Source organism: Phascolarctos cinereus, unplaced genomic scaffold (assembly GCF_003287225.1).
Source record: "Phascolarctos cinereus isolate Bilbo 61053 unplaced genomic scaffold, phaCin_HiC Scaffold_9;HRSCAF=440, whole genome shotgun sequence".
Taxonomy (NCBI): Eukaryota; Metazoa; Chordata; class Mammalia; order Diprotodontia; family Phascolarctidae; genus Phascolarctos; species Phascolarctos cinereus.
This window is the reverse complement of record NW_027556402.1, coordinates 203,699,623-203,803,487: the sequence shown is the minus strand read 5'-3', so window position 1 is coordinate 203,803,487 and position 103,865 is coordinate 203,699,623. Positions and strand designations below refer to the sequence as shown.

General features: G+C 46.0%; 4 protein-coding genes and 1 long non-coding RNA gene across 12 annotated transcripts; all 5 read left to right on the top strand.

The window, feature by feature from the left end:
• The first annotated feature begins 844 nt into the window (after positions 1 to 844).
• On the top strand, positions 845 to 25,006 carry DDRGK1 (DDRGK domain containing 1). Its single transcript, XM_021005441.2, has 9 exons — positions 845 to 984; positions 8,821 to 9,003; positions 12,042 to 12,154; positions 12,419 to 12,520; positions 18,983 to 19,105; positions 20,166 to 20,204; positions 23,704 to 23,760; positions 24,277 to 24,325; positions 24,759 to 25,006. Exons 1-9 carry the CDS (start codon positions 894 to 896, stop codon positions 24,923 to 24,925), a joined length of 924 nt encoding a protein of 307 aa, XP_020861100.1. The 5' UTR covers positions 845 to 893; the 3' UTR covers positions 24,926 to 25,006.
• LOC110221064 (uncharacterized) lies at positions 9,010 to 11,527 on the top strand. The gene is made up of 2 exons (XR_013484162.1): positions 9,010 to 9,884; positions 10,182 to 11,527. It is a non-coding gene; the product is annotated as an uncharacterized LOC110221064 (long non-coding RNA).
• A 5,898-nt stretch (positions 25,007 to 30,904) lies between the features above and the next one.
• Positions 30,905 to 45,964, top strand: LZTS3 (leucine zipper tumor suppressor family member 3). Of its 5 annotated transcripts, none has more exons than XM_021005418.2 (5): positions 30,926 to 31,013; positions 38,536 to 38,817; positions 41,568 to 42,056; positions 42,460 to 43,368; positions 43,633 to 45,964. In XM_021005418.2, exons 3-5 carry the CDS (start codon positions 41,586 to 41,588, stop codon positions 44,428 to 44,430), a joined length of 2,178 nt encoding a protein of 725 aa, XP_020861077.1. In that variant the 5' UTR covers positions 30,926 to 31,013; positions 38,536 to 38,817; positions 41,568 to 41,585; the 3' UTR covers positions 44,431 to 45,964. The 5 variants fall into 5 exon arrangements, with proteins under 5 accessions (XP_020861079.1, XP_020861077.1, XP_020861075.1 ...); XM_021005416.2 differs by having other exon boundaries at positions 30,928 to 31,013; positions 38,717 to 38,817; XM_021005419.2 differs by lacking the exon at positions 30,926 to 31,013 and adding an exon at positions 31,198 to 37,805 and having other exon boundaries at positions 38,717 to 38,817.
• A 6,921-nt stretch (positions 45,965 to 52,885) lies between these two features.
• UBOX5 (U-box domain containing 5) lies at positions 52,886 to 94,373 on the top strand. Of its 3 annotated transcripts, none has more exons than XM_021005375.2 (5): positions 52,886 to 52,976; positions 83,893 to 83,987; positions 84,805 to 86,008; positions 89,693 to 89,860; positions 93,421 to 94,373. In XM_021005375.2, the coding sequence occupies exons 2-5, from the start codon at positions 83,934 to 83,936 to the stop codon at positions 93,627 to 93,629; spliced, it is 1,635 nt and encodes a 544-aa protein (XP_020861034.1). In that variant the 5' UTR covers positions 52,886 to 52,976; positions 83,893 to 83,933; the 3' UTR covers positions 93,630 to 94,373. The 3 variants fall into 3 exon arrangements, with proteins under 3 accessions (XP_020861034.1, XP_020861032.1, XP_020861033.1); XM_021005373.2 differs by having other exon boundaries at positions 89,690 to 89,860; XM_021005374.2 differs by lacking the exon at positions 52,886 to 52,976 and adding an exon at positions 53,320 to 53,408 and having other exon boundaries at positions 89,690 to 89,860.
• Positions 52,887 to 63,672, top strand: FASTKD5 (FAST kinase domains 5). 2 transcript variants are annotated; one of them, XM_021005370.2, is made up of 2 exons: positions 52,887 to 52,976; positions 60,962 to 63,672. In XM_021005370.2, the coding sequence occupies exon 2, from the start codon at positions 60,999 to 61,001 to the stop codon at positions 63,402 to 63,404; it is 2,406 nt and encodes an 801-aa protein (XP_020861029.1). In that variant the 5' UTR covers positions 52,887 to 52,976; positions 60,962 to 60,998; the 3' UTR covers positions 63,405 to 63,672. The 2 variants fall into 2 exon arrangements, with proteins under 2 accessions (XP_020861029.1, XP_020861030.1); XM_021005371.2 differs by lacking the exon at positions 52,887 to 52,976 and adding an exon at positions 53,328 to 53,408.
• Positions 94,374 to 103,865: the final 9,492 nt, after the last annotated feature.

The window sequence follows — 103,865 nt, the reverse complement described above, 5'->3', positions numbered from 1 at the left end:
AGATAGATTTGAACTCAGTTGTGATAGAAGAACTTCCTAATTGCTATTTTTTTTTGCTTTTAACTTTCTTTTAAAATTTCTTTTAAATTTTATTTTCCTAATAGCTATTCTAAAGTGGGAAGGACTTCAAGCAAGGACTGAATGACCCTTTGCTGAGGGTCAGCTACAGGTTAGACGAGACCTCTTATGTCTCCTCCAGGTGTGAGATTCTGTAACACCGTACTCCTCTTGGGATTTCAGGGCCAAACCCTCAGGTTTCCCCTGCTAGTAACCCAATCTTTCCCCTTCAACACCCACATAGAGGAAGATTTCACAAAGGCCTCCGCGAGGAGGTCCCAGAAGAAGGAATCTTTGCCTTGGAGAGAGACCTGACCCCAGCATAAGGGGTCACAAGCCCTGCAGCAGAAGGGACTGACGTTAGAAATCAGGAAGGGCGTGACAGCACGGGGGGCGGGGGGAGGGATTGGGGATCTATGCGCGGAGACCCTGGAGCTGGCCTGGCTAAAACCAGGAGCAGGGACCCCTCTTCCTCCAAGGGCATGGAGGGATGATAAGAAAGAAGGCTAGAGTACAGGTCTTGGAAGGGAAGAGATTCTGCAAAGGGCTGAGGACAGATGGAATGTTAATCAGCGTGGGGGCGGAGCCTCTATCCCACGATGGACAGGAATTGTCGGGGGATAGAACCTATCAGGCATCAGTAGGCGGGCTTATCAGGAGACCTAGTGGGCGGGACCTGCTTGAAAGGGCCTCTTCCCCCAGTTTGGTAAAGTGAGCGACGTTTGGTAACCTATAAGGGACTGTCTAAAGAGGGCCTATCAGGGAGCGGGGGCGGAGCCCTGGTCCCAGTTAGTGGGCCACGCCCCCATCGCGGGCGCCGCCGGGAAGGAGGCGGGATGATGGACCCGGTGCTCTACGTAGTGGCAGCGGTGCTGCTGGTTGCTCTTATCATTTTTGTGACCCGCGTCCGGGAACAGGCGGCAGCAGGTAGGAGACACCGCCAGCGCCCTGGAGCTGTGGGACTTGCCCCTCAGCTCGTCTCCTTCTTGGGCTCGCTGGCCCTCTCAGGCCGCTGAGGTTTCCTAGCTCGTAGCTGTGACGTGTTTCCGGCCCTGGCGAAACAGAAACTACAACTCCCGACATGTAGTGGGGCCAAGAGCACTCCCCGCCCATTGGCCTTTTCCGCGTGCTGATTGGCTGAGAGCCGCTCTGGTCTCTCCAGGTGCTCTGCACATGGGACCTCGGTTGATCTTGGCCGAGTTCAGAACTAGCACCTGTCTATCTCGGGGTAGGGGTGCCGCAGGGGGCCATGTGGGTAGTCGAGAAATCAGGGTTAAGTACGTACAAGCTGTATCCCAACTCTCTTGCCTTACCTCATACACCCACACTGCTTCACGAGGCTGCCACGCACCTCTTCCCCATTTTATCGATCAGGAAACTGAGGACCCGGTAAGGGGTCGTAGGTCTCCAGTCCTTCCTCTGCCCCTCTACCGACATCTTTTAGTAATCCCAGACTGCTTTTTTAGCACATCACCTGGCAACCCCACTGGCCTCCCAAACTCTGTCCATCAACTTCATCTTCCTTTCAAACCTGCTCTTGCTTTTGACCCCACTGCTTTTCTCTGTGGCATCTCTATTCAGCCTGTCTCCCGTTCTCATTAACTTATCTTTAAATATACCTTCTCCCATTGACCGAGGCTGTTCCATCTGTGCGAAATCTCTTAGCTCTCCTCTCTACCCTCGCTGCCACTACTTGAGCTCAGCCTCTTTCCAGGTCTGCCTGTCAACAATCCAGCTTTCATACTCCTTGGTTCCTGTGAAGGCTCTAGGAAAAATCCAAGCTCTTCTGGCTGTAGCATTCAGGGCCCATTACAACCTGGTGTTAATCTTTCTTTCCAGCCTTGCTCAGTTACTCCCTTTTCTCAAAACCAAACTGCTCAGCTGTGCTTCAGTAAAGTCATTTCACTCTTAGGCTTGTTCCACGTGCCTGGAACCCTGTCCTTCCCATCTTTTCCTGTTGTGCTGTACCTCCTTTAAAGCTCAGCTCAACACCTTCCTGATTCTCTAATCAGCAACAGCTTCCCCCCTCCTTCCCACAGGACATATGTCACTAATGCATTTATCATGTAGCACTGTGTATTTTAGTTACCTGTGTTTGTGTTTTATCCCCTTAAAAGATTGTAAGTGTCATGAGGGCAAGAACCATACAAAAATCGGCATTCTGTGTCTCCTCCCTGTGTTTTTAATGCCTGTTTCTTGATGGGTTAAATGTGGTAATGTGTATAAAGCACTTTTGGAAATCCTCAATCCTTGTGAACATAGATGATTGTTATCATCCATGTGTTTTTCTCACAGACTCTGTCATTGGGGTGAAACCTCTCAGCAGGAGTTTCCCTTCCCTCTTCCCCACAGAGAACCACAGCCTGAAGACATTCACATCATTGCCCCATGTCCACAGTATAGGAGTGTTCTGGCTAATTTGGACCAGAACAGACCTGCCTTTCTAACACATATATTCGAATTCCTTTCTTTACATTTGGTTTCCCTTCCACATACATACATATATACATGCATGCATATGCACATATACATATATATAATACACACAAATTTCCATTCCTTAATTTATACATGACATACATATGAGAATCCATTGAACCATTATTCCTTCTCTCATACGTACATGTATGTGTCTTTTCCTTCCCACGCACCCCTGCACACTCATTTTATCTTTCTCATTTCCTGCCTCCCTTACACAGACACAGATTCCTTCCAGATACCCATAAAGGAGTTCCCACTCCCAGCCCCCTTTTACATACATACGACCTCCCTGGAACTTCCATGTCCCCATCCTGAGCTCTCACATTCTCATGCAGATGTGACATTCTCGTGCAGATGTGTGCTCCTGACTTATTGGGGCTCCCTTAGATAGCTGTCATTGTCCAGCGTTCCAAGGATCATTCCTTTTTCACTCCCTCCTTAGGACTCCTCATCCTTTGTGATTCAGACCTACCCCTTTCCCCTGCCTCCTCCACCACCAGGTGGCTGTTGGGAGAGGGATCAGTGTATTTTGCTGCTTTCATTTTGGGCCTTGGGGGTAGCTAGTTACTGAAGGAGGTGGAGAGGTGGGTAAAGGCAGAGTCGTAGGAGGTGGGCGGCAGTCATTCTGCAAGGCTTCATTCCAGTCTCACATTTACATAACAGTTCCTCCTGGCACTGCCTGAGTGGGGGCAGCCAGGCCACCTCTTTAGTCTTTTCCTTTTCTCCACCAAGGCCTGTTTTAGGAGTGGGCTTCTCAGACATCCAAGTCTGGCCCTCTTTCCTAAGTCTGGCCTCACCACAGCCTTCTGTGCCTATAGCAGCACCAGCCCAACACTTCTGCCCACTCCATAGCATGTGCCCCCCAACCCCTTTTCCTTCCAACCCAGGAGACAGGCCCAGACACATGGGAGACCTCCCTGAGTACATGCCATTCTGCCAGGGCATGTGACAGAGTAGGAATGGCCTCTTGCTCCCTGCCTAAAGATAGAAGACTCCGCCCTGCTTTGTGTTAGCCACTGGTTATCTGTTATCTAGTTGGGCTTGCCAGGATGATTTGACTATCCTCTTCTGAGATGGGGACCAGATCTCTGTAAATTCCTTGTAAAGCCTGAGGTTCCAAGCAGCCTATGTGTGAGGTAGAGGAAGTGGTCAGTAACACCATCTGCAGGCCTTGGGATGGGATTGGGGGGGTGGGGTCAGGGTTGTCAAAAGAAGAGCAGATGTAGGACCTAGCTTCAGGAAGTTCACAGTCTGGGGGAGACAAGAAGAGTAGGCCTGGGCCCTGACTTCAGGGACTGAATGGCCTAGAGCAGTGATCCCCAAACTGTTTTGATCAGGCACTCTTGTCACTATAAAATTTTGAGCATGTGCTGCCAGCATCTGAATATTTATAAATTATATAGCTCTGCTATTATTCTAATGCATTTTTATATGTTGTAAAAATTACATGAAAGTAGAAATTTAAAATGGATGAGATAAAGATAAAATCAACAGTTTTTATTTACTTTATTAACAATACAAAAAAATCTTTTTACTCTTGAGAGCAATGTGAATACATGTCTTCATTTTTGAAACACTCCTGTGAATACCTTGGAGATTGGGCAGAGCCGGCCTATGACAATTGTTTGTTAGCAATTTATTGTTCCCCAAACTTGATCAATATTGCTAGCAAGTGAATTGCTTTTTTTTTAAATAATATTTTCTTATTGAAAGATATACAAGGGGGCGGAGCCAAGATGGCAGAGTGAAAGGACTTCCTTGAGCTCTCCTCCAAACCCCCACCAGATACTCATAAAAAATGGCTCTAAACAAATTCTGAAGCATCAGAACCCACAAAAAGACAGAGTGAAACAAATTTCCAGCCCAAGACAACCTGGATGATTGATCAGAAAGGTGTATCGCGCTGGGCTGGGAGCACAGCGTGGGCGCGTAGGCTGCAGCGAACCTGGAGCAGGCCTCAGAGGACTGAATCGTGGGCAGCTGTGGAGGTTTCCAGGCTCCTCAATCCACAATGCCAAAGACAGCTTAGAAGGTCAGTGGGAAAAGTCTGTTTCTGTTGGTACTGAGACAGGAAGGTGGGGTTTCAGCTCCATTCCCCAAGAGCGTGGCCCTGGGGGGAGAGCAGCTGCTTCCCGAGCTTCTGGCCCACAGACTGAGGGGGAATGCAGTGGCTGATCAGAGAGGGACTGCAGGGATCTCTTTGCCAGTGCTGAGGCAGGAATCTCTTGCTTTGCCCCTGTTTGGATCTGGGTCACAGTTCTGGGCGGCAGTGCTGGGGTGAGGAGGAACGCTGGCGTGGTAGAGCTTGGAGTGGCGTGGAGAGGAACCCTTCCTCACAGTTACAGGACAGAAAGGAATACTTGTGCTCACAGGCCAGGAAAGGAGTAAACCCCTCGCCCCTTATCATACCACCTTGGTAGAACTGAAAATTTACAGGTCCCTACAAGTATCTCTGAAAACAGCTGTACAAACCCCTGAAGCTTGGGACAGTACACTCTCCACATTGGAAGCAGACTCTTACCTTAACAAAGAGTTTAAAACTCAGGTAATTGGCTGGGATCATGAGCAAGCAGCGCAAAAAGAGTCAGACTATAGTATCTTACTTTGGTGAAAAAGAAGATCAAAATATACAACCAGAAGAAGACAACAAAGTCAAAGCTCCTACATCCAAAGCCTCCAAGAAAAATATGAATCAGTCCCAGGCCTTGGAAGAGCTCAAAAGGGATTTTGAGAAGCAAGTAAGGGAAGTAGAGGAAAAACTGAGAGTGATGCAAGAAAATCACGAAAAACAAGTCAACAGCTTGCTAAAGGAGACCCAAAAAATACTGAAGAAAATAACACCTTAAAAAATAGCCTAACCCAAATGGCAAAAGAGGTCCAAAAAGCCAATGAGGAGAAGAAAATGCCCTAAAAAGTGAAATTGGCCAAATGGAAAAGGAAGTCCAAAAGCTTACTGAAGAAAATACTTCCTTAAAAATTAGAATAGAGCAATTGGAAGATAGTGACTTTATGAGAAATCATGACACAGTAGAACAAATCCAAAAGAATGAAAAATTAGAAAACAATGTGAAATATCTCATTGGAAAAACAACTGACCTGGAAAATAGATCCAGGAGAGAGAATTTAAAAATTATTGGGCTATCTGAAAGCCATGATCAAAAAAAGAGCCTAGACATCATCTTTCAAGAAATTATCAAGGAAAACTGCCCTGATATTTAGAACCAGAGGGCAAAATAGAAATTGAAAGAATCCACAGATCTCCTCCTGAAAGAGATCCCCAAAGGAAAACTCCTAGGAATATATAGCCAAATTCCAGAGTTCCCAGGTCAAGGAGAAAATATTACAAGCTGCCAGAAGGAAACAATTCAAGTACTGTGGAAACACAATCAGGATAACACAAGATTTAGCAGCTTCTACATTAAAGGACCAGGGCATGGAATATAATATTCCAGAGGGCAAAGGAGATAGGATTACAACCAAGAATCACCTACCCAGCAAAACTGAGTATAATCCTTCAGGGGAAAAAATGGTCATTCAGTGAAATAGAGGACTTTCAAGCATTCTTGATGAAAAGACCAGAGCTGAATAGAAAATTTGACTTTCAAATACAGGACTCAAGTGGAACATGAAGAGGTAAACAGGAAAGAGAAATCATAAGAGACTTATTAAGATTGAACTGTTTACATTCCTGCATGGAAAGATGATATTTATAACTCATGAGACTTTGTCAGTATTAGGGTAGTTGGAGGAAAAAAATTATATGTATGTATATGTAGATAGATAGATAGAGGGCACAGGGTGAGTTGAAGATTAAGGGGTCATATCTGGAGAATAAAATTAAGGGATGAGAGAGGATTATACTTGGAGAAGAAGAAAGGGAGAGGTAGAATGGGGTAAATTATCTCACAAAAAAAAAACAAAGAAAAGTCTCTTACAGTAGAGGGGAAATGGAGGAAGGTGAGAGGGAATGAGTGAATCTTATTCTCATAGGATTTGGCTTAAGGAGGGAATAACAAACATTCAATTGGGTATGGAAATCTGTCTTAGTCTACAGGAAAATAGGGGGAGAAGGGGACAAGAGAGCAGGGGGATGATAGAGAGGAGGGCAGATTGGGAAAGGGAGTAATCAGAAGTAAATACTTCTGAGGAGGGACAGGGTCAAAAGAAAGAATAGAATAAATGGGAGGGCAGGATAGGATTAAGGGAAATAGAGTTAGTTTTTCACAACATGTCTACTATGGAAGTGTTTTCCATAACTGCACACGTACAACCTATATTGAGTTGCTTGCCTTTTCAATGAGGATGTGTGGGGAGGGAGGAAGAGAGAAAATTTGAAACCTAAGTTTTAAAAACATATGTTTTAAAAAATGTTTTCACATGCTACTGGGAAATAAGAAATACAGGAAATGGGGTGCAGAAGTCTATCCTGCCCTACAGGAAAATAGAAGGGGAAGGGGATGAGAGAAGGGGAGAGAGATAGAAGAGAGGACAGACTAGGGGAAGGGATATTCAGAATGCATGCCATCTTGGGGTGGGGGAGGGGGAGATGGGGTATAAATTTGGAATTCAAAAACTTGTGGGAGTGAATGTTGAAAGCTAAAAATAAATAAATTTATATTAAAAAAAATTTAAAAAATTATACAAGACTATGACAGATTTGGGTGTGGAGATAACTTTGTTCAACCATCTGCTTGCATACTGACGCCTCATGAAGTCATCACAGACCTACATGCCCACCTGAGGAACTTGCCAATGTCTGTGGAATATGTCTTGCAGAATCCAAATAAAAAATAAGATTCCAAAAAAAAAAGAAAGATATACAATATGGTAGTCAAACAATAGGGTATAACTTTTGAGCAGGACTCAAGTTTCTCAGGGCATAGAATTACCATGCTTAGTAAAGACAAAAATGAATTGTCTCTGATTTCAACTCAGCAGAAAGTTGTCAGGATAAATCCTTCCATTCCTCTTTCTTTATGTGGCTCAGGGTAATCGATAGTACTGTGTCTTAATTTCCCATTAATGTTTGGATATTTGAGTTGGATTTGTGTGATCGTGAGGAGTAGCAAGAAAGGGCGTAATGTAAAGGGGGGACAGGCGGGTGGAAAGGAGCCGCTTGTGAAAGACTTGAAATGCCAACCCAGGAGTTGCTGTTTGTTCCCAGAGGTACTAGAGAACCCTGGAGTTTGAGTCAGGGAGTGACGTGGGCAGACCTGAGCAGTTGTGGGAAAGGTGGATTGGAAAGGAGAGGAGGCTGTTTCCATGGTTCAGTGGTCTCCCATGGAGACAGTGAGAGCCTGCCCTAGGGGGCAGCCCATACCTTGTGGAGCTCACACAGCCCCAGATTGGGATGGAGTGGTACAGTATGGGGCTGTAGTGAGGAAGGGGTGAGGGTGGCTGTCTTGGAGATCAACCCTAAATGTGGGCTGTCTCTGGGAGGATGGGACGCAGGCCCATCTGTGTTTCTGCTTTCCATTTGGTTGATCTCACATCTCCTCCAGGTGATGCCAGGGGCCAGTGGAGACTTATTGCTCGAGCGGGATGATTCTCATGCATCTAAAATGCCAAGAAGGGGCAGCTAGGTGGTGCAGTGGATAGAGCACCGGCCCTGGAGTCAGGAGGACTTGAGTTCAAATCTGGCCTCAGAGACTTGACTGTGTGACCCTGGGCAATCACTTAACCCCATTGCCTAGCAAAAACAAAAACAAAAATAAAACAAAAAAAATGCCAAGAAAACAACCAGAGGCCATATTCCTTGACTTGGTAGCTCAGAACAGAGGTACCCTAGGAGCTCACAGCAGGGAGAAACCCATGTGGAGCTGGATCGGTAGGGTGAGAATATTGGAGGAGAGAGGGCATCACGTCGACCTTTGTGAAAAATCGTTGGCAAGAAAGGAGTGCCATTCCTGGTGTGAGGGGATCAGTGTGGGGAAATGTATGCTGGGGTAACAGGAGGAGATGGTCCTGGCAGAGGGGAGCCGGGAGCTGAGGCCCCAAAGGAAGAGTGGCTCCAGATCAAGATTGGCCCTGAATGGCAGAATCAGGAGTCCGGAGTCGATCCTGCAGCTGCTGAGGAGCTGTTGGGCCTTTAGGGGCTGGAGGTGTTGAGATGTTGTGAGAGTAGAGATCCCAGATGTGTGTGGGCGGGTGGGGAGGGGGCCCTTCCGTGGGCTGGACTTCCCCTTGAGCTGAAGGCAGGGAAGCTGCTGTAGCGGTGCTGGGATCAGCGAGGGTGTACTGAGATCCCTAACCACTAGGCCTCCTCTCCTCTCCTTTCCACAGCAGGTCAGGAGCATCAGCGCAATGTGGAGGCGGCGGCTGTCGGAGGGCCAAGGCCCCAGCTTCTCAGACCTGAAAACGAGAGGGCCGAAGGGAGGGCCCGGCGCCGGCGAGACATGGGGAGCAGGCTGCAGGCCCAGCGCCGGGCCCGGCGGGCCGAGGAAGAGGACGAGGAAGTGATGGAAGGTGATGGGCGTACCAGTGCTCCGCCTCTTGTCTCTTTCTTTTCATCCCGCGCTAAGCACGGTGCCTGGCGTACAGGAGATTCTCAGTGAATGTTTGTTGACTGACTCACTGTGGAGCCCATCTCTGAGGCCAGAAGGGACCCACCCCTGGATGAGGTCTGTCACACGAAGGCTTCCTGGAGGAGAGAGGCTCAGAGGGAGATTGGCTGATTGGGGGTCACCTGGAGAGGGGAGCAGAATGACCCACCTGGAATAGAAACTGCTAGCTAAGGGAGTAGGGGAGTAATATATAGGGAGCAGTGGGAGGCCAGGATGGGAAGGGGTGGCTCGGGACCCAGAGCTGTCGGTGTGATCAAGGTTCTGAGCAGGGGAACAGTGTCACGAGAGGGATGCCGGATTGCGGCGGGGCCGGTTGCCAGACTCCCCACCTTTGGTGCAGCTCTGAGCCGAGAAAAGAAACTGTTCACCAATGGTACCGCCTCCTTAGCCACATCCCTCCAGAACCCTCTGCTCTGTAGACCCTCAGTGCCCCCTTCCCCCCTAGGGCTCCGGAAAAGGGCTCTGGGTGTTAGGTTGGGACCTTGCAGCCTTTTCATGGAAGGCTGGTCAGATTGGAGCAAAACAGCTTCTTTAGGCTGTTCGGGTGTTTCAGGTGACGGCTAACCGGGGTCAAGAGATGGGGCCTAGAACTCAGGAGGTAGACCTCTGTCAGGGGCAGGAGGAGAAGGAGCTGGGAAGCAGAGAGAGAGTGAGTTAACCCAGAAGAGGTTTGGGAATCTTTCAATCATCTATTGACTTTTATATCCCTTCCTCCCCAGAGGTGGCTGATGGGGGCTGGGTGGCCAGGCCAAGACCCAGAATCATGGAGCAGCTGTTAGCGAGGTAGGACAGGCCAGGACAAGAACTGGAGGAATAGCAGTCCAGGAAAAGGAGTAGTGGGAGATAAGCCTGGGTGCTAGATTGGCACCACTTGGGAGACAATGGGGAGCCACTGAAGATTTTTGTTGGTTTTTTGGGTTTTTTTGGCAAAAGCACTAGAGTGGGTTGCCATTTCCTTCTCCAGTGTGTCCCCATTTTACAGATGAGGAACCAAGACAAATAGGGGTTGTGACTTGTCCAGGGTTACACAGCTAGTAAGCATTTGAAACCAGATCTCACCTTAGATCTTCCCTACTCCAGACCTGGTGCCCTATCCGCTGTGCCACCTTGCTGCCCCTTAGAAGGATTACTTGGGCATACATGTGAAGCCTGTATTGCTGAAGGTAAGAGTAGAGACAGAAAGATGCTTTGGAATGATATTAATGATAGTTCAGGTGAGGGGATGTGGTGACCAGTTCAATCTTTGATCCCCTTAAGGCTTCCTCAGAGATCTCTAGTTCTGCTTCCTGTGGCTCTCGTTTTGATGCAGGCATTCATTGCCTCTTGCCTGAGTAACAGAGGGCACCACCATATCCTCTAGTCTCCCATTCAGCCATCTACCCTCTACGTGTTGCCGGATCCATCTTCCTAAAACACCCTTACATCACGATGGTCAGTGCCTAACACCTCAAGGCCAGCTCCTCAGCCTGGCATTCAGAGCCCTTCCTAAGCTGGCCCCACCTTATCTTTTGCCCTTCTCCCTTCTTCCTCAAGTTGACAGCCCTCCGTGGACAGGCTTGACTCATGGTTCTCCCACCACCCATACCTGGCTTTTGTGCATGCTGGTCCCCAGCCTGCCGCGGATATAGAATGTCAAAGCTGGGAGAGGCCTTGACAATTCTTGAATTGGAATCTTTCATTTTACAGCTGGGGAAACTGAGAGTCATAGAAAGAAAGGAATATCCTAGCCAATACTGCTCTCTCCTCCTTGTGAATTCCTATATCCCACAAAACTCATTTGGCATTTAGCACTCTGCTTTTCATCCTAAGTGATCTTTTACTAACTAGGAAGTAATCAATCAAAAGCATTTATTAAGCACCTGCTGTGTTCTAGTCACTGTGCTAGCCCTGGGGATACAAATACAAAAGAAATAATAAAAGACAACATGTCCATATATAAGTTATACTGAATTACAAGGCAGTTAGAGAGAGCACTGCCAGCTGTGGGACTCAGGAAAGGCTTAGTTCAAAAAGTGGTGCTTAAGCTGGGTCTTGAAAGAAGAGAGGGATTCTGTGAAGTGGAGGCAAGGAGGGAGGGCATTCCAGGCATTGAAGATGCAAAGGCAAGGAGGTAGGAGATTGGTGTTATATGTGGAGGACAGAAACAGACAATGTCTGTTCTTTTCCTAGTATCCCCACCATGGTTCTAGGCACTGGGTCAGACCTGGAGGATCATGGGATTTAGAGCAGGAGGGAATCTGAGAGATTATCTAATCAAACTGCTTCACTTTATAGACAGGCACAGAGAGGTAAAGGATTTACCCAAGGTCACACAGGTAGAAAGTAGCAGAGCTGGGACTTGAATCCCTGCAAATCAGGCGTTCTTTCCACTCAATCATCTGCCTTATCTAGATTTTCAGTAAAAACTTGTTGATTGGTCAAAAACACACCTGACATTTGACTAAGTCCTTTATTCCACATGATCTCCGGGATCCTTATACTAGACCTTATACTAGAGATGGGTAGGACTTTTTATCCTTAATTTGCATATGAGGAAACTGAGGCCCAGTGGGTAAAATGAATAAGCCCTCAAAATGCGTAAGCAGCCACAGGTTACATTGATGGGGGCTTGGACCCAGAATGAGAAAGTGTCCTTTCCCGAGAAAGTGTCCTTTCCCAAGAAAGTGACAGAAGACTGGGCTGAAACTTAAGAGCCTGTTTAGTTCCTGCCCAGCCCACGTGTGGGGCTTCTTCCTTTTGGCCCCTGTGCATACCACAGGAAGCTTGTCCATCATTCCTTATCATTCTAGCCACCTTCTGAGTTGATGTCTCCACCTTGGACATTCGTATGTCTGTGTCTGCCTGTATGATAGACTCTGTTGCTGAGTGGGCTCCTTGAAAGCAGGGCCCAGGGTCTGTGATTTGCTGTGTTCTCCAATGTCTTCCTCTGACCACATCTAGCCCAGGAAGAAGAAAGTGGTGATGAACCTGCAGAAATTCAACCATTGGGAAAAATTGGAGCCAAGAAACAGAGGAAGCTGGAGGAGAAGCAGGCCAGGAAAGCCCAGCGAGAGGTGAACAGGCTGGGGCTGTGGGAGGAAGGCAGGCCACACCCAGGGAGAGCTGGACAGATTTGTGTCTCACTGTTGGCATTCTCTTCCTGACCCTGACTCTTCCCTCCTTTCCCTCTCCCTGTGGTTGCATATAAAATACACAGGGTTGTGTGTCAGCTGGAGGATGGGCCCTGCGTCCCGCCCTGTGCTGGTGGGGATGATGAGGGGCTAGTTGTGGTAGGCTGAGCATTCGAAACTGGAGCTCACAGTATTTTCTCTCTTTAGGCAGAAGAAGCTGAGCGAGAGGAGCGGCGTCGACTGGAATCCAAGCGGGAGGAGGAGCGGAAGAAAGAGGATGAGCGACTTCGTCTAGAAGAGGAAAGGAAGGTGAGGTGCAGGGTACTTCCTTTCCTGCCTGCCACAAGATACATAAACACTCATACACACCTGACCTTCACCTCTGACCCTCTCAAGTAGAGGAGGCTGGAGAATTTCACTCAGCTGCCTGACACTGGTCTTTACTCTGACTTCATTCCTCCAGTCCTAGGGACCTTTCCATAGTGCAGCCTTGAAGCACTGCTGAGCTGTGCAAACGGGTGGAAACAAGGTTTTCACCTGGGATGGACATTCTTGTCTCAGTACAACTTCCTTTTTTGCCCCTGAGGATCTCTGAACTGGTAGTAACTGACTTCCGTGGGCAGGGTGTCTCCCCTCCCTCACTTCCCCTCCATCATCCTGCCATTCCTTCGGCAAACATGGTAAGGGGTCTATTTCTGCTCCTCCTCCCAACTGTCCCAGTGCCTGACATCTGTCCAATGCTTTGTGACTTACAAAGCCCCTTAATTCACATTATCTCACTGGATTCTTACAACAGCCCTTTGAGATAGGTAGGGATTCTTATCTTTAATTTGTAGATGCGGAAACTGAGGCCCAGATGGGGTAGAGGGACTTAGCCCTCAAAAGAGCTGCAGCAGTCACAAGTGGCACTAGTAGAGATGTGGGCTCCAGGGAAAGGAAGTGATAGTTGTATTCTGTACTGGTATTTGAAGGACTGTTGTATAGAAGCACGATTAGACATTTTTTGTTTTACTGACGAGAGCAGAACTCAGAGCATTGTGGGAAGGTATTGTAGATATAGATTATGGTTAAGCTTAACGGAAAAAAACAAACACACAACTTCTTACCATTTGGAGCTGTCCAGAAGTGGGATGGGCCGCCTCAGGAGAGAGTGAGGTCCCTTGAACTGGAGATCTTCAAGTGCTAAATGACCACTTGGGGATTCGTTGACCTTTGAATTTTTTTCTAATCCTGTGATTCTGCAACTCCCTGATTTAGTCAAAATCATATGACTAGTAAGTAGTAAAACTTTAACTAGAACTCCATTCTCTCCATTGCTAAGTGGACACTGTGGTGGAAACAAAGATGAATAAGACATGGTCTCTTACCCACCCTGCCACCCAAAGACCTCACAGTCTGGTAGCTTGGGATATAACACAAAACATCTGTACCTATGAAACCAGGCAGAACAGTGCCCTGAGATGTACAGAGTCCTCTGAGAGTTCAGAGAAAGGAGACCTTACTTCTAGCTAGAGAAACTGGACAAGATTTTTTTTTTTTGCTTTTTTGCTAGGCAGTTGGGTTAAGTGACTTGCCCAGGATCACACAGCTAGTATGTGTTGTGTGTTGTGTGTCTGAGACCGGATTTGAACTCAGGTCCTCCTGACTTCAAGGCCAGAGCTCTATCCACTGTGCCACCTAGCTGCCCCTGGACAAGACTTTATGGAGGAGGTGGCATTTAACTGGGTCTTGAGGCATTGGAGGAGGATTTATTTACCCTGTTAATCTATAAAATTATTTTATAATCTGTCCTCCCATTTCCCCCTCTCCATTGAACAGAAAGAAAGAGAAAGGAAGAAAAGAAGGAAAGAGAAAAGCCTTGTCCTAACCATACGTGGTCCAGTAAATCCCCACATTGGCCATGCCTGAAGATCTCTGTCTCTTGGCATTTTAAGTTCATTAACCTCTCTGGCAGGAGGCGAGAGTTTCATTTTCAGTCTTCTGGACTCGTGATTTATCATTACGTTGTTCAGATTTCTATCGTCATTCAAAGTTTGGGGCTTTTTTTAAATAACATTTTTGTCATTGCATAAATTGCACTCCTAATTCTGCTCACTTTGCTCTGCAGCAGTTCATAGAGGTCTTTCCAGTTTCTTCTGAAATTGTCCATTTTGTCATTTCTTACAGCCCAGTACTCTCTCATTCCATCCATACACCATCATTTGTTTAGCCATTGCACAATAGGAGGACAACTCTTTAGTTCAAGATTCTTGGCTACCACAAAACAAACTGCTTTAAATCTTTTTGTGCCTGTGGGACCTTTTTCTCCTTGCTTGATCTCTTTACAGCATAGGCCCCATAGTTGGTATCACTGAGTCGAAGGATATCTGCAGTTTAGTAGGCTTGGGAGCATCATTCCAAATTGCTTTCCTGAACGGCCAGAGCACTTGTTGGCTCCTCCAACAGTGAATTGTTCCTGTTTTCCTAAACCTGATCCAGCATTTGTTATTTTCCTCTTGTTATCTTTGCCAGTTGGATGAGTGCGAGGTGGAATTTCAGAGGTGTTTTAATTTGCATTTTATAGTTATTAGTGATTTGTAACACTTCTTTTCCTTATGGTTGTTGATAACTTGGATTTCTTTCTTTGAAAATTCCTTATTCATGTCCTTTGGCCATTAGGTAATGGCACTTTGTCTTATAAATTTGAATTAGTTCCATATACGCCTTGACCATGAGGCTTTCATCAGAGAAACTTGCTGCCAAGAATTTTCCCATTTACCTGTTTCCCTTCTAATTTTAATTACACTTGATTTGTTTGTGCAAAAACTTTTAAATTTTATATAGCCAAAGTTCATTTTATGTGATCCTCTCTAATGCTTGTTTGGCCGTGAACTCTCCTCCTGTTCATTGATTCAAAAGGTAATTTCTTCCTTGCTCCTCTGATTTCTTTATGACGTAACCAGATCCTTTATTCGTTTGGATTTTAACTTGGTGTATGGCATAAGGTTTTGGTCTAAACCTAATATTTAAAAATTAATTTACTTATTTTTAGTTTTCAACTTTCACTTTTTTTTTAAAAGGCAATTGGGGTTAAGTGACTTGCTCGGGGTCACACAGCTAGTAAGTGTCAAGTGTTTGGTCTGAGGCTGGATTTGAACTCGGGTCCTCCTGACTTCAGGGCCAGTGCTCTATCCACTGCACCACCTAGCTGCCCCCTTCAACTTTCACTTTCATAAGATTTTGAGTTTTAAATTTTCTCCTACTCCATCTTCTTCCCCCTCCCCAAGACAGCGTGTAATCTGATACAGGCTCTACTTATACATTCATATTAAGCATATTTTCACATTAGTCATGATGTATAGAAGAATCACAATTGATGGAAGGAAAGAAGAAATAAAACAACAAAAGAAAAGGAGAGCAAATAGTATGCTTCCATCTGCATTCAGACTCCAAGGTTCTTTTTCTGGATGTGGATAGCATTTACCATTGTGAGTCTTTTGTCTTAGAACTTTGCATTACTGAGAAGAGCTAAGTCTGTCAAAGTTAGTTATCACACAATGATGCTGTTACTGTGTACAATGTTCTCCTGGTTCTGCTCAATTCACTCAGCATCAGTTCATATAAATCTTTCCAGGTCTAAGCCTCATTTTTGCCAGACTGCCATCCAGCTTTCCTAGAAGTTTTTGTGTAATAATGAGTCCTTTTCCCAGTAACAGAGATCTTTGGATTTATCAAACACTATGGTGCTGTGTTGGTTTTATGTAGTGTACCATGTCTCTTCCAATAATTGCCTTTTCTATTTTTCATCCAGTCGCAAATTGAATGATTACTGCTTTGTTGTACAGTTTATGATCTGGTCCTGATAGATAGAATGGGTAGGATTTCAGCTGGTAGGGATGAGGAGTGAGTGGTATCCTGTGGTATCCTAAGGGACAACAGATAGTCTGGTTTGATTGGAACATAGTGTGTGAAAGAGACTGAAGTGACTAAGCCTGGGAAGGAAGAGGGCAGCGTGCTGATGGAGGGCCTGGAATGCTAAAGAGTTTGAAGTTTTTCTTGGAGTTAGTTCAGAGCCATGGTACGCTTGGGAGCCAGAAGAGAGATGTGGTCAGAACTGTGCATTAGAAAGATGATTCGGGCAGTTGTTCATGAGAAAGAGGTGGAAGTAGAAGGCCAGGAATGCTTGGAGTAGTCCCAGGAAGAGACAGATTGTAGACGTAGGGTCTGAAGGAAGCCTGCTTTTTTGTTTGTTGAGTTCTCTAACTCTGGCCTGCAGCAGAGTGCCTCATTCGGATTGAAGCACTTCATAAATCACTGCTCCTCCCAGCCTACATTCTGATGGCCTGGCTTACCTGAGGTTTGCTGTCTGCAGCTCTCCAGCTCAGCCTCCCTTTTAGGCTGAGCTCTGGGGCCCACATCCGTGTTAGTGTGTTAGTGTCCCCACTCCAGTCCACCTTATAGGCTTGATTTGGCTATGTACGTGCTCTTTCTCTCTAGTAGAGTATAAGCTTCTTGAGGGCAGGAACTGTCGCTTTTGTCTCTGTGTCCCCTTGTGCCCAGCACGGGTCCGGTAATGTGACAGCCTCTCAGTAAATGCTTGTTGAATTGAATAAAGTCGTTAAGTTAGAGTAGAGGCTAGAGGAGGGGACTAAATCTGAGAGCTGTCCAAGAAGATGGGCTGGATTTGATGTTTGACCATATTGAGAGGGAGGGAGAGGTCCAGGCTGACTGAGGGCTTGAGCCTTGGTGACCAGGAGGGTGGGGCTGCCATTGGCAGAAACTGGGAAGTCTGCAGGAGAAGCAGTTTTGAGGGGAAGGTGAGTTAGATTTTCAGTATATTGCATGTGCGGGGCTGGTTCTTGGAGTCACTCCACTCATCACTTTGGTCTGGAGCCTTCCCACCCTGCCCTGCATCCCAAAGAGTTGTTTGGGGAAGGGAAGGAGGCAGGAGGGAATGTGTCTGTGTCCCAAACACACAGTGGCAGCCCACGTGTGCCCACCTACCACACCAGGGAGGGCTCCTCGCTAAAGGTTAGAGAATGAGTGATTAGTCATGAGGGGAGGAAGACAGACTCAAAGGCTCTTCAGAGCTTGGGAGACGTGGGCTGAGAAGTGTCTGTAGCTGCCTGGCTTGGTAAAGGGAGGATGATTTCTTCCCTTTGATGTCTGTGACAAAGCTGGTGACAAAGCTGGTGACAAGCGCCCCAGGAACATCCAGAGTCCCTGCCCCTTGGGCAAGTTTCTAATCATCCCCAGCCCAGTGAGGGAGAGACGGAGACATAGCCACCTGGCCTCAGGGAGCCCCAGTGTAAGGGAGGAGTGGGCAGTGTAACCTGTGTTGGAATCAGCACACAAATAATCTGGAGATGGTCGAACCTAGAAGCAGGAAGGATAGTTAGAAGGCAAGTACAGCAGTCAAGGAGGGGAGAGGGAGAGGCTGAATTATGGTGCCTGGCAGTGGGGCTGGAGAAGGAAGGAGATGTGGAAGAGACATTCTGAAGGAAAAGGGGGTTAGTGCATGGACCTAAGGGTCTGGGCTGATCACACAAGAGTCGAGAAGGAGGCAGAGAGAATTTCCCAGGTTTCCCTGGAGTACCTGGTATAGTTTTGGACAAGCAGATGTCTTGAGGGAAGCTAGTCAGTGCAGCTTCATTGGATGAAGGGCTGTGGGTGTCCTCCTGAGCAGCAGGAAAGAGCTGTCTGCATTGAGATTCTTTTGGGGGGAGGAAGGCAGGTAGAGGAAAGTCTGAGGAGCCGGAGATTGCCGTATATGTGGAGGTGGTACTTCTGTCTGACCTCTTCTTCGTCTGTAGGCTGTGTGTCTTGACTTGTCCCTACTATGGCGATGGGGCACACTGAGTCATTGAGGCAAAGCTTGCCCTCCCAGACCATACCAGGAGCAGGAAGAGGCAAAGGGAACACATTTCCTGTGCTCCCAGGAAATGCCTAGGGCTAGGCAAACAGGGCCTTTGTCTCCAGAGGGAATGGTAATTGAGAAGAAGGTTGATCGAGGTATGAATCTGAGGGCCTTGATTAAGCTTCAGGACATGTCATTCACCCAGGAGCTATGGGTTTGGAGCCAGAAAACCTGACTTTGAAATCCGAATTCACTCTATACTAGCTGTGTGATGGGCAAGCCTCTCTGGGCCTCCATTTCCTCATCTGTAAAATGAAAGGGATTGAACCTGGGGTGGGGAACCTGGGTGTGGCCTCGAGGCCCCACGTGCCTCACACCCTTGTGTGATCAGCCCAGCCCCTTAGGTCCATGCACTAATGATTTCCTAAGGCTCTTATCAACTCTTAATACTGTAATATTCCCAATACTCATGTATATATAAGGCTATATGAATGCTGACCTAGTGGACTAGGGCTTAATGTTGTTGGAAAACCTACATCCTGGGTCATGAGGGATGTGGGGACCCTCTCCCTTGAAGGAATGGCACTCATGTATGAGTATTGGGGAGGGTTGGGGTAAAATCCTGAAGGATGGGGTAGGTTGGGGGGGCCACGTCCTAGGAGACAGTGCTGGTCTCTGTGTCAGAGAGGGTTTGGCTCCTCCGTTCAGGGTACTAGTGGCCCTTTGAAAAGAAGGATCCCTGAGATGAGCTGGAGGGAGGGTGAGGACCTGCCCAGGGAACAGCCCAGCACTGCTTCCTGGAGAGGGGAACTCTGACCGTGACCTTTGGTGTATTTCACAAGGACGTTTTGGGTTAGGAGGGGCCAGCCCAGGCAGGCTGCTTGGAGAAAGCTGCGTACTGCAGGGGAAGCTGAGCCTTGGCTTTGTGTCTCCAGGAAGCGGAGGAAAGGAAGGCCCGGGAAGAGCAGGAGCAACGTGAGCATGAGGAGTACCTGAAACTGAAGGAGGCCTTTGTAGTGGAGGAGGAGGGCGAAGCAGAGACCATGACAGAGGAGCAGGTATTGGGGATCCTCCCCAGGCTTCCCTGGGGGCCCTGGAGGCCTGCCCCCTGGCCGTGGCTGCACTGGGCCTGGAATGGGGACCAAGTGACAGCCAGCTGGGGATGGGATTACCAGGAATCCAGGGGAATTGGGTCCATGAGGGCCAGCGTCTCAGCCCCTGCCTGGCCAGAAGTGCAGCTTCAGGGGTCAGGACACAGATTACCTGTTTGAAGTAGTGTAAAAGAAGCCCTGTCCTCAAATTATAGGGTCTTGTTGTCAGAGGACAGAACTGCTGACATTCTCTCCCCTCTGTCCCCTGTCACCTCCTCCCCACCTCCTGTCCTTCCTGCTTTCAGAGCAGGGCTCTGGATTTGCATCAGCCCATATAAGCAAGCCGACAGATGGGAGAGAGGGGGGCAGGGGAAGTCTTTGTCCAGGCTCCTGGTTTAAGAGGGAGCAGGACCTCCCAGAGACTGCTCTCCTGCTGTGCCTCTGGCACTGCTTAACCTGCCAGGAGTTCCCCTAGGGACTGCCTTCCCCAGTCTCTCTGCTGGGTGCTCCAGGTGGGCAGGTAGGTGTGAACCTGGTCAGTGACCATTGACTGTTCTCCCAGCTGTAAGAACAAAGCCCGTGGCCCCAGCGCTGACCCTGCCTAAGTTCAGAGTTGTCTCTGCCTGGCGTGGGTTGTCTTCTGAGAGAGTGAGCTCCTGGCATTTGAGGCCAGATCCCCACTTGTCCTGGCTGCCTGACAGGGGATTCCTGTTGGAGGACAGATCGAGTACAAACAGGATGATGTCCAAAGGCTCTTCCAGCTCCAGGCTGATGAGATCCTTTAGCGGTCTAGGAGCCAGTATTTGTTATGACTTTCCCCAAATCCTAAATGCCAAATTGTGGCGTTCAGTTGTCTGAACTTGGGTGTCTTCGGGCTTAGCCCCTTCCAGCAGGCAGCCCTGACACATCGCCCCTTCAGAGCTGTTTGCACAGCTCCAAGTAAGCAGGATGGGGCCTCCTCTGGCAGACCCCTGACATTTGCCCCATGCCCAGCCTGCACTAACCCTTACGTCTTTATTGTCCACAGTCTCGGAGCTTCCTGACTGAGTTCATCAGTTACATTAAGGTAAAAAGCATTAGGGGTTGGTTATCTTGGCTGGGACTTTCATTCTGATTTTGTGAGTGTATGTTTACGTCCCCCACTGCCCCAGGATGCTGCCAGGGCATGAGGTGTGGGGAGAAGCCACGTGAGACTTTCTGTTCAGGCTTTCTCCTAATGGGATCAGACTGTCCCACCATGCAAACCTGGGAAGGCCTACTTTACTCACCCACGCTTCCCCACCACGTCAGTACATACAAATGCTTACAGAGCAGCGGAGGCCTTAGGACATACAGAGACATCTATGGGCACGTGGGCACAGTCATGCACATGTACGTGTAGCATTGTCTCTGTCTCTCAGAAGCTCCTCCGCTTTCCAGGTCCTTCGCCTGAGGCTGACATTCTATTCTTTTCCATGAGTATGTAGGTTGAAGTCATATGATGTGTGTTCTCTGTCCCCTTCATCAGACCCAGAGCACCCCTTACCCCAGGTACTTCCAGGTGAAGATAGGAAAGGAGAGAGGAGACATGGCCTCTGCCTTTGGATAGCCCCTGGGCTGATAGGGCCAAAGGCTTGTTCTCCGGGAGTCTCTGGTCTGAGGAGGGGGCGGAGGAGGGGAGAACAGATGGCATTGCTGCTGGTTAGGATTCGGATTGAGCTAGAGAGCTGTCCACCTGTCCCCTGAGCCTCCTGGGTTCTTTCCTCTGGGGCACCAGCTTGTGGCGCCTGGAACGTTCATGTAGATTGTACAGGGATGGCCTCCCTTTTGCTGCTGAACCCCTTCCTTTCTCCCATTCTCCCTTCCTCACCTCACCCCACCCCCAGAAGGGAGAGGGGAAGTTTTCAGGTGCAGCTTCAAAGTGGGGGAAGCTGAAGCATCAGCAAGAACTGTGGGAGTGATGCAGAGGGAGCAGGGGGTGGTACTGAACCAGGCATTGCATAATCTACCAGCTTGCAGCCCCTGGTAGTCTCAGCCCACGCCCCAGGCAGTCAAGGAATCCCATCAAGCCTTGAGTGAGTGGTGAGCAAGCCTGGCTCCCACAGGACTGATAGGTGGTTTGATTCAGGGAGGGGTCTGAAGGACGGCCCAAGAGTGACATCAGCCCAGGGGGAGTGCCTCCCACAAGGCAGTGGGCTGCTGTGGAAAAACCACAGGCTGGTGGCAGGAGACCTGGGTTCCAATCCTGGCTCTGCTGCTGTCCTGCCTGGGAACAGTTTCCCTTCTCTGGGCCTCAGTTTGTCCATCCATAAAATCATGGAGTTATACTGTATGATCTCTGAGGCCCCTTCTGTTTTAAGTCCTGTAATCCTCTGGCTTACGGGTTCTCACCTTCACCTTGTCTCTTTAAATATTTTGATAACAGTATTGCAATATAGTTTGCTTCTTTGGTATTCAGTCCTTTTATTTTATGAATTTAAAAACATGATTTTGAGAAGGGGTCTGTGACCCCCAAAAGGTAGTGCGAACAGTAGGGGGAAGGGCAGAGATTAGTTTACCACTGATGGGGGGTGTCTTTGAGCACCCAGTCAGGTGAGAGTACCCCTCCTTTCTGGAATGACTTCAGTGGGAGCTGCTTTGATGGGCTGAATCCTTGGCTCACCAGAAGTTAGACCATTCTGAGAGTTCCTCCTTTCCTCCTGTCCCCAACAAGTGTCCATCAAGATTCAGTCCCCTTGGTAAGTCTTCCCTACACTTTTCTAAAAGCCTGATGCCCCCTGCCCCTTCTTAGATTGCTCAGAGGAGAGCTCACGGTCTCCCTGTGTATCCCCCACCTTCCTTCAGTTTGGGCCTCCAACGGCTTCCCACCATGAGGTGTCCGCAGAAAAGCTTTAGCATCAGTCCTGGGCAAAGGCCCCCTCTTCCATGTATCCCAGCTCCAGGGTGGGACCCATCCCGACTCTGATGGCCCCCAGTCATATGAAACCCCCAACCCTCACCCCACACGTACATCAAGGCCCAAGACCTCCCTGGGCTTCCGGTAGAGTCCTGCTCTCCTGGGGTTTCTCCCAGGCCTCATGCATGTAGCCTGTTCACAATTTCAGTCATTCCTCAAAGCCTCTTGGAGATTTGGAGGACTTCCCTGGGACTTTGTGGATCTCCTGATCTGGGGGCCCCACCCCTCATTTTATGGATGAGGGAACTCAGCCTAGGGAAGGGAAGGGACATGTCCGGGGTTACACAGCTACAAGGAGCAGCCCTGGAATTCAAACCCACATCCTCTGACTCCAGAGCTAGGGGTTCTTCAGTTTTACCATTTACTGGGACTAGGATGGCTGTAGTTTGTACCCATGTAGGTAGGGGGAGCAGTACTTGCTGTCTGGTGTCTAGTCTTCATCCTAATGGGGCAGCATTGAAGCATTATCCTCAGGGAACACTCATTCCCCCTTGTGGGGCTGTCCCTGAGAGCTCAGGGTACCCTAGGACAAGGCTCTGACCAGCTCCTCTCCTTGCATGCAACCAATCCCTCTGGCTGCTCTGCCCTTTTAGCACCGTTTCAGCAAGCCAGGAATTGGCACTTTCTCTGTGGCAAGGGCTTAAGGGGAAATAAGCAATTCATTCAGGCTGCGATCATGTCCTAGGAGCTCACAGCTTCAGGGAGACCTGAATGAGACCTAGGCCTTGCCCTCAGGATGCTGAGTGTGGGCTTAGAGAACCAAAGGCACAGGGGCCCTGCTGGGCCATTTCCACCCAGCCTACTTTTTGTTTCCTGACTCAAGGGCAATATTTCCCTGTCTACCTCCAGTTTCCAGAGAATATAACATAGCCTTTGGTAACATTCTCCCTCCCCTCGTTTAAAAATAATCCCCCCACCTTTTCCTCTTTGAATTTTGGTCGTATGTTTATGTTCTAGTTTTTCTCCAGTTCAGCTTCTTCCAAGAAGCCTTCCTTGACCTCCTGTCTTAATAACAGCATCCCCCCTCAGACTTTACATAACATTAGAATACTTTTTTAATCCGAACTTAACAAAAACCAAAAAAATGAATAGTTCTAAGGTTCTACATGAAATCTTTCTTACCTTACATAATACTTGGTTTGTACCTTCCTTATATACTTATCTCTGTTATGGATATGTGTTTATCCCATACACATACACACATACTCTAAACACTATGAGGGCAGCAGCTGTGTGTCTTATCTAAAATTTGTATTTCCTCTGACATTTAAGAAGTATTAGTTGAATGAATAAATGCATGAGTGCTGTCAATGTGAATGTGTTTAGATTTTTCAGAATGGAGTTCTCTGAGGGTAGGACCTTTGCCTATATTAGTCTCCCTCTGAGAGAGAGAGAGAGAAAGAGAAAACAGCAGCAGATAAAAGCAAGAGTTCCCAGTATCCATATGTATTTGTGTATCTCTGACTAACCTTCCCCCACTTGCCACTCCTTCCCGAGGGCAGGGTCTAGGCCATAAGTGATTGTGTACTGACATATAGATGTCTGTGTATAAAATATATCCAGGAATAACCTCATGCTGTGTGCCTTGAGCTGGGGATGTTCATGGCTTTGTTCTCTCCTGTGTCTACAGCAAGCTAAAGTTGTGCTGTTGGAGGACCTAGCATCTCACGTGGGCCTGCGAACCCAGGTAGAGTACAGAGCTGGTGGTGGTGGGGTTCCTGTGGCCAGGGCCAGGTGTGGGTTTGGACTGGTCCAAGGTCCAGAATTGGTCCTCCCCAAACCAGGGGCCTGGTCTGGATCATCTCCTAAGACCCCCATAACCCAAGCAAGGGAGGAGGGAGGAGAAAGAAACAGCCAAACAGCCCCCAGTGAAAGCTGCCCATCCAGTTACCCTGACAACACTCCTCCCTGTGGTACCAGTCCCTTGCCAGAGCCTCCCACTGTTCCAGTCCCTGGGAAGCAGCACTGCCACCACCACTCCCACCCCCCACTTCCATCTTCCCTAGGATAAAATGGGGAGGTCCAGACACACCAGAGTAGGGGCAGTTGAAAAGAAAGAATTCTTCCCAGAGGGGTTCCCAAGAGGGAGGGTTAGAAGCGTGAAATGATTCTTCTACCACTTGCAAGCAGTATCTCCAGGGAATTGAGGGGATAAAGGTTACCTAATTGGGAGGGTTGACTTTTCCTGACTCCTCCCCCACAGGACGCTATTAACCGAGTGCAGGACCTGCTGGCCGAAGGCACGCTGACAGGTGCGGAGGGGGAGGGGACCATGTGGCCATGTTGCAGATCCCACCCCCTGCTCTGTCTGCACAGTCAGGATTCAGCTCCTCTTTGTCAAGTTTGTGGCCTCCCTATTCTGTCCAGGACACTGCTTACTAGGCTTTTGGAAGAGAGAAGGTTCATGGACAGAGGGCCCTGTCCTGGGGATGCCCCCAGCCGAGCAAGAAAGGCGAGAAGTGTGGAGAGGCGTACCTGTGTGCACACATGCAAACATGTGCATGCATGCACACACACACACACACACACACATAGTGTGACAGGGAGAGGAAGAGTAACAAGCACCAGTGACTTGAGGAGACGGCGGGCAGGCCCCATCAGTGAAGGCCACTGGAATGTTGGTGGGTGGGAGTGGGAATGAGGAGGGGGGTGGTGGAATGACTTGTGACACCTTTGTCTCTTTAGGTGTGATTGATGACCGTGGCAAGTTCATCTATATCACACCCGAGGAGATGGCAGCCGTGGCCCAGTTCATCCGCCAGCGAGGACGTGTGTCCATCTCTGAGCTTGCACAGGCCAGCAATTCCCTCATCACTCTTACCCCAGAGACTCCTGCCCAAATTCCAGCTTAGCCCTGGAGGCCTGCCTGCTTGGCCCCCTTGGCTTTCTGATGATGGTCAATCACCTCACAGATTAAAGAGAGTGGAGCAGTGTCTAGGCCCCTGTGTCTGGGATGAAGGCAGAGGGTGATGTAGGTGGGCAGGTGTAGCCCCCACTCAGTGATGGGAGTCTTCCAGGGAGGTGGGACAGTCTGCAGAGAAGCTGCTGGGAAGCTTCCTGTCTGCTCCAAGAGCAACACCAGAGGCCGCTGATCCTTGGAAAGTGAGCGAGCTGCTGCTTAGCTTATGGGGAGGGGCTGGCCCAAGGTCAAGGCTGGGGCCAGAGAGCCCTTTCCCTGCACCATACTGCCTTGTGTGGAAACTAAGAAGCTGTGGCTGCCCCCACGATTGTCATCCTCCCCGTCGTCTGATGGAATCCAAGGTGGCCAGCACACGGGTACCCAGTACTCCCCTGACCTTCATTACGGCCACACTCTTGTGGGCCCTTAGGGGTGGTGACAGTGAGGAGAAGCCATTCTGCACATTCCCCCTCCTACCCTCTCACAAGCCTGGGGTTCTTGTGCCAGGCTCCTTTTTGTATTCCTTAGAGAGCAAGAACATGGCTGGAGGAAGGCTGAGCCAGGCAGTTGTGTTGACAAAGAGCATTGGTTTGTGGGGAGCAAACAGACTGAAAGCATAATGCTCTTCACTTTGGAAGAATGGAGGGGGAGAGGACCGTAGGATTAGGACATGAAGGGGATAGAGAGGGAACAGCTCCTTCCGTCCTCCCATCCCCACCCCTCTTCCTTCTTCCCTTTGTTCACACCTTCATCTGGGGGGACTTGATATCCCAATTTCTGCAGCATTCCAAGTGGCCTGGGGCAAGTTTTTTCATCTCCCAGAGCCTCAGTTTCCTCTTCTGTAAAGTAGGGATAATAATCCTGGCACTAGCTGTCTCATATGGTTATTTTGAAGGTCTTTGTATACCTCAAAGCAGAGTACCAAAGGTCAGGCTTGCAGGCAACACTTCCAAGTGTGCCCTGAACCCGATTAAAATGGAATTGGGAAATATTTAGCGAAAAAAAAGAAAAAAACAAATTCCCCTAGATAATGTTACATTTTAAAACGTAAGTCAGAGATTCTTATGTAGAGATGAGTGCCCACATAAACAGTTTGACACCATGGCCTTAAAGTGCTCTGAAAATGAGAGCTGTTCTTACAGCACACTTTCCTCGTGACCCTGGTAGGTCAGTGTCTCCAGTTTCTGAGTAAAGGCGATACCACGGATCCCTTGGGGAACGTGTAAAGAAGCTGAGCCTCCCGTTAGCTAACTTGGCCCTGGTCACTTGGTTTTTAAGGGTCAGAGCCAGAAGCTGAACCCAGAAGTTCTGTATCCAATTCCACAGCTCTCCAGGCTTCTCCAGCCCATCCCAAGGGAAACAGCCAAGAGGAGGACCAATGGAAACGAAGAAAAGACAGGGAGCGGCTTGTTTCCTGCCCTGAGGGCACTTACAGTGGAATTGGGCTAGGGAGTAAGGCAGGGAGGAGAGAATACAGGTGTATGTGAGGAATTATGCTATAAAGTTGACTTTGAAAACATAAATGCAAGAGATGCACCCAGACAAATGCACAAGAAAACTGGAGGAGGGGAGAGGTCCCTTTCACTTGGTGTGATCAGAACGTCCTTCATGGAGGAGATGGTGAGGGAAGGCATTGCATGCACTGGGGAGGGCCTGCTCAAATGAGGTGTGGAGGGAGGGCAGTACAGGCCAAGACTGGAAAACAGATAATGCCTCAGTGTGGCAGAAGTACCTGGTACTGTAAGGGCTGTATTGTGAAATAAACCTAGGAAGTGGTTGGAGCCCCATTGTGGAGGCTTTGAGTACTGGAGTAAGGAGGTTTTATTTTATACTTTAAGCAGGAGGGAGCTATGGAAGTCTTTTGAGCAGAAAGTGACATGGCTAGACCTGTATATTGAGAAGATAATTTTAGTAGCTGTCTGAAGGTTGGAATGGCCTAGCCAGGTGGGGCAGTGGATAGAGCACCAGGCCTGGAGTGAGAAAGACTCATCTTTCCTGAATTCAGATCTGGCCTCAGCCACTAGCTGTGTGACCTGGGCAAGTCACTTAACCCTGTTTGCCTCAGTTTCCTTATCTGTAAAATGAGCTGGAAAAGGAAATGACAAATCACTCTGGTATCTCTGCCAAGAAAACCCCAAATGGGGTCATGAAGAGTCAGACACAACTGAAAATGACTGAACAACCAACCAAGAAGGATGGAATGGAGAATGAAGATGGGTGCATCAGCTGCTGGGTTGTTACAATAGTTCAGGCTAAAGGTGACAGTCTAAGCTAGAGGAGTGTCAGCAGTATCAGTGAAGAGAAAGAGACATTTTGGAGAGATTACGGAAATTGGATTGGCTGCAGATTGACTGTGAGGCAGGAGGAGCCTTCAGAAATGACTTGAAGGATTCAAGCCTGGGTGACTGGGGCCATTTTGATACCTTCAAGAGAAGTAGGGAAATCAAGGGGAGGAGTTGTTCATGGGTTTTGGGGGGAAGAGTGAGTTGAATTTTGGGTTTGGCCCACCATTAGAATTTCCAGATCGAGAATGCCAATGGTCAGATGGAGATGTGAGACCAGAGCTTAGAAGGCTGATGCTGTCTTCAAATACCTGAATTACTCTCCTGTGAAAGAGGGCTTAAATTTTCCCAGGCATCAGAACTAAGAGCAGTGGGGGAAATTGTGGGAAAGCAGGTTTTGACTTCAAACAGGAGTTTCCCAACAGCCCAAGCTATCTAAATTAGGAAAGTGAGGTCTCCATCACTGAATGTCTTCAAGCTGAAGCTGGATGATCCATCACCTGTCTTGAGATTTTCTTTCTTTTTTGGAGGGGTGATGGTGGTGGTATTTTTTTTCAAGACAGTTGGGGTTAAGTGACTTGCCCAGGGTCACACAGCTAGTAAGTGTCAAGTGTTTGGTCTGAGGTCAGATTTGAACTCGGGTCCTTCTGATTTCAGGGCCAGTGCTCTATCCACTGCGCCACCTAGCTGCTCCCTGTCTGAGAGTTTCTAAACAGAATTCATGTAGCAGGCAGAAGTTTGCACTAGGTGACATCATTTAAAGTCTCTTCTGAATTGAAGATTTTAAGACCAGGGACCTTCTGAGAGCTGTGAAGAGGGAATGTGGGCCCAATTTAACTCAGGAGCTGTGCCCAGTTCTTTGTGAGCCGCTGTGGTAGATGTAGTCCCTATATTTGAGTTTAGCTTCTCACCCGAGAGCCAACCCAAGACGAGAGACGATGACATCATAAGGCCCAGCAGTAGGTGAGGCCATTGTGTAGAAACTGGCAGGATTAAGTGGTTCAGAGGCAGAGCTGAGGGCTCTAGGCGGGGTGCATGGAGGGGAGCAACCCAGGTGGCTTCTGGGAGGTGGCAGAGCATTCTGGGCCCTTGATAAGAGTTGGAGGAGATGAGATATTTCTGGACTGGCTAAAACCCAAGCAGGGCAGGAAGGCAGCAGCGATGTACAGGAACAGTGAGGAAAGGACCTGGCTGAAATTGGAAAGGGAGGGTAGGCTTACATCATGGAAGGATTTAAATACCAGGTAGGAGGTTTTGGGCTGACCTTGAGGGAGGAGAGGTGACCAGCAGCTGACATCTGTTAGATTTGCAAAAATCTAGGTGTGAAGTGATGGGGAAGAGGGTGGGGGAGTGACAGAGCTAAGATGAGCGTCAGGGGCATAGAAGACTGTGATAGAAGAGACCAGGACAAAAGAGTGGATGAGCAGGAGAGAGGAGCTCAGGAAGACGAGGGAAGGACAGGCTAGTCCTCATGGTCTACTTTAGCATGTGTTGACTTTGAGGAGTCATGGGGTGTTCTGGGCAGAGAGCATCAGGGTGTAGGAATAATTGCACTGAACTCAGTCAGGAGAGACTTAGGTTCAAATATTGCTTAGGACCCTTCCTAGCTATACGATCATGCCAAGTGGACACTGTCAATGGAGAAAACAATATGGAAGTCCTGGGCAAAGAGCTGACAAGCAAGTGAGAAGACTGTTCTGAAAGTCTTTGCGCTGTTTTAAGCTATTAGAGCATGAAGCTGCACTAAGACTTTTCGGACTTCCAGTGTAGTTGACATTTATATGGCGTTTTACATGCATTTTCTTAGTTGATCCATATAAGAACCTAGTGAGATAAGCCATCAATAGATAGGGATGGGGTGGGGTGGGCTAAGGGGCCTGGAGCAGAGATTTCAGTGGCTTGGGTGACTGCCAATGTGGAACGCCCCTGCACATATGCAGATATACATCTTGCTGATAATTTATGGTCATAGAGGGGTATGGTGAGGGTGAAGAGGAAGAGAGAAAAGAGACTAAGGGAATGAATGACTTGCCCATAGAAACAGCCAGTATATGTCAGAGGCAAGACTTGAACTCAAGCCAGGTCTTAGAGACTTCACACCTGTATGTGTCTCAGTGCAAGTAATAATACCTCTATTTTATCCCCAGGAAACCAGCTCAGGAAAGGCAAATGACTGTTATTTAAGATTACACAGTTTGTAAGTAATAGCACCAAGAGTAGAAACCAGATTTTTGACTAGGAAAGGATTTAAAGAGGTAGGGGAGAACCAGGAGAGAATTGTGAGGAAGGGAAGATCAGAAAGAGGGGTCAGCAGAGTGAGAAGCAGAGAATTCCTGGAAGATGAGCAGCATTGGATTTGGTGGTTTTGATAAGGAGGTCTGACCTTGGAGAGAACAGTTTCTTAAGGGTGGTGAGGATTGAAAACAGATTGCAAAGGCTTGTGGAGGACGTGGGGGCAGTGAATGTAGATGTATTAGAGGAATTTGTTTGTGTAGGGGAGGAGAGTTGATGAAGGGCAAGGGTGCTTGGAGGCTGGGAATAGAAACAGGGTCAGGTGCGGTTTGGAGAAAGTGTGGAGGGTGAGGCCCTCCTTCCTTTGTGAAGATAGCGCTAAAAAGATAGCACTAATTCAACTTACGCTCCCACCCTTACCGCTCCAGGCTGGCCAGAGCTGGGTTAGTGTGTGTGGGAGGGGTGGGGGGGATGGGGAAGGAGTCACTGATTTGGTAGGAATCAGGGAAATGCTTTCTGGGTCTGTCTCAGCCCCACTCGCAGTGGTCACCCCGACTCCCACCTCCGGTTCAGTCTCGCATCTCCATGGAGGCAGAGAACTGAAGTAGAGGCTTTGGGCCGGGTGGACCCTGGAGTAATATGGGAGGAGAAAGACTGGCCTGGAGAGGTGGGGGAGGTTACGGGCTTAGACGTTTCTTTCTTCTCAGCCTTGGGACTTGGGCTTCCGTAGCCCAGGACCAGATGGAGGAGTATTTGGAGGCAGGTGGCCACTGCTTCAGGTTCACCCTGCAGAGATGGGGTCTCTGTCCTCTGACCTTGAATGTCCCCTAACTCTGCTTTGCTCCCGGCCGCTTTTCCTGGGTCCAACTCTAGTCGGTTGGGAAGTTCCTCTTGTGATCTTTTTTTCTCTGGTCCTCGCGGAAAAGAGACCCTGCTCGCGAGGACTCCCGGTGGCCTCTGTTGCTCTCGGGCTCGGGGCAGGAGGAGGTGCCAGTGGGAGCCCTGATCTCGTTCGAGAAGGAACAGCTCAGCCCCGGGCGGATCAGAGGATTTGAAGCGGGAAGGGAACATCTGGAGAAACTGAGGCTGGGAGAGGGGGGCTAAGCCCAAGTCAGCGGGGGCTGAGAGACACCCCCTTCCAGGTCTAGGTCGGGTAGGAGTAGGGAGGATTAGCTAGGTGGACAGACGGACAGCTGCGGCTCGGTTGCGGAGGGGTGGGGGGAGACCAGGACGCGGGCCCAACGGGGGGCGGGGTCTGCACTGGCCCCGCCCCGGGCCGTGCGATTGGCGGGCCTGGAGAGGTGTGGCCTGGGCGGGAGGGGGCGTGGTTTCGGGGGGGCTGGCGTTTGCCGCAGGAGCGGAGCCGGAGCCGAGCGGGGAGCGGAGGGGCGGGGGCGCCGGAGCCCGCGGGCCGCTCCCCGCGCCCAGCGCCCGCCCGCCCGCCCGCCCTCCAGCTCTCGGGCTTCGGCTGCAGCAGCACCAGCGGGAGGCGGAGGCGCAGAGACCCCGGCCCTGCGGACAGAGACAGTGAGTGAGCGCGGCGAGGGAGGTGGGGGCCCGCGGGTGGCTTCGGCCCTCTGGCCCTACGTGCAGGAGTGCCCACTCCGGGCAGGGGGCAGGGGCACTGCCCCCACGCGTGCCCTGGCATGGGGACGGGGTTTCGGAGGGGAGCGGGGCATGCGATGACGTCATGCGCGGAGGGGCGCGGCCGGGATGACGTCACTGCCCCCAGGTTGGGGTATGGGGTCCAGGGGTTCCGTGGTTACCCACTGTGCTCAGGGATGGCGTCGGGGGAACCCCTGAGGCGGGATCCCCCGCCTTCCTCCCTTCCCCTTTCTACCTCGGACACCTGGGTTCCTGTGTCTTCTTCATCCCCAGCCTGAGGACGCCCCACAGTCAGGGGTTGGGGGGGGAGATAGGACCGGGAATAGAGCCGGACACCTGGGTCACCCATTCCCTGGTCATGTGTGTGGGAGGGTGCCCTCTAAGCCCTCGGGCATCCAGCCAGATGCTACCAGATTTGGGGGTAGGGGAAGGAGAACAGCAGGAAGACAGGACTTAGAAGGACTAGCCCACCATTACACTTTAGGCCAAATTTTGCAAAATCCTGAGCTCCCCTTTCAGCCTGTCCCAACTACTGCCACCACCCAGGTAAGGATCAAGGCCAGTGTCCCTTGACTTCTTGGACATCCCCCTCCTCTTAATCCACCTGTGCTCTCTCCTTTCCCTCCTTGCCCTTCAGTCCCCTCCCCTTCCACAGTATCTGACTCCCAAGCCTGTTCTCCTCCTCAGACTAACCCGAGTGGTCAGCTTGGCCACCTTGTAAGCATTCACATCCTGCCTTCCCTCTGGGGACCCTGGATGGTAGGGCACAGGAGTGGGGGAGGAGAGTTGGTAGTGGAGCAGCTACTGCTGTCCGTGTTCATTCATTCAATAAGCATCTGTTAAGTGCAGAATGTGTACCCAGGCCTGTGGTAAGCATGGGGAGATGCAGAGTGTAGATGGCAAAGGGCGTATGGCCCCAAGGACCTTGCTGACTAGTAGGGGAATAACTCTTCTCCTGGGTTACATAGTTACGGAGAGGCTGAGATGGACAGTCATTGCTAAGGTGGGAGGGAAGGGAGGATCAGGGAAGGCTTGGTGAAGAAGATGCACCTCGAAGGGTAGAAAGCAGCTAGGGTGTACAGAACATTGGGAGCAGAGCCACAGGCATGTAAGGGAATGGTCACAGGGAGACTGAGAGTCACCGTGGGGGGCAGAGAAGAGGCCAGTTTGACTGGAGAACATGGGGAAAAGTACAAAATGAGACTGGAGAGGCCAGTGGGGAGCAGAATGTGGAGGTCCTTGAACTCTGGACACAGGCATTGTAACTTCACTAGGTGGGCCACAGGAAGCTACTGGAGGCTTTTGAATGACAATGGGAGGCAGCTGTGATGAGAGAGAGAGAATGAATCAAGGAGAGAAGTACAGGGGAAAGAGGACTGGATCAGGAGTCAGAGAACCTAGCTTCGGATCTTGGCTCTGCCACTTTTGTGATCGTGAATAAGTCTTCACCTTGGGGCCTCAGTTTCTTCATTTGTAAAATGAGGGGATTGAACTAGAGGCTTCTGAGGGCCCTTTCAACTTTAAATCTATGATCCTCATGACCATGATCACCTACTGTGTTTGTTGTGACTAGTTCTGTGCATGAGAAAGATTATTCTGATAGTCTGAAGAGAGAGGGAGAGAGTCAGGGTAGGGTGGGATTCTTTGCCCTACACTCTGTGGGTTGCACCAGGTCTGGAGCTAGTGGTCTAGATAATGAACACACCATTCCCAGTGTCCAAGGGAGCCATCTATGATATCTGAGGGGAGCAGGTGTTGTAGTCACAAGACCCCTTTAAGCTGCAAATGACTGTAGAGGTCAGCCAAGTTAAGCCCGTTATTGTGAAAATGGGGAAACTGATGTCCAGAAAAGAGACAGATTTCCCAGGCTGCCAGATGGTTGAGCCTGTTCTTTGTCCTGCCAGGGTCCAAGTGGTGCTTGTGAGGGTGCTGCCCTCCGGGGCATCTGGCAATCCACCTTCTTAAGACTGAGAAATAGTTAATTGTAAGCCTTTATTGAGCTCCTACTGTGTATCTCTCTCAAGTGCTAAGCCCTGAGGATATAAATAAGAAAAAGAAAGAGTCCCTCCCCTCCCTGAGCTTAAAGTCTGATAGGGGAAGTTGGGACAGAAGGAATCTGAAAAGGGTGGGGAGGAATTAAAGGGAGGAGAAAGTATGTGTGTGGGAGAAAGGTCTCAACTTAGGACCTTCTTGCCCCAGTTCCCAATAAGAATTAATAGTTAGCTTTTATGTAGCACAGTAAGGTTTGCTTGGCACTGTATATAGGCTATCTCATTTAATCCTCACTATAACCCTGGAAGGTAGGTGCTGTAATTATCCCCATTTTACAGATGGGGAAACTGAAGCTGAGAGAGATTAAGTGACTTTCCCAGGGTCACACAATTAGTGAATGCTTGAACTCTGGACTTCCCAAGTTTGGTTCTCTGTTCACTACATCACCCAGCAGCCTCAGAGTTCCATTGTATGCCTAGCCCCCTCTTTTCCCTTCCTATCATTAACTCTCCAGTGATTAGCACAGTCCAAGAGCTTGATACGTTTGAATTGAACTGAAGAATTGGCCTGAGAGGGGCATGTAGGGCAAGCTGTAGTAACTGAGGAAGCTCCCCAAGTCTGGAGAGAAGGCTCAGACTCTCCCTGAGACTGAGAAGAGAATGCCCCATGTCCTACAGGTGTGCCAGCGGAATTCAGGGCTGAGGGAGTTCAGAAGTGGGTGAGTTGGGTGGGGCTGCTGAAGGCAGTTCTGGGCTGGTGGGAGGCCTGTGGGGCTCCATGCCTCAGTTTCTCCATCCATAAAAGGTGATTGCTAAATTCTCTCCTAATGCTGACATCCTACAGATGTAGTTAGGCAAAGCTTCAAGGTAGGACTTGAGCTGACAATAAGTGTTTACAAATACCTGCTATGTACTGGGGGAGGAGAAAGAGAAGAGAGGGCACATATGATAGAAGCCAGACTCCTGCCCTCAGCATTGGCATTATCCTGGAATGTTTGGAGCACAGGGAGTCTGGCCCAGTGGAAGCAGAGAAGACATGGCTAGAGCAGTGTGAAACTCTAAGACCATAGGATTTAGCCTGGGTTTTTTCCAAACAAATGAAGAGACTCTTGCCTCCTAGCGGGCAATGACTTGGTCATGTAAGTAGTAAGTAGCAGGACCAGATCCAAACTGACATTCAGTCTTTTTTCCGTGATATCCTTCTGCCTCCCTCTCCCAGATAAGACTGGGAAGGTAATTGGGGATCACATGAGGTAGGGTCTTGCATGTCAGACTAAGGACTATGGAATTTATCCCCTGGGCATATAGGGAGCCACTGAAGATTTGTGTGCTGGGGAATGTTACAGAAAGTTTTGTGCATTAGGAAGATAAATCTGTGTGCAAGATTGGTTGGGGATGGGCATGAGGGGCAAGGAGCCTGGAGGTGGGGAATCTGGAATGGAAATGGACAAGGCACAAATCTCGAACGTGGCAGAAATGAATCTGGGGGTCAGGGTTGACCACAAGCTGAAAACTAGTCTCATGAGCGAAGCCAGAAAGCACCTCGTCCCAGTGCTGTGGCCAGATGCTGTGCATCACTTGCACCTAAGATGATCACAAGATTTTAGAAATCCTGGAAAGGACCTTAAAAAGAATATATCCCAGTCCCCTGATTCTATCTGACATAAGCTGTCCACAGAGGATGGGAAGGAAGAAAATGGGGAGCATTGAAACCTTAACAATCTACCGCCCTTGGAGGTAGGGCGAGGCTAGGAATTGTGGTCAGATTAAAGGAAGAGCTCTGGTGAAGGCTCCAAGGATCTGTAACATTTTTATCAGTTATTTGGATGGTGAAAGCATCTCTGGCATACCTATCAGACTTTCAGATGCCACAAAGCTGGGAGTGGTAGCTAACTTGTTAGACAACGTAGTCAGCATGCAAAAAGATCTTAGCAGGCCACAGTGATGAGCAGAACCTAATAAGGTGAGATTTTAACAGATGATCATTTTTGACATAATAAACATCAACAAAGTTGAACAACTCCCTCTGCCAGCAAGCGGTTCTGAGATGGAACTAAATGAATTACAGAAAGCCCATCTATAATTTATAGACTCAGAAGTGGGATGTGAACCCTGGTCTTCCTACAGCCAAGCCCACTTGCTATCTGCACCATGCCACATCTTACCAAAGAATAACAAGTAGGTTTGTTCCATGTCCCCTTCCAAGTCTGGCTTTCCCTTTTTTTAGTGTGTGTACATTTGTTTTGACTGAAGATGAAATGTAATAGATAGAAATGCAAAGTTCTGCACTTCAGTTCAAAAAATCAATAGCACAAGGAAAAGATTATTCAGTGAGTCTAGCTTCCTGCAGGCCTCGGAGTGAGTGACCAAGGGGACAGTATGGCATCTTATATTATCTAAGGAGAAGACAGAGTGGCAGAATAGATGTTTAAAGTCAGAAGAACTGGTTTCAAATTCTGGCTATGCTACTTATTATCTGTATGACCTTGTATGTCCCTCCTCTTCTCTGGGCCCCAGTTTCCTTCTATAAAATGAGAAGGTTGGACTAAATCAGAGGCTCTTAACCTGGAGTCTGTGAACTTTTTTTTTAAAAAAAAAATTTGATAACTGTATTTCAATCTAATTGGTTTCCTTTCTAATTCTGTGTATTTTGTCATCCTGTATATGCTGATGAATTTAAAGACATTATTCCCAGAAGATAGGTATAGGCTTCACCAGACTGCTAAAGGGGTCCATGGTACAAAAACAAGGTTAAGACCCCCTGGACTGGATGGCCTTTTAGGTCCCTTGCTTTCTTGATTCTGTGAGTAGAGATGGGGACCTTTGGCGACTGTTAGCCACCTGGATTCAGGGGTGGGGTCCACCCCCTGTAATACAGCTGGAACATTATTGGGAGGAAGGAAGGGCTGAAGAAATTCCAAAGGCTGGTACTGCAATCAGCAAAGGTGAAAGTCTAGGGGATCAGGCCTGGGCCAGTGTACCAGGAAGGAATCCATCCTTGCCCCAATCCCTCTCCCTAATAGGCCCTGTTGACTTGGCTCAGTCATTTGGAGTGGGGTGGAAAGGGTCATCTGACACCACCCGTCTTAGCTGTTTGGGGACAAAGGGGCAGGGTCCATTCCTACCCCCCACCAGGGTTCAACCCGGAAATCCCCAAAAGAAGTAACATGAGCCATCCCCTCCCCATACACAGACACCTGTCTTGGATAGAGTGTGTTGAGGAAGGCCAAGTGGCAATAGGGTAATACCCAATGGAGGAGGCTGTATTTACAGAAAACAGCTGGGACTTTGAAGAGGGAAGGCCTCCCAGAGGTGAGGACTCCCGAGCTAGGTTTTGAGGGAGCTCAAGTGAGTGAGTGGGCAAGTATGTGTGTGTGGGGGTGGAGGTGGGGGTGGAGTATGTAAAGGTCTCACACTTTCTGGAGCATTTGTGCCCTAAGGCATTGCCCGCCTTCTTGGAGGGCCAGGCTGGCTGCTTCCCTCTCTGGGGACACAGTCCCCTGGCAGTGATCAGAGTAGGTGATGCTTCTTAAGAGATACTTACTCCCCACCCTTTGTGCAGACACACACATCCAGGAGGGAATTCTGGAGGAGTGGTGCCCCAGGTGCAAACCTAGGAGTGTATAGTTTCAGGTTCATTTCTCAGGCCTAGGGCCAAGGAGAGTCTCAGGCCTACTCACCTGTTCCCGCCTCTGAAACCCCTCCTTCACTTTCTATGCTTCAGGAAGCTCTCCTGCCTTACCCCCACCCCAGGACCTTTTTCGGTCTGTTCTATGAACCCCTTGTTCCCATCTGACCTGCCCCCTTGCCCCTATTCACTCACACACTGCTGGTTGGACTTCAGCGGGGACAGGGTTAAAGGCCAGGCCCCTCCTTTTGCCAGTGGGAGGTAGAAGCTCGAGGGGTGGGGCAAGGGACCCAGCTAGCAGAGAACGGCAGCACCACCATCCCTAAGCCCTCTGGGTGAGTCACCCTCAGGCCAGGGGGCTCCTAGCTAATAGGATTAGGTCCCTGTGGGTTGGGACATTTGGGTTTCTTTCTAGCACCTCCCCAGATTTAACTGCTTTGGGGGAGGGGAGTATAATGAAAGCCTAAGCCTTCAGTTCCTCCCTTGTCTCTGCTTTTTCCCCCTTCCCTACATGCGCACACCTGTAAAGGTGCCCAGGAGTGAGTGCACAAACACGCATGCCCCTCCTCCTCCCCATTTCCGCATTCCAGTGTAGGGGTTGGGAGGGGGATTTGGGGCAGGTGGTGAGGTTAATGATAAATGGAGGAGGTTTGAGAATGTCCCTTCCATTTCCTCCCCCTCCTCCTTCTCACCCCCCAGGTGAGTGTTAGTACTGGCTGCTGAACCTTTTGTGTCAGGCAAAGGAGTGGAAATGTCAGAGCCCTTGACCCCACATGGCCCTGGAAGTCTGTGTTACAGGAAGGGAGGAGGAAACAGGAGTCTGGGATAGAGGGACCCCTGGGGCCAGGCATAAGTTTCACTGACTGTTAGAGTAGGCATTCAAGTTCAATCTCCTCTTTTTACAAAGGGAAAGACTCCAGCTCAGAGAAGAGGAAGGGACTTCTTCAGGGTCAAGGTTGTTAGAGCCCCTCATCTGTAGGCCCAGTGGCTGAGGCCAGAGGAGGAGAAACAGCCCTGAAGGGCAGGTTTCTGCTACCAGAGTCTCCCCAGGAGTGATCAGAGGCCCTCTCCAAGCCTAGACATCCTCGATGTGGGGTCAGTGGGAGCCCAGGGGCTGGGAGTTGGCCCTCTTTTCCCTCTGCTCTCTCCTTTGGCAAGTTCGTTTCACTCCCGTGTCTTTAATTGCCACCTCTGCACAGATGCTTGCCATTGAGACTTAAAAGAGTACAGGACTTGTAGCCAAGACAGACATGAGTTCATGTCTGAGCTCCAGTGCATTTCCAACTCTATGACCCTGGGTCATATGACTGATCAGCGTTTTGAGCCTTGGTTTCCTCACCTGTAAAATGGGAGTAATACTTACTCTTATGGGGGCATTGTGAGGAAAGCAGTCTTTAAACTCCCCAGCGTTGTATAGATGGGTTATTGTTATTCTGCCTCTGCCTTTGACCTCTTAGTCACATCCCCCTCCAGCTTCATCTCCTGACTTTATTCTGTCAGTCATGTCAAGTATTTATCAAGAGTCTCACTATATGCCATGCACTGGACATATTACGAATGGTGAAAGGTTTCAAGGAGCTCACATTCTAATGGAAAAAGAGCATTCAAACAACTATGAGCAAATAAAATAAACTAGATACAAGAGAAATTGTAGGTGATCCAGAGGGAGCCACCAGCATCAAAGAGGATCGGAAAAGGCTTCCGGCAGAAGGCAGGATTTTAGCTGGGATTTAAAGCTGAGGAGGAAGAGAAATCCAGAGACCACTTCTCCGAAGTTTCCCCTGTTCACAGTTGGAGGGTTACCTTTCACTTTCCTCTTCCCTAGGCTCTCCTGTCCACTTGGTTGCCGAGCCCCGTCCCTCCACCTCCCCAGGGTCTCATGGCCCTCCACCTCGGCTTCCCCTGTGGGCCCCATCACCACCCACTCTGCACTTTGGCAATGGCCTCCTCCAAGTCCAGTCTCTGAATCCAGCTCTCTTTCTATTGTATCCTGCTGCCTCCCCAAGGTTCTCAAGGTCATATCGATGAGCAATTATGGAGTCATAGAATGAGAGCTGGAAGAAAACCGAGAGGCCATCAACCCCAGATGAAAAAAACCACACTCTAGGTAGGTTCAACATCTTACCCAGGGTCACACAGCTAGTAAGTGTCAGAGGCAGGTTTCAGACTCTGAGTTCAGTTCTCCCATTGGTCCACTATGACATGATATCCCTTCTGGACACAAACCCAACAGACCCTAGCAGCCTGGGAAGCTTTTTAGGGAAGGGCCCCAAGAGAGACAGTACATCTGTTAGCCAAGAGGAGCCTAGCTAAGTTTGGAGAGGCTCATCATCCCACCGGCCCAACCACCCAGTAAGACCAAGGAAGGCATAGAGAAGTTGCTGCTGTGTGTTGCCCACACATGGATCAACTCCCAGGGCCTTGAAATGTTGAAATTAGGCACAAATGGGTAAAAATCTGCAGTGGTCTTCTTTAGTACCTACTGAGGAAAGTTCAGACTTCTCTGCCTGGTCCTCAAAACCTTCCCCGACCTGCTGCCAAGCTACATTTCTGTCCTTTCCTTTCCTGTCCTGATGCCTAACCCCATTCCATCCTTCCTCAGCCATCCCACATCTTCTCTATGGTCCAGCTCAACTGGACCACTTTCTGCCCTCTCCTGCTTAAGCCAGATGGCTGAGGAAGCCTTCCCTGTTGTCCCCTCGCCCTTTATAAATAAATGTAAAGAAATAAATAGGGCCTTCCTCTTTGGGCCCTCCCAGTCTTTTTTTGGGGGGTGGGTGGATAGGGTGTGTGTGGGGTGGGGGGTTCCTGGGATGCATATGCTGTATCATAGAAAGAGTGTTGCACTTGGAGCTGCAGGACTTCTATTTGAACTCTGACTCTGGTATATAAACTGTGTGACCACGAACAAACCACATAATCTCTCTGGGCCTCAGTTTCCTCATCTGTAGAATGGAGATGATAAAACTTACAGTACCTCTCTTACAGGATTATTGGGAGGAAAGTTCTTTGGAGGGAAAATGCCAAAATACTATAGAGTTGTTGTTATTATTACTGTAAAAGAACCTGCTTAATCTCTGGGACACCAACTCCACTTCCAGACTGGTGCTGAGGATTATTTAATTACTGCCTTAGTAATTTAGTAATACTGCCTTACTTCTCCTTTACTAGTCCCGTTCTTTTTTAATTTCTAAGCCCTAGCTCAAATCCTTAACCCTTGACCTCCCATGGCCCTCAGCTTGCCTATCTCCCTGGATCCAGAGGCCTATCATACCCCATCTGTAATGACCTCCCTTCTTTGGCTCTGCCTGCCACTATCCCTGGACCCCAGTTCTGCCATTTCCTCCTCCTTCCTTTCTGTTCTCCCCTCCCTCCATCTCCACATACTCCGGATCATAAGAATGAAAGTGGATTTCAGAGTTTATTCACAAGGGAAAGAGGTCACACAAGAAAACTCTCTAGAATGGGATTACAGGAAATTAAATATACATATAAAAAATAAAAATAACTACCCTCCTTCCTTTTGTACTTGAAAGTTTACAAAACCCAAAGCAATTTTTTTTGAGGAGGCAGCATGTTATCCCTGTTTTACAGATGAGGCAGTTGAGGCTCAGAAATGAAATGACTTGCACCAGGTGTCAGAACCCAGTCCTGTGCTTTTTTCCAGGTTACCTAGGTAGGACCTGAGCCTCCTAATTTCTTCTGTAACTCAAGAGTCCTAGTCCTAGTTTACCCTCTTGATTCTTTCTCCCTCCCCACAGCTCTGCATCCTCCTGGTGCCCACTTCGGAGCCCAGGGCCCCCAGCTAATTTTAGGTTTGGCTACTAGAATAACCCTGTTCTGTAATCACCAGCTCCTAGAATCAACTGCCCTGCCTTGCCCACAGGGGGCAGTATATGCCAGTGATTCTAATAGCACCTAGGATTTTTGTATTTGGAGCTGGAAGGACCCTAGTCATTTTACAGGTAGGAAACTGAGGTCCTGAGAAGGCAGGGATTCACTCAAGGTCACACAGATAGCGAGAAGAGCTGTCGTTCAGTCCCATGGTTTCTGACTCTAAATGTGTAACTGCATTTCTTGCATCATACTATGGAAGAAAACTCAAGTTAGCCCATTGCCCAGAACTGAGGATAATCTGACCTGAAATCCAGTTTGCCTCCTAAATTCACAAAGCCATCCTTTTTGTCATGCATACATAATTATGTTAGAGCTATCTACATAGTTCTCTTATTCCCTCCCAGACTTTCTGAGGGCAAGGAATACGTTTCATCCAAATTTGTATCCCCTACAGTAGCCATCACTAGGCTCTCTACAAAGGGACTACCCATAGGGACTGGACCTTGGTATAGGGGGGGACCTGAGGCCTCAAGGCCACATGTGGCTCTCTAGGTCCTCAAGTGCAGCCCTTTGACTGAATCCAAACTTCACAGAACAAATCCCCTTCATAAAAGGATTTATTCTGTAAAACTTGGCCACACCCAGGACCTTAGAGGGCCACATATTGCCTTGAGGCTGGAGGTTCCCTACCCCTGGTATAAGGAATGCTTAGGAGAGGAAATTCCATCTACTGATGCAGAGTGGTGCCTTCTCTGTTTTAGAGAGTTGCCTAAAGCACAGAGAGGTTAAGGGGTTTGTTTGGGGTCTCACAGCTAATATGTGTCAGAAGAAGGATGAACGCAGGTCTCACTGGTCAGCTCTCTATCTTCTATGCTTAGCAGCCTCTTACACATATATAGTAGACATTTAATAGATGTTAGTTGAATGAATGAATGAATGAGTGAAGGACCATTCTGGGGCTGTGGAGGCTGGGACCAGAGGGAAGAATGTCTCCTGGCTGACCAGCCCCCTTGTCTGCAGTGCCCCGCTCACTCAGCCATGGCGAAACTGGAAACCCTGTCCGTGTGTGCTGACCCTGGCCGCGACCCCCTCCTGGCCTTTGCCCCTCGGCCACCTGAGCCCCGCCCCGCAGCCCCTCGCCTGGTGGCCATGGGCAGTGTGGGCAGCGGTGTGGCCCACGCCCAGGAATTTGCCATGAAGAGCGTGGGCACACGGACGGGTGGGGGCTCAGGTGGGGGTGGCCGAGGGGGCTACCCTGGGCCAAGGGGCAGTGGGCCAGGGTCTGGCAGTGGGGACCTCCCAGCCAGATACCCCTCCGAGGACAAAGCCCTGGCCAACTCCCTGTACCTCAATGGGGATCTGCGTGCCGGGGCCAGTGGTGGTGTCAGTGGAGACCGGACGGATGTCTGTGGCAACATGGTCAGCAGCAGCAGTGACAAGGCCCCACCCCAGTACCGGGAGCCCAGCCACCCACCGAAGATCCTGCCCACCTCTGGCAAGCTGGACCAGGTCAGCCCTGTGTGCTATCTTTAGACCCCCACCAGAGGAGGAACTCTCAAGCCTGGGGGTCCCCACTCTCATTCCTGAGTGGTCAGTGTGGGGAAATCTAGGAGAGTCCTCATCTGAAGGGGCTATCAATAGGGAGGCACGCGGGTGGAGGGCCCAACCCCCTGGATACCTGCCTCCCCTAGCATGCAAGGAGCAAGGGATCCCAGCTTGAAACCCTGTCAGTTTTTCCTAGTGCATAAGCAGCTCAGGGCACACTGTCTTGAATTCCCGTCCCCATCTTCTCCTGTACACAGTGAGCAGAAGGGCCCCTCCCTCTAGTGCATGTAAAACAGCCTCAGCCCTGATTGCTGCTTCCAGTGTACTGGGAGTGGAGGCCACATCCTGAGACTGTCTTCTTTTGCAGTGCACAGAGCCTCTGGTGAGACCATCAGCCTTCAAGCCAGTTGTGCCCAAGAACTTCCATTCAATGCAAAACCTGTGTCCACCCCAAAGCAATGGGGCTTCAGACGGGCGAAAAGGCCCCGGGGGCCTGAAGGGTGGTGGGCTGGACAAGGCACGGACTATGACCCCAGCAGGCAGCAACAGTGGGGGTGGTGGAGGCAGCAGTGGGGGTGGAGGACTCTCCGACTCAGGCCGCAACTCACTGACCAGTCTGCCTACCTACAGCTCAGGCTACAGCCAGCACCTAGCACCCCTGAGTGCCTCCACCAGTCACATCAACCGCATTGGCACAGCCAGCTATGGGGGTGGGGGTGGCCCCAACAGTGGGGGCCCTGGCTATCATGACCTTTCCTCTTCAGACAGCGGGAGGGCTTCCAGCAAGAGCACACCCTCCTTTGGTAGGCTGAACCCCTTGGGATCTGGGGAGGGCGGTGGCACCAGTGGCGTGGGAGGGGTTGGTGGGGGCCTGGGCTCTTTCCCGGCCTCTCCCCCTTCACCGGATGCAGTGATCCAGGAGCTGGAGGAGCGCCTGTGGGAAAAGGAGCAGGAGGTGGCAGGGCTTCGGAGAAGCCTGGAGCAGAGCGAAGCGGCCATTGCCCAGGTGTTTGAGGAGCGGCAGAAGGTGTGGGAGCGAGAGATGGAGGAGCTGAGGCAGAACTGTGCGGGGAAGCTGCAGCAGGTGACCCGCCGTGCCCAGCGTGCCCAGCAGGGCCTGCAAATGCAGGTGCTGCGACTCCAGCAGGACAAGAAGCAGCTTCAGGAAGATGCAGCCAGGCTCGCTAGGCAGCGAGATGAACTCCAGGAAAAGGTGGCTGCCTGCCAGAAGGAGCAGGCTGACTTCCTGCCCCGTATGGAGGAGACCAAGTGGGAGGTGAGGGAGCTGCGTGGGGTTGAGGGGTAAGCTAGGCTTGCAGATAAAAAAACCCCCAAAATCCACAAGCCTGGCAGGTGACTCTCCGAGTACCCGCATCGCAGCCCTGTCTTCTCACTAGAGGGGGCCAGAGAGGCAGGAGAAGAATGACCTTTGGGATCCCATGGGCGTGGGTGTGGTTTGGGACTGAGTTTGGAGGCTGGGGAGGGTCTCGCGTAGGGGTGCTGCTGGGGTTGATGTAGGAGTCACCACACTCGCCCCCAGGTGTGCCAGAAAGCGGGTGAGATCTCACTCCTGAAACAGCAGCTGAAGGAGTCCCAGGCGGACGTGAGCCAGAAGCTGAGCGAGATCGTGGGGCTGCGCTCGCAGCTGCGGGAGGGCCGGGCCTCCTTGCGCCAGAAGGAGGAGCAGCTGCTGACCCTGCGGGACTCGCTGGGCGCCAAGCAGCCCAGCCTGGAGCTGCAGCTGCGGGAGGGCGAGACGGAGCTGGGCCCGGGGTTGCGCCTGCGGGACCGCGTAGGCCCCAGCGAGCCTCGGGCAGGGGAGGCTGCAGCCGCCGACGGGACTGCAGCCGCCACCACCTCCGGGGAGCCCGCAGAGCTCTGCGAGAGCGACGAGGCCAAAATGCGCAGACAGGCAGCGGCATCCTCCTCCTCCTCCTCGTCCTCGGGCCCCCCCCAGGACGGGGAGGGCGACGGGGCAGACACGGCCGGAGCCCGAGCCCTGCGGCGGGAGGTGGGCCGCCTGCAGGCAGAGCTGGCGGCCGAGCGGCGAGCCCGGGAGCGGCAGGGAGCCGGCTTTGCCGAGGAGCGGCGCGTGTGGCTGGAGGAGAAGGAGAAGGTCATCGAATACCAGAAGCAGCTGCAGCTCAACTACGTGGAGATGTACCAGCGCAACCAGGAGCTGGCCCGGCGCCTCGGGGAGCTGGGGGCCGCGGGCGCCTCCCTGCCCGCACCCATGCCCCTGCCTGGACCCGTGCCCGCGGCCCACAGTGTCTCGGGGGAAGAGAAGAAGGCCTGGACCCCGTCCCGCCTGGAACGCATCGAGTCCACTGAGATCTGACCCCAACCGGCCCTCCCCGGACAGGTCCATGGGCACTGAACTCGCTCGACATTTTTTTCTAGTTTGGACAAGATGACCAAGGCCCCACCCCCAATGACCCATGGTGGCCTTTGGTACTAAATCTAGGTCCGCGGCCCCAGTCCCTGGCCCTGGGGAGCCCCAGCTTCCACACCCCTTCCCCAGAGTCCCCAGACCAAAGAGGTTCACGAAGCTCCGGTGACCATACCCCTGTCCACCCACACCCACGCTGTGTCAGCCCCAAGATTTTCCATTCCCAAACCCTAGGCTTCCAATCCTAGGCTCCTGCCTGGAGGAGGAGGAAGAAGGCACTGGCTAGTCTGCTCAGGATCCATGGTGGGGTGGGGATAGAGGCACGTAGAATCTTAAGTAGATAGCCGGTGGAGTGGGACTTGGAGAAGCTGGGGGCTGGCCCTGACTACCGATGATCCCAAAGCACACTTTAAGAAAGAGTCCTGGACCAGTGTCTCCCCTACATCTCCCTATCCTAGCCCTTGCCGAGTCCCCCGACCCCGTCTCCTCCGTGCACTTTCTAATTGGGGTTATCTGCTCGGCACGACCAAAGACCCTAGGGCCCTCCCCACACGCATCCTTCGGTAGAGGCAAGGACCCACTCCAGCACTTTTTTCTCTAGAATGGTTGAGGGGTGGGGTTGTAGATGAGGTGCAGGAAGTAGGGTTGGTGGCTGAAAGCCTAGAAGTTTCCTTGGGGATGGAGATGGGAGCTGAGTGTCTATCAGTTTGTCTGGGTCTTGCCATCTCAACACCTCTTCCACCCCCCTCCCCAATCTCAGTCACTCAGTCCTTGCCCCAGTATCTCTCCCTCCTCCCCTCCCAAACCCCCAAGGCTGAACACTGTCCCCAGCCAACCACCTCCCCACCCCCATCCTTGGGGCAAGAAGCTTGATCTCTGAAGCATCTCTGAAGCATTTCTGACCATCCACACCTTTAGGGTTTGGGTTATTTTAGGGAAATAACAAAGACACCAGGCCTTCCTGTGATGGGGCTAGAGGTGGGGGCCTTCTTGGGATTCACCAGCAATAACAGGGAGGTTCAGCATCGTCATCTCCCCCCATCCCAGAGCTGACCTGGGGGGAGCTGGTAAATCTTGTGCCCTCCCAATCCCACCCCTCCAAATCAATGGGCCCCTACAACTCCAAGCCCTGACTGCCCTACCCCAACTAGGACTGTTCTTGAACAACCAAATTTAATTCTTTGGACCCTTGAGACACCCCAGGAGCATGCATGATAGCCAGACTGACCCTCAAGGGTACAGATGGACAGGCTAGCCCCCTAGGAAAAGAGCCAAGGGAAAGATCAGGGGTGGGCTGGGAAAGCTAAGCCCTGGGGTGAGGGACAGAGGAAGGCTGCACAGCCTTCAAAGGTAGCAGCACCCTCAGCCTTTGAGAAGAAGCAGGTCTTAAAAGAATACAACCCTTGTCTATCTGTTTATCCAACTGTGCAGGACTTTTGGGGTTTTCACAAAGAAATAAAAAAGAAAGGCCAACCCCTCTAAAGGGGCCTTCCCTGGTCTCTGTCTTTATTGGGGGCATGCTGGATTGTTAAGAGGGAGGGTGAATGAGGTTCGAAGTCCAGGAGTCAGCTGGCCCTACTACATTGGCTTAGTCTAGGGGTGGGAAACCTGCAGCCTCAAGGTCACATGGGGCCCTCTAGGTGCTCAAGTGTGGCCCTTTGAGTCCAAGTTCTACAGAACAATCCTTGTATTAAGGGGATTTGTTCTGTGAAGTTTGGGTTCAGTCAAAGGGCTGCACTTGAGGACCCAAAGGGCCACATGTGGCTTTGAGGCCACAGGTCCCCCCTCCCCTAGTCAAAGTATTGTTTCAGACTTCCTTAGTACCAGTGGGTCCCACCCATCCAGACCCAGCTGGAGCCCACTCATTGAGGAAACAATTGCTGAGTGTTGCTCTGGTTCTCACAAGCAAGGATGGAGGCCCAGCCTTGGTCTGACTGAGCGCCATTCAATTTGGGGGCAATAGCTCAGCATAACATGGATGTTGGTGGAAGGTCCCAACAGGGAAGGGTAGGCCCAAGCTTCTACATAGGTTTCTGTCTATAATTGGACTCAAATACTGTAACCAACCTTCCTGTCAGTGGCAGTCCTGGACTGATTTCTAGTTCCAGCTTTGTTGCCATCCCTCTAAGACTTTGGGAGAGTTACTTCAATTCTCTTATCTGTAAAATAGATCTCTTCTACTTGGAATGGAGGGTTAATTGCCCTCTGACTTCCATAGGCAGAAAAACAATCCTGACATTACTTCTTGGGCTTCAGGCTCTACTTTTTCCATCAAAGGGAGATGGGATTTTTCTCTTCTGAGAAGAGGAAGTGACTTCCTCTGTTTTCTTCTAGAGGAGAGATCCTCAAAGCACATTGCTAAGAAAGTAAAAACCTGTACTTTGTGATGCTTCTCAGTCTGACTCCTGCAAGCTCTGCCTCCACAAGTTTTAAACACATTTCACTCCCTAAGCGCTGGTGGTGTCTTTCGAATACATTTTTAAAAAATTTATTTTATTTTTTTAATACGCTATTAATGATGATCTCACACCTCAAATCTCCAGGCTTCCTATTGCCGGTTCAATCAATTATACATTCCTGACCCTGGCATTCGAGGCCATCTCTGATGGCCTTAATATTATGGTTCTTTCGACCCTTGCATCATGCTACTTCTAGCTACAGGTAGTGGATGTTCTAGCCAATTGGACTGTTCTCCCTACCCTGTTCGTGTCATGCCATTTCTATCTCCTTGGTTTTAACACACACACATACATACCTCTCTACCTCCTCCTCCCCAAACCTGAAATGAACTCCCTGTCCCCTATCATTTATGACAGAGGTTTCCTTCTAGGCCCAGTTCAGTTTCTGCTGCTCTGTGGTCAAAGCAATATTTCCCTTTTCAAAATTCCCATAGGCCTTTGCTGGGACTTCTCTTTGGCACTGACTGAACATTCTGCATTATAGTCATTTTCAAATTCAACAAATAAGAATCACTTCCTTCACTGTGCTAGTTGTTAAAAAAGGAAGTTGACTTCAAAAACTTTGCAGACTATAAAGAGGAATAAGTAGGGGGTGCTGGTAGAATTTTAACATGATTCCCACCTCTCATGTACGTACTGTACACTTTTAAGTTTAATCTGCATTATTATCACTTTCTTAAATCGAAATAACAGAACAATGAAGCCCTGATTTTTGGAGGTATAAATGCTGAGCTAAAAATTTAACAATTGCCTGGCTTGCCCCTTCACACTCCTGATAAGATACATAGGGAGATACATACAACAATTGGCTTCCTCCAACATATCCCGAATAAGATACATATAACAAAAGTCTGGCTCCTCTACACCCCGATGAGATACATAGGAATATAATATAACACTTGTCTTCCTCCAACACACCCCTGATGAGATACATAGGGAGATACATAATAATACAGGGTAGGTTATGTTGGAGGCAGAGAAGAGCATAAGGGAAATTCAAAGGAGAGAAAGTCAATTAAAGGAAGAATTGATCCCTGAGCTGAGCCTTAAAGGAAGAAGATTGTGAAGGTTCAAAAAAAAAATATGACTTATGTGACTTCCTAGTTTAGCCAACATCTTGGCTACTAGCCAAAAGTGCAAGGGGTGGGGTGGGGTGGGGCAGGGGGCTGGGGAGGATTGTTAATGCGGTTTGTCCTTCATTCTCAAAGAGGGCTATGGCTTCTGGAAGGTGATGCCGGGACTTGCAAGTGAATTGCATTTAAGTGACAGAGGGCTGTGCAAAGTCACCAGCCTTTCTTTTTTTAAAAAATTAATTTTATTTTGAATTATCAATAATCACTTCCATAAGCTTTTGAGTTTTAAATTTTTCTCCCCCCACCTCCCTCCCTAAGACAGCACACAATCTGATATAGTCTATACATATACATTCCCATTAAACATATTTTCACATTAGTGATGTAAGTAAGAATTAGAACCAATAGGATGAACCACCAGAAAGAGGAAACAAAACAGAAGAAAATAAATAGCAAATAGTATACTTCAATCTGCATTCAAACTCCATAGTTCTTTGGATGTGGATAGCATTTTCCATCATGAGGCCTTTGGAGATGTCTTAGATCCTTGTATTGCTGAGAAGGGTTAAGTCTATCAATATTAGTACCTAACTGATTATGTTATTCCCTTCTTGAGCCAAATCTGATGAGAGTAAGGTTCAAACAATGCTCCTCTCCTTCCCTTTCCCTCTGCTGTAATAGGTTTTTGTGCCTTTTCCTGCAGTGTAATTTACCCTTGTCTGCCTCCTGTTTTCCTTTTCTCAGTACATTTTCATAGTTAGATCAGATTAATCCACTTACTTGGATCCATTTAACCCACTTGATTAAATTTTTTTTATCATGACATCAAAGTCAACTTATACCCACCCCATTTATATATATCCCTTTAACATGGTGTAATAACAATACAGTTCTTCCCTTGTAGGAATGTAAACAGCTTGCCCTTATTAATAAAATGTTGTTTCTGTCCTGTTTACCTTTTTATGTCTCTCTTGAGTCTTGTATTTGAAGATCAAATTTTCTGTTGAGCTCTGGCCTTTTTATCAGGAAGATTTGGAAGTCCCCTATTTCATTGAATATCCTTCTCCTCCCCTGAAAGATCATGCTCCTTTTCGCTGGGTCAGCCTAACTTTCTCCACCAGAGCCAACCAGTTCCAGTGGCAAGATACAAATCAGGATGGCTGGAGATGGCCCTGAAGATGGTGCCTCCGGCAAGTTGTGGTATGATGGGTGTGCACTGCCCAAAACGGAAGATTATTTTGGAGCTGTATGAGGAATGGATAGAAGGGACAGAATGCAGGCAGAGTGACCAATTAGCAGGTCATTATAACAGTGCAGGTGAGAGTCGATAAAGGTTGGACCCAGGGTGGACATAGGGGATAACCTGGAGAGTTATTGCAGGGTTGGAACTGACAGGATTGGCAATGATTGGGGGGGAGGGGAGAGGGCTGAGTGGGAAGGTAAGAGAGAAAAACTAAAAATGACCAAGTTTACAAGGCTGGATGATTACAAGAATAGTGATGCTATTGTCAAGTCCTGAAATAAAGCCATGAGTTGAGGAATAAAGTGTCTTTAATTAAGATAACAGGGTAGCAAACCTGCCACCCTGGGAGATGTCCCATGAATGCAGAGCACAGTGGATTTTCCAACTCCAAGACCCATGCAAAAAACTTCTTATACCTTTAGGAAGAGAGGGGAAGGAGACAGTGTGAGGTAGCAAGGCCTGGTCACGAGACCCCAGGTGCTCTTGGCAATGCCAGTAAGGAAAATCACTTTATTCTGGCTCTTTTGCCCTTTGTGCTAAGAATCATAATGGAAGGGAGCAAAGACATTAGAAGCTGAGATCCAACGTAAGATAGGTTCCTTTACAAGGTAAAATTGCGGGGGGGGGGGGGGGGGGGGGGGGGGAAGGGACTTAGGGTGTGGTTCAGTTCAACCTAATCAAGAGTAAATAGCTTAAGGGGCAGCTAGGTGGCGCAGTGCATAGAGCTCAGGTCCTGCAGTCAGGAGGACCTGAGTTCAAATACGACCTCTGACACTTGACACTTACTAGCTGTGTAACCCTGGGCAGGTCACTTAACCCCAATTGCCTCACAAAAAAAAAAAGAGTAAATAGCTTAAGAGTACGAATGTAAAGACAGTACTGAAATTCTGACTGGGATCATTAAGGGAGTGACAAGTAACATTTGGTATTAATAATTTTCTGTCACTAGCAACAAAAATGGGGAAGCTGGAACCCAGGGAAGGTTTGAGCTGTGTATGTGAAGGGGATGGAGCTGGGAAAAGATATGATCATTTTCATTTTAATCATCTTTGGGCCTCCGTTTCTTCAACTATAAAGCAAAGAGGAAGAAAACAAGCATTAATGAAACAAACTTGACAAATATTATCTTATTTGATTCTCACAACCCTTTGAAGTAGATGCTTTAATTAGCTCCATTTTACAGGTGGGGAAACTGAAGTAGGCAGAGGTTAAGTGACTCATCGAAGGTCACACAACTAATGTGTCTGAGGTCAGATTTGAACTCAAATCTTCCTGACTACAGGCCCAGAACTCCACCACCTATTGTTTTTCAAGTCATTTTAGACTCTACATGACCCCATTTGGGGTTTTCTTGGCAGAGATACTGGAGTGGTTTGCCATTTCCTTCTCCAGCTCATTTTACAGATGAGGAAACTGAGGCAAACAGGGTTAAGTGACTTGCCAGGGTCATACAACTAGTAAGTGTCTAGGGCTAGATTTGAACTCAGGACTATGAATTTTTCTGACTCCAGACCCACTTCACCGTCTATCTGCCCTGTACCACCTAGTACTCCATAAAATGAGGGAGCTAAAGTAGATGATCTAAGGTCCCTTTCAGCTATAAATCCTGTGATCCCAGATAATAATTGAACTTAAGGGTGTAGATGAGATCATCAAGGGAAAGAGGATAAAGAGAAGAAGGTCTAGGAAAGGACTTTGGAAGACACCTATATTTTTAGGAAGTAGGAAGAGGAGGAGGATCCAGGCACAGAAAATAAAGAAGTCAGAACAGTAGGGGACACTAGTGAGATAGAAACCAAGGCATGGGAGAGCTCTAAGGAGGTGGCCATGTTCAACAGCATTAAAAGCTTCAGAAAAGTCCAGGAAGAAGAGGATTGAGAAAAAACCACCTGATTTAGCAGTTAGGAGATAACACTGGTGATTTTTTTTTTGGTCGAGGGCAATTGGGGTCAAGTGACTTGCCCAAAGTCACACAGCTAGTAAGTGCTATGTGTCTGAGACCAGATTTGAACTCAGTTCTTCCTGACTCCAAGGCCAGAGCTCTAAGCCATGGGACCACCTAGCTGTCCTTAACATTGGTGATTTTTAATGGAGGAGTTTCAATACAGTGGTCAGATTAGAAGCCAGACTACAAGGGGTTAAAGAGGCAGCTGGTACAGATAATTACACTTCAGCAGGGAAAGAGAGGAGAGATATAGGATGACAGCTTGAAGGCATGGCAGGACCTGATGAATGCCTGAATTTTTGCAAGTGGTTGCTTCCCCTATCAATCCTCTCACCATGAAAGGATAAGAAGAAAACAGAACAGGAGAGATAAAAGACAGAAGAGAGGGATAATGAATGAAATGTAGTCCAGATCCAGTCACAGGATGTTCCCCCTCAAAAATGTAGCCCAAGTTCAAGGCAGGCTTTGTGGGCCTCAGACACACAACTCATGATCAGTTGACCAATATTTTAACTGAACAGCCCCAAAACACACTATTTCAAAGCAAAAGACATTTAATTAAATAGCAGAGCAAAACAAATGACAAGGAATGCCCTCCTATACATAGACTCTACCATTACTTATCACCCCTCCAATGGGAGAGGGAACCTCTACATAGGAAACACATATATAAAGGGCACACACACGGGAAACATATGTGCATAGCCAGGACAACTTGTATTCCTAAGGTGGCATACTTTAGGATGTCCTCAGACTATCTGGGCAGCCTGGCAAATGTCATCCGACTGTGGGCTCCTGGCTATTCTCTCTGCTCATCCATCGGTGTCTGAGGTGCTCTCTATAATATCTCTTAAGGATCTCTGCTGCCACCTATTAGTTTTTAACTGACTTGCTGCTACCGCATACCACAAATTCCCTTTTCTCTTTCTGAGAGGGGTTTTCTGGCTTTGTTAGCACATAGTGCCAAAATCAAACTCCCTTTTGGTTGCCCTTCTCTGGGCAGTATCCTTCCTAAGATCTGGCACTCAGAATAAAACGTAAAACTCCAGGCGTGTTCTCATCAGGGCAGAGTACGAAAGGACTTTTTCCTCCTTATTTCTGGAAGCTATGCCTTTCAATGAAACCTGGGAGCCCATTAGCTATTATATTGGCTGTCATACCACAGTGTTGACTCAGATTGAGTTTGTGAGGCATTAACATTATCAGATAGTTTTCAGGCAAGATGCTAAGGAAATCAAACTTCCTCAGTTTCATACTTCAGAAGTAGATTTTGACTTTGCAATTATCTCAACTGAATTTCATCTTATTAGGTTCTGCCCAATGTTTAAGCCTGTCAAGGTCTTTTGGGAGTCTGACTGCCATCCAGCTTCCTGGCTCTGGCTGGTCTTGGATGGAGGCAAGGCTATTGAGTGAATGCAAAGTTCTGGCTTCTCCCTCCTCCTTCTAGTTCAGCTTTGACAGCTGCATCATCCTTAACAAGTCAAAATGCCAGTTGGACCCACGCCCCGTGTCATGTCGCTTTAAGAAGCGGAGAACCACGCCACCTCACGGGACTCCTGGACCGGGCAAACGAAAGCGCCCGAGACGCTGGTCCAGAAAGCGAAGGAAGACGTGGCTCGGTTTGAGCCTCCGCAGTCCCTGTAGCTCAGGCAGGCGGAAGTGGAGCAGCGCCGCTTGCCGGAAGTGGCTGCGTTGTTGCGCTTGAGGTCTGTTTGCTGCCTCCGGCCGCCAGCGTCTCGGGAGCTGATGTGACCCTCGCGGCCCTCCTGGCCCAGGTGAGTCCCCGGGACGTGGGAGGCGGATTCTCGTTCTCCTTCGGCACGTCATGCCGTGGCCGACCTCCCGGAGGTGCACGACATTCTCCCATGGCTGCCCGTAACTGCCACGGGGCGAGCAGGAGTTTGTGACGTCGCCGTGTTGGGCCGTGGCGCAGTCTGAGCCCCCGACGCCCCCGCGTACGAGGCACGGCGATCCGACACCGAGGATTGAGCGGGGGCAGCCGCCTTTCCTGGAAGGCGGGTGTGCGGGCCCGGGACTCCCGGCGTTTTCCCCAGGTGTTACGCACCGTGGGGTTGCAAGCGCCGTGCACTGAGATCCCTAACCTGTTGGGGGTGGGGCGTGGAGCTGGGGCGTGGAGCTGGGGCCTAAGATCCCTCCGCCCGTGGCAGAGAAGGAAGGTGTCACTTCTATATTGACTTGCAGGCCCGGTACGTAGAGATAATTTTCCTTATCTCTCTCTCCTCCTCCCAGCCCGGGCCTTAACCCTGCCGATTACCCCGGCGGGAGCATCGGGCACTGCCCACCCTGGTTTTCTTATGTAAGCAGCCGCCTGCCCTCTTAGCACTATGGCGGAAGAGGATGCCGTCTCCAGGCTAGATGATGTGGCCTTGAGTTACCCTCTCTAGGCCTCTGCGCAGCAGCAGCCTCCTGGCCTGGCCGGGAACCACGCCCCTCCCCCTCCCTCCCGCAAAAGGTGGCACGTGATGCCGAATTTCACTGTGAGGTTGCTTTAATTTCTCGTCGCCTTTTTGATCATCGGTAGAAAAGATGAAAGCAAATGACCTTTTGGGGGGGGCGGGGAACCCACCTAGGCAATATGTGGTGGTGTCGTTTCGTTTTAGAATTAAAAATAAGGCCTATCCCGGTAAAATCGTCATCAGTCTTTTACATAACCATTCCTCCCGACCTTCGTGCTTATTTGACATATTTGTCTTTTTCGGCAGGGCTATCTGCGTTATTCTCCAGGATTTTTGTTTGTTTTTCCCTGGTTGAGCCCAGGGCCACTGCTGGTGAAGGATGAGGACTAATTTCTGTTGGGTTCTGGTTTTTTTTTCTCCCCTCCGAGTATTTGTTTGCTTAATCCTTTCCCTTTAGGGGAAGTAATCATATCTCACTCTAGCCTTTGGTAGGAAGCTAAGGTGGATTCTTGAGAACTCCTTTTTGCACCTAGCTCTGAAAAGCCTGTTGGCTAACAATCTAGTGGAGTATGTTGGGGCTGTTGATTGAGGCTCCGAGTGAGGGTCCTGGTAATGCTCTAATTGTCTGAGTTCCTTTCTATTCCGTTTTCTCTGTGTGTGTAAAGTGAGGTTGATGATACTGTTAACAGCAAGGTGATAAAGAATAAAAAAATGGAGAGTAAAGAGAATTACTGGCACCTTGTGGCCGTAAAATAGAATACTGTATGACTGTGTAAATGAACCAGCTTTTCAAAATCGAGCAGGTCTGTTTCCTTTACAGTTTTCCCCCTTCCATTTAGTTTTTTTTTTTAGTTTTTTTTTCCCCTGTTTTTTGTAAGCCCATTAAATTATGGCAAGGTCATAAGTTTTCAGATTAACCCGCATTGCTACCAAAGGAATCTGTGGTGCACTAGAAATCTTGTATGTCAGAGGTTGTATATCAGAGCAGTGCAGGTGATTGTTCTGTGAAAGGTGAAAGAGGCTTCCGTGAAGCTCAAGCTAGATGTCAAGGACTTGTGATGGGGAAAAACTAAGGTACTGATTGTTTTGCTCCCAGTGTTCTGAACCTGGCTTTTCTTGTCAGCTCCCTGAGCAAACAGCTCAAGAGGGGTTTTTTTTATTTCTTCCCCTTCATACTCTTTTTCCATTGTTTCACCTTAACCATTTGTCACATCTTGTTTGGCTTCTACTTATTCCTTTTTCTCACCTCTTTGTTTTCTCAACAGTGTTCAGGCCTCAATTGGCAAGCCTGGGAGTAGGGATACATTTTTCACTGAAACACATAGAAGTAATGCTCATTAGGGAAGCAGTTCCCAGACTGTGTATGTGTAATCCTGATGATGTGCACCACTTGAATACATAGGTTTAAAGAGAAAACGATGGTGTAAGTGATATTTTTCTCCTCCAGATTATGAAATATTATATCAAATGTATTAAAATATTTAATGCATTATTATTCTTAATTAGTGTATTAAAATATTTAAATGATGCATGCCTCATTTTTGGCATGAAAACAGGTTTAGTTTTCTCTATTTTCTTTAAAAACCTCATGTTATTCTTTTATCTCTGTTTTGTGCCCTACCCCTGATTTGTCCCACCAACAGCAATGTCTTTCAGTCCTCAAAATGCTTTATAGCCAAATTTGTTTTGGAAATGCAGTGCTAGAAGTAGTTCCTCCTAGACTCTGGTAACTTGTTGACTGGCCTCCTGCCTAAGAGAAAGGTCAGTTTTTTAAAAAATAGCATTTTATTTTTTCTGATTACATGTAAAGATAGTTTTCAACATTCATTTTTCGTAAGATTTTGAGTTCCACATTTTTCTCCCCCCCCCAAGATGGCAGGCAATCTGATACAGGTTATACATGTGTAATAATATTAAACATAATTCCACATTAGTCATGTTGTCGAAGAAGAAATAGAACAAAGGGGGAAAACCACAGGGGGAAAAAAAGTGAAAATAGTATGCCTTAGTCTACAGTCAGACTCCATAGTTCTTTCTCTGGATATAAGATGGCATTTTTTATCATGAGTCTTTTGGAATTGTCTTGGATCATTGTATTGCAGAGAGGAGTTAAGTGATAGTTGATCGTCTAACATCGTTCCTGTTACTGTGTATAATGTTGTTCTGGTTCGGCTCACTTCACTCAGCATCAGTTCATGTAAGTCTTTCCAGGTTGGAAAGGTCCATTTTAAGTCAGTCCCTCACCAGATGTTCTGAATGGAGAACAAAGAGTAGGTGCCCCTGCATGTGTGGGCACAGAGGTTCCTCATAGCTTTTCCCAAGGAGTTAGAACTGTGGAGTCAGAACTTCACAGATGAGTTAATTAAGACCTAGTTTTTTAGCAGAGGCAACATGAGATAGAGAGCAGGACTTGGAGGGGTCAGGAGATCTGGGTTCAGAACCTGACAGACGTCTCCCAAGTGTGTAACTGTAGAAAAACCACTTTACTTCTTGGGGCCTCAGTTTCCTTGTTTGCAAAAGAGAGATAATCACGTGCCCATCGTTTCTCTATTAGGGCTTTGTGAGAAAATATTTAAGTACTATATAAATGTGAATTGTTAATAATATTTTCAGTGTGTTTCCCAGAGTGGACTCAAAAAGAGGTGAGCTGTGTCAGCCTAGAGGGGAAGGTCCAAGGCAGTTTTGAGGAGCGTGCTGCCTCGAGGCCACATGTGGCCCTCTGGATCCTCAAGTGCAGCTCTTTGAATCCAAACTTCACAGAACAAATCCCCTTAATAAAAGGATTTGTTCTATAAAACTTGGTGTCAGTCGAAAGGCTGAACCCAAGGACCTAGAAGTCCCCATCCCTGGTCTAAGGTCTTTAATGGAGTGCTTTAGATGCTATCCATGGTTCTGTTCTGTTAAATAGTTTTATCAGTGACTTGGATAAAGATGTAGATGGCATAATAATCAAATTTGCTGATAACACAAGGCTATGGAGGAGAGGCAGCATATTGGATGACAAAGTGGGATGCAAAAATATCTCAATGTGCTAGAATGATAGGACAAAACTAATAATTGTGAAATTAAAAGTGAAAATTATTGACTATAAAGCTCTGCAGTTAGATTTTTAAAAAATAGCTAGACAGAAGTTCATGCAAAAAAAGGCCCAGTGGTTTTAATGAGTTGTAAGCTCAGTAAAAGTCAGCAGTGTTACCTAGCAACCAAAAAATCTAATGTGATCTCAGGATGCATTAACAGAGGCATGGGGGTAGAATGAGGGACATGATAGTCCTATTGTCTTCTCCCATGGTCAGTTGATACCTGGAAAATTGGATTTGGTTATGGACACTGCATTAAAAAAAACACATCATAATTGAAAAAAACTGATCAATATCTTTGCTTTAATATCACCTTTATTTTCTTTTTAAAAAAATTTTATTAATTTATTTTGATTTATCAGCAATCACTTCCATATGCTTTTGAGTTGAAAATTTTTCTCTCTCTTCCTCCCCCTTACCCCCCCAAGACAGCACACAGTCTGATATAGGCTTTACATTTACATTCCTATTAAACATATTTTCACATTAGTGAAGTTGTAAGTAAAAATTAAAACCAATAGGAGGAACCATCAGAAAGATGAAACAAAACTCAACAGAAGGTAAAAATAAGTGATAGCGATTTGACTTCCATAGTTCTTTCTTTGGATGTGGGCAGCATTTTCCATCCCGAGGCCTCTGGAGATGTCTTAAATCCTTGTAATGCTGAGAAGGGTTCATTTTAACAATATTAGTCACCGTATAATGTATCACCTCTTTTTTCAAATATAATTTCTCTTCCTCATTTACTCAATCATCTATCCCTTACAACAAAGAATAAAAGAGAAAAAAAACAGTTTAGCAAAAACACATCAACTTAATCTGACAGTATGATATAGTCCACACTTATAGTCCCTTACGTCTGCAAAGGAGGGGGAAATGCATCTTCTCATCTCTTCCTCAGGGCCCTCAGCCTGGTCACTGTAATCATACAGCATTCAGTTTTGTTTTGTTTTGTTTTTTTCCGCTTACTGTTGTCATGATTGTGCATGTTATTTTCCTAGTTTTCCTTGCTGTACTCTGCATCATTTTATAGTAAGTCTTTCTGTGCTTCTGAATCCTTGCTATTCATTGTTTCTAATAGCACGGTAATATTCCATTGTATTCATGTACCATTCTAGACACTGCATTTAAAAATTAATAATTTATTGATGCTGTTAAAAAATGTCACTGTCACTTCACTCTGATCCAGTTCTCCCTCAAAAAAAAAATCCTTCCTTGTAACAAAGAAATATAAAGAAAATACTTCAACCATTGACTATGCATGATAACATATACTTCATTCCGTATGTATATTTGCCACTTCTCTGCTGAGAGATGATAGATACACTTCATTGCTAGTCCTCTGACATCAAGATTGGTAATGACATCGATCAGAGTTCTGATGTCTTTTGGTGCTGTTTTTCTTTACATCATTGAGGCCATTGTGTAGATTGTTGCTTCTACTTAAGTCATTCTACATCAGTTCAAACAAGCCTTCCCAAGTTTCTCTTAATTCTTCATATTTGCTGGACATTGGAGCACGTCCTGAGGGAGACAGCCAGAAGAGGGAGGGGATTGAAGGCTGTTTTTTACTAGCATCATTTGAAGGAATGCACAAGAGAACCCTTGGGTTGGGGAGGAGAGTAGGCTATCTCCAAACATTTGAGAGCTGTTATGTTGAAGAGGATTGGATTTAGTCTATTTGGCCCTAAAGGGAAATTGTAGACAGCTAGAGGTAGGTGTGTGTAATGGAAAACTTCCTGACTAGTTCCAGTGGTGGACAGGGCTTCCTCCTTGGGGAATGGGTGAATGACTGCTTGGAAAGGGTCCTTTTCCATCACGAGTTAGACTAAACATCTTTTGATGTGTTTGATGCACTATACAAAATGTAGAACACCAATTAAAATCTCACATTTCCCATTTCTGATCAAAGAAAATCAAGCAGGATTGCTGAATCCATTATTTCATGACATTTCATGAGCAAGGTTAGGTCCAATCTGACTATTCATCCCCACAGATGCACCTCATGTATTCTAGCATTCATTTGTAACTAGACTGCCTGGTAGAAAAATTCAGAGTACACGTTCTCTCATTTTGGATTGAATAATCTATTAGGCACCAGATTTTCCATGACTAGAAATTCAAGTTTCAAATGTTCTGTGAATTAGTCTCTTCTTGTGCCTATATAGACATAAACAGATATTTCTCTATCATTACTTTTTTTTCCGCATGAATTTTCTTTTTCTTTTAAACTGTGAAATGATTCAGTTTATGGAGACAGAATATAAAACCCTTTGAGACTTCCTTCATCTCTTCAGAAATAATAAGGCAAGAGTTAACTTTGGTTGATTGTCTAGTGCGTAATGTTGGCTTTTAGCAGAAAAACAAAGACTGGAGTAAGCCTTCCAACTCTTTAAAAGGATAATCCTGCTCTCAGGGATGTTATCCTGTCTTTACTAAAAGTGGCTGCACTTCTGAAGCTATTCAGCTTCCAGAATCTCACTGTAACAAATCTGGGCAGCAGTAAAATAAATCTGTTCGTGTGTGGATAGTAATGGTTGATTTTCTGGCCTTCTGTCACCTCAACATCTCTTACCTGGTCCTTCTGCTTATCTTAAAGCACTACAACGTCCTAGTGCCATCTGCATTAACAAAGATTCAGTTGTGTTCAGTATCATTTTTGTGTGAGGTATGCTATATTCTAATTTTTAAGAAGTGGGTCATAGAATATATGGTAACTCAGATGATTTGAATAACCAGAACATTCCCCTCCTCAAGCCTGCCAGGTAGCAGGGAGTTTACTTTATAGTTTTTGTGATTGAGACCCACCTGGACACAATGCCTATACCCACAGGTTCTATATTGACCAGGATTACCAGACTCAAGAACAGGTACAACAAGAATGTCATGGAAAAGAACTCTACTTTGCTGATAGAACAGCAGCATTGGCTGCCATAATCTGTGGGTTCCTCCTAATGCTGTCTCATACCAACAGGGGCATGTTGCCTAAAGCCAAGAGTTTGTCTTCTCCTGACTTATGGAGTCATGTGCCCCAGATCTTTAAAAGAGGAAATCAGGCCTTTCTGGTTATTGGATGTTATGTGGCTCTCATATAGAGTTTCTTCAGAGGAAGAAGAAGAAGAAACAGGTTTGGCTATGAATGTGAATTGTGCTAAGGGAAAGAGGTAATTGATCAACATTTGATTCGCTGTGAACAGGTATAATCTGCCTCTTCCACTGGGATAGCTGAACATCCCTTGCTCTTTGAAAGAAAGGAGGTGACAGACGTTCCTCTTCTTTGGGAACAGAGCTTTATTCTGGGAGCTAAGCCTGAGAGTAGCTTCCACTTCCTGCCCTGTGACTTAGTGGATTTGAAGCCCAGTGACAGTCACAGGTCTCCTTCCTGGATGTTCAGATGCTGTCACAGCTCACTTGGATTGGGGAAGAACATCCTGGAGCATTGGAAGAATTGCCCTCTAGCTAAGTTTTCCTTAAAGAAAAGGACTTCCTTGACTTCCAAGAACCAGAGATATCTCTGCTTAGTCAATAAGCATTTATTGAGGGGCAGCTGGGTGGCGCAGTAGATAGAGCACCAGCCCTGGATTCAGGAGGACCTGAGTTCAAATGAGGCCTCAGACACACAACACTTACTAGCTGTGTGACCCTGGGCAAGCCACTTAACCCCATTGCCTAGCCAAAAAAAAAAAAAGCATTTATTGAGCACTTACTCTGTGCCAGGCACTATGTTAAGCTGTTGTTGGGGTGGTCATGTACTATCTTGTATTCTACTTTCTAGTTTGTGTTGCTCCTGAGGCAACCTTTCTTGTCCCCAAACAGCACTTTTTTTGCAGTGTCCCCAAAGATGGAATTGGCAGCTGTTTTGTTCCCAGACTTGTGATGGAAAGTTTGGCTTCATGCCTGTTTTCAGGGCTTAAATCTAAGAAGCGTTGTGTTGGTCCGACGTCATTTCTTTGAATAAGGAAGCATTCTTCTCTCCCTCCATCTCCTTTTCTACACTCTTCAGGATTTCCCTATGTTAATTCATCTATCGTTTTGCTTTGGAATCCCCCATGATTTTTGTATTGTCCTTTATAGAAGCTGATGCAGAAATGAAATAAAACTTAACATTATTGCTAATGAATTGGGTGGTATATTTTGTTATGTGCCAGATTTCCTATAATGGTAACACTATTAATGGGTTGGTCTGTATGGTTTGGGTTTTTTTTTTTGAGTCCATCACAATAGGTGGAGGCCCCACTCATTCTTCATCTACCCTTTTTTCAGTACCTGGCACCAATTCTGGCGCAGTCACTTGTGATCCATGGCTACTGTGATAATATGCCGAAGATTTCCAAGTAGGATCTGCAGGACAGCTGCATTGTCAACCACAGCCGAGAACCAAACCAGGAAAAAATGGCCCGTTCAAACCTCACAAGATTGTGTTCAGACTCCTGAAGAGATCGGCATTAAACCCAAAGCTGCTGCCACTCTCAAGCTCTTGAATCCTCTAGGTTACCGATTATTGTGCAGTCCCCTTGCCTATAATAGTACTGAAAGAGTGGCCAGAGGTGAGAGCACAAGACATGGTGAACATGGTCCTCCAGAAAAGGACAGCTCTGACGTTATCCAGAACCCTTATTGTGTCCCCTCTTCTCAGAGAACGCCAAGGATCAGAAATGCTTTCTTGAATTCAAAGACCAGTGAGACTTCTGTTCCTAATGTGGTACAGCTTGGCAGATTGCCGGTAATGAAAGAAGATAATCAAGAAGATGATGTGGAAGCTTTCAACACCTTTGAAGACCCTAGAGTTTTCCTCAAGCTAAGGCCTGAGTACCAGCATCACAGCTACAACAAATCTGAGGCTTGGCAGGCCCTGTCCATTGAGGAGGGTGAATTGATTTTACACAAAGTGACAGTATTACAAAGTAATCTTCAGTCCCAAACCATCGCTGATTACTTTGACAAATTGAGCTCATTGCCCGCGGAGCAGCGTTCTGGACTCTTTTCCAGTATCAAGTTTACCATGCTGTGCCAATTAAGCCTGAAAAACATAGAACTCTTTGAAGCGTCAGACCTAATAGGTATTTTGAAAGCATTTGTTCGATTGGGGATCCCTTGCTCCCACCCAATGCTAGCTACATATGAAAGAGAGTTTTGCCGTCGAGTATGGGGTATGAAGCTAGATGAGCTTTTATTGGTGGCAGACCTGTGGCGGTGCTTAGGCCATAGCGTACCATGCTTTTTAAAGATATTTTTCAGTTATCTTAACTTGCATTGGAAAGATCTCTCCTTGTCACAGCTGGTGCACTTAATTTATATTATAGGTGAAGGTCGGCAAGTGCCTCAGGACTTAATGCAGAAACTAGAGTCGTTGGTTCTCAAGTTTTTGGATTTACTCAGTGTAGAGGAGGTTGGCACGGTCTGTTTAGGGTTCTTCAAATCGAGTAGTGGTCTTTCTGAGTATGTCATGCGCGAAATTGGGGACAAAGTTTGTGTCCAGATGCAGCATTTGAGCAACTATGCCTTAGTGAATATACTTAAAATGTTTCGCTTTACTCATGTTGATCACATAGATTTCATGAAAGAGTTTGGACAGATTGCCCCTCAGCGTATCTCTTCCATGGGGGTCCAGGGTGTCATGCACCTGACTCTTGCCTGCTCAGCCTTACGCTTTCTGGATGAAAGAGTCATGAATGCTGTAGCTGCTTCATTGCCTCCCAGGGTGGCATATTGTCGGAGCAAAGATGTGGCCAAATTTTTGTGGTCTTTTGGAACTTTGAATTATGAGCCACCTAATGCAGAAAACTTTTATTCCAGCTTTATAGGTGAGATTCACAGAAAGATGCCTGAATTTAGTGAGTTCCCTGACCACTTGTTCACCAGTTTGCTAGGCTTAGCATTTACTGAACGCTTTCCACTGGATCTTCTTGATTTTGCCTTGAGTCCAGAATTTGTCAGGCTAGCTCAGGAGAGAAGTAAGTTTGAGCTTACCAAAGAATTGTACACTCTTGATGGCACTGTTGGGGTTGAGTGCCCAGATTACAAAGGTAATCGTCTTAATGCTGAGCTGCAGCGAGAGGGGGCAGTGATGCTGTGGAATTTAGCAAGACAAGATATGACCTCCAAACCTGAATTCCTAGAAGCTCTCTTTTTACTTAAGACTATTTTAGGGGGGCCCCAGTATATCAAACATCATATGATTTTGCCTCATACACGATCATCTGATTTAGAAGTTTGGCTTGATGTCAATAATAAACCTCTCCCTTTTAACCAAGAAGCCATACCAACAGACGTGACCAGAACTCACCTGAAACACATGGGAGTAAGGCTTACAGATGATTTGATGACCCAGCTTTTAAAGGGAAAATCAAGCACACATCTTCAGGCTGAGGCAGAGGCTGGTGAGAATGCAGGAAGGATAGAGAAGCCAGTGCCTCTAGGTGGCTTTTTGCCCAGAGGAGGAGATCCAGAAGGGGCCAGTTTGTGTTCCTTAACAGGGCCACAGGCAGGGGTGTCAAAGTTGGCCATTCAGGTGACAAATAGGAACCAGTATTGCTTTGGTTCTAGGCACCTACTTGGGCTGCACAACATGAAGAGGAGGCAGCTGAGAAGGCTTGGGTACACCGTGGTGGAGCTGGCCTTCTGGGAGTGGTTTCCTTTATTCAAACGGACACGTTCAGAAAAGCTCTCCTATCTTCATGAGAAAGTGTTCAATTCTGGCTTCTGAGGCAACAGGGGATCTGCCCGCCATCACCCTCACGTCCCAGTTAACAGGCAGCAGGCTATCCTTAGCACTTAGAAATGATTGTGCAAGCCAAAGTGGAAGTGAGGCATTATGGGAAACCAAGTAGCCTAGAGCAAAGATGAAATAATGGACCTCTCTCTCCATGTGGCTCTCCCCTGGCAAGGTTGAATCTGTATTGATATTACCTGATTATGCAAGTGGATATTTGCTTGATGGTATTCCCATTGCATCAATAAATGACTTAAAGTTATATATCTGTCTCCTATTTCTCTCATGTTGGCTAGGTATCGTGCTTTCTTATTTATCTGCTGGGACTTGTTTCTGAGTTTTCAGAATGAAAACATAATGAAAAAATCACTACTACAGTTCGTGCCCAACTAATTTTGGTTTGCAGATATTTCATTTTTAAATGTGAGCATGGTCCTAATGTTCATTTAAAAATATAAACATAATCTTAAGTTTTCTGATATCTCCTTTTGATAGTCTGGTAAAACCTATAGATCTCTTGTCAGAATAATGTTTTTAAATGCATGAAACAAAATATATAGGATTAGAAAAAAGTGCACACATTTACATTTTTTCCATTCAAATTCATGGATTCCTTGAAAAATTATCCACAGACACCAGGTTAAGGACCCCTGCTCTCATGAGAAGCACATCTGGCTTCCAGCATCTCTAGGGGTAACATTGGCGATTACAGTAACTTTTTTGCTAAATGTGTGGTCCAGGTATTTTATTTCTAGAATCATGGAATCATCTTTTTAACAACGATAGTAATAATAATTGACATTTAGCACTGAAGTTTGGAAAACACTTTACATACATATCTCATTTGAGCCTCACAATACTGTGAGATAAGTACCACAGATACTGTTATTTCTTGTTTATAGGTGAGGAGACAGACTCAGGTTAAATTGCTTGCCCCTGGACCCACTAAGTAAGTGTTTAGAGGTGGAGTTTGATGCGAGGTCTTCCTAACCCTAAGACCAGTACTTCATTGGCTGTACCTTACTGCCTAAACTACACAACAGGAATTTGCTATACATAACTCCCTGCACTAGGCAGACATCAGGGAAGACAGATAAGAGACCATGTAACTACCCTTCAGGCTCTTACAGTCTAGGATGGGAGAGAAGGCATTTGTATAAATAAATAGAATGCTCCTACATATAAAATACAATATATTAAGGCCTTAGAGACATATGACTAAGATGTTTTTATTTAGTCCACCAGTAAACATTTATTAAGTGCCTACCTGTGCCAGGCATAGTGCTAAACATTGGGAATACAAAAAAAAATCAGAAGACACTCCCCACTCAGGGAGCTCATAGGGAGATAACACACAAAAGGGCTGTGCACAAGCAAGCTCTATATAGGATAAATGGGAAATACTAAGATTATTTTCATTTAACAGTGTACTTAAGAGGCATCCCAGCACACCAAGTATGGTGAAAAGAACTGTCGACTCGGAATTATGAGAACTGGGTTTCAGTCCTGGATCTGCCAGTCTTTATGACATTGAGCAAATCATTTAACCTTTGGATCTCATTTTCTTACTTTGTAAAATGGGAATAATACTTATACCTACTAGCTGCCTCAGTTTGTGTGAGAATCTGAAAATAATTAGTGTGTTAAATACTTTGTAAACCTTAAAACATTGTATAACTGTAAGCTGCTATTTTGCCACAAGCAGAATACTGTTAAGCACCTAAGGGGAGAGAGTTGACATAATTATAATACCAAATAATGTGTGCTTAAACATTGTTATTAGCATGCAATGAAAATGTTAGGTAAGATCTGAGAGGGAAAGGTCTCCCTCCCCCTCCCCACTTCCTGAGATCCACCATAGAGATTCCCAGTAGTATTGAGCAGGGCTTTAAAAGTTGAGTAGGAATTAGAAAGGCAGAGGCTTGATCATTCCAGGCAGAAGGACTATTATGAGCTAAAGCAATAGGCAGGAAACTTGGAGACATGTAATACCCTGAGCAAGCAGTCAGAATACAAGAATTTTTTTTAATAACAATATTTATTATCTGGGAATTAACTTACCAAAACACACATGTACTTATATAAAACAATTTTCACAGAAACAAAGGAAACCCAAATTACTGGAGAGGTATTTGGTGTTCATGGTTGTGTCATAGTAATATAATAAAAATGACAGTAATATGCAATTTTGATTATAGATTTAAGATTTTTAGGAATAAAAATACCAACAGAATATTTCACAAAATGAGATTAAAAAAACCCAAAAATAAAATTCACATCTTCAACAATAAAAAGGAACGACACTTCCTCTAATCTGAGGCCAAATTTTGACCTTGAAGTCTGTGGAATCAATGCAAGCGCTGGCAAGGCTCTGCTGAGCCCTAAGGGGCTGGAAAGAATTAGGCCCAACAATTTACTGGGTCTCTCATATAATAACCTAACTATTTAGAGAGGTTCATCATCAGGTAATCAGTAGAATACAAGAATTTGAGAGTTAGAAGGGATCTTAGTGGCCACTTCCCAAATAGGCATAAATGGAATCTCCCCTGTAACATAGCCAGCAGTGTTCATTTTATCTCTGCTTTAAAGACTTCCAGTTAGGGGAAACCCTCTGCCATTTGAGGCAACCCATTCTGGTTTAGATCAGCTCTAATTGTTAGGAAGCTCATCCTCACATGGGGCCTGAGGCTGCTGTGGTTGGAACCTAGAGTTCATGAGAAGGTGGCCTCCCTTAGTAGTACTTGGTCTGTAAGGATGACTAGGAGATCCAGCTAACTGCCTTGTTTTTTGTGCCTGTGCTTATCAGATCCTTTTTTTCCAGGCAGTAGTAAGATAAACTACTTACGGACTGGGTTCTGAAGCCGTTCTTTCTTTGTTATCCAGATGTGCTAATTGTCTAGAGTGTCACAGCTCCCTTAGACTGATCTAGTTGAGATAAGCCTTGGTGTTGGGAGATCCTTTACCTTGCCTTCAGGCTCCTCTGTTCCACATTTTTTCCTCATTTCTTTTTTTTTTTTAAAGTATTTTTTTATTTGTCCTTTTTTCCCCCCTTTCTTTTTTCTTTTTTAAGGCAATTGGGGTTAAATGACTTGCCCAGGGTCGCACAGCTAGTAAGTGTCAAGTGTTTGGTGTGAGGCCAGATTTGAACTCAGGTCCTCCTGACTTCAGGGCCGGTGCTCTATCCACTGCGCCACCTAGCTGCCCTTAAAGTATTTTTTTAATATAGCATGAAAAGGCTATGCTTCTACAGGGAAGCTGTAATACGTAGTATACAGGAGATAAGGCACACACTGGAATGCCAGCCTATGGACACTTTGGCCGAGAGGTCAGGGCAGACTGGGCCACCTCCTCCGTGCACCCTCTAAGCCTTCAATCCTAAGGTCTTGTTTGTCTTTTAGCTGTATACACACATATTAACAGATACAGACATGAGACAGGGACTCATACATCAAGGCCACTGAGGCTGACAAAAATCAGTGGGTAACAGATGACAAGAAAGACAGAAAGCCACTTACCCACCTCAGTAATCCTAACACTAATCATTAGGTTAACTTTCTTAAAGCTCTAAGAACTCATGTACTACTGTGTTAGTTGTCTTTCTAGTATAAAATGTAGTGATTGTTGGATTAAATATTCATTTAGTGTAAAACTGGAGTCTAGCAGAGGGTTGGGGTGAGGGCTTCCATTCAGAATGACAACCACAATGAAATCTGTTAAGAATTAGGCCCTGTGCAAGGCACCAAGGGAGGATCATGGAAATCCACAACAACGGGCACCTGAGGATCTGGAAATTTTCTTCATCCATTCTCCTCCCTTGGTAGACCTCTTCCTGGAGGTCATTCCATGGACTGTCTTGTTCCCATTAGGAGAACAGTCAGGACCATGGTTTGTCTTGAGGGCTGGCAAATGGTCACGTGAGACAAGTTTGTCAAACAGAGACCCTCACCAGATGCTCCCTCCTTCCCCCACCCCCCTATCAAAATTGAAAATAAAAAGTTTAATAAAATGAGAGAGAGAGAATAGATTATAATTATATTACAGGAGACGGTATGGGTAATTCCAAGGGTCCAGGAGCTGGGCTTTTCTCCAGGAACCAGGATCTTGAGTCCGGTCATGAAGTAAAGAAGAATAAAATGTTCTCTGTTTGCTTCCTTGCTAGCAAATCTAATAGCTTTCCTTAAAAGATAATACTTCCCCAAATATGCATATAAATGAACTGTATAAGCATATTAATAGGTTTAAACACTTGAATAATATATTGGTTATTAATACTGATATTTTCATCCAAGGAAGACATAAAACAACAATATGGCTTAAATAATTGCAAGGATTCTTCTTATCAGAATTATGTACCAACTTTCATATAATCTATGTAGACAGTACTTCCTTCTGAATGTAGTTCGGTTGCATACTTTATACAGACAAAAAGCATTGTAAAAAAAGATTGAAAAAAGACAATTTCCCATCATAAATATTTTCTTGAGGATATACTCTGAGTTTGCAGAATATTTAAGGAAACTCAGCTTGGTTGTGTTCAGTGGGAGAACCAGGCCTTTCTGAACAGTTTAAAATTGTGAAGATGCCTCTTTTTAAAAACTCAACAACAATAAAAAGCAAGCCATTCCTTTTTTCTTTTCTTCTTCCTTTCTTTTCTCCTTTTCTTTCTTTTTTAGGCAATTGGGTTTAAGTGACTTGCCCAGGGTCACACAGCTAGCTAGTAAACGTCAAGTGTTTGGTCTGAGGCCGGATTTGATCTCAGGTCCTCCTGATTTCAGGGCCGGTGCTCTATCCACTGCGCCACCTAGCTGCCCCACTTTTCCTCATTTCTGCATGTTGATGGGACACATTCAATCCAGGCTCATATGATGAAGTTCAGAGTTCAGGCAGGGAAGATCATATTTCCATGACCCTTGGTCTTGGGAAGTCAGGGTGATTCCTCAGTCCTGAGAGTTTCAGAATCTTCAGATTTTGAAGAAAATGGGCAGTAACTTCACTAGCTAGGCTTACAGGGAGAGCTGGGGGTAGTTATCTAGCTTCATTGAGTGATAAACCCAGTCCTGTCCTTCCCCCCACTGCCAAGTCCCTGCTGGTGAGGAAAACCAAAATGTCGATTTGGGCCTGAACTATGTAAGTGCTTTGTCTTTGTGTCCCAATTTACCAGATAATTGTTTGATCGTCCACTTCTTGGTTTTGTGTGGGGTGTGTGTGTATGTATGTGTGTATACACCCCAACATTATGTCTGTGCTACCATACCTGATGTTTAGCTCTTTCTTGTTTTCCAAGTATTGATGAGAATGATGTGAAGAAGGGACCACAGACATAAAAAGTAAAACAAGCCTATAGATTTCCAAATGAAATCAGAACCTTTTCTACCTAACAAGTTGTGGTTTCCCTTTGAGATGAGATTTCTTTTTGCCAGAAGAGAGTTTCTCTAGAGTCCTCTCATTGCCAGAGATCGGTATCATAGGGTCATAGATGCCAAGCTAGAAGGAACCTCAGAAGTCATCTAGTCCCATCCTCTCATTTTACAGGTAAGGAGACTAAGGCCAATGGGCAGAATACTGATCTGGGTTAATGATATTCTATCTTTGCTGGGCATCCAGTGTCTGCTTAGTATTTGGTTGAAAACAGAGACTGTTAATGTTACCCTAGCTGGATTCCCCAAAGTTTTCCCTTCTATGAAAATTTCCTACCCAAGAGCTCCCTTTGGATCTCATAGATGGCATCCTGGGCATAGAAAACGGGTAAATAGAGAATAACAGGACCATTCATAACTCCAGCCTGGTCATGTTTAAAGACTATAGGACAGGCCTGTGAAAATGTCAGGTTTAAAGATTTTCCCCATAGGAAAGGTCTCTGCTTCAGTGAAAAAATGTAGAGGAGTCTCAGAGCTTTATAATTACCAGACAGCTTACATCAGAGCCATCAGAATGGTGAGGTTGCCTTTTGTCTTTATATTCTTTATGTTTTCTTTTGATGACTTCCTTCTTGGAGTTTTCTCTAGGAAAGAGGGATATTATTATATTATTATTATTATTATTATTATTATATAAAATAAATGAAATGGATGACTACCAAAATATAAAATACATAGATTAACAGAACAAGAAGCAGAATTTAAATGACCAAATCTCGGAAAAAGCAAATAAATGCTAAATTTCAGATAGAGGGTTAATGAAGAGACAAGATTCCTTATACTCCTGAAGTAGAGTTGGTGGGACTTAGTAACGAGGTGTATGTGGGGGGAAGGACAGAAAAGAGGAAGATGTATCAGCTTTTGTGAGGCTTTGAACAAGATGATTGAGAAGAATGATATTAACAGAAATTAGGAAGCCAAGGAGAGGAGCACGTTTTAGAGGAAAGGATGAATTGAATTTTAGCCGTGGTGAACTTGAGGTTGTAGCAGAACATCATGATGAAAATTGTATTCAGTTAGTTACCCGCTATGTAGAGAACACTGCTCCATGCTGGAGGAGATATTAATGAGACATTGTTTATTCCCTTGTGAAATTTAGAATCTCGTAGGGGAAATGTGACTCACAGGCAGGTTTGGTTTACAAAATAAAATATAGAGAATAAGAGGCAGAGAACAGACTTATGTGGGTCTGGGTGGTGGAGTAGGGAAGGAGAGTAAAGGCAGAGATAGCTTCACCCAAAAGGTAGCATTTGGGCCTCTGTCCAGAGTTAGGGAGCTAATGATATTCTTGCTGTACGCCACCCTGCTTATACTACTGTTGAGGTGTTTTGTTATATTCTTATATTTAATATTTTATTTTACATGTAACATGTAATTTGTTACAGTCCTAGTTACATGTAAAAATAATTTTTGACATTCATTTTCTCCCTCCCCACCAACCCTCATTGAGAAGGCGTGCAGTTTGATGTAGGTTGTATATGTGTAGTCATGCAAAACATATTTCCATATTAGTCATATTGTAAAAGAAAACACAGACCAAAAAAAAAAACCCAAGAAAAATAAAGTAAAAAAAGTATGCTTCCAAAAAAGTATGCTTCAATCTGTATTCAGATTCAGTTCTTAATCGGGATGGATTGCATTTTTCATCTGAAGTCCTTCAGAATTGTCTCGAATCATTGTATTGCTGAGAATAGCTAAGTGATTCACGGTTAATCATCTTATAATATTGCTGTTACTGTATACAATGTTCTCCTGGTTCTATTCATTACACTTTGCATCAGTTCATATAAGTCTTCCTAGGTTTTCTTTTTCTTTTTCTTTTTTTTGCATTTATTATTTTTTTTCTTACTAATTTGTTTAGTTTTAGTTTTCAGCATTCACTTCCAAAAGATTTTGAGTTCCAAATTTTCTCCTCTTCTCATCCCTCCCCCCACCACAAGACAGTGTGCATTCTGAACACCTCTTCCCCTGATCTGCCCTCCCTTCTATCACTCACCTCCTTCTCTTATCCCCTTTCCCTTCTATTTTCCTGTAGGGCAGGATAGATTTCTATACTCCATTGCCTGTATATCTTCCCAGCTGCATGTAAAAACAATTTTTAACATTTGTTTTTAAAACTTTGGGTTCCAAATTGTCTCCCTTCCTCCCTCCCCACCCACTCTTATTGAGAAGGCAAGCAACTCTGTATAGGTTATATGTGTGTAATCATGCAAACCACTTCCATAGTAGTCATGTTGTAAAAAACTAACTATATTTCCTTTCATCCTATCCCTGTCCCTCCTCAGAAGTGTTTGCTTCTGATTATCCCCTCCCCCAATCTTCTCTCCCTTCTATCATCTCCACCCCCTTTATCTCCTTCCTCACTGTTTTCCTGTAGGGTAATATAGCTTTCCATACACCCAATTGAGTGTGTATGTTATTCCCTCCTTAAGCCAAATCCTATGAGAGTAAGATTCACTCATTCCCTCTTACCTTCCCCCACTTCCTCTTCACTGTAAAAGCTTTTTCTTGTCTGTTTTATGTGAGATGATTTACCCCAATCTACCTCTGCCTTTCTTCTTATCCCAGTATAATCCTCTCTCACTCCTTAATTTTATTTTTTAGATATCACCTCTTCATCTTCAACTCATCCTGTGCCCTCTATCTGTCTGTCTATCTGTCTGTCTATAAATATTTTTTTTCCTCCAACTACCCTAATACTGACAAAGGTCTCATAAGTTACCAATGTCATCTCTCCCTGTAGAAATGTTAACAATTCAATTTTAATAAATCCCTTATGATTTTTCTTTCCTGTTTACCTTTTCATGCTTCTCTTGAGTCTTATATTTGAAAGTCAGATTTTCTATTCAGCTCTGGTCTTTTCATCAAGAATGCTTGAAAGTCCTCTGTTTCACTGAATATCCATTTTCCCCCTAAAGGATTATACTTAGTTTTGCTGGGTAGGTGATTCTTAGTTTTAATCCTAGCTCCTTTGACCTCTGGAATATCATATTCCAAGCCTTCTGGTCCCTTAATGTAGAAGCTGCTAAATCTTGTGTTATCCTTATTGTGTTTCCACAATACTTGAATTGTTTCTTTCTGGCTGCTTGCAATATTTTCTCCTTGACCTAGGAACTCTAGAATTTGGCTGTAATATTCCTAGGAGTTTTTCTTTGGGGCTGTCTTTCAGGAGGTGATGCGTGGATTCTTTCCATTTCTGTTTTACCCTCTAGAATATCAGAGAAGTTTTCCTTGATAATTTCTTTCTTTTCTTTTTTTTTTTGTAGTTTACATTGCATTCTTTTTTTCAAATTAATTTATTTTGATTTGTCAATAATCACTTCCATAAGCTTTTGAGTTTTAAATTTTTCTCCCCCTTCTTCCCTATCTCCCTCCCCAAGAAGGTGCGCAATCTGATATAGGCTATACATATACATTCCTATTAAACATATTTTCACATTAGTGATGTTGTAAGTAAGAATTAGAACCAATAGGAGGAACCACCAGAAAGAGGAAACAAAACACAATAGAAGAAAAAAATTAGCTAATAGTATGTTTTGATCTGCTTTCAAACTCCATAGTTCTTTCTTTGGATGTGGATAGCATTTTCCATCATGAGACCTTTGGAGATGTCTTAGATCCTTGCGTTGCTGAGGACTAAGTCTGTCGTGTTAGTCATCACACAGCGTGGCTGTTACTGTGTACAGTGTTCTCTTGGTTCTGCTCACTTCATTCTGCATCAGTCCATACAAGTCTTTCCAGGTTTTTCTGAAGTCTGCCTATTCAATATTTCTTATAGCACACTTATATTCCATTACATTCATATACCACAACTTATTCAGCTGTTCCTCAGGGACAGCCTCTCAATTTCGAGTTCTTGGCCACCACAATAAGAGCTGCTGTAAATATTTTTGTACATGTGGGTCTTTTTCCCATTTTTGTGGTCTCTTTGGGATACAGCCCCAGAAGTGGTATTGCTGGGTCAAATAGTATGCACATTTTTATAGCCCTTTGGACATAGTTCCAAATTGCTCTCCAGAATGGTTAGACCAGTTTTCACAACTCTACCAACAATGCATTAGTGTTCCAGTTTTCCCACATCCTCTCCAGCATTTATCATTTGTCATGTTGGCCAATCTCTTAGATGTAATATGGTACCTCAGAGTTGTTTTGATTTGCATTTCTCTAATCAGTAGTGATTTAGAGCATCTTTTCATATGACTATAGATAACCTTTAATTCCTTCCTCTGAAAACTTCCTGTTCATATCCTTTGACCATTTATCAATTGGGGAATGACTTGTATTATAAATTCTACGCAGTTCTCTATTTTAGAAATGAGGCCTTTATCAGAGACACTGGCTGTAAAAATTGTTTCCTAGTTTTCTGCTTCCCTTTTGATCTTGGTTGTATTGGCTTTGTTTGAAGAAAAACTTTTCAATTTAATGTAATCAAAGTCATCCATTTTGCATTTCAAAATGTTCTCTATCTCTTGTTTGGTCTAAAATTCTTCCATTCTCCATAGATCTGATAGGTAAACTGTTCCTTGCTTTCCTAGATTGTTTATAGTATCTCAGTCTTTTTTTTAAATTTATTTTTAGTTTTCCACAGTCACTTCCATAAGCTTTTGGTTTTAAATTTTTCTCCCCCTCACTGCGCGCCTCTCTCCCCAATACGGCATGCCATCTGATATAGGCTTTCTATATACATTCTACATATTCATTCCTATTAAACATAGAATCAGTCTTTATGTCTAAGTCATGTACCCATTTTGACTTTGTCTTGGTATAGGGTGTAAGATGTTGGTCTATGCCTGGTTTCTGCTATACTATTTTCCAGTTTTCCCAGCAGTTTTTGTTAAATAATGAGTTCTTATTCCAGAAGCTAGAGTCTCTGGATTATCAAATAGTAGATTACCATAGTCATTAACTGTTGTGTCTCATCAATAAAATTTTTTAAAAAGAAAAGAAAAAACACAGTCCCTGTAACAAGATAATCAAACAAAATAAATCTGTACATTTGCCGTGTCTACATCTTGAGTCCAAGTCTGTCATTTCTGTATTAGAAGGCAGGTATCATGTCTCATCATTGGTCTTATAGTTGGTCATTTTAAATTGTTCTCCTGGTTCTGCTTACTTCACTCAGCATCAGTTTATACCAGTCTCCCTGGATTTCTCTACAACCTTCTGTTCTATCATTTCTTATGGCACAATAAAGTTCCATTAATTTCCTGTACCATAATTTGTTTAGCCATTCCCCACTTGATGGGTACCCCTGTTGTCTCCAGTTCTTTGTTGCAGCAAAAAGGGCTGCTACCAATAATTTAAGGCCTATGAATCTTTTTCTTTCTTTGATCTCTTTGGGGTTTAAGACTACTAGTGATATCAGTGAGGCAAAGGATAGACACAGTTTAGTGACTTTGGAGGACGTAATTCCAAATTACTTTCCAAAAATAGTTGGACCAATTCACAGCTCCACTAACAATTCTCCTGACCTCCTCAAGCCTCTGTAGTAATTGGCATTTTCCATTTTTGTCTTCCTTGCCATTCTGATAGATTTGAGGTAAAACCTCAAAGTTGTTGTCATTTTCATTTCTCTATTAATGATTGGGAGCATTTCTTCCTTGGAGAACAACTTGCTCATATCCTTTGACCATTTATCTGTTGGAGGAATGATTGTCATTCTGATGTTTGAATCAGTTCCACATACATATATCTTGTATGTTACACTTTTACCAAAGAATCTTACTCTGAAGATTTTCCCAATTAACTATTTCACTTTTAATTTTAACTATATTGGTTTTGTTTGTAAGAAACTTCTTAAATTTTGTGTAATCTAACATATACATTTTATCTTCTGAGATCCTCTCTATTTCTACTTTGGTCTTGAAATCTTCCTCTACCTGTAGTTGCAAGATATATTTTCTTTCTTCTCTAATTTGTTTATATCTAAGTCTTATTTTATATGTAGTTTGAGGCCTTGGTCTAAGCTTAATTCCTGCTAGCTTGTTTTCTGGTTTTCCCAGCAGTTTTTGTTGCATAAAGAGTCCTTAACCTAATAATTGTAGTCTTTGGGTTTATCAAATACCACATTACTGTTATCTGCTTCTGTATTTGGGGTTTCTGATGTGGTCCAACTTTTCTGTTTTTTAGCCAATGCATAATAGTTTTGATGATTACTTTTATATTTTGTCAGAAGCATTTTCTGCAGTCTCTTGACATAATTGTGTGATTTTTATTTTTTTTGTCATTAACGTCGTTTATCATGTTTTTAGTTTTTCTGATACTGAGCCAACCTTGTGTTCCTGTTATTAATCCTACTTGTTCATAATGTGAAGTCTTTTTGTTATATTTTGTTATTTTATTAAATTTTTTTTGCCTTGATATTCATTAGGGTAAGGATCTTTTTTTTTTTCTTTTGGGTGAGGCAGTTGGGGTTAAGTGACTTGCCCAGGATCACACAGCTAGTAAGTGTCAAGTGTCTGGTCTGAGATGGGATGGTCCTCCTGACTCCAGGGCTGGTACTCTATCCCCTGCGCCACCTAGCTGCCCCGTAGGATAAGGATCTTAACCTGAACTCCAAAAATCTGAATGGGAAAAAAATTAGTATCTTCACTAACCTTCTAACTGAAATTTAGCATTCATTTGCTTTTTCTAAGATTTGGTCATTTAAATTCTGTTTCTTGTTCTGTTAATCTGTGTATTTTATATTTTGGTAAATAGTCATCCATTTTATTTTAATTTGGATGCCATATAATTAGGCAGAATCATGTTGGACAATTTTTCCTTTGTTTCTTCTCTTGTGATTTCTTCACCCCTTTTTTTTTGTTGTTATTGACAGTTTGGTTTTCCATTCTTTTTAATATCAGCCTAGCTAATGGCTTATCTTTCATTGATTTTTATTCATGTATTTTGTTTTTACATGACCTAGATGTCCTCTGTGTTCCTCCCCTTCTCCTTAAGCTTGGTTTAATTAGCATTTCTCTTAGTGTTTCTATCCTAGCTTTTCCTTCTCTGCATGCTTTGAAATATCTTCGCAAAATTTAATCTATGTCAGATTATGCCTAACTTTAATATCTGGTTCAGCCTTGTTGCTTCTTTCAACTTTTCGAAGAAAAAATTAGAAATTGAGCAACTCAGGAATTGCTCAGTTTCTTTGCTTCTGACAGAGAATGACCTCCAGCAGATATCCAGATAATTGAAGTTCCCCATTCACCACAATACCGTTCTTCCATGTCCTTTATTCTTTTAGTTTTGAGTGGGGTATATATTTTCCCAGGGTGGAATTCCAGTCATCTGTTCCATTCCACCAAGTATCAGTAGTAATAATGAGAATCATTTAGCTTCTGATTATTTTGCAGTTTAGATTTGATGTAGCTAGTCACCTATAAAGTTATTCATCTCTCGTCACTCTAGGAAGCCATTAAGTAAAAGGCTAGTCTTTGGCTTGAAGAACAAAAACTAAAAGTTTGATGCAAACAGGTCCTCCCTCATCTAGAGAGTTTTCCTTAGAATGGGCTTTCATTGATTTCAGTGCCAGAAACCAAGATGGCTAGCCCCTTGGGGATCCCACTTCTCCCTGGTAGGGTGACTGGGCAGCTAGGGGTGATTAGTTCTGCTTATACTTGCTGCAATGAAAATGCTCACCAAGGGCTAGTTTTCTCCTGAGATGGATAGGTAAATACCGTTTGGGCGGGACCAGAAGTGCTGTGCTCTTTAAAAGCTTAAGTGCTGACTTAACTGAATTGGTGTGCTAACACATCTACTCCTCTTTGAGGTTGTATGCTTTTCTCTTATTTGAAAGGGAATCTTCTTTTCTTTCTTCTTACTGACCTGTTTGAGTCAGATTCTTTTGGATATGAAACTGTGTGCATTTCTTTTCACTAAATTGTCATCAGACTTGAAGCCCAGATTTTAGAACTCAGCTTGTGTCTGCCTGTCTCTTTGCAGACAGGGAAAGATGTGTCAAAAGTAGTTTGTCTGTCCACTTTTTCTAATGCACTGTTATCTGGTTATTAATTCGGCAGAGATGTGAGGAGTTCGGGGAGCTGAAAAGGTTTACATCTTGCTTCTCAATAAGCATAGATCCGAAATAACCAGACGTTTTCCAGGTCCTTGGAAGTTTATACATCTTGGTTGCAGAGGAGCAGTGTGTGTAAATGACTACCACCATCACCACATCCTCTACTACCTTGTATTTATTTTGCATACATTTTGTGTGCTAACACATGTATTTGTCTCCCCTCCCCCCATAGAACATAAACTCTTTAACAGCCAAGGCTTTTACATTTTTGTCTTTTTCTTTTCAGGGCCTATCACAGTGCATGGAACAGGGTTGTAAGCACTAATAAATGCTTTTGGATTGATTGAGATGGCCCATGAACTGGACCTTGAAGGGCATAAATAGGACTGGGATAGGATGGGGGCAGTAGGTAGAGCTTTCCAGTCTGGGAAGTGGGGCCAGTATGAGCAAAGTTGCAGAGGTGAGAAAGTGTGATTGGGGGGGCGGGGTGCCAAGTAGACTTATCTGAATGGTGTGGAAGGTATGTAATATCATGAAAGGAAAGGCAAAAAAAGATGGAAAGAGGTGTTGGATCCAGATTGGGAAGAATTTTTTGCTTCGAAAGAGCAAATGAAAAATTTTCCAAGATGGATTCTCACTTGATTAAATTATTTTAATGGGAAACTGCCTGAAGGCAGGGGAATGAACTAGGTGCCTTCTTAAAGTACTTTCTAGCCAAATGATTGGTTTTTTTGTGCCCCTTTTATATTCATTTATTCCTCTCCCCATTCCATCCCTTACCTTCATTTTAAAAAAGAATTTAAAAAGGAAAACTACCTAAGCAAAAAGGGCTAAAAAAAATCTGATCTGAATGCACAGTATCTCCAAGGGAGGCCAGGAGGTGCATTGCCTCCCTTCTCAAGTCAGCCACCTGATTCTTGCACTGTGAGGATTCAGATTAACATAAATTTGTTAAAAATATTTTTTTAATCTCAGTGCCGAAAACTTTTTGGCTCATGAGAATAAAATAGGTTACTCTAGATAATTAAACAAGGGGAAAAAAACCAACAACTATTTTTCCCTACCCTTCTATTTTTGATTCACTGGCTCTGCCTTGAATAGTAAAGAAAAATATATTCACAAATATTTGGGCTGGGTTTCCAAAAAAGCTGAATATGACAACCTGATCTGTAATTCATTCAGCTGAAACTGCCTAAAAGTCATGCTTGGCAGGCTGTCACCTAGAACCCTTAAAAGGAATGAGGAAGCCACAAACAGAAATGCATTTATTCTTGGAACTGATGTCAGATGGTTTTTCTCTTACTTCGAGTGTCTGGTTCCAAGGTCCTTGAGTAGTAAGGTTGGATTGCTACTTAGTTCTGGGGTAAGCATAGATGGATAGGCTTGGGCCATCTCTGAGTCAGGGCCTGACACCATCTTGGCAGCAATGAAGATTCTGTGGATCATTGTTTTTCTCCAAACTTCTAGTTCCATTGAGGGCACCCTCATAGTTACCTAGGTTTATAACCTTGTAATTGTCCTTTACTCATTGTGCTGTTCCTCATCCTCTACTCATCATATATCCAAACAGTTGCCAAATCTCATCAATTTTTTTCTAGCATTTATTTAGCATGTTAAGGTTTGCAAAATACTTTACCAATGTTATCTCACTTCATCCTTGCAACACTCCTGGGAAATAGGTGCTGCTGTTATCACCATTTTTACAGGAGATGCTGGGATGCTGCTCTTTTGTCTTCCGCATTTCACTTTTTTTGGAAAATCTTATTACAGTTAATTCTCAGTCTGAACTGGGGGAGGCAGTGATTTAAGTGATTTGCCCAGGGCGCAGAACTAGTCATTGTGTGAGGCCTGATTTGAACTCGTCTTTCTGACGATAGGTTTAGTACTCTAGCTACTTCATCACCTTGCTGTCTCTAAGGCAATTCTACAGCATCTTCTGCCTGTCTCCTATCACCATCCTTGAAGTCTCCAATCCTTGGAACACCTGCCACTGAATTGTTAGTAAAGCAAGCCTAAACAGAAATTCACCTTGAGGGGGAGTCAGAAAGTACGTCTGAGGCAGGCCAGACCGGCACCTGTGCTTCCTTTGGATCCTGGAGGAACTAGGATTCAGCTTCCACAAACCCTCGGAATGGTCACCCCTCCTCCCCACCATTCCTCTGCTGGCGTCTGGATTTCCAGCCTAACCCCTGCAGCCATCATCTGAAGAAAGCAACCTTGAGGGAACTGACCCAACCACTAACTCCCCCGTCTAATCGGCCAAAGCTCCTGAAGACCCATGAGAAGGCGTCTTTAGCATTGTCTTGTGGTCAGCATCGCAAATAGATATGATTGTAACCATAGAAATGATACAAAATAAGAGGCATTACCATTGGGTCTTTATACCTGCTCAGCAACTGAGCCCTTTTATCTATGTCACTTCCCTGTGTTAACATGAGCTTCTGTCTTCGTTTTCTGAACGTATCTCCAGCATTGACACAAAGTGTTTCCCAAATGCTTTTTCATGCTGTTATCTCTCCCGTCTGTCTCTTCCACTGAACTCACACAGATGCTACCCTAGCTTAGGCCTTCATCCTCTCTCACCTGAACTCCTGTGGTGCTTCTTCACTGATCTTTAATCTGTCTTTCTTTCTATCCTTTTCCCCCCCCCGTTAATGCTTTTCTTTCTCCTTTCTCCCTTTCCCTCCTCACTAGTGTTTTGCTTTTGACCACTGCCTCCCTCAGTCCTGCCTCCCTTCTGTTATCCCCCTCCCTTTCCTTCCCCTTTACCCTTACTACTTCTTCCCTCCCTTCTGTCTCCCTTCCCTTTTCTTTCCCCTTTTCCCTCCTACTGCCTATAGGGCAAGTTAGACTCCTATACCTAATTGATAATGTTATTCCCTTCTTGAGCCAAATCTGATGAAGGTAAGGTTCAAACAATGCTTATCTCCTCCCTTCTTTCCCTCTACTGTAACAGGTTTTTATGCCTATTCCTGTAATGTAATTTACTCTTGTCTGCCTCCTCTTTTCCTTTTCTCTCAGTATATTTTCTTAGATCAGATTAATCCACTTACTTGGATCCATTTAACCCACTTGATTTGATTTTTTTTCTAACTGAAGGGAGATATTCTTTAATGATGGGAAGACCAATTGCAGCCACAGATTTGACTGCCTTATGAGGTAGTAAGCTTCCTAACTCTAGAGGTTTCCTTTTTTTTTTTATACAAATTTATTTATTTATTTATTTTTAGTTTTCAACATTTACTTCCACAAGATTTTGAGTTCCAAAGTTTTTGAGTTCCAAAGTTTCTCCTCATCTTGTCCCTTCCCCCACCCCAAGATGGCATGCATTCTGAATACCCCTTCCCCTAGTCTGCTCTCTCTTCTATCTCTTCCCCCCCTTCTCTTATCCCCTTCCCCTTCTATTTTTCTGTAGGGCAGGATAGACTTCTGTACACCATTTCCTGTATTTCTTATTTCCCAGTTGCATGTGAAAACATTTTTTTAAACATGTTTTTAAAACTTTGGGTTCCAAATTTTCTCCCTTCTTCTCTTCCCACCCACCCTCATTGAAAAGGTAAGCAACTCAATATAGGTTATACATGTGCAGTTATGCAAAACACTTCCATAGTAGACATGTTGTGAAAAACTAACTCTATTTCCCTTAATCCTATCCTGCCCCTCCCCTGCATTTATTCTATTCTTTCTTTTGACCCTGTCCCTCCTCAGAGGTATTTGCTTCTGATTACCCCTTTTCCCAATCTTCCCTCCTCTCTATCATCCCCCTGCTCTCTTGTCCCCTTCTCCCCCTATTTTCCTATAGGGTAAGACAGATTTCTATACCCATTTGAATGTATATATTATTCCCTCCTTAAACCAAATCTGATGAGAATAAGATTCACTCATTCCCTCTCTCCTTTCCCTGTTTCCCCTCCCCTAAAAGAGCCTTTTCTTTTTCTGCTTTTTTTTGTGAGATAATTTACCCCGTTCTACCTTTCCCTTTCCTTTTCTCCTAGTATACTCCTCTCTCATCCTTTAATTTTATTCTCCAGATATATTTGATTTTTTTTATCACTACATCAAAGGCAACTTATACCCCCTCCCCCCCCCGCTCTATGTATACCCCTTTAACGTGGTGTAATAACAACACAGTTCTCGAGAGTTACAAGTGTCATTTTCCCTTGTAGGGATGTAAACAGTTTGCCGTTATTAATAACATGATGTTGTTTCTCTATGGCCTGCGTATGTCTCTCTTGAGTCTTGTATTTGAAGATCTGGTTTTTTATCAGGAAGGCTTGGAAGTCCCCTGTTAAGTTGAATATCCATCTCCTCCCCTAAAAGGTCATGCTCATTTTCTCTGGGCAGTTGATCCTTGGTTGTAATCTAAGCTCCCTTGCCTTACGGAATGTTATATTCCACGCCATATGGTCTTTTAATGTAGAAGCTGCAAGGTCCTGTGTAATCCTGACTGTGGTTCCATGATATTTAAATTGTTTCTTTCTGGCTGCTTGCAGTATTTTATCTTTGACCTGGTGATTTTGGAATTTGGCTACTAAATTCCTTGGCTTTTTCAATTTGGGATCTCTTTCAGGAGGTGATTGGTGGGTTCTTTCTATGGCTATTTTTCCCTCTGGTTCTAGGACCTCAGGGCAGTTTTTCTTTATGATTTCCTGAAAGATATTGTCCAGGCTCCATTTTTCATCGTGCTTTTTAGGTAGACCAATAATTTTTAAGTTTTCTCTCCTGAATCAATTTTCCAGGTCAGTTGTTTTACCAGTGAGGTATTTTACATTTTCATCTATTTTTTCATTCTTTTTCTTCTCTTTGATTCTCACTGTCTCATAAAGTCATTAGCTTCCATTTGTCCAATTTTAATTTTTAACAGTTTGTTTTCTTCTATTAGATTTTGTACCTCCTTCACCATTTGGCTGATTGTATTTTTTAGGGACTTGTTTTCTTCAGTGTACTTTTTTTCCAGTTGGCCAATTGTATTTTTTTAAGGACTTGTTTTCTACAGTTAATTTTTGTCCTTCCTTTTCCAAGCTATTGACTCTCTCTTGCATACCATTTCTTTTCCCAATTTTTCTTTTACTTCTCTCATTTCACTTTTAAAATCCTTCTTGAGCCTCTTCCAAGAAGGCTTTTTGGGCTTCAGACCAGTTCATATTCCCTTTTGAGATTCCAGATGTGGGCTTGTTTACAGTGTTCTCCTCTTCAGAATTTCTGCCTTGATCTTCATTGTTCCCATAATAAGAATCTGTTGTATGTTTCTTTTTGCTCCTGGTGTTTGCTTATTTCCTGGCCTCTAAAGAGATTGAGCTCTCCTGCTGGGGAGCAGAGGGCACTGACCCAAGCTTCTTGTGTTGGAAGCCTAGGGTGTGGTCACTGGCTTTGTGTGCTGGGGCCTCCAGTGTTGGCAGTTGGTGGCTGTAGGGTTCTGGCAGCTTACCTGGTGTTGGGCTGGAATCAGTAACACTGGAACTCTGGGGGTGGGATTGGGTAGTGTGGCTCCTGGAGATTTCCTGCTCACCTGGGCCTTTGCTTCCTTTCACTTTCTTCAGCTCCTTTCAGATGGATGTTGCAGGATATTTATCTGCTTGGGACCCCTGGAGCACTTCCCAGAGTTTTGCTGAGGCACTGGGAGACCCGGTTGCCAAAGCACCTGGTGGTTTTCTGAGCTGATTTCCACTGGTTCCCCCTCCCTCACTGAGGCACTCGGAGGTCCAGGTGTTGGTGTTTGCCTGCTCCACCACCTCGGGTTCAGGATCTCCTCCTGGTATGCTGAGGTGGGGCTTTCTGCTAGCTTGCTGGGATGCCTCCCATTCAGTACTCTCCCAATGAGCTCTATAATTTTCTCTAGCTCTCTTCCCTTCTGCTTTCTTAACCCCTTACCCCAGGGCAAGAGGAGCCTTTCCCGTTAACCCCTCAAGTTACCTGGGCTACTGGTGGACTGCTGTACCCCATCTTTCTTCTGGTTCAGCTATTCCAGGGTTTTTCCTGGGATGATATTTTCTGGCCTTTCAGAGGTTAATCAAACTAACTGACTTGGCACCCATCTACCCCCCTCTGTGCCTTTGAGTGTGCTGTCCTGTATGGATGCAATGTGCTGCCTTCTCTTAGAATCCAGGGGAGCTTCATGTGCTGCCTCTTAAAAGATGCCTTGCCCCTAGTTGTGAATGCTCTCTCCTTTCTCAAGTTATACTTACACTATCTGTGAAAATGTTCAGTTCTCCCAACGATATCAGTTTTTCATTTTGCTTCTGCATCCCCAATATCTCACATAGAACTTTGCGTGGAGTTGGTGCTTTAAAAATGTTTTTTGAATTGGATTGAATTGAATGGGTCAGCCCATCCTTCTGCTCTTTGACTAGGGTCCAGCTGGGCTGTTATGAAAGGAACATGTTCCTAAAACCAGCTGCTGACTTGTTGATGGATTCTTTCTTTCTTCCTTTCATCCTACGTGTATACAGAAGATGGATCTTTCTGCCAAAAACCTTTACCCAGGTTAATTTTACGCCTGTAGTCCTCAGACTCGTTATTATTGTTCTTTCCATCTTCACTAGTTCTTTCCATCTTCATTAGTTTAGTTCCAGATTTTTCTTTATTTTGTATCAATTTGTATAAATCTTTTCATTTTTCTCTGAATTTTTTCTAGGGTGTAGGGTTATTCTAGTACTTTCATATACCCCAATTTGTTTATCTATTCCCCAACTGAAGGGATTTTAAAAATGGGAATATTTGAAAATTCCTGCCTGAGAGGTATGACAATGAAACACTCTTTTCAGTTTTAATGCTGTTAAGAAAGCGGAAGGGAAGAGAGCTAGAGAAAATTATGGAGCTCATTGGGAGAGAAAAAAACCAGAGTGCTCTTAAGCTGTCTAGCTTAGGAAAGTTCCTTTGTGGTAATTTACAAGAAGCCAATGTTTTAAGCATCATATAGGACCTAGAGAGAGAGGATGTGAGTGTTCAAAGTTTCTGTGTGTAGTCCTGTTCTTGGAATTTTCATATGAGCTGTTAAGATAAATTCAAAAAGTCCATCACTGAGCTGCTCCTTCTCAGTAATCCTGGGTTTTGTTTTTCCTTGAAGGCTACTTCTGATGATTGGACGCTGCCCTTTCATCTGCCAAGATGGTAATAAACCTTTGCCTCCCGCAGTTCAAACCAAGAATTCACTGCAACAAGGTAAAAAAAAAAATGTGCTATGATTGCTATTTCTGTCTAGTTTATAGTTCCTGACCTCCACGCTCCCATTTCCTTCAAAATTGATTCAGTGAACTTTGTGGAAAAGCATTGAGCATGGCTGACTCCTGGATAGTTAGCAAACATACCTCTCTTACTCCACATATTAATTTTAGGATGTGTCTGGGATGCTTATCTAAGGCAAGTGTCATAGTTGGTAGGACCGAGATACAAATAGGGGAAGTTCAGGGAAGGTCCATTTTCCCCAAAGCTGTGTACCTTGACATTTTCCAAGAGTAAGACACCCATGCATCTCTGGGTAACCTCCCAGTGACATTTAATTATAATTTGGAGTTAGTGCCCCTTGAGCTATGAAGGATTACATTGTTACAGGGTCTGAGATGTTTTGTTTTTGTTCTTGTTTTTGTGTTTTTGGTGAGGCAGTTGGGGTTAAGTGACTTGCCCAGGGTCACACAGCTAGTACATGTCATGTCTGAGGCTGGATTTGAACTCAGGGCCTCCTAAACTTTAAGGCCGGAGTTCTATCTAGTGCGCCACCAACCTGCCCCTTTGAGATGATGTTATTAAACCTAGACAGATACTCTCTGGGCTCCTGCTTACTCATGACAGCTCTGCCTTCACAAGTCTACCTTGTGTCTGAGTAAGGGAGAGCCAAGCTTTATGAATTATGAATTCTATGCCACAACCTCACAGGCTATCTTAAAACAGTTTTTCTTTAAAATGGTAATTTCTTAAAATCCAGCCTGCCTTCCTTGGGTCAGCTCAAACCAGCATGTTTCCTGTTTGTTATTAAACCCAGATCTCAGCAGATGGCTATGAAGTAGAAAATCTCATCTCTGAAGACCTTGTGAAGAGAAACCGTGGCTTCCGCACTGAGTATTTCATTAAACCACCGATCCATGTGACTGTGTCCTTTCCCTTTAATGTGGAACTCAGCAAGATTAATGTGGACCTCACTTCAGGGGGAGTCCAAAATATCGTTGGTCTGGAAGTGTTCACGTCTACCTCATCAGGTAAAACCTATTGGAGCACCATGGAGTCTGAGCCCTCAGTCTTGGAGCCGACTAACCCTGAAAAAGAGGTTTTCACCTTGGTAGGGAGAGTCTTGTTGAAAAACCAGGGGCGAGCGACATTCACTCACAAGGGCTTCAAGGCCAGGGCACCTTTCCATCTTTTGGAAAGTAACCTCACTCCTAATGGAACTGTCACTCAGGACCTCTGGAGTAAAGGCCCCTTCTCTCTTGGTTATGTGTCCAATTTAAAGATCTCGATCACACAAATCGCTGGCAATGGGATCACTTGCATTAAGAAGGTGGAAGTCTGGGGCCAGCCAGCCAAAAGCTGCTCCCAAGAGGTCATAGAGAACGTCATGCAGTTAGCCTCCCAGAACCCTCCTCGAGGCTTGACTCCCACAGCCTCCCCCCCCAACTCGACATTGCCAATGGAGAATGACAACGAGTCCCGTGGTCAAGGCCAGCGGCCACCAGGACCTCAGGAACTGACAGACCCGATCGATGATGTGCCGGAGGAATTCCTGGATCCAATCACTCTAGAGATCATGCCCTTCCCCATGCTGCTCCCCTCTGGCAAGGTCATTGACCAGAGCACCCTGGAGAAATGTAACAGGAGTGAAGCAGTTTGGGGCCGAGTCCCCAGTGACCCCTTTACAGGGGTGGCCTTCACACCGACCTCCCAGCCACAGCCCCATACTTCTCTGAAGGCCAGGATAGACTGTTTCCTGCTACAGCACACTGTTCCTGGCTGCAACCTTGTTGGAAGAGCCCAGGCTCCTGGGGTAGCAGTTCCCTCTTCCGTGGCTTCTCGCAAGAGAAAGGGGGAATTTGTGGCGCCCTTGCCAAATCCCCCAGACCTCCCTCGTGTTCAGCCGCCTCCCTATTTTTTTACCACAGACCCACGATTCACATCTTCTACCTCGGAGAACAACACTAAGAAAATGAAACTCAACGCCGAGCCAAGTCTGACACATATGGATTGCTCATCAGGTAGTTTTACTGCACTAATTCCCTGTTCTGTAAGTAGGGGTGGCTTCTGCCATAAGACTGGGCTGCCATCCATTTATGCAGCATTTGTGTTCTTGGGTTAATAAGTTCCGTACTGATTTGGGTACTGAGTCCCAAGGTTTAGTCATTTTTCTGGAACTTGGAGTCTACAGAAGAATTCTATTCAACTCAAGAAATATTTATTAAGCATGTCTTGTTTGTAAGGCAGGGAGAGAAATAGATAAGTAAAACCTGTCCCTGCCATCAAGGAGCCCACAGGAGAAGCAGGATGTGTGTGTGTGTGTGTGTGTGTGTGTGTGTGTGTGTGTGTGGTGTGTATATATATATGTGTGTGTGTGTGTGTATGTGTATGTACATGTATATATGTGTGTGCATGTGTATGTACATATATATATATATACACACACACACACACACACACACACATACATAAAAGTAGATTAGAGTATGAATGTACCATTAAAAGAGAGGGACAAAGAGAAGATTTTTTGGTTCCATGGAGAAAGTGACACTTGTGTTGGGCTTTGACAGGAGAAGAGCATTTATTTCTTTTCCTTTAAAAAAGTATGTGCACCTGCGTATGCACATGCATGTGTGCGAGCGTGCGCGTGCACACACACATACATCCTTTTATCAGTACCTTTTGTTAATGTCTCCTTCCTCTCTTACCTACCCACTGAGTCATCCCTTGTAACAAAGAATAAAAAAGAAAGCAGTTCAGCAAAACCACTCTGTATATCAGCCACCCTTCCTATTCCATCTCTTCAGAGAAGGGAGGAAGGTACATTTCTAGGGGAATGTAATTTCAGCAGTGATGCGGGAAGAGGGCATTGCAAGTCAAGGGAGTGGATCTTAGAGATCATCTTAGTCCAGCCTTCTTGTACAGGTGAAGAGATGTGCCCACGGGATTGAAGTGATTTGCCTAGGGTTCTGCAAGAGATCAGTAATAGAGCTTGGAGTGATGTGCAGAGGTTGATTCCCTTTGTGTGACTCAGCGACTGTCTTCCTGATATTGAACTTCTTTGAGAAACTTTAGTTTCCTTTGCTGTAAAATGGAGCTATTACTTGCCCTTCCTACCTTATAAAGTTGTGAGATGAAGAGTGTTCTGTGAACCATAAACCCGCTATACAGATGCATCTGGGAAAGCGGGGGTTTTCAGCCCAACTATCATCCCATTTTACAGTTGAGGAATTAAATGATTTGTTTAAGGTCACACAGCTAGTATCTGAGGCCAGGTTTGAACTCTGGTCTTTCCAGGTCCAGTGCTTTATTCTTTGTACCATGTAGCTGCCTCGTAAATATATTAAGCACCTACTGTGTGCCAGGATCTATGCTAAACATTTTACAAATATCTCATTTGATCCAAACAGAAGATTTTCTGTTTGATACAGGAGATAATAAAGAGCCACTGGTGTTTATTGAATGGGGAATGACATGATCAGATCTATACTTTAGGGGGATCAGTTTGACAGCTGAGTAGAATGGACTGCAGTGGGGAGAAACTTTAGTCGAGGAGATTGACCAGCAGGCTGTTAGACTAGCCCAGGTCTGTGGGGATAAAGAGCCGACCCAGGATGGAGGAAGTATCAGAGGCAGAACAGGGTGGAGAAGACATGTGAGGAGGTAGAATCGGCAGGACTTGGACCTGATTAGATGTGGGAGGTAAGAGAAAGTGAGGAGGTGAGGGTGATGTTTGGGTTGTGAACCTGGATGGCGGAGGGTAGTGGTGTCCTCAACAATTCTAGGGAATTTAGGAATAGGAAAGGGTTTTGGGGGAAAAATATTAAGTGCAGTTTGGGATATGTTGAATTTAAGATATCTGTGGGGTATCCACTTGGAGATGTCCAGTGGCCAGGTTAGATGCCAAACTGGAGGTCAGGAGAGAGGCTAGGGCTAAATAAATATTGGTAAAAGAGGGGAGAAGAAAGGGGCCCAGGACAGAGTCTTCAGGGATGACCTGGAAGAAAGATCCAGCAAAAGAGAATGAGAAGAAGCAATCAGACAGGTCGGAGGAGAACCAGGGGGAATGAGCATTGTGAGAGAAGTAGGTGATTGACCATTTAAGAGGCTGTAGAGAGGGCAGCAAGATGAGTGAGAGGAGGCACTTAATAGACCAGTAGTAGCTTTGGGGAGAGAGCAGTTTCAGTTGAATGATGAGGTTGGAAGCCAGACTACAGAGAGTTAAGAAAAGGAGGTGCCCTTTGTTGGCCACTTTCTGAAGGAGCTTAGCCACCAAAGGGAGAGAGATACAGGCTGATAGCAAGTGAGGATGGATGGATCAGGTGAGTATGGGAGAGATGGAGTTTGTTTGTAGGAAGCAGACACAGGGAGAGTGGAGATTAGTGAAAGAGTGGGAATGGGAGGAAGCAGTGTCCTGGATCCAGAATATGGCAGGGATGAGTCACTTGTGCTGGTGGAGGGGTTTGCCTTGGCAAGGAGGGATTGTTAAAGTAAGCCCTTGGATATGTCAGTGGCTAGTACTGATGGGTGGGCTACTTTTATATTTGATAGTGCAGGTTGATTACCTCTAGAGAAAAAGCATCTCTCCTCAGAGCCTGGAGTTCCCTTTCCTATAAAAATAGCAAAGTGGCATTTTGCGTTTTCAGAATTTGTGGAATCTGAGTTGTAAGGGACCTTACCAAGTGTTTCTCCAGCCTTTGCATCCCCCTCCTGCCCAGTGAAGGCTAGTTTCCTGCCTCCAAAGGCAGCCTGTCATGCTTTTGTCTAGGTCTCATTGTAAGGTTTTTGTTTATAGCAAGCCCAGGTTTGCCTCTTTATGGCACTTCTTGTTCCCATTCCTGTCTGGAGCCAAGTAGAATCAGTCTAATCCCTTTCCCAGAAACATGCCGTGGCTGCCTGTTATCTACAGGATAGTCTAATGTCCTTAGCACCCCTCACATCCTTTCTCACCTTTTTGACACTTCCAGCCTTATTAATAACACTCCTTCGGTGGTCCTGCCAGACTGGACAGCTCTGCTCTGATGACATCCTGTCTTATTCTGCCTCTTTGCATTTGGTCAGACTGTGCTCCATGTCTAGAATGCCCCTTTCTCCACCCTTATCTCTCTCTGCTAAAATTTTACCCATTCTTCATGGCCCCACTCCAGTATCTTCTCCTGTAGGCTGTCCCTGTGTCTCTCTCTTTCTGTGCAAATGGAACTTCTCCATCTTTAGGTCTGTGAAAAAACCCAGTACCTCTGTGATGTACCAACCTTGTAATCAAGTTCCTTGCATACAGTTGAACCTCCCTGTCTGGACTAGGGGCTTCTTGAATCTAGAGCTGAACACTGAATTTCCTCAGCACTGAACACAAGGCCTTGTATGCTGTAGGTGTTCAGGAAGTGTGCATTGAATTAGATAGATAAAAATGCTTTTGTGGTTTGCTGTGAGGTTATGTGCAGTAAACTTGTTGTCCATCCTGAGTATGCAGGCAGACCTTCCCTTTGAATTTTGCTCTTCTGATGTTTACCCGTGCCCATTCATGCCTCCTACTTTTCTAGAAGAGGATCTTTCCCCAAAGTGTAGCTGTCGCGTCCTTCTTGATTTTCCTGCCTTTGTTCACAGCCTTCCCAGATCCCACCGTCCTGCTTAGGCCTTTCTCTTTTTCTTGGCCATCCATCCATCCATCTCTCCCTAAATATAGCCCTCTCTGTTTCTCTCAGCAGGTACTACTTCTCATGAGCAGAGGTTATCAGAAAGCTTGGATGTTGCCTTGACTTCGGCCCTCAGCACTCTGCCATCCTTCACAGGCCGCCTGACCAAGGCTCAGCCTCAGCATCTCAGTTCGGGGAGCACCAGCAGCAGCAGCTCCTGGAGTTCAAGCATTAGCTCTGGTAATGTAAGCCCGACCCATTTCCTGCCGAACCCCTGCCCCTGGAACCTCCTGAGCCCCCTGACTCAGGCCTTATCTGCCCAGCCTCTACCTCTGTGCCTGGAAACTCGAGAGGACACTTGTCACTGTGCCTCCTAGGCAGAGTGAAGGACATTCCCTAAAGCAACTTGGATCTTCAGAGAAAGGTCTCTTCACTGCTCTGAGTTACTGTTTTTCTTTAGAACTAGAGGCTGTACGTATATTGATTTTGGCCGTGTCTGATGCCTTGACCATTCAGGTTGGATAGCGTCCTGCTAGGTTCTGGCAAATGTTTCTCCTGCTGGCAAATTGTCAGGCTGTCTCTCTGAGCCTTTGGCCTCTTTGCTTGAGTCTTAGACACCTGCAAATAGAAAAAGTCTGTGAGATTTAGGGGGAGAGTTCGGTTTCCAAGCAAAGAGACTGGCAGAAGTTGGCCTGTAGAATTGGGTTTCCCCTGGGGCTGCTTTGTTGGGCCTCAGTCTAGGAAGGGCTCCTCCCTACCTGTCACCCAAGCCTTAAAGCTCCGAATTGCTGGCTCCTTCCCCGACCCCTGGTGTCCCTGTGGCCGTGAACATATTTCTTGGTCTTTATGCGTCACTTTGTTTGAATGAAAAATTAGGTCACAAGACTTTATAGACCCAGGAAATTCTGACTTTTTGTAGATGACAGTCAGCTCAGTGCTGACTTAGCTGTCCATGTGTGGAAGGGGAGGCATCTCCTTTTACTCTGCCTTCCCCACAAGTCATTGACATGGTCCATGGTGAAGCTATGGGGCATTTGAGAGGATTCCAGAAATGAGGGCAAATTTGACCGTGCAAGTCCACAGGGACACTACCACATGTTGAAAAAAAAACAGCAAAGGCTAAACCAGTGCAGTTAGAGGAGCAACAACCGGGGGAGTGTAATTGGGGCCTTCAGGCATTCACATGGCTAGCATAGAGAAGACAGATTAGACTGGCCCTATTTGGCCCCAAAAGTCCGAGCTAGGAACAACAGGGAAAACTGCAGGGAGGCAACTTTTACTCTGTGACAGCAAGCTCCAGGCACAGCTGCCCAGTCTGTGAATGGGCTGTCTCGTTAGATAACATTGGAGATATTCGGACAGACACTGCATGGCCTCTTTTTGGGGATGAAGTACAGGGACTTCTTTAGTGGGTGGAAGGAAGATTTCTAAGATCTCTTAGAGTTCTACGATTGTATGAATTTATGATCCAAGTCTTAAAGTAGGAATGTCACCTGAAGGCAGTTTCCAGAACCAATTCATCCATGTAGATAGGAAAATGCAGTGAGTGCTCAAGTTAGGTAGGCTTTGCAGCAAGGCTCCAGGGGCCTGCAAGGACAATAACCTTAATCTTTCGTCTGAAAGAAAAACAAGTTTTTTCTCTTAAAAAGAGGCTTTATATTAGCTGTGGCCAAATGTCTAAGACAGATATGTTCACTTTTACACCATGGTTTTGTGTTTTAAGGGGCCTCTCTGAAGTGTTCACAAAGGTTCCCAAGGCTGAACATTTCCCTTGGCATTTTGTTGACACTATTAATTTGTTTAGAAATCGTGTTTTTATCCTACAAAGAAAATGTTGTTTTTTAAATAAATGTATATCTCTGTTTTATTTATTTTTAATTTTTATTTTCAATTCCATATTCTCTCCCTACCTGTTGAGAAGACGAGAAATACAATACCCATTGTGCATACGAAGCCACATAAAACATATTTCCATATTAACCCAAGATACAGGGGAGGGTGGGGGGGAGAAGGCAAGAAAAAGAAAGGAAAAAAATATGCTTCAGTCTACACTCTGAGTCCTTTAGTTTTTTTGGAAATGGATAGCATTTTACATCTCTGCAAAGAAAACTTTGGCCTTGGCCCAGCCCATATTTAGATGCTTACAGTCTGAATTAGTAGAGTCCAAGTTAATGAGGTTGTACTGTATTAAGTATTTGTGTTGAATCAATGGGTATAGGAAACTGACTTCTGCCAGTAGTTAAATCATTAGCCAAGAGCTTTTTTTCACCAGATAATTTCCATATTGGGATGTATCTAACAAACCGCCTATGTGTCTTGCCCTGGCTTGGTCTTAGGAGCTTGGAAAACACATTGTTATGGGACTGTAGTTAGTGGAGAAACTTCAGTAGTCCTAGAGGATGTAGGGAAGGTAATTTTTTTTAGCTTACAGAGCTAATCACAGCTTCTGAAAATCCTGGAATTGAGGCCACTGTATAAGAAAGGTGTTGGGACACTGAACGTGAATAGATTTAGTAATAGGTGTGATTTAAAAGAAAGCCCAAGAATGTGGCTCCTGTTCCAAAAGCCACAAAAAAAGGGATCATCTACCCAAGGACACTGGTGAGCCATCATTATCCTAGGTAAATGGCTCAAGTTTTCTCTACCCTGAGGTAGATCTTGTTGTGCCCCTGGTCCTATGGAGGACAAAGACAAGAGAAGACTTGCTTCCTTTCTAGACTTATAGTCAGATAACCCTTACAGCTCTTCCTCTGAGGAGCTTAGAGTCTACTTCAGACCAAATTGCCTATCCTAATTTGGATACCCCGTGACATCTCCCACTATCTTCAACATAGGGCCTGAAATTCTCAAAGAAAAATTCATGGTAATGACTGTCCCCTGAACACACTAAAAAGACATTGCCGGTCTGGGTCCAAAAGGAGGAAATGTGAAGGGCGGAAAGGATTTGGCATAAGCTGAGCTGTCATAGAAAGTCCCTGATAGAGACAGGGTTAAACCTCTGCCCAGCAGCCTCCTGAAGTCATGGCCCAGCTGTCTGAGTCAGGAGGCCTCTCAGCCTGCACTGGCCTTTCCCGTCTCCCAGGACTGTGGCAGCGGCTGCTTGGTCTGTAGTCAGTCCCCTTTACTCTGCTTTGCTTCTGTGATTAAACGGATTGCTCACTAGCCCTATTTTCATTATGTGGAGTCCCCCTGGAAGCTGCCAAGGTTTCTTTATTCCCTTTACTTGTACTTTTAAGGGTTTGTTTGTGTTTTAACATTACAGACTTTTCCAGATTGCTCTTTGTGAGCAGAGTTTGCTTGAATATAATTGGCTTTTTCATGTTCAGAGTTGCTGCCTGAAAGAACATGGGCTGGTGCAAAGAATACTGAGTTTGGAGTCAGAGGGCCCTTGTGGGAGCAGTGATTTGGTTGCTCACTACCTGTAGGATCTGAGACAAGTTTTTTCATCTCTTTGGGCTTTCCTTTCCCAGCCTGTGGAATGAGGATTCCCAAGGCCCTTTACCCCACTGAATCCTAAGATTCTGTGAGCCAGTTATCATCACTTTGTTGAGCACCAGGCAATCCAGCCTCTAAGAAAACTGAGCTGGTCTGTAGGTCTGGGCCAGATGGCTCTGCCTTCTGGGGCCCCCTTCTGTAGACACAGACAAGCGAGGCCTTTCCCTTGGCAGAGAAAATTGTGGGCTGCCATAAACGCTCACGATGGCTGCAGAGACTCGTTCTTTTAAACTGCTTCCCAGGCACACCAGCATGGAGCGTGTGTGTCCTAATCCTGGCTCCTGTTTTTCTCCCTCATTTGCCAGGACTACCCTGGAGCACCTCTGGGCCTGGATGCAGCGCTTGTAGCAGAGTGTTTACTACTTTCTTCAGAAGTGAACCTGCTTATCAGCTTCCCTGTGGCCACCTGATATGCCGCATCTGCTTGGCTGAGAGGCAGAAGTCACCATCCGTCCACTGCGTGAGCTGCAAGAAAGCCGCTGCCAACCAGGATGTGCTGAGGGTCCATCTCTAAGGCTCTGCTCCATGGAGTAAAGAGCCATCCAGGGGAGGATGTGAGGAGGGGGAGGGGGAAGGAGCATGAGGGGGATTCCTTCAGGGTGGCTTGGTCCAGAGGATTCTTGGTCAGTCTGCTAGGTGGGGTTGGGCTCTGAAGCTGGCCTGTCTCCAAGGGCAATGCTGAAGCTGAGTATAACAAAGGGCCATCCGTCTGTGCCCCACCGGAAGTGGTAATAGGATAACCAAGCCATATGTGGCCAGGACAGGAGTTGGTGAAATGCTGGGGCCATCCTCCCCACCCCTACCCCCGTCACTCCCCAGGCCAGACACCCTGGGGTCTCTTGTGTCTGACCCTGTGAGTCCAACCTTTGTCAGCTGTGGGCATGCCTGGTCTTTCCTTCCAGGATCCATCCCTCTGCCACAGGGATCTTTTCTGTGGAAGTCTCCCTTTAGGTTGACTGAGAAGCCAAAAGCAGCTCCCCTCCTAGTCCCTCTCTTCCTCTCCCACCAGTCCCTTCCTCCAAAGTGAGAAAAGAGCTGGAGTTCCCAGTGGGCCAAGTTTGGCAGAAGTACATAAGCACATGGCTCTGGATGTGGAGGAGCCAACTCTCCCAGGGAACAAAATGGCATCAAATCAGGGGAGGGTGGGAAGGGTGGGAGGGGAGCTGGGAATTCTTTTGTGTGAACAAATAGTTTCTTGTCTATCTGTCTGTATGTTGGAGAAACTTCAAGCCTTAATAAAGGGATGGTTTGGGCTGCCTGAGGCTGCACTGTCTTGTTTTGCGGGTGCCCAGACCTGTTCTCCAGCTAAAATTCCTCCCAGGAACACTGGGGACACGTCCACACTAAGTAGTGGGGCCTCCTGCCTCCGAGCGGTCACTGCAACCTAGAGAGTCCATTTGGTAATGTGTGTAAATGGTCCAGGAGGGAGAGGAGGGCGACAATTTCTGAATCATTTTATTTGTCCTAGAAAAGCCACTGACAGCAGGGGAAAAAAATAGAATGAGGGAGAGGTTGGATTGGCCTTTTTATTCCTTATTAAGCTCTCACAGAAATCATCCTTTGTCTTCTAAAGGGAACGTGATGGAGGTAAGATGTTTTGTGGTCTTCCCAAAGATGTCAGTCAACATGGTACCAGGGAAAGAACACTTACTTTGGAGTCAGGAGACTTTGGTGCAAATTCCACCACCTGCCACTTGTTACCTGTGTGACCGTGGGTGAATGCTGAAACTCTGTGGGCTTCAGTTTCCTCATTCAGATTTTAAAATGCTAAAAAAGTCACTAGTTAAGACTGTTCACACATAGTAATGTTTCTGAGAATAATAACCCTAAGGGCTAGGGATTATTCTGTGAAATTTGGATTCAGGCAAAAGGCTGCACTTAAGGATTTAGAATGCCACATGTGGCCTTTAGGCTGCAGACTTCCCACCCTGCAGTAGGGTATCTAGTTAAGTAGAAAAGTCAACAGGCCCACTGCTCCCCAGGTGTGGCGTCAAGTGTGTTGTGAGAAGCATTTGTGAATACTTCCCCTGCACTAGGGTTAGGGAGCAGAATCTCCTGTAGTGACAAAGATCCAGTAATATAGTTGAAGATCTTGGATGGGACCTTCGTGATGTTTCCCTGAGCTGTGTAAATATGGAGCTCACGAATTTGGTTATTGCGGTACAGTACTCTGGGAGTGACGTGGGTAGTCCTGTTAGATCTCCTGGAATGATTAGGTCACTTGCCTTCACTACCAGCATGGTGTATGGGGTGTTCAAGGAGGACTAGAGCCCCTGGTGAGAGGACTGCTCACCTACCTTTGGTGTCCACCTTTTCCCCTCACCCTGCTCTCACCTGTGGCTCTAAGAAGCTATAGCACGTGTAGCAGCCACACCAGGTAAAACCATCTCGGGCTAAACCAGGTTGAGGGTCACTGAAAGTCCTCAAACCCACTGGCGAGTTAGAGGAGTTTCTGTCTCAAGCACGTGAAGACTTTCCCCAGTGGAAAGGGCGGATGAGAACAGTTTGGTCCAGCTGAAGCAGGTGATGTGGAGCCCTTAGAGCTTGGTCAGACACTGAAGATGCCAGGGTCATCCACAGCATCCGGGCTGTCCTCAGGTTGACCTTTGTCTTTCCTGGACTTAGTGTGTATGTGGATGCCTTGGGCTCTGGAGTCAAAGATGACCAGTCTAATGCTGTCCACTCCCTGTCCTGAAAGAGGGCACTATGCAGGAGAGGGTGCGGCTAGGGGTGCCGTAGTGCACAGAGTGCTGGGCCTGAAGTCGGGAAGACTCATCTTCCGAGTTCAAATCAGGCCTCAGACACCAGCTTGGTGACCCTGGGCAAGTCTTTGCTTTGGTTTCCTCATCCGTAAAATAAGCTGGAGAGGGAAACGACAGACCACTCCAGCATCTTCACCAAGAAAACTCCATATGGGGTCACAATCAGACATGACTGAAAAACGACAGAACTACAATACCTTGAAAGAAATGGGCCTTAACGGTTTTCAAAAGCTCTGAGTCTGCAGGACCCTTTGACCGGGAAGCTCTGGCATCTGATCTAGCTGTTCTTACTGCAGCTAGAAGGGGCTGTAGTAGGGTGTACCCAGAGTAAGATAACAGTAAATTCAGATCGGGGTTGCCAGAAAGTATGTATAAGATATATGTATACACACACATACACAAATATACATATATTACATACAGTTGTAAGGGGCCTCATTTGTACTAAGATGGGAGGAAAGAGAGGGCAGCTGAAAAGCTTTCCTTTGGTGGCCACAGCCCACACCTTGTCTGCTGTGTCAGGGGCCCACATAAAATTTGCCCTTGAGTCCCTTGTAAAAAAGATGGATTGGAGGATTTGGAGGGAATTCATCCTATAATTAAAAAAAATTTTTTTTCCAAATAGAGGGAACATGTAATACTACCCAGTTGCCCCAGTACAATTCTTCAGAGCCTGGAGCAGAAAGGGCTTAAGGGACTACAGCTTAGGAGAGAGCCAGGAGTGGGGGGTGGAGCACCTGAAATTTGAGAACCAAAAAATCTGCACTCACCAGTGGGGTCCTCAGCTGAGTATTGTCATCCTGCTTCTGACATCAAAATGACGGGGAAATAATCCACAGGGCTAATTGCACTGCGAAGTGAGAAGCTGTGAGAGCACAAAGAGCTGTAATTAGGAACAAACACGACAGATTGCGAGGAGAGAGCCTGAGGTCTCCATCTCCCTGAGCAAATTTTGCACAGAATTTTTGTGTATCTGCACAAACAGAGAAACATCATGTTACCAGTTAATTTACAATATGCAAGGGAACCAAATGCTGGATATCTTGACTTTCTGAAACAGCAAAGCAATTTACAATTGCATGTTGCTGGGACCATTTACATCTCAACTTTATCTGCAAAGTACTACAGATTAAAACCGAGGAGTGAGTTATCAGATCTTCCATTGAGCCTTCAGAACTCTTCACAAGCTGGTCCCCCAGAGAGAACAGGAAACTTCCACCCAGTAAAATATCCCACCTCGGAGTGGACAGGCAGAAGCTAGACTCCTCTGAGCTTTGGTATCTGGGTTATGGAGGAGGGGGTAGAATGGACAATACTTTGCATCTTTGAGGATCTGCTTTGATCAGAAGTGGATTGAATTAGGTCTGACAAAACCTGAATTCTGCCTTGCTTTTACCCTCAGTGGTAGATACTATTCTCTTAGCTGGGCTAGTTGGAATTAGGTCTGGAGACAATACAGTCTCATTCTCCAGACAGAAGCCACCCTGCTGTTTGCCTGAGGTGGCTTTGATTGCTGTCCCAGGCTTCCCCACCTGCAGTGTGTGCTTCACAGAGCACTGTGATTGAGTTTGTATGATTGTAACTGGGTTAGATACTTAGCAGGCCTTAAGGATACCCTAGTCAAACAAATCAAGCTGACAAGCATTTGTTAAGTACCTTTTATGTGCCAGGCCCCGGTGCTAATTGGATACAATGGTTAAAAACAACAAAATAAGACACCAACTCAGTCTCTGCTCTCAAGGAGCTCACAGCCCAGTGGAGAAGATAGACCATTGACTATGTACAAACAGGATAGAGACAAGATAAATTGGAGATCATCTTAACACTCTAGAATGATAGGTTGTATTCCAAGGAGTTGAGATAGTGGCATTGTGACCTCAACCACCTCCCTGGTGTCATTTCCTGTCCATACCTCTTTTATCCTCAATAGTTTTCTACTGTACACATCTAACTTCTAACCTGAATTCTCTTTGGAGCCTCTTTTTTTTTTTTGAGGTCAATCACCAAGCATTTATTAAGTACTTGCCCTGTGTTGAGTATGAAGTCAAGTAGTTCAAAGCACACATGGGGTCAAGGCAAGAAGTATTTATTACATGCTTAGTATGTGCCAAGCACTGTGCTAAGTGCTGGCAGTACACAGAAAGGGAAAATTCATCTCTGCCTTTAAGGAGCTCACAATTTTTATAATGGAGGAGCTAGGAGTAGTAGTACAAAGCTGTAATCCCTGTTCCCGGGGAGGCTGAGGCTTGTGTATCTCTTCAGTTTGGAAGTTCTGATCCACAGTAAGCTAAATGGATTGGTTCAGTACATCCAGTAGCAGCATGGTGAACCTATGAGAGGAGAGGACCATCAGGATCCCTAAGGCAGGGAGAACTCGTCCAGGCCCTCAATGGTGCAGGCCAAATCTGCCATGACAATGAACATAGAGATTGGTTTCATGAGAGGCTTCCACTCTTCCAGCCTGAGTGAGAGAAAAACCACAAGGCTGCTGTCTAGAGACAACCTTTTTCCAAAGTCCCTTTTCTCGAGATGTGTTTTCCCCTCCGTGGATGAAGGTATTTATTTTTCTTTGTGATTTGTAAGAAATCTCAGGCTGTTTCCAGGGTCATCCTTCAAGGCTGTTTTGTCTTGTTTTGTTTTTTCTCTCTGTCTGCACATTCATTCTCAAGCTTGGCATCTGAAAGCCTGCTCCATTGCACAAGCTCTCTTGAATGTGTCCTCTGGCATTTGCAGGTCTTTCCCCAGACACTGTCCATAAGGAGCAGTCACTTGTAGTTCTGCAGTCAACACATGTCACAGTCCTGGAGATATTAGAGCTGCAGGGGTTCTCACCAGCTTAAAAATTTTCCGGAGTTTATCCTCTGTTTGTTTGTGAAACTTTAAGAGGCTGTGGTTATAGCAGAGCAGAATGAGCTCCCCAGAACACCCAAAGCACCCAAGTTCTCCAGAATGTGCAGAGCAGGTTTGCTGAGAGTTACTTCCTTCTGCTGTTCTGTAGTTGTTCCGTACTTGTAAATACAAGCTCTGTGGACAAAGTCCTAAATGACATCACTGGCAGCTGCGTATTGTTGAGTCTTTATTAACTGACTTTCAAAAAGAAAGAAAGGAGAGAGAGAGAGAGAGAGAGAGAGAGAGAGAGAGAGAGAGAGAGAGAGAGAGAGGAGTGCGAGCCTCTTTGGAACCTCTTGACCACATTCCCTATCCTCAGTGACCTCTCTCTGATCTTGTATCATTTGTATCACTTTTCCTCAATCCTAGGCATAGAAATCTCCCATTCCCAAATGCTCAGGATTCAAAGAGTTACCTGGAAAATGGGTAACAGTGGAATTCTTATTGGATTCCATTGAATCTTCCTTTTGTAAGCAGAAGGGGGACTAAGAAAACACCACTGGAGGGATCCATTAAGAGATCATTGATCACTACCCGGAAAGTGGGTATTTGATAGAATACACATGACCCTGTTCTTGGTCCTTTGCTGTCCAACATTTTTTTTTAATCAATAACCAGGATGAATACTTAAATAAAATACTTGTGAAATTTCAAGGAGAAAAGGCTAGTATCATGTGAATGAGATTGTTAGAGAAAATTGGGTTTGGGGAGGGAAGGGAGACATACAAGTGTGTAGGGAGAGTCCTAAACCAGCATTCAGATTCATTGTCCAAAAAAATTAGGATCCAAGGGGCAGCTAGATGGTACAGTGGATAGAGCACCAGCCCTGGAGTCAGGAGTTCAAATGTGTCCTCAGACACTGGCTGTGTGATGCTGGGCAAGTCACTTAACCCCAGTTGCCTTAAAAAAAAAAATTAGGATCCGAAAAGATCTCAACAGATTAGAAGATCCAAATTCAATGGCATGGAAAGGGGCAGGGGTGGGGGTGGGAGTGGTGGAATGTCTAATATAGGGAAGATCAAATAAGCCTGTTCAGCTAGGTCATTGGAGTATTTTGATAACATTTTAATTTGTCTCCTCTTCCTTTCTCTTCCCTCTTAGATCTATCCTCCATACAGTTACCAAGTTGATGTTCGCATAATACGTCTGACCTTGTCACTCTGGCCAAAAACTTTAAGTGGTTCCCCATTGTCCCTGCTCCTCTGACATTTAAAGTCCTTCCCAAGCCATGCCTCAGTTTCCTTTGCAACATTAAGGGGTGGGTGGAGAAAGAATCAGACTCAGTGGCTTTGAAGATTTCTTGTCCTAAATCTGTGATCCTATGATCCTGCAATATCCAAGGTGACCCATGAAGGATGAGCCAGCAAAAGAGACTGAGAAGGAATAGCCAGCCAATCAAGAAGAGAGCTAGGTGGGACGATGTCATAAAAATCCACGGGAAGGACTAAGGGAGTGTGAGTGTCAAACACTGTAAAGAGGCCAAGGAAAATGGATTGTTCCATTCAGAGTTCCCTGATCTTAAAGAGGAGTTTTAGAATAGCGTCGCGGTCAGAAGCCAGAGAGCAAGAGAAGTAAGTAACTAGACACCTTTAAGATTTTGGTTGTCAAAGAAGGGGCAGGCAGTGGAGGGAGAGATGATTTCTAAGGCCCTTTCTAACTCTAATATGTTGAATATTGTGTCTGATTCTGGATAGATTCTAGGAGGGATGGATGGCAGCTGTCTAGGGGAGAAAGACCCAAAGGGGCAAGGAACTCTCATGCAGAGGAGACGATGAGGGGGGTTTGTTCAGTCAGAACTGAGCAGTAGAGGAGCACAGAAGAGACACTCTATAAGGAGATGCTGCACAGCGTTACAGTTGGTGACCAGGGGCTGGGAAGCCTGGTTAGAATTAGTGGAAGTTTGGAGAAGGGGTTGTGGGGTTAGACAATAATGAATAGAGTTTGGAAAGGAAGAAGAGTGAGGGTCAGGGCTTGGTGAGGTGACGAGTAATCCTCCAGGCCTAGAGCGTGGCTGCATCTGAGAGGCTCAGGGGCAGAGGATCTGTGATGTCTGCTTTTTACCAGCCTTCCAGCCTGTGTAACAGAAAAGAGGAAATGCAGTCCCATGACTGTAGGCCCAAGGACCTGGGGACCTGAGTCCTCCCTGCTCTCCACACCATTCAGCCTTTAAAGCACCTCTCTCTCTCTCTCTCTCTCTCTCTCTCTCTCTCTCTCTCTCTCTCTCTCTCTCTCTCTAATTTTCACATTAGTCATGTTGTAAAGAAGAAGTAGAACCAATAGGAGGAACCACAAGAAAGAAGAAACAACAAAACAGAAGGAAAAAAGCAAATAGTATGCTTTGATCTGCATCCAGTTCTTTCTCCAGATGTGGATAGCATTTTCCGTCATGAGACTTTTGGAGTTGTCTTAGATCCTTGCATTGCCAAGAAGAGCCAAGTCTGTGAAAGTTAGTCATCGCACAACATCGTGGCTGTTACTACGTACAATGTTCTTCTGGTTCTGCTCACTTCACTCAGCAGCAGTCCATACAAACTTTTCCAGGTTTTTCTGAGGTCTGCCTGCTCATCATTTCTTATAGCACAATACTATTCTATTGCATTCATTTACCGCAACTTGTTCAGCCATTCCCTTATTGATGGGCATCCCCTCAATTTTCAGTTCTTTGCTACCACTTAAAGAGCTGCTATAAATAATTCTATAAATATAGGCCATTTTCCTTTTTCTTTGATCTCTTTGGAATACAGCCCTAGAAGCCCTATTGCTGAGAGAAAGGGTATGGACAATTTGATTGCCCTTTGGGCTATAGTTCCAAATTGCTCTCCGAAATGGTTGAATCATTTCACAACTCCACCAGCAATGCATTAGTGTTCCAATTTTCCCACATCTTCTCCAACATTAATCATTTTCCTGTTTTGTCATGTAGGCCAACCTGATAGATGTGATAGATGTGATGTGGTACCTCAATGTTGTTTTGGTTTGCATTTCTCTAATCAGTAGTAACTTAGAACATTTTTCATATGACTATAGATAGCTTTAATTGTTTCATCTGAAAACTGCCTGTTCATATCCTTTGACCATTTATCAGTTGGGGAGTAAAGCACCTCTCTTGTCCAACCTTTGTTCTCTATTCCCATTGGCATCACCCTAGCTCAGCTCTTCATTACTATCCAGATGGACTAAATGGCCTGATTACCTGATCTCTTCTGCTCTGTCTCACAAAGACAAAGTGACAATGCACTCAGTTCAGGAAGGGGCTGGACCAGGCCAGCCTAAGGCCATACGGACAGAGCTGGGCTTTGTGGCCTCCTCAGTTCCCTGGGTAAAAGCAGGATGTACAATTGCATGCCAGGGGTGGGAAGGAAGAGGGTCAGAGCAGAGAAGGAAGAGGCACCTGGTAGAGAGGCAGCAGCACCTAGAATCCAGGCCCAGAAAGACTGACCTCAATGCCTGGGGTTTGGATGGGATGGGAGTGGGGAGCACTTGGTGTCATTGCCAGAGTCCCTCTTTTCATCCTTCAGAGGAAGGACAGCCCTGAATCTGGAAGGGCCAGGGAGTCCAAGACAGATTGGTTTTCCTTGTTGGTACACGATGAGCTTATCTCCTGTCTTTCCCGTTCTAAAACCAATCATGCCTCCTTTTACCTACTAAAGAAAGTACAGATCCTGGGCCCCCACATCTCTGATCTCTGAGTCTGCCCCCACCTTCTTCCTGGGGCGTGATTGCACTGAGTGATGCTGAGTAGTGCCTTCCTCCATGCTAATTCACCCAGTGTTTCCATTAACCTTTGGGGGCCCTCAGGAGACTGGCACAGGTCCATCATTCCCCTCTTAGAATTCCAGACACAGCCAGGCACTAATCTGCATTCAGATACAGTAATGAAGAGCCAGGCACGGGGAGGGAGAGACGCTGGCCAATTTGTACAGGATCCTCCTCCTGTCTCCCTTCTTCTCATTTCTCACTTTGCCTTCTGCTTGGTTCCTTCTCAGGGGACTGAGTCTCCCCAGCCCTCTCCATCTCCCCCGTGTTGCAGAGGTCAAATCTCAGCTGCCCAGTTCCTTCCTCATTCTACCATTTGGAGTGGGGTGGGAGGGCTAAGCCAGGCTCCTCTAGCCTTCCAGTCCTTACCCTGAGACCTCAAGAAGCCTCACATGTTACCATATATTATTTTCACCACCACCCCATTTCCCTCCAAGAATTCCTAACCCCAGCCAAGTCTGCACCTGTACTTCCTACCTGGACATCCCCAGAACTGGGCACTTAGGAGGAATGGAGAGATGGGGTGAAGACCCCGACGCCGGGGCCTCGTAAGTCCCTGTGATGCAGCTCAGTAGGACTACCTGTTTTGTTGGATGGTAGTGGGGGATCCTTCATGTGAAGTGGTCTTTGGAGGAAAGGCCTCTTCTGATCCAGCCAGATGATAAGAACATGGATTTAAAGCTGTAAGCCCCCTGAGAGGTCATCTAATGCAACCCCCTTGCGTTTTACAACTTAGAGGAAATAGGCTCAGCAATTTGTCCAAGGTCTCACAGTTAATTAACAAAAGCCATGGGATTCGAACCCAGGCCCTCTGATTTCCAAATCCATTGCACCACACTGACATGCTTCATCTGCCCTCCCTCTCTCTCTCCCATTCTTGAGCTCAGTCCCACTAGAGTCTAGGGAATTAAAATCCAGAGGCCCACACCTAGCTCTGGCCAAAGAAGTAAGACTGGTGAGAAACATTCATCCCCAAACCAGCCACCCTTCCCCCTGAGGGCCAGGCTCTGCGTCATGAGAGGAATCTGACAGGTTTAGATAGCCCTTCTCAGAGGCATGGCCTGGGACTGAACAGGAATGGGTTTTCAGGACTTAGAGGTGTTAGCTCAGTAGCTGAACAGGAAGGTATAGACCAGAGTATGAACAGGGCCATGGGAGTCAAGGAGAGAATGCCTCTGTCCACATTACCCGTGGAAAACCAGAACCTAGAACCTTCGAAGGCTTGGGATGGGGAATGCCCAGACCACTCCCACCACCCTAGCCTAGAGCCTAACATTCATACTAGAGAGAGACACTTTAGTCTAATTCCTTGTTTCAATTAAATAGAAAAAATTCCTCCTTGT

Coding starts and splice junctions, on each gene's coding strand:
- DDRGK1 (XM_021005441.2), top strand. CDS start 894: ATGATGGACCCGGTGCTCTACGTAGTGGCAGCGGTGCTGCTGGTTGCT. Junction 12,521..18,982: donor GTCTAGAAGAGGAAAGGAAG/GTGAGGTGCAGG, acceptor TTGTGTCTCCAG/GAAGCGGAGGAAAGGAAGGC. Junction 19,106..20,165: donor AGACCATGACAGAGGAGCAG/GTATTGGGGATC, acceptor TATTGTCCACAG/TCTCGGAGCTTCCTGACTGA.
- LZTS3 (XM_021005420.2), top strand. CDS start 41,586: ATGGCGAAACTGGAAACCCTGTCCGTGTGTGCTGACCCTGGCCGCGAC. Junction 42,057..42,459: donor CCTCTGGCAAGCTGGACCAG/GTCAGCCCTGTG, acceptor CTTCTTTTGCAG/TGCACAGAGCCTCTGGTGAG. Junction 43,369..43,632: donor TGGAGGAGACCAAGTGGGAG/GTGAGGGAGCTG, acceptor ACTCGCCCCCAG/GTGTGCCAGAAAGCGGGTGA.
- FASTKD5 (XM_021005370.2), top strand. CDS start 60,999: ATGGCTACTGTGATAATATGCCGAAGATTTCCAAGTAGGATCTGCAGG.
- UBOX5 (XM_021005373.2), top strand. CDS start 83,934: ATGGTAATAAACCTTTGCCTCCCGCAGTTCAAACCAAGAATTCACTGC. Junction 86,009..89,689: donor ACATATGGATTGCTCATCAG/GTAGTTTTACTG, acceptor TGTTTCTCTCAG/CAGGTACTACTTCTCATGAG. Junction 89,861..93,420: donor GAGTTCAAGCATTAGCTCTG/GTAATGTAAGCC, acceptor CTCATTTGCCAG/GACTACCCTGGAGCACCTCT.